The sequence below is a fragment of the Ascaphus truei genome, chromosome 9 (assembly GCF_040206685.1).
Source record: "Ascaphus truei isolate aAscTru1 chromosome 9, aAscTru1.hap1, whole genome shotgun sequence".
In the NCBI taxonomy this organism is placed as follows: Eukaryota; Metazoa; Chordata; class Amphibia; order Anura; family Ascaphidae; genus Ascaphus; species Ascaphus truei.
The window spans coordinates 53,913,634-54,057,812 of NC_134491.1; the positions used below are offsets into that span (position 1 = coordinate 53,913,634).

The window sequence follows — 144,179 nt, forward strand, 5'->3', positions numbered from 1 at the left end:
ATTATTGTCAGTTTCCGGTGACATAGGACAAGTTGGTCTCCTTGTGCCACAGACACTAAAAATGACAATGTCATCTGACCTGCAAATTAAATCCCATAACTGGCTCTCATTTTAAATAAGATGTCCGGAAGATGGTTACATTTTTGGTGCCAAGGCTTTGGAGACGGTAGATGTAGCTTCATCAGATGTGACTTTTAAACTAGGCGATAGGAAGCTAAATACGTAGCACATGAGGTTCATCAAGGTACAGGTTTTCCTCTGTGAACGAGGTGTTCAGATTAGCATACTGGATTTTATTTAGAACGCACATATATCTCTACACTAGGTATGAAAATACTGACGGTCAGCAAACCATAACACTGGGACATATATAAAACACCTTGAAGTTATGGAGTCACTCAAACTTATTATAGGCCATTGCAAATGTCCTGGTTGCAGAAGCCTAATATTTATGTATCCTTGATGGATATAGTTTTATATCATTAACCAAAGGTTGTCTAGATCTGAGGTTCCCAACTCCAGTTCTCATGGTGGTTCAGTTAACATGATTTGGCCACCTGTGCGAATGAGAGGATAGCCCCCAACCTGCACTGTTAGTGGTCCTTGAGGACTGAAGTTGCGTACCTCTGGTCTAGATGATATTAGTTATTATGAGTGGCCTCAGAAGGTGTTTCTTTCTTTTTGTTTTGTTTTTACACAGGTATCTTTAATATCTACCTGTTATGGAACAGAAAGTTGAGCATCCCCACATAAAAGCCTTTGCTTTGCTCTTTAGGGTGTAAACACTAGTATCTCTATTTGGTTTTGCATTGTGACGCCAATGGCAGATATGAAACCAGACACATAAAAGTGTGGTTGATGTAAGGAAGTGAGAGAGGCAGTTACTGTCATGTTATTCTCAGCCTGTACTTTTACACATTCAAGTCAGCATCACCAGGAAACTACAACGTCCTGTCAATTTCTTCCAGATCCTGTTGTGAGTCTTCAATATTATAATTTTCAGTGTCCTCTCCAAACACTACTTCTTTTTGTCTTTTTGTTTCCACTTTCGGTCCAGGCTTATTTCCTAAATGAATAACTGTGATAACAAGGGACCACCAGAATTAGTCATTATTGATGGGTTACTATGTATAAATACATTTAATATATTATGTTCCCCCTAATAATTAATTTGATCTGGGGGTATTTATTTTGCAGTCATTTATACTTTATTTCTGTATTTATAATCCTTTTTGTTACTGTTTCAAATGCAGTTTGAATCTGTCCATGAATAAATATTCCTAGGCTCTTATAAATTCCACATAGTGATAATGACTTCCTATACATTACCTACATCTTGTTAGACATTCATGTGAGATGTGTGTACAAAGCATTCATTTTTGTTATGGTTATTTGGGATTAGAAACATGGTTTCTCCTAAATCCCACACACAGTGTTCAGGTCCTTTATGAGACTTCGACCACTTCACTGTAGATAGGGCAAAATAATTAAAAGTGGTTGATTGTAAACAAACTAGAACACAGTCTTCCAAATAAAAAGCATCTGATGGTAACAAGCTTGAGATGCCTAAGGATTATGCTTTCATCCTATTAAATTACACATCGACCTGTGCCATGGTACTGTCTGCACTATAGACCTACAGTATGTGACTATCTTATTATGACACCATCATTTCTCAGCATCCTTTATGTTCAGTGGCCTTAATCTCTATCAAACCATGTATACATCTACATCTAAATCTATGCATGATGCATGATATACTATAACAAAACTATAAAGAATACCAAGCAAAGAATTATGAGTAAGAACTGGATGGAAATCATCACATTGAGTCAAGACACGATAAAGGGCAGAACACATCTTAAAGAGAACTGAGGACTTCTACCTGAAATTGTACGAGAGCACAGATAACATAGGGCATAATCCAGCAGAGGATGGGCAAGAAGAAACCACCATTGATACACCATTCATCCTTCCAAAAAATGTGGCAAAGGAAATAAAATCCACGAAGAATGGGAAGACACTCAGGGAAGATGGAATTAGGAGGAAGTAGAGAAACCCCCCTGAAAACTCTTTACATGTTGCTTGCAGAACAGGAACATTCCAGAAGAACTGAGCAATGCCATAGTTAATCTCTTCCGTAATAAACAAGACAAATATGACGTCAAGAGGTACTCACCTATCAGTCTACTTTCAATCAATCAATTGTCTGGCCCATTGCCATTTTAATTTCTTCACCCATGCGATGATGTCACAAACTTTTGTTTTGTTTCGAACCCATTCTTCCTGTGTCTTCGGGTAATCCCCAGCACATATCTCACCATGCGTCTTTGAGCTCTCTGAGGCTTCTGAAATATCTTCGCATTTTGGGTCCAAGTTTCACATTCGTACGTTGGCACAGGCAGAATATACCGACTGGTCTATAGTTCGTGAGGTCACTTTTTGTCTCCTTTCTTGGGGGTGAGGATGAGAATACTCCATTATTCTGGAATGTTCCTTTTCTTCACGCAGCATGTAAAGAGTTGTACAAGAACTTCCTCTACTTCTCCCCCAGTTTCTTTTAAGATTTCAGTTGTAATTCCATCTTCCACCGGAGTCTTCTAACTCTTCATGGATTTTATTGTCTTTGCCACTTCTTCTGGAAAGACGCCTGGTGCATCACTGGTGGTTTCTTCTCGCTCTTCCCCTGCTGGGTTATGTCATGTGTCATTTGTGTTCTCGTACAATTTAATGTAGAAGTCCTCAACTCTCTTTATGATAAATATAAATATATATATATATATATATATATATATATATATATATACACACACACGCATACATCACTTACATTCAGGGAATATTTACCACCTAAAAGTCATAAATCGCATACTACACAGGGGGGAGGGAGAGGTTTCAGTCACAGATAACATTCCAAGATGCACTGTCTTTAAGTTAAACCTTGCTTTATTCATTGTAACACCGCCAGAAGGAGAGATCAGTGTATCTCGAAAGTTCGCACAAATAAAAGCATTTCGTTAGCCACAGAACAGTATCGTCTATTCATTTTTGATTATAATATATATAAAAATAAATGTGTGTGTGTCTGTTTAAAATTCTTTTAATTTAAAATGCAATTAGAATATCAGACAAAGGATTAATGATCCTGAACTTCTATCTGCCACTGAAGAGTCTTAAAAAACTTCTATTAATTATGTTGAGTGGTGGATTAATTAGTTTCTTGATAATCCACGTATACACCATGCTCGTTTTCTGACACATTAAAATTTGTTTAACCGTGTGGGATTGGAGAACATTGTACTGTAGGATTAAGTACAATATTTACATTCCAATGAAGAGCAAACAAATAAACATATAATGTAGGTTTTCATATTACAGACGTTGTGATGGACAGTGAAGACGAAATGACCGGTTATCCATTCCTTACATGTACAATATTCTCATGGCTACATTTTTTCTTGTTTAAGTCTATATTAGAGAAGATTAAATATTAGTGGTATAACAGTAATAGGGGAGTTGTAACATTCATTTGTAGCTTACATTTTTGAGGATGTATTATCTCATATGGAATAGCGGGCTACTTGTTTCTCAATCCTTGTTTTCCGCATCCTTTGTACCTCTAAGGCTGTGGCCCCGCTGCCTGCGCTGCACGCGCGCGTCTGCGAGGCAGGCGGCGAGTGCAGCCGAGTCCCCGGGTCTGCAGAGAGCTGCAGGGGGAAAGACAGGGGGGGGGGCGTGACGGGGGAGTAATGGGGGCGCGGCTGTGACGTCACCCGGCAGGTTCGCCCTCATTGGCTGTACCGCCGGTGGGCGTGGCCTAGCGCTCCGTCGTGACTCCTGATCTCAATTTTCTTGAGAGCAGGAGTTTCTGTTGGCGCGACGCGGTGCCCCCCTCACAGCGGGCCCGGCCCCATTGTGGGGCGGATCTTGTCCCTGCAGCGTCCGCCACAGAGGGAGCTTCAGTAGCCAGCGGGGACCTGGCCTAACTGGCCAATGACTACCTGAGCATTTCTTAGTGATGGTTAAACTGAGCAGGAATGAATAATGTAAAGTACTGTGTGCAACATTGTATACAATTCTGGCACGATTTGATTGCCTATGTACAAGACAGGTAACGTATTGCAACATCTGGAGGTTATTATTGGGAACTATTGAAAGGAATGGATGCTTGTACATTACAGACCTCCAGTAAAGTATTACAGAAAAGTGTCGGCACACCAAGTAGAAATGAGGATTTAACCTCCAAGAGAGGGGAGGGACAATGAGTTTCAAATTGGTTGGAAATGAGGTTGCTTACATCAGGAAGATGGCAGCAAGTAAGAGAAACTCATTCTATGGCGCCGCTCGGAATCACTTCCAGGTCACGTTGCAATTCCTTTCCAATTTATTCTGAAGGGAGTTCCGTGAGAGCGCTACTGTATTAAGCCTGGGTTTGAGACCATTTATCTGTAACATGAATGATTGGCTCACAAAGAAAAAAAAATAACAATATATATATGTATATAACATTTTCCACTATCTGTAAAAACATCACAAGCAGCATTTACAGCAGTAAAGTATCTTTGGCAGCTAACAATGAGAAACACAGACAAAAATGTAAATGCACTAAAAAGGGGATTGTGTGTGTATGTCTGTATGTTTGTCTTTATTTATACAGCGCCATTAGTGTACATAGCGCTTTACAGTAGTAATACATGTGACAATCATATAAATAGCAGATCATGGGATTAAGTGCTTCAGACATAAAAGTAACATTTCGGATGAGGAGTCCCTGCTCCAAGGAGCTCACAATCTAATTGGTAGGTAGGAAGAATGTACAGAGACAGTAGGAGGGAATTCTGGTAAGTGCGTCTGCAGGGGGCCAAGTTTTATGTATCATGTGTCTAGTATGTGTGATCACTACAGTATATAAACTGCAGCAACTAGGAGAAAACTGATTAAAAAAATTAATATATATTTAAATATATATATAAAAGAACATATATAGTGTTATATATAACACTGATGTAAAAGCAAAAATGTATTACATTGGGTGCATACTGTTCGTATGGTACAGTAAGTATGGCGTTTTGCAGATTTTAAAATTATTATTACCAATACACTCCACGGATTCCACAACCAGTGGTTGGATTTGTAGAATCCAATCTGTGGATTCAGAGATCTGTTGGCGGATTCTCAGGAATCCGCCAACGGATTGCTGAATCCGGGGATTGGATTTTACAAATCAGTCCACGGATTTTGTATCCAATGGCGGATTTTGATGAATCCGCTGAGATTAAAAATGCAAAATGGATTTGGGAGGGGAGGGAAATGCGGGAAAATCTGGGAAACAGATTTGGGCGGTTTCGCTCATCTCTATTAGAAAGTGCTTTATTAGAAAGTGCTTTATTAGAAAGTGCTTTATTAGAAAGTGCTTTGAATAGTGTAGCAATCACCCATGCAATGAAGGAGTTGAGCTGGAACAGATTTGCCACAGTGATTTCATTTTGTTGACTTGATATATTAGTTGTCATGTGTTGGTGAAAAAACATAGCGCATGATGGATGTACCCCGTGGTCATTTAAAGTTCGATTAAGGCTGTGTTTGCAGTTATTTTTAGGCTTCAGTGAAAAAAAAGCCAAACAGGTTCAAAGACCCTTTGGTGTCCACGATATAATCACCTGTTCTATGTTAATAAAGAAAATTGCAATTCATTTAATTGAAATGGTGTTTTGAAAAGCATCAAAACTAAAGGCCCACATGTACAAACTTTGGGTTGCCACATTTACGTTTTATAATCACTGTAAGTGTGACATCATAATGATTGATGAATGATTTGCAAATGCTTTGAGCTGAATGGTATCGCTTGATCGCTATATTCTTTGTTTTTTATCATCCCTGCACTTGGCGGCTCGGGGAAAGACGCGCGCTGAACTAACAAGTAGTGGTGGGAGAAAAGTAACGACTTTAGGGGTGTGTGTCATGGTATTATGAGATGACCAGGCAGTGTCCTAATGTTATTATTTAAATTATTTAGTAAGGCGACATCTATTGGAAAAGGTTACACTCAAACACACTATCTCTGCAAGCTGTAACCCCAGCACCCACTATATATATATCTATATATATATATATATATATATATATATATATATATATATATATATATATATATATATGCAAATGTAAATACAACTGTATGCTCATCTGCATGTCTTAGGCAGGTCTGCAATCCCGCCTTTCACCATTATCACCTAGCACACAGCACTTCCACTGCAGCAAGGGATTCTGGGAAATGACATGCAAATGGCCACACAGTGTTACATTTTGCTTCAAAACCATTTTTAACATGGTTCCCTATAGGCTTAACCTTGCTGCTTTAAGCACAGCCTCATTGCTTCATTGCATAGCCAGTTAATCAACCCCACACTGATGAGACCCATTAAGGTCGAAACGGCTGTCTGTGGGTGGGTTTTCTGGATATGCACCTTAGCCCTGGCTGTGCTTAAAGCTGTGACCATGCAGCAAGCTTAAGCCTATAGGGAACCATTTTAAAAATGGTTTTGAAACAAAAGGTGTGTGTCCATTTGCATGTCATTCCCCAGAATCCCTTGCTGCAGTGGAAGTGCTGTGTGCTGGGTGATAATGGTGAAAGGCGGGGTTGCAGACCTGTCTAAGACATGCAAATGAGCATACAGGATCATTTCCATTTGCTATATATATATATAATATATATATATATATATATATATATTTTTTTTTTGTGTCAAAAGGAGTGCTACTGAGCGTTCCCAAATCTATACTACAAAAGGACAAAAATGCCCAATGATACATCCAATATGACAAAAAATACACAATTTAATATGTAAATATTTGTATTCTCATAAGTAGAGGTCATTTACTTAAACCCTTTGGTCATAGCGTTATAAGCCTGCATCAATGTCACAGAATGAGCACTATGCAGGTCCTAACACTACCTGTGGCTAACGCAAGAAAAAAAAATCTAATATTTTCAAAGATCACAAAAATGTTTTGCCAAACATGAAAACGCAACATGTAGGAACAATTCGTGAAAGAATTGTATGAATCACAATTTACATGTGTACATCTCTACTCATCAGAACAGTCAATCTTAAACTTTAGGCCCAGTTTCAGTTCTGTTAAGCGGCTTAACATCCCATTAGGCCTTACCGCATATCTCCCAAGGACAATAAAAGTGTTAAGTGGCGTTTTCTACCACAAACAGCATTGTGTTAACTATGCCTGTGATTTGTTACATAGGTTGATAGATACCTGGAAAATATTCTATTTTAATTCATTTGAATACACTTTGCATATTCAAATCAGCTTTTTTTCCCCAGGTATCTTTGGTGTGTTCATAGGTTACTATCGCTGTGTTGTATGTGTGTATGTATATCTTTATTTATATAGCGCCATCCATGTACATAGCTCTTTACAATACACGTGACATAATAATATAACATAATGGGAATAAGCGCTTCAGACAAAACGCTAGGAAAGTGAGTCCCTGCCTCAAAGAGCTTACAGTCTTAGGGGTAAGTGGGAATAACTTATAGAAACAGTAGGAGGGTGTTTTGGTAAGTGCGTCTGCAAGGGGCCAAGGTCGATGTATGAGATGTCTAGTATCAGCCAGCTGGGCTACCCATATGCTTCGTTAGAGGTGTGTTTTAAGAAAGGTCCTAAAGGTGGAGAGAGAGGGTGCCAGTCAGATATTGGGGCAGTGAGTGAGAGAGGTTTTAGGTGGGATAGGGCTTTAGATACAAAAGGGGTAGACAGTAGACAGGAAGGCTGTAGAAGAGTGTTTTCGGAGGTCAATGGGTACTTAACTCAAATAGATTCTCTCTCCCTCCCCCCTTTTCTCTCTGAATAATGTGACAATAAACCTGTGCTAATGAGATGTGTGTTGGCCATTGTTTTTGCTCTGTGAATACCGTTAGGCTCAGGGATAATAATGTCCTTTCCTGTTTTACGTAGCATGATGTTATAAGCTCTGATTTAACTGAGCGGTGTGTCCCTTAGGCTACGGCCCCTGGTGTCGGCGCTGCACGCGCACATGGCAGGCTGGCGGTGCGTGCAGCTGTGATCTCCGGACTGTGGATGAGCTGCAGGAGATTGCGACAGGAGGGGGGCTTTGATTGGGTGTGGCGGGGGCGCGGCCATGACATCCCCCGGCAGGTTGGTCCTCATTGGTTGAACCGCTGGGGGGCGTGGCCAGCGCTCCGTCGTCAGTTCTGAAGACCATTTTAATGTCTTCAGAAAAATCGGAGGGGCAGTTCTTGTTCCTGCAGCGCCCGCCATAGCGCCCGCTGCAGCATGTACCGGGGACCTAGCCTAAGGCTGCGGCCCCGCTGGCGCTGACCGTGCTCATGCTTGAGTGGTGACGTCACCAACTCTTCAAGCATGACGTGAGTGTCCTGCGAATTTTGCGAGCGTGTGCGGGGGGGGGGGGGGGGGTTGCATGGGGGGGCCTATTTAGCATGCTTTTTTTTTAACTTCCCAAACACCAAACTTGGGAGAGCGTGCGTGCCCGTGCATGAGCGCGCGTGCTCCGTGTGAGCGAGGACGTGAGAATTCACATTCCACAAAGTAAACTCGGCAAGCGCCGCCCGCTCAGCGCTAGCGGGACGCAGCCTAAGTCTTCTCCTTTAGTTGATTAATCTAGTGGACGTAGCTCCTGGTCTGTTATAAGGGGGTACTAAAGATTTGCAAAAGTAAGCAAAGTTGGTAAAATTTGCATCATGCAACTTTTTTTTTAATGCAATTAAAAAAAAACTTTGGTGAAATGGTGACATTTCAACATTTTTACCAAAACTTTTTTTTACAAAACTAACTAAGCTAATTCAACATATAGTAATGAGTTTAATCTCAAACAATCACTAGTAGAGTTTATTTTATATTTATCCATTTACTGTGAAGGTCAGAAAGTACAAAAACCCCTAAGAAAAAAGTGGAGAAATGATGCAAAACCAGATCTTGTCTTCATCTTTGGGTCATAATAAAATGGTATAATTCTATATTTGCATATTGTAGACAATGTTTATAGATTTACACATTATCGAACAAAACCTTAGCACTTCGCTATCTAATGTAAAGCAGCTGTTTAATTATTTGTGCTTTGCTCTTACTGAAACTCCAGGATCAGGTGCAAAGGTAGTTTAGGATAATTTCAAAGAAATTGTTCTTCAATACCTATTAATCTCTCTAGGGGTTCCAGTTAACGAGAGCTTTACATGTAACAGCAAACAGAAGGAAATGAGAAAATATTCCATTTTATATAACACATTTCATGCGCATGGATTTGCCTTACACACATAACACTTCAATAAAACACATTCATGTAACTGGGAGCAAAGTGAACAAAATAATTCTATCTTTTATTGCCCAGTGCTGTTTGATAAATGTAGAACAAGTAAGTATATATATACAGAGAGCTAATGTATTACTTTTCGGGATGTGCTTTGTTTAGGGTAACTTGTGTTTATTGCTAAACGCCTGGTGTCCTCCATGTGTCACTATGCAGGGAGAGATGCAAACAGCCAACAGAAACAAATAACTCAAGGTTTGATAATAAAAAAACCCACTGAGCTGCCTTAAGGATATGATACTGTTTATCCGGAGGGTGACCTACCACTTGCTCTTCGTGCGCGAATTGCTGAATCCGTGGATGGATTGTTAAAATCCACCAGTGGTTGTATCCAAGAGCGATTTTGATCCGCGTGGATTAAAACTGCAACAATCCGTCGGCTAATTTTACACGGCGGAACGTATTTTGAATGGCAAATTTGGGAAATTCCAGGAAACAGATTTGGAATGGTTTGCCCATGTCTACTAAACACATAGATTGGGGTCCTTAGAATAACAGATCCAAAGACATACTGTAAATGGGGGTTCGTGTATTGAGTAGCAAGAGAACAGTTGTTTGTGGAGTCAAATAACTCAATAGATAACTCAATACCTGTAGATAATAACTATAATGTTAACTAGAACATGGTTAGGCTTAACAGGTATTTTGGAAAGGCCACAATTATCTTAACTGCTAATCCTACTGCACTGATGACGGAACATGTTGATTTTTTAACACTGTGTGGAAGTTCGTCTGGAAAGAACCCCTAGATGTCTTCAAACATGAGGTTCATAGTATAATTTGTTCAGAAAAGGCAGAAAAAGCTCATTTTCATTCATAGAATTCCCCTATGGATGAAGTGTAACTTTTTTTTTAATATATACTGTATATATATACAGTACACATACACATACTGTGTATGTATATATATATAAATATATATATATATATATATATATATATATATACACACACATATATATACACACACACACACACACACACACACACACACACACACACACACACACACACACACACACACACCTTTGCTTTTTAACACACTTGGTTAAGCATTTCCATGTAGCTTGTAATTAAGACATCTGTTCACTAACAGAGAAATGGAAGATAGGTGCATTCATCTGCCTTGTGCCATCTGTTACTATTATGACAAAACATTTAGAACATTGCAGTCAGAAGCAGGAACAGTGCACTTTGGCGTTAAGTGTAGGATATTCTCCCGGGCATTGCAAAACTAAGATCTCAGCAGCAACAATTTATCATTCCGTCTCTACACTTCCGCTAAGACCTTTAGTCACTAGCACATTCAGAACTGCAAGATTACCCTGTCAACTTAAGCATGTATGTACTGTATGTATACAATCATTCATTTTGCTTTCTTGTTTTCCCAGGATACGCTTCAACATTGTATGTATATCAAGGATTAAAACACGAAGGTTTAGGTCAGAGGTGGTCAACTCCAGTCCTTAAGGGCCACCAACATCTCAGGTTTTCAGGATACCCCTGCTTCAGCACATGTGGCTCAGTCATTATGACCTGTGCTGAAGCAGAGATATCCCTAAAACCTGATCTGTTGATGGCCCTTGAGGACTGGAGTTTGCCAACCCTGATTTAGCTTATTGCCAACTTGCAACTCAAAGTTTTTTCATATTTCATTCATTGGTTATTAATGTTTGACACAGATCTGTTATCGAGATCAAGTATGATGAACAAAAAATAGAAAACAAGTGGTCTTAAGGACACAAAAATGAGTGTGTGTCCCATCACTCCTCCCTCTAACTGGTCCCAATGATGCTGGAAGACAGGTGGGGTAGAAACAGGAGCCTATTGTAGTAGCACGATACATTGACCCTGCGAGGAGCATGTTTTAGGAAGTCTCTCCGTGCCCACAGAAAAGTGAATTGGCTTGATGCACAGACGTATTCACTAAGCTTCGATAAGTGACTGAACACTTGTTAAGTGCACTTTACAAGCGATTTTGCATGTGTAGCTATTCACAAAACTGTGATAATACAGTATGTCAAAATCACTTGTAAACTGCTTTTTAACGAACGTTATCACTCTGACAAGCCGTGCTGCAGTTCAGAAAAGGCTAAAAACCAATTTTTTTTGCTAGTAACTGATCTTTACAAAGAGATGCGAATCGCAGGTTAGACACTTGTCTTTTTCCCCACGATGTGATAGGTGGCAAGATAGGAATTGTGATTTCAGATGAGGATGACGACTTCCTAACTGAATAGGAAACTCCGGTTGTATATATGTCCCCTCAAACCTCCCTCCAAATAAATTAGGGAAAGATGCCTGTGCTGAAAAATGAACATACCTAAAGTACCATAGGAGATATGGTAATGTCTACACAAAGTATATTTAAATAAGTCACATATATCCTCAAATATATCCTCAAATATATCCTCAAATATATCCTCAAATATATCCTCAAATACATCCTCAAATACATCCTCAAAACCAATCAGTCTAAATACCCATTGTGATGAAGGGGGTATCAGTGTCAGACACAACAGGATTAGAACCCACAATGTCTGCTATTTGGGACAGCAACTCTAGCATTGAACAAACCCAGATGCTGTGAGTTCCCTTGTCACATCCATCACGTGTCTTAATTTAATATGTAAAGCATGTGCCAATGTATAATTCTACATTCTTACCTAAGCTGGCAATCTTTTGGTGCACCTGTTACAATTCTGTAACAATCCTGACATCCTGTGTGCCTAACATAATGGCTGCCTTTCAGTTTAAATCAATCCTTCAGTCAGTGTAACTCAGCAGCTACAATGTATCCTTATATTACTAAGGTAACCTTATCTATTGTGACAGTTTACAGCTCAAACTGCTGTCAACATTGCCAACAAATTATCTCAAACAGGAAAGTGTAGCAAAGATCTTGCACTGCTGGGGAGGTGGGCTAAAGCCTGATATAGAAATCAAAGGATGCTTTAAAACTGATTACAATTGCATTAAGAGTTGAATTAAAAAACAAAAATCACTATTATCTAATATTGCAGAACTGATTTATGTAACAAAAAAAAAATAAGATTTCACATGTTTTGTTGCTTTAAAGGAAGCTAGGGGGAGGGGCTACATGTGTGAGTAGTACAGCTCAAAAGTATGCGGTGACGGGAGCATTTGTCAACATCTGGGTTAGTGCAATGCTGGAGCTGCTGCCCTGCATAGCAGAAATTGTGGGATTTAATCTGGTTCTAACCCACCACCACCACAATGCAAAAATCCTATTTCCGGTTCTGTAGGGAAATCGCTTGCTAAGCAAATACAAACTAGTGGGGTATGTCATTTTTTTACCGAATGTTAAAAAAAAAGCGATTTATGTTTTCTTAGTGAATACCGTTTTTACACAAGTTTCGTACTGTGAGGTAGGAACATGCGAAGACGTCCGATGTTGCAATGAGCGTGTAGAAGTTTAGAGATTAGGCCCAAAAGACTATGGTATAGGGTTTGTCAATATGGCTCATTAGGCATTCATCCTCACACTTTTACAAAACCAACGATCATACTTGATAAAAATCCAAAAGCAAACAGCTCACATTGACAGTACTGGTTCGTGGAGGGAGATTTTAATCCAGGATGATTTTTATCCTCTGATTTAATGCGACCCAAGATTTGCATTTCTAACTTTGAATAGGAAAAAGCATGTTTACACACTGTATGTGCTTGGGTGGGGTGTGGGAAATTAAAGTCCAGTACTGAAATATAACCCCCCCCCCCCACAGAACTCAACAAATTGGTAGGCCATAAAAAGGTTAATGTTAGCCCCATCCCTTCTGACCTAACATCCCAGACAGATCACTCTTCTAATCTCTGATTACGTCACATGAGTATACTGTACACACTGTCTTCATCCTCCACCATTGCTAGTGCTGTATTGTATAGGGGTAGTCACTTGCCCAGGTGTTTTGATTCCTGAATGTGTCCTGTTTTGGACACGGTTTTGATTCTAAACATTTTCTAAACGTGTTGATTTTGGATTTCGTTTTGCAAAAACTCTATTTTCTTTTCTTTGCTTTCGGTTCGGAAGTTTTATAAGTTAATGGCAAAAACTCAAAATAAGCAGAAAAATCAGACAATAACACAGAGCATGAAAAAAAAGGCTTTAGATAAGTATAATCATAAATTCAATTAGAAACCAACAAGTGTAGCTTGCAAACATTTTTAATAGTGCAGAGAAAGAAGTCTGGTGGTGCTATCTGTTTGCCAACCAGTATACAGGTATAGCCTGGCCTTCGGCAGCTATTGCTAATTCTGGGCCTTTCCTCTGTCAGTCCTGTTAGAACAGGCAGTGAAAAGGTTAATTCCTTCAGTTGGCCTGTTTGTGAGTTTCAGCTCTGAAGTATTGTAGCAATATTCAGAGGCGGGCTTAAGCAACATTTGAATGTGTTAATCCAAAGGGTGGATATGGGTTGGAACACCCCCTAATGTGTGTGTGAGCCAATCGGTATCCAGCTTTGAGTTGTAATGATTCAAAGCTAGAAACCCTCCCTGAGGATATTCAAATTGAGACATATTCCCAAATTCAGTTAGTGATCAGGAGTCTAGAGAGAGAGAGCTGAGAGAGATAGGAGCTAAGAAGAGGTCTCCCCCTCTTGCCCCACCTGGGTAAGGAGGGGGGGAATTCCAGCTGCCATGAGCAGAGAGGCAGAGATTACACCATGCCTGTGATATCGTGCTGTATGCTGTCTGCACACCTATGCTGAATAAAGGTCCACAGAAAAGAAGCTGCTGTGTGTGTCCCTGTTCCTGTGTATGGAGAATGGAGTGTCAGTGGGGGTCTCTCCTCTGGAGACCCCAGGGGATCCCTACTGGCTGGAGGCACTGCACCACCCAGAGAGAGCAAGGTAACCTGTCCCACACCACCTCCTGTCCCTGTCCTGGTTCTCCCCACAACACCGCGGAGCCCTCAGCCCTCCTGTTTACCAGCAGGTCACAGCACCCAGACCACTCAGAGTGACCAGAAGGAGTGTACCCCCCAATCTCATGTCGGGTGGGGTACCATAGAAGGGTTACAATTGGAGGCGCTGCTGAGAGATATGAGGACTGCTCCCCAGGACAGGACAGGTTTTTCAACGGGACAGGTTTTCAACGACAGAGGAGACCATGCAGCAGTTTCAAAGACTTTGTATGCAGCACAGAACAGCAGCTATAGACTCTGCCGTGAGGGAATCCCTCCTTGAAGCTCCCCCAGGGAGGGGGTTACCCTAATGAAGAAGACCTTGCTGTGGGACTATTCCTGGTGGCTATGCACCAGGGAGCGTACGTCTTTACATGCACTTCATGGGGACAGAGGCTGCTCTATGATTGCATAGGGACCTTTGTGCACCCGTCTACATTACCAAGAAGAAAATAGGGGCCGGTTCCTGAGGCTTCACCAGGGAGCTGGCTGCCTATTAATGGCACTGCAGCAGGGGCGACTGACCTGAGGCGTCCCCAGGGAAGTGTGGCCACCCTCCTGTACCCACAGCGGAGAGTGAGGGGGACAGGGAACTCTGGGGATTACGCCTATGACCCCTGTGCACCCCATCTAAGAAGAAAAGGGAGGCAGGTCCCTGAGGCTTCACCAGGGAGCTGGCGGTCCCTTAATGGCACTGCAGTTGGGGCGACTGACCTGAGGCGTCCCCAGGGAAGTGTGGCCACCCTTTTGCACCCCACGACGAAGAGAGAAGAGAGGGGGCAGGGACTACAAGAGAATGTCTGTAGGTCCCTGTGCACCCAGCAGTAAGAGTTACTGCCGTCCCTGTGCGAGGCGTTCCCTGATGCTACCCCAGGGTGCGTGATACTCAAAGATTACAGGGACAGAAATGTATTTGTGGCTCCTGAATGCAAACGGAGACCCCACTGTGCTGGACTATGTTCAATCTGGCGTTTCCTGCTCCTACAGGGATGTCATGTATTTTGTGCTCTCAAAATGGCGGCTCCAGCTCTTCTGGGGGCCGCATGGACTCTCTTTGTGCTCAAAATGGCGTTTCCCGCCTTACCAGGGAAGCCATGTGCTGTTCTGCAAGGATTTCTGCATTTTGCAAGCTTGTGCTGCTCTTCAGCTTGCAAGAAAGTGCGGGAACTGTTCAAACCCCACCCCCTTTGCTTGTTCTGGATTGGACTATCCTATCTACCAGGGGGAGGAGCTAAGTGTGTTCCACGGAGCAACAGGAAGTGAGGGGCCAGATGCACTTCCACTTCAAACACTGGTGGTTGTGTCTGCCAGGCTGCCTTGCTTGCTCCTCTATGAGAGACTGGGCCTGTGTGCTGAGAAGCCTGTCAGCAGCACAGAGGCTGATGACATCATTGAGGTCTCTACCATTACCTCCACCGTACCCGAGTATGCTGTGGAGCTGTCAGTTCCAGTAACTGTTGCTGGTGCCTTCCATCTGATCCACGCTGCCAGTGTGGGTGCTACACCACAGGTATCGGCCGATGCCTCCCACATACCCGATGCGGCTGGGATCTGCCCTGCTACTCGTGGCGGTGAGCTGCGTATCCTGTCTACAGATCCCCGCTGGGATCAAGCCCAGAAAGCTGCGGAGCTGTATCTGCGGCGTCAGCAGGAGAAGTGCCGGCCGGCACCACCCCTGATGACTGCATCGACTACCATTGCTACTCCACCACTGGGAGCTAACATGGCCGCTGAGTCGCCCGGCCGGGTGAGCTCCAGAGAGATCCAGGCCGCTCCGGTGAGTATTACCCTTCCGGTTGATCCTTTCCTCCTGACATGCAGGGAGCGGAAGAAGTCCGGGGAGGCCCTTCAGGCCCAGGCGCTGGCTGAAGCCCGCTGTTGTAAGAGCATAGGGAGGGGCAAATTGAACTTGACCCAGGACTGTGCCATTGCTCCTCCCGGGGAGAGTGCCCTGAACGTGCCCCTAGAGACTTTGGTGCTGGCCCCTTGTCACCGAAGGCCCCAGTCCCTGAGTCATCTGCCCCTTCTACCCCGCATTCCCCATCCAACACCAGTCCCAAGGTGCGACCCTTGACCCCCAGGCCCTCTTCACCTGGAAGCCCCGTGGCTCCCTATGGACAATATGATGCTATGTCTGTTATGCAATTGGAAGGGTCTGTGTATTGGGGGGGGATTGTGAAAAGATGGGCTATGAGTTCCCATATCTACCTAATGATACTGGGAGAATGATCAGGAAGCCTGCTCATTACTATTAATGTGTTCTATTACTGCTGTAGTAGAAATGGTTCTGTTTAGTTACTCACTGTATTGCCATGTATCTGTGTCCATGCAGTAGTGAGTATGTCAGTTCTGTCAAGCTGGAGTGCATAGGAGTTATTGCATTTCAGCTCATGTAATTTACAGGTGTTGCTCAGCAAGGTAAGGGTTATACCTGCTGCAGTCCAAGCCGGGACGGTTGGAGTTTTACCAGAGGGAGTATATAGCCTGGCCTTCGGCAGCTATTGCTAATTCTGGGCCTTTCCTCTGTCAGTCCTGTTAGAACAGGCAGTGAAAAGGTTAATTCCTTCAGTTGGCCTGTTTGTGAGTTTCAGCTCTGAAGTATTGTAGCAATATTCAGAGGCGGGCTTAAGCAACATTTGAATGTGTTAATCCAAAGGGTGGATATGGGTTGGAACACCCCCTAATGTGTGTGTGAGCCAATCGGTATCCAGCTTTGAGTTGTAATGATTCAAAGCTAGAAACCCTCCCTGAGGATATTCAAATTGAGACATATTCCCAAATTCAGTTAGTGATCAGGAGTCTAGAGAGAGAGAGCTGAGAGAGAGATAGGAGCTAAGAAGAGGTCTCCCCCTCTTGCCCCACCTGGGTAAGGAGGGGGGGAATTCCAGCTGCCATGAGCAGAGAGGCAGAGATTACACCATGCCTGTGATATCGTGCTGTATGCTGTCTGCACACCTATGCTGAATAAAGGTCCACAGAAAAGAAGCTGCTGTGTGTGTCCCTGTTCCTGTGTATGGAGAATGGAGTGTCAGTGGGGGTCTCTCCTCTGGAGACCCCAGGGGATCCCTACTGGCTGGAGGCACTGCACCACCCAGAGAGAGCAAGGTAACCTGTCCCACACCACCTCCTGTCCCTGTCCTGGTTCTCCCCACAACACCGCGGAGCCCTCAGCCCTCCTGTTTACCAGCAGGTCACAGCACCCAGACCACTCAGAGTGACCAGAAGGAGTGTACCCCCCAATCTCATGTCGGGTGGGGTACCATAGAAGGGTTACACAGGCATACCCGGCATTAACATACGCAATGGGACCGGAGCATGTATGTAAAGCGAAAATGTACTTAAAGTGAAGCACTACCTTTCCCCACGTATCGATGCATGTACTGTACTGCAATCGTTATATACGTGCATAACTGATGTAAATAAAGCATTTGTAACAGGCTCTACAGTCTCCCCGCTTGTGCACAGCTTCGGTACAGGTAGGGAGCCGGTATTGCTGTTCAGGACGTGCTGGCTGGCGCATGCGTGAGCTGCCGTTTGCCTATTGGGCGATATGTCCTTACTCGCGAGTGTACTTAAAGTGAGTGTCCTTAAAGTGGGGTATGCCTGTATCCAACAATGGTGCAATGTAACAGAGTTAAACCAGATGACACCAATTAGTTGGTATACTAGCAGAAAATAGAGAGAGGTTAGATACAGCCCTATCTATATGGCAACCAGTATATCCAACACAGGTGTAATGTAACAATATAAACTATTATACTAGCAGAGATAAAATAATTTGTCATTTCCCCCCATAATTTCTTACATATTTTAACCATAAGTGTCAAAAACTAGTTTTAATTTTTTTTTGGCAAACAGAAATGGACCGTGCAGCGCGTACGGTGTTAATAGTATGTACTAAAAATATAAAAATAATGTTTTTGTGCGCTTTAAATATAGGGGAAAGGGCATGAAAACTGCTTGCCAATCTGAACCCCTAACGAGTTTGTTTATACTTTCAGCACACAATTACGTTGCTTTGTATCAATGATAAATGTATTTGACGCAGTACAGATGTTTCATTACATCGGTGAACACAATGTATTAATATCACAATGTGACTATTATAAATAATATTGCACTAATAATTGATATTTTGACACTAGTTACAGTATACATAAAAATACACACAATTCTGTTTTCATTTAAATTGCACTAGTGAGAGGCGATCGTCGCAAGCTGCTGCTAGATGAAAGTCAGAGGGGTAACAACAGGATCATGAAAAAGTCCTGGTTTCAGATCATAGTCATAGGACCAAAGGGATGGCCCCAAATGGGTGCACAAATCGTGGGGGATTTATTGTTGAGGGATGCCGTTCGTGAGCCAATGCTCGATGTGCTCACCCAACCTCCGCTGGTTGCTAGGAACGGCCAGTTGGTTCTCCCAGAACAACTCCTCTGGTCTCGATGTTAGAGACTGTCTGTGCACAGCCCGCCGGGTTTCCGGGTGTGACGTCACTTCCGGACGTGACGCGATGACCCTTCCCGGCTGAATAGGGGCTATACGATCCTCCTCCGCAGTAATGGTAGCAGCAAGCAAGCCGATGACAATATGCCGCCCTCACAGGAGCACATAGCAGTGTTAGATGGATCAAATCACTATGTCAAATGAGAGCACAGACCCTTGGCTCCTCCTCCTACGCGTTTCACCAATAGTTGGCTTCGTCAGGGCTGTGCACAGACAGTCTCTAACATCGAGACCGGAGGAGTTGTTCTGGGAGATCAATAGATCCTATTGATTTTTATATTTCTTGACATTTTTCTGATAATTGTTGTTTATTGTTTGTTATCATATTTGGCTTATCAATATAAAGGTGTTTTTACCATTAGCCGTTTTTCTGCGCTTCTATATCGTTTTTTCTTTTCTTTGCATATTACTAAGGACTGGGGTCCCTTGTTTAGGAAGCTGCAAATTCTTTGGTTTTTGGTTTTTAACACGCTTTATCTGATTTTACACTCTTAATTTGATGTTGCCAGACCCTACATGCTCCGGATTGGTTCATGTCACATTATATTTATTTTAATTTTATTTCATTGTATTTCATCCTTTGCAAGGTTCATTAATTATCTCTACAATAGCTAGTTTAGTATCTTAAGAGGTAATCTTTTGGCGCACCCGTTTTTTCTTTGCTTTTGTTCATTTAAATTGTATCCATCAGGTATTCAACATGGGGAATATGTCAAAATTTATTTTAAACAACAATTTGTGCATCACATGTCTGAAGCCTTTATAAATACGATGCACATTTTATGACAGTTTATAATACTTTTTAGCACAAAATTGTTAACATAATAAAATTGAAATATGATCTTAGCACACAGGACCCCAGTAGTGTACCAGTGACACTGAGACAACATTGCCATAAGTATCAAATACTATCCAATATTTCTGTATATTAGGTTTTTTTTTTTTAATCTGACGTCATAACTACAATGAAACACTAGCACAAATTAGGCCCATTTCTGAATCTGTTAATCCTAATTTACAGATCACATGCAGATCTCACTCACATTACATTACTGTGTGCAGGCAGATCCCACTCACATTACATTACTGTGTGCATGCAGATCTCACTCACATTACATTACTGTGTGCAGGCAGATCCCACTCACATTACATTACTGTGTGCAGGCAGATCTCACTCACATTACATTACTGTGTGCAGGCAGATCCACTCACATTATACTACTGTGTTCAGGCAGATCCCACTCACATTACATTACTGTGTGCAGGCAGATCTCACTCACATTACATTACTGTGTGCAGGCAGATCTCACTCACATTACATTACTGTGTGCAGGCAGATCCACTCACATTACATTACTGTGTGCAGGCAGATCTCACTCACATTACATTACTGTGTGCAGGCCGGTCTCATTCACATTACATTACTGTGTGCAGGCAGATCCACTCACATTATACTACTGTGTGCAGGCAGATCCCACTCACATTACATTACTGTGTGCAGGCCGGTCTCACTCACATTACATTACTGTGTGCAGGCCGGTCTCACTCACATTACATTACTGTGTGCAGGCAGATCCACTCACATTATACTACTGTGTGCAGGCAGATCTCACTCACATTACATTACTGTGTACAGGCCAGTCTCACTCACATTACATTACTGTGTGCATGCAGATCCCACTCACATTACATTACTGTGTGCAGGCAGATCCACTCACATTATACTACTGTGTGCAGGCAGATCCCACTCACATTACATTACTGTGTGCAGGCCGGTCTCACTCACATTACATTACTGTGTGCAGGCCGGTCTCACTCACATTACATTACTGTGTGCAGGCAGATCCACTCACATTATACTACTGTGTGCAGGCAGATCCCACTCACATTACATTACTGTATGCAGGCAGATCTCACTCACATTACATTACTGTGTGCAGGCAGATCCCACTCACATTACATTACTGTGTGCATGCAGATCTCACTCACATTACATTACTGTGTGCAGGCAGATCCCACTCACATTACATTACTGTGTGCAGGCAGATCCCACTCACATTACATTACTGTGTGCAGGCAGATCTCACTCACATTACATTACTGTGTGCAGGCAGATCCCACTCACATTAATGTGTGCAGGCCGGTCTCACTCACATTACATTACTGTGTGCAGGCCGGTCTCACTCACATTATACTACTGTGTGCAGGCCGGTCTCACTCACATTACATTACTGTGTGCAGGCAGATCCCACTCACATTACATTACTGTGTGCATGCAGATCTCACTCACATTACATTACTGTGTGCAGGCAGATCCCACTCACATTACATTACTGTGTGCAGGCAGATCTCACTCACATTACATTACTGTGTGCTTGCAGATCCACTCACATTACATTACTGTGTGCATGCAGATCCCACTCACATTACATTACTGTGTGCAGGCAGATCCCACTCACATTACATTACTGTGTGCATGCAGATCTCACTTACATTACATTACTGTGTGCAGGCCAGTCTCTGTGTGCAGGCCAGTCTCTATGTGCATGCCGGTCTCTGTGTGCATGCCGGTCTCTGTGTGCATGCCGGTCTCTGTGTGCATGCTGGTCTCACTCACATTACATTACTGTGTGCATGCAGATCTCACTCACATTATACTACTGTGTGCATGCCGGTCTCTGTGTGCATGCTGGTCTCACTCACATTACATTACTAGGTGCAGGCAGTTCTCACTCACATTACATTACTGTGTGCATGCAGATCTCACTCACATTATACTACTGTGTGCATGCCGGTCTCTGTGCGCATGCTGGTCTCACTCACATTACATTACTAGGTGCAGGCACTTCTCACTCACATTACATTACTGTGTGCATGCAGATCTCACTCACATTACATTACTGTGTGCAGGCAGATCCCACTTACGTTAGATTACTGTGTTCAGGCAGATCCCACTCACATTATACTACTGTGTGCATGCCGGTCTCACTCACATTACGTTACTAGGTGCAGGCAGTTCTCACTCACATTACATTACTGTGTGCATGCAGATCTCACTCACATTATACTACTGTGTGCATGCCGGTCTCTGTGTGCATGCTGGTCTCACTCACATTACATTACTAGGTGCAGGCAGTTCTCACTCACATTACATTACTGTGTGCATGCAGATCTCACTCACATTACATTACTGTGTGCAGGCAGATCCCACTTACATTAGATTACTGTGTGCAGGCAGATCCCACTCACATTATACTACTGTGTGCATGCCGGTCTCACTCACATTACGTTACTAGGTGCAGGAAGTTCTCACTCACATTACATTACTGTGGCAGGCTGATACGACTCACATTTAATTACTGTGTGCAGACAGATCCCACTCACATTACATTACTGTGTGCAGGCAGATCCCACTCACATTACATTACTGTGTGCAGGCAGATCCCACTCACATTACATTACTGTGTGCATGCATATCTCACTCACATAACATTACAGTGTGCAGGCCGGTCTCACTCACAATATTATATATTTAATATTATTTATTATTATTTAATACTACAGAACTCATTTGTTATTTTTTTAAAACATACAATTTCACATGTTTTGCAGCTTTAGTTGGTTATGGTTTAGGATTTGTAAAAAAAATTATAGAAGAAAAATGAATATAAATTTGGGTGAACTTTTTTGTACTTAACATTTTTTAACCAGTTTACAAAAATAATAGACAATAAGAAAAAGGAATCAGAGGAAGATCCGTTCTTGGGTTTTGGTTCCAGGTTTGCTCAGATTGGAAATGTCACAGTTCAGCGTTTGAACCCGTCCTTAAGCACCAGTAAAAACCTGGGAAAGAAAACGTTATGTTCACTTTCCTCTCTTCTAGGAGCAATCAGATACATTCATTGTAAGGCATAATGCAGCAAATGTCTGGTTTTGTGGCCAAGAGCATTTTGGATCTGTGCAGAATGCAATAACTGTACAAGTTATGTATTTAATAAATACAAAATACAGTCCTGAAAGCTAGTGTGACACATGAATAAATAAAACTAGGCAGATGTTACTAGAACACTGAGTATTAAAGTCACAAGAAGACAACATTTGAAAACATAACAGCCTGTGGAATTACATAATTAAACTAATAGAACGTATAGAATATACTGTACATTGGATTACACAGCACATTGGTAATACAGTAGATCTGAAACCAATGTCATTATCATATGTGAGTGCAGTCTAAAGATAACGTCTTTGAAGTGGGTTAACTGTATTCCAAACTCCGCATCTACCACTGGATACCTTGTGTGTATCAGACAATACATTTGTGGCATGGATATTTTGAGCCATTAGCATGTTATGCACAGTACTGTGTACAATGTCAGTGCTTCAGTATGTAAGGAAATGTACTATATTATTTTATTCTCACACTACTACTATACCTTATGTAACGGATATTCCCCCCTCCCCCCCCACCAATCGCAGATATAGCGTGGGGTGAAAGGGAACATACAATGTTACCAGGTGTGGTGCGTTACCTGTTGGCTCGCAGGAGGGCTGAGCTTCCGCCACGGGGAACCTGGGGCAATTATACTAGGGGTAATAACTTACATCGGTGCAGCGCCTCCACCTGCGATGGCTCCCACCAGAGGGGGAGTGGTGCCTCGCAGGACAATCACAATAATCACATACACGGTGAGGTATAATAACTAATACCATTTACTAACATGCCATGCAACATCTCACATCAATACCATAACAACAGGTGTCCCTCTTTAAGGGAGACACTAATCACGGCGGCTCTCAAGACGCTACCGCTATCTTGCGCTACGGCGGACGCCAACACTTTATGCGCCACGGCGGACGCCAACACTTTATGCACCACGGCGGACGCCAACACTTTATGCGCCACGGTGGACGCCAACACTTTATGCGCCACGGCGGACGCCAACACTTTATGCGTCATGGCAGACGCCAACACTTTATGCGCCACGGCGGACGCCAACACTTTATGCGTCATGGCAGACGCCAACACTTTATGCACCACGGCGGACGCCAACACTTTATGCCGCCCTTCCCACGGAAGGATCCGTGTCCCGTACTCCCACTGTCTCACACTACCAAGTCATATACATGTACACTGCGCAGTCACTGTGTCTGATGATAGGCCTTGTCGGTGCACTTTATAACGGTACCTGCCCGGGCTCCAGCCATGGGTGCTGCTATACCACTGGGGTTGGATCCGCCGGGATATCCTCCTACGCGTGGGGTAAATTCCGGCGTGGATAATATCACCGCAGCTCCGCGCCGTCTGTACCTTGGCGAGGATCTGTCTGCTGCCAGCAGGCCGCAGTCACTGCTTGCTTGGCTTCCGTGAAGATAGTCCAGCTCCCTTTAATGCGTGGGCTTGAGCCCAAGCCTCGTGCCGGGAAACGCAGCGTCCACTGTGTCCCTAACTAGCAAACAGCTAATGGGGCAGGGTCCTTAACCTAGGGCCTGTCCCTATAGCACCACAAGCTATCAGAGGGACTCAGGACCTATCTGGGGCCTAGGGGGGGTTGCTGGCCTAGTGCAGGGAGTCACTGACTCCTGCACCCTACCTCCTTCCCCTAGCTGCTCCGGTCACCAACTCCTCTCTCCCAAACCCCGCGAATTGTATCTATTTGTTGCAAGCAGAGAGCTCCTGCAGCCCTATTGGCTCCTTGGCGTCATGGGGCCGCTCCATAGGCTCATGGGACTTGAAGTCCCCTTACAGAGCCCTCCTCTGATTGGTGGCATTTCGCGCGCTTGTACCGCGCATGCGCGATCTACATTAGGGCCTCCCGTCGCATCGGCAGTCTGCGCATGCGCGAAGAACTGTCATGGCGGCGCCCTGTACGGGGAACCGCCGGCGCTCCTCGCAACCCGACCGCGGCCCTAGCAACCGGCCGCACGCGTCTCCGGAAACCGGCCGCAGCATGGAAAGAACGCGTCACGCACGCACATGCCCTCACGCCTCCCCACGATCGGCCGCATGGTGAGTACCCAAAGGGGGGGGCCCACAAACAGAAGGGGGACCTGGTTACACTTAGATCAGTGATTTATTTGAAACCGTTTTATTAAAATGTTCAATATATTTAAACTGTGACTGGCAGTGTAAATCATAATGTAAATATATATATATATTTATATCGTTTGCCTATTTGTGTTCAACACGGAAAGCTTTATAAAACAAAATTGGGCAAGCACTAAAAATCAATGTGCAAGATCAGGTGAACTTTATATACTGTCATCTTTGCTCCATTCTGGTGACAAGAGGCAACATTGGTGAAATTCTATGAAATTGGGAAAATTCTGAACTTTTGCTAAAATTTCAAAACCATGCAGAATTGAAGAACACAATGCCAAAATGTAACGAAGCAAATTTGAAAATATTCACACATCTCAAAGTACCATGGTAGAGAAAAATGTTCAGAAAGACAGTCGATGAACACTAAAAAATAAACATAACTAAACAATATTTTAAACAATGTTCCTGTTGTAATTACATGTAAAATCCCTATATAATATTATATTAGATCAGGGGTAACCAGCTCCAGCTCTCAAGAGCTACTGCCAGGCCAGGTTTTTGGGATATCCCTGCTTCAGCACAGGTGGCTCAATCAGTGGCTCAGTCATTGAGCCCTCTGTGCTCAAGCAGGGATATCCTGAAAACCTGGCCTGGTGGTAGCTCTTGGGGACTTTGAGCTGGCTACCCCTGCATTAGATATTGTGACGTTAGGAGAGGTATGGAGAGGAGACTTAAGAGACTACATTACTTTTCTAAGCAAGACAAATACACTTTATCAACTCTTCCATTGGATTGAATTAAGAAACCTCATCCTTTAAGCTACAGTGATACTTTTAGGGTCAACATCAAAGTTGTTGACAAATGCTTTTCACCTTTTGAAACTTCATAGAACCATGTGACTTCCAAAGAAAAGCTGATGCAAACAGCATTCAGTATACTGTATATAAAGAGCTTTCATGCTGCTCGTTAGAGTCGAAACACCTGTAAGTACAAAGAGAGGGTCAACATGTCTAATGCATTGCACTGTTATTCTTGCTAAGTCCTGTTTTACTAGTGGATTCTGCAAATAAGAATGTATGATGCTGAATACAAGTAAATGTAAAAAAAAACAAAAACACACCTGGAACTTGAACTAAAGATTGCAAAAAATCTCCTGTCTGTCTGCTATGTAGTTTAGGCTGCGGCCACACTGCCGCTGAGCGCGCTCATGTGTGAGAGTGGTGACGTCACCAACTTTCATGAGCGCTCGGCTTTCCAGCATTTTATTTTTCAATCCCAAATGTGGGTGGGGGGGGGGGGGGGGTGTGGCGGGGGGCGTGGCTGAGCAGTGGCTGGCGCTGATTGGAGGCTGAAGGTCGCCTATTTTTTGACGATATCTATTGCATCTGCCGTCACAGTCTCCATGGGTAATGAATTCCACATGTTAACTTACTGTAAAGAACCCTTTCCTTTGTTGCTGGTGAAATCTCCTTTCCTCCAACCTTAAGGGATGACCTTGTGTCCTTTGTACTGCCCGTGGGATGAGTAGTTCTTTTGAAAGCTCCTTTGTCCCTGAATAAATTTGTATATTGTTATCACATCCCTCTTAGATGCCTGTTCTAATGTAAACAAATCTAATTTAGCTAGCCTCCCATAATTCAGATTATCCACCCCCTTTATTAATTTGGTGGCTCTTCTCTGCACTTTTTCTAGTTCCATAATGTCTTTTCTATGGAGTAGTGCCCAAAACTGTACTCCATATTCAAGATGTTATTTATAAAATATGTTACCAGGAAGTAATACATTGACAGTTACCTCTCGTTTTCAAGTATGTCCTTGACAAAAGCTATAACAATACATGGTTACATTAAATAAACAGGGTTATACAGTCAATTCACAAACATTTCATGGACAGATAGAGTTGGAAAATTGTGTACAGGGGATAAAAGGGCTGGTGAGTTTCAGATTTAAATAGAGAAGCTTTAACATCACCAAACATCAGCGAACGGCAGCAAACGGCTCAAACCCTTTAGCTGACCTTCGGCTGCGCCAAAGGCTGTCTGCCTTTGGGGTGACACAGACGTACACTGAAGGGGTTCAGATTAAATGCAGCTGTGGATTCAAAGTCCTTTGTCTTCCTGGCTCATTAACATTCCAGAGGGTGGAGTTGATGTTCCACATAGTACAAGCAAAAGGTGTTCCACATAGTACAAGCTAATGCTTTTTAGAGGGGCATAATTATGTTTACTTCCCTTCCATCCATTGCCCGTTTAATGCAAGATAAGATCTTATTTGCCTTTGCAGCTACTGCCTGATATTGGGCACTATTGCTCAGCCTGCTGTCTACCAGCACGCCTAAATCCTTCTCCATCAAGTATTTTCCTAATGTATCCACATTTAATTTGTAGTGATATAAAAGCAACCAAATGGGGTGTTCTTTGTGTAGATTTGGATATCCTGCCCTGGAACAACAATTTAGAGCAATATCTAGTAAACATAGGTCAAGTTGGTTTGCTTCTAATAGAGTTGCTTCAATAAACATGTGAATGGTAAACCAACCCTTCCCAAAACCAGGGCAACTAGATACCAATGTAAAAGAAGACACTGTGGCAGTGGAACATTACCACCATAGGCGCCGTATATTCTGTGTTATTTATTAGTGGGCTTTTTACAGTGAAGATTTTGGGATGTTAAACCCATTCTTAAACCATGCAACAACTACTACTCACACCCTCTGTCTGCTCCTTCCTGCTGCTAGGGATCTCCCCTAAGCCTGAACCCAGACATATACACCTGATATCACCCATGCATCCCTGCCATCTCTTCCCCTGTAAATGGTTCTGATCTAATACTCACTAACCTTAAAACTCACCCCACAAGTTAAACATCCCAATATCCTGCACTCATGGTTACTGTCCCACACTCAGTCACTCCTACCTCCCATTGTGGCCAAGCACTGCCATCTACAGCACTTATTCCATCACCTGCTGTCTCTGTAAGTCTCCCATCAAACCTCTCAGATTGTAAACTCTCCGGGGCAGGGATTTCCTTTCCTATTGTCTGATTTTGCTGCACTTATTGTATTATTATAATTCCCTGTACTGTATTCTTTGTGAAGCGCTGAGTACACTTTTGGCGCTATATAAATAAAGACATACAATACAATGCAAATCGAGATGTGCAACATTGTTGCTAAAGTTCACAAACCAGGCAAAACGTGCCTATTTTTTTTGCACAAAATGTGTTAATATCAGCAAGCTTTGCAAAAAAAAACAATTGAGTAAGCCTTTAATGTCAATTTAGAGAATCAAAGAACGAAAGTCCAGTGTCAGTGCTCAGAAAAAAACAACAACAACTGTGGGTCCACAATTATAATGTGTATGTAACCCATGCAGGATAGTAGGATAATTTCAGACACTTATATCGTAATCATGCAGTATTATTCAATGCTGTAAGTTACTCCCATCATGGAAAGAACACAAGCCCCATGATGTTACCTTGAGGGGCTGTCTCCTGGACACAGCCGTGAAACAAAGACGGATCCCCACGTGGCTAAGGGCTCATGTCACCTGGAGTGGAACAGTCCTAAATGAATATAAGCTTGAGTGTCAACAGGGATCAAGGTATGGGTACTCATGACCTCCACGAACGATGCGTCTCCGGACTCGGCGTGCACGCAGCTGAAGGAAATGGACGACCGAAAATATTCCCAAAGTGGGAAGAGTGCAGCGGTGCACTGCCAAAAAAATGATGGAGGCTGGATCGCTTGAAGAAAATGTCTTTATTCTATCATAGCGACAGATAAAAATCAGGGAAAGGCAGAGAACACTAACGCATTTCGCGCTGCCCAGCGCTTTGTCAAAGAGCAAAGTCAATGTGCAAGGTCACGTGAACTTTATATACTGCCGTTTTTGTCAAATTCCAGTGAAAAGTGACAACATTTGTGAAATTCTATGAAATTGGAGATATTTGAGCACTGTGAAGTTTGGTAAAAATTTCACGAAAATGCAAAATGTAAGATTAAAAAAAAAAGGTAACAAAGCAAATGTGAAAACCTTTGCACACCTCATAGTACAATGGTTGAGAAAACGTCAGTATATATGGCTTGGTGACACTGGGGTTTTAGACACAATGGTTAAAATATCCAAAACCTCACAACATGTTCAACTTTTAAAATATGCAAATAAGGTCACTAGCATGGATTTTTTGCCACCATAATATGGAATTTTCATCACATCTTTAAATGCGATACTTGTCTTTGACACGGAAGAAGCATGATAAACTGTATTTATTATTATACCTCTCCACATCATTAGACATCATCATTTTTCATGCCTATCATTTTTTTACAGCACTTAATTAAGAGATTATTGATTGTTGCCTTGCAGAACTGATTAAGAAACGGACAGGATCCAAACGAATGCTTCACTCAAATCCCTATGCATGGTTTTCTCATGTCAACCTCACACTTTATTCCTTTTTAAAGGGACTTTAGTTCTTATAGTTATCAAAAGCAGAATTGTGTAAAACATTCAGCATCATTGCAGATAAGGCGGATCATTTACCATTTAAATTGATTATTAGTGCTCAATGTATGCATATATTCCAGATCGGATATACTGTATACTTATACTGTATAGGGATTATCCACATTGCAATACCATTGGAAAGTGACTTTAAAAAAGCATTGTGGTAGGACAGCTTTGAGCAGCAAACATTGCACTAAATTTAGGTTCCAATGTACTGTATCAAGCCCTCAAATATTATTTTGCTACAAAATGAGAGAATTCTTTTTATGTTTATTAGCCACTAGAGAGATACAATATGAGATATTATGGAGGCCATGTGACGATATGTTTGTGGCAGTTATGGGCCAAAAGCGAATACCAGTTTAGTGAAGGAAAGAACAGGGATATAACTTTTAATGTTTTTCTTTCATAAACCTGGTGCACTTTTTATTTTGTTACCCCAGATATACAGGCCAGAAATGTACAACTGAACATCAATGTTTGCCCACCTTGTCTTTGTGTTTCGTCACATTTCACATTGTATTCATTAGATGCACCTTACTTAATAAGTGAAGCTGCGATCCCTGCACTGGACAATATTTTCATCCCATTCAGTTGAATTGAGGGAATTACTTCTTATTACTGAGAAGCCGATTCATAGCATGCTGAACACAGTTCCTACTGGCTGATCCTTTGCCCCCCCCCCCCTTCTCTCTATGTTCACCATCTGCCATGTTGTCTCCTTGGTTAAATTCGGTCAGGAAACGTCTGTGTCGAACATACTAACCTAATAATTGTATCACTCTTTAATGTTTTCCAGGTAGAGAAGTTCAATCAATCCAATGGGAAATGAAGAGATTTCGGAGATTTCATAAGAAAATGCAGAAGATTTTTCCGAGTAAAGTATCAATAATATGCGGAGGGTGGGGGAGAGGGGGAGGAAAAGAGGGGAGGAAAGAGGGGGGGGTGAAAGAGGAGGGGGGAGAAGGAGGGGGAGGGGGGAGAAGGGGAGGGGGGAGAAGGGGAGGGGGAGGAGAAGGAGGGGGAAGGAGGGGGGAGAGGGAGCGGGGGAAGGAGGAGGGGAAGGAGGGGGAGAGGGGGAAGGAGGGAGAGGGGGGGGGGAAGGAGGGAGAGGGGGGGGGGAAGGAGGCAGGGGGGGAAAGAGGGCTTACATACCTCCACAAACACACCTGTATACAACACGTAGAGAGAAAACTGTGAACAATATTCAATACACCTGATACCTCAGAAATATACTAATTTCAAATTACATATTCCAATTATTATATTAGCCAGATATCTTGACGGAAATAGACTTGAGTCTCTCCTATATTTGGGGGTGTGGATGGGAGTAACATCACCTTTAGGTAAGACATGCTTAACGCCAGCAATTTTATCTGAGGACTGGAGTTGAACACCCCTGATCTAGTATATATTCTTTGATATTTCTATTAGTATCAGAGTTAGGCTTCAAGGCTTGGGGCAAATCCTTAAGCACACAATACAGATCTGGAAGATGACGTGTGGCAAAGTGTGATACTCTTCCAGCTCTACTATTTGTGCTAAATACATTTTCTAACTGGAGCAAAGGGAGTTATTCATTAAAGAGCGTTAGTCCCAATCAGGTGCTAACACACCTTTTAAATCAATTCCATGAGAGCCTCTGTGTATTAGTGTCTAAATGGCACTAATGCAATTTAGTAAAAAAAAGCCAGTTAGTCACTCAGCAGTTGTTTAACTAGTTAGGTCTGTGGTTATAGCTAACCTCGGCACTTATCTGAAGCAAAGAAAAAGGCTGAACAAACCTAAAATACATCACTGCTTTGCCAGTCAATATTTCCCATTACACATCAGCGCAGTCAATTTCTCATCCTCATACTGTATATAAAGTAAAAAGGTAAGATTGGAGTCTTACCACATGAAGAGACTTCAGAGAATTGAGATCGTGGGAAAATACAAACAGCCTTATTTAATCAATACAATAAAAGACATAATGGATTTGAGGGATACAAAGGATTTTGTTGTTCAATAATTACTCGCTTTATCAAAGGATTTCCATCCACCTAATGCACGGCAAATGCAAAACTGGCCAGAAAGAGCTCAGATGCACCGTTCCCTTCTTCCCTCAGAAATGTGCCCTTGTACATAGTTATTTTAGTGGTAAAAACGTTTTTCGCAATATCAGTGAATCACGGTAGACACCAGATTTTCAAACACAATATTTGCATTAATTGCAGACACAATGCCCTTCCTCGGGTCTTAGCATAGCATTGGCATAGCACATTTTATTTCATTGGTAGAGTACGTAGCCTTGTGGAAGGGAATAATTATGCGGACCCACAGCATTTACCGAAAGCACAAGAGATACAGCCTAAATCACCATCATCACGTAGGGTACCAATGTTCCTCATTGTACCATATCATACTCAAAGAAGGAGATTTTAAATGCTTTTTTTTATAGTACTTGTTTGCAAGCATTTTGAGGAGATAGTTCAGTACAGGGGTGGCCAACTCCAGTCTTCAAGGGCCACCACCAAGGTCAGGTTTTCATGATATCCCTGCTTCAGCACAGGTGGCTCAGTCAATGGCTGAGCCACTGACTGTAGAGGTGGAAGACTGATCACTGCAAAAAGATAGGGCTGGAGGCTCGCATCCAATACAAAAGAAGTTTATTTAATAATGCCTAACAGCAAAAAGGCAAAAAAGTCCTCTGACGCGTTTCACACCGAACGGGTGCTTTATCAACTCTTTGATAAAGCACCCGTTCGGTGTGAAACGTGTCAGAGGACTTTTTTTGCCTTTTTGCTGTTATGCATTATTAAATAAACTTCTTTTGTATTGGATGCGAGCCTCCAGTCCTATCTTTTTGCAGTGATCAGTCTTCCACCTCTACTATTTACTTACCTTGGACTGAAGCACGCCACGCCGAGACCGCAGAGACGCCGCCACTGTGAGTGATTACTTACTTGCACTTTCTACCTTCTCCAACAGCCAGTGTGTCTTCACATCGCTCTAGCCGCCTATGCCGCTGGGATCACGCCTGTGCATACCATGGGGTGAGTGCTGCTGTATTCATCACTTACCCTTTACTGCGCAGTGTCAGTTTGCCTATAGTGGCTCTTCAGGGACTTTATTGTGAGCAGGACTGTGTTGCTTATACATACATTACTCACTGTGCAATTGTTGGAGGTATACTCTTTATGGCATACATTGTCTCGGTTCTACTAATGATATTTTGTCCGTGTTGGAATACCCAGTAGCACCAGTCTAGGAGTCATCCCTCATTTCTCCTGGCTTTATTTTGAGCCACTGATTGAGCCACCTGTGCTGAAGCAGAGCTATCCTGAAAACTTGACCTGTTGGTGGTCATTAAGTACTGGAGTTGGCCACCCCTGGTTTAGCAGCAATGCTATGCCAACATAATGATTATATTTTTTTATTAATGACATTAAGCACACTTGCCAACATTTCTTAGCATTTGAACAATCCCAGTTTTATATACTTAAAAAACAATAACCCTTATGTCTATCTGACTGCAAGATGTAGACCCACACTTAGTAAGAATGCTACCCCATTAAGCACCTTACGAACCATTTAAGTGTATAAATATATTTGACTAGCTGATATACCCGGCGTTGCCCGGGATTGCAGGGGCGGGAAGGGGGGGTGCGTGAAGGGCGGGGTGGGAAGGGGGGGTGCGTGAAGGGTGGGGGGTGGGTGCGTGAAGGGTGGGGGGGGGGGGTGGGTGCGTGAAGGGTGGGGGGGATGGGTGCGTGAAGGGCGGGGAGGGGGGGTGCGTGAATGGCGGGGTGGGTGCGTGAAGGGCGGGGGGAGGGGGTGGGGGGCGAAGGGCAGGGGGGTGAAGGGCAGGGGGTGGGGGGTGAAGGGCAGGGGTAGGGGGGGTGAAGGGTAGGGGTAGAGGGGGTGAAGGGCAGGGGTAGGGGTGGTGAAGGGCAGGGGTGGGGGGGGTGAAGGGCAGTGGTAGGGGGGTGAAGGGCAGTGGTAGGGGGGGTGAAGGGCAGGGGTAGGGGGGGTGAAGGGCAGGGTTAGGGGGGGTGAAGGGCAGGGTTAGAGGGGTGAAGGGCAGGGGTGGGGGGGGGTGAAGGGCAGGCGTAGGGGGGTGAAGGGCAGGGGTGTGGGGGTGAAGGGCAGGGGTAGGGGGGTGAAGGGCAGGGGTAGGGGGGTGTGTGTGAAAGGCAGGGGTAGAGGGGGGTGAAAGTGAGGGGGGGTGAAAGTGAGGCACAAATTGTTGGCAGGAGTAAAATGTCCCTCTCCACACACACACACACACGACGGGAGTGAGAGGTGGTGGAGAGTGGGACTGGCGCAGATCCGAGGAGGCTGCTTGGCCCCCCAGCGGCTATGTCCTGGGCCACGCGGCCACCGGAGGCAAGGGAGCGCCGGGGAGGGAAGGGAGCGCCGGGGAGGGAAGGGAGCGTTGGCGGCTGGGGCAGGAGGGCCGTGCCGCGCTTCCCCTCCGTCCGGGAGCCGGTTGAGAGCGAGGGGGGAGGAGCCTGAAGTTGGCGGCAGGGTCAGGAGGGCCGCGCCGCGTCCCCTCCGTCCGGGAGCCGGTTGGGAGCGAGGGGGGAGGAGCCTGAAGTTGGCGGCTGTGGCAGGAGGGCTGCGCCGCGCTTCCCCTCCGCCCGGGAGCCGGTGCAGGGCGGTGCACGTGAGTGTAATGGGGGGGGACGTGTGTGTGTGTGTGTTGAGGCCGAGGGATAAGAGAGTGGCAGTTGGGTGACGTCAGAGCCACCAATCTGATTGGCCAGAGGCTGAGGACCAACCTGATTCACCACAGCTAGTACCAACCTTTCGATTTTATATATTATAAAAACAAGATAAATATGCTGCGTTTCTGTTACACTGATTTTGCAGTGGCTCTAAGGGGCAATCCAAGCAAGCAATTCTTTCCGTGAATTGTTCTTTTTTTAACATAGGATTGAAGCAGGGGGTCTCCAGAGATAATCCCCATTCATTTCAGCCTCGGGGAGCCCCTGCTTCTGCAGGTACTTACCTCTGTAAGGGGGTGCCGGTAGCCGCTCTGCTTGGTTAGCAGGGATCACATAATGGCAGAGTTTCAAAGCTACCGGGCCAATAGGAAGCCGTGTCATCATCCGGTGCGACTTCCTATTGGCCCACCTGACACGGGAGCTTTAAACTTGTAAGAGATACTCACTCCCCCCCTTCCTTTGGGGGGTAAGTATCTCCGGAAGCAGGGGGTCCTCGGAGCTGAAATGAACGGGTTTCAACTCTGGAGACCCCCTGCTTCAATCCTATGTTTAAAAAATAAAATAAAAAAAGTTGCAGAAACAATCGCCCACTTGGATAGCTCTTTTAATGCCCTTGTTTGCTGTAGTAACCCAGAATTCATCATGCACAGAGTTGCTGGCCTCCTCCTAATTATACCAAGTTGAGAATAGCATTAACATGAAGACTAAAACGGAGCCCAAAGGCCCACAAACCTATGTTTAATCAGGAGTCATAACATGTCGTTACCTATAACAGGAACGGACGTTATGTTTCCTTTGTTACCATGATTTCCTCCAAGGTCATTCTATGGAAAAACAAGGTCAAAGCTGATTCTTATTTGCATTGGCTTTACACCATGTTTTTGTAGCATAACATGTCGTTACAGAATCTTTCAATAACGAGACATGATGTCAGTCTCCGCGTTACTCCTATCTTGACCTTGAAATAGAGCTGTTGCTGAATTGCAGAGGGAAATAATGCAATGTTATTTTAATTATGCCTAACTGTGGCATTATAGCCTGGCAGGCATTGCAAAAGCCTGATGCCAGTGTCTGGATAGGATTAGCGCCAAGTTTAGGTATAATTAACATTATGTCAGTTAAGACCCCATGTTAAACTGAGCAGACTTTTGTGGGTATGCAATGTTAAGAAAACGCCTAATTTGCATGTCCTTATTACTACTACTAATAATAATAATTTGTCCTTGTATAGCGCTGCTAGTTTTACGTACCGCTTCACAGAGACATTTTTGCAGACACAGTCCTTGCCCTGTGGAGCTTACAATCTATGTTTTTTTGGTGACTGAGGAACAGGAGATAGTGTGACTTGCCCAAGGTCACAAAGAGCTCACACCGGGAATTGAACCTAAGTTCCCCAAACTAGGGTGTTAGTCAGTGTCTTTACTCACTGAGCCACTCCTCCCTAATTTCCCCAATGTCCCCAATGTCCCTAATGTTCTTTTTAGTTAACACTATGCTCTTTACGGGAGAAAATGTGGCTTAACGTTATGTTATTGTACTTTGAAGATGCCCCACTAGTGTTACCGTGACTACAGTAAATTAGGGTAACAGCCCATTAAGTGGAAGATCCTCAGAATGCCGCTAATTTTTTAACATTCCGTTAATCTCAATTTAACATATGGATATCCGTAACGCATAACCCCAAAGGTGCTCAGCGCTGCGATGTCCTGGCATGTTCCTTAAAAATAACAAATTGATACATTTTAAAGGACCTTAGGCTTACTCATCTGCAAATCATATGGTAATGAGCAGTTTACCTGACAACAGAGATCCTCAGACCTCCATTACTGCTAGCGCATGATAATAGCGCTACGATACTTAGCGCCTTACTCACATCCACACCTTGATTATCGTGGAGATATCTATTGGACTAGCCTAAAAGTAATGTACTGAGTATAGGACTTAACCCTTTCATTACAAAAAGTTACACGTGTCATACAAATATATGAATGTCTGAAACACATCATAAACTATATTATGGTTTTTAGTGATTAAAGGGATATGTTTGTGTGAACTAATATGGTATATACTGTTATGACTGTATATAGTATGGGTGTGCACAAGTGTATATCCATACATACCTCAACAATATTAATTCATATTTCGTTTTTATTAATGTCCAGTAAAGAAATGTAGCATGTCCTTCCTGCCTTGATTTTAATTGTAGATGAATAAAAATGATATATTAATTAATATTGCTAAAACAAGGTACTGCATGAGTGACGAAAAGCACTTTGACTTAGTGCCCTGAAGGGCGCCAAAACTGCACCGTTAAGTTAATTTCAGCAGCAAAAATGCAGAATGTGTTACATGCACATCATTGAATTATGTTTCCAGGACTTGATGTTGGGTTTATTTAGTGTTGTCAGCTTTTTGTTTATAATCACGATTAACCCTTTCGATGCCAGAAAGACTATCAATGCACTGCGTAGCAATGTGTTGCCGCCCCTTTGGCAGCGAGGAGGATAAAATCTCTCACATTTTCCAGGTTTTATATCATCACACTAATTTTCTCAAAGAGGTTATATTACAAACTATCTGTTACTATTTTACCCTTTTACATTTATGTTTTATGAAATATTTGATGTCAGACCATGGTTCAAAACTAAGAATGAGGTTTTGGAACAAAAGGCCAGGGCTTTTGGGACCCATATCTAAGTCTCGTCTAGCATCAAATATGTTCTAAAGCCTGAGTGGCCAACGCCAGTCCTCAAGGGCCACCAACAGGTCAGGTTTTATGGATATCCCTGCTTCAGCGCAGATGGCTCAATCAATGGCTCAGTCGTTGACTGAGCCACTGATTGAGCCACCTGTGCTGAAGCAGGAATATCCAAAAAAACCTGACCTGTTGGTGGCCCTTGATGACTAGCGTTGGCCACCCCTGCACTAAAAGATTGATCAAATGATAAAGCTGTACCATGTACAAAATAAGGCTCTTTTTGGAATAAGCTGCAGTGCTTTTGGCTCTGTTGGTCTTCTGCTTTCTTCCTGCTTTACACTGATGCGCCACAAAGAATTACAGTGAAAAAACTTTGCTCAGAAATCTCCTTGAGAACACACATCATATGGACTTTGATGTCACATCACCAGATTTCATCTGAGATTACTTTCTGGGCATGGTAAATCACGGTGAGTGATTGCATCTCCTCGGCCTACTATAAAGCAAGCTGAGAACTGTATGTTTCCGACTTGGGAACTTGCTTCAGAAATGCAGGAAAAGCAGAAGGTGGAGTAAAGCCCATCAGACTGCGCTATTCCATTATTATTACGAATTAAAAGATTCATTTGTAAAGCTCTATATAAAAAAACATTTTTAGTGCCAACAGCCATAAATATTTGCAGTATTTGATGACTATGAAAAGTACAGTGCCCGAAGCCTGCAGTGTCCCCTGCTCTTAATAACAACAAGCGGATTCCCCGTGTGATCTAAATGAGCATCATACTATGCACTGTGTCAATGCTTCTTGTTTGAGATACACAAAGGTTCACTAAACTCTGATGAGGGGGTATTGGAGCTCAATCCTGTTTTAACTGCCATTGACTAGAATGGGACCAGGCTCCGATTCCCCTTATTAGAGATTTGCTAATCTCTCCAAAAGTGTAGGATTCATCTGAACAAGTGAAGTATTGTACATGCTGAGTGCAAAAGGCCACTACTCCGTTTATTTACTGATGTCCTAGAATATCTTCATCCTAAGGGGCCGTAAAGGTCTCTTCTGGTGCTGGAAGGTGTCTTATGGCACAGCATCGCTTAGTGAACATGGGCCTATGTTGCCTTGATAGTCAAATGATCTCTCAAAGTGATATTCCTTAATAGTAATTTAACCTGTGAGCGCCAAATGACCTAGAAATAAAAGCTGTCTTTCCCACGCAGGAGTAGAGTTCAGCTTCATTCTTTTAAAGCTTAACTTTTGCTATTTTAGAAGCCAGAGCTTGCCACGTTTTTGTAGGCAATAACAGTGCAAAAATCAAAACTTACCATTTAAAAACAAACTGTAGACACAGCATGATCCGGTGTGTCTTTATTGCCGAAAAATCTTAAGAAACTTACCTTGGTGCGCTCTGTCTTCTTCTTGCTGTCGCTTCCGGATGGAGACTGTGCTGCTGGTGTGGGGTCTGTTCCTGCTCCACCTCTGACCTTACACCTGCTGTACAGACCAAAGCCTCCGAATGTCTCTCTGCTACATCAACCTGGATTGCCCTCCGCTGACAAACTTAACATGTAAAAAATGGAGCTCCTCATACTTCCTCCCAAGCCTGGCCCTACTGCCCCCTACTACATTGCTGTTGGCAGCACTATCATACACCCAGTATCACAAGCACGCTGACAAGGGGTTACATTTGACTCCTCCCTCACATTCAAAATGTAGCTAAAATCTGTATTTTTTTTCTCCGCAATATTGCAAAGATACGCCCTTTCCTCTGTTGCTCTACTGCTAAAACTCTGACGCAGGCCCTCATTCTGTCCCGTCTTTACTATGGTAACCTCCTGCTGTCCGGCCTTCCTGCCTCACACCTGTCTCTCGTACAATCTATCCTAAATGCTGCTGCCAGAATCCCTTTACTTTCTCCTAAATCTGTCTCAGAATCTCTCCTGCTGAAATCCCTCTCCTGGCTTCCAATTAAATTACTTACAAAATGATCCTCTCTTTTAAGGATACTCTTCTGCCCCTCCTTACATCTCAGCCCTAATTACTCGCTATACACCATTCCAACTCTTGCGATCTGCTCAAGGATGTCTTCTGTCTATCCCCTTTTGTGCCTATAGCCCTCTCCCGCCTTAAACCTTTCTCACTGGCTGCCCCACATTTCTGGAATGCCCTTCCCCTCAATATCCTCTCTCTCCATCTTTAAGACCTATCTTAAAACCCACCTCCTTAATGAAGCATATGAGTAGCTCCGTGGCTCATACTATACATCTCATACACTGGCCTTAGCCCCTGCAGACGCACTTACCAGAACACCTTCCCAGTGTCTCTGGACGTTCTTCCTAATTACCACTTAGGGCCTCATGCAGAGAGCAGCGCTATTTAAAATTGGAGAGGGGAATAAAAAGTAGGTTTAATGGAGAGTTTTATTCTCCATATGCAGGAATGGGCGAAATCCGCTATTTTTAGCATTACTGCATGTGGAGAATTGTAAATGAGGAGATTCGCGCAGCTGAAAGGGAAAAAAAAAATCGCGCATTTTTTTTTCCCCTATAGCCGGCGAGCTCCTGCTTCTTGCCAACTTTAGTTGGCGGAGAAAATTGAAGAAAATCGCGCCAAAAACAGCCGCTAGATGGCGAGCGCGCCTTTCTAAATTCGGATATTTTTCAGACTGGCGAGATGTAGTTTCTCGCCAGCCGCGCGGCGAGATTTTCAAATAGAAAAAAAAAATGGCGCGTTTTTCCTACCTCTCCATTTTCAGCTGTTTTTTCTGCGATTTTCTCTGGAAAATGGCGAGATTTTAAATAGCGCTGCTCTCTGCATGAGGCCCTTAGATTTTAAGCTCTTTGGAGCAGGGTCTCCTTTTCCTAATGTTACTTTTATGTCTGAAGCGCTTATTCCCATTATGTGTTATTTGCATTATTTGTTATTTAGATTATTATGTCGCGTGTATTACTGCTGTGAAACGCTGTGTACATTAATGGCGCTATATAAATAAAGACATACATACAACCTATGTAACAAATCACAGTCATACTGGGGGGCATGAGATTTTTTTTACTGCTGTGAAGCGCTATGAACATTAATGGCGCTATATAAATAAAGATATACATACAGTACATACACTTTCAATTCCATTTGTGTCAATAGCGGCTGCAAAAGGTTCTCCCTACTGCTAAGGAGTTCACCATTAATTATTTTGCACAGTGGACTCTATTTTCTCTTCTGCTATTCACCCCTATTTATCATTGGCAAATTATCCCAATAGCGACCAATATAAAGTTAAAAAGCAGAAGAGGAAGCTTATTATTTATTAAAAAAAAGCTGTCAACAAGCTCTTAAACAAAACAATTTGAAGCACCACTTACTTATGTCGAAAGTAAACAGTGTTTGTTTAGGTGGCAGGAAGACTAAATTTAGTTCAGAATCAGAGCCAATTAAGGGTTTAGAAGAGGCTGCACGACTGTGATTAGTTAGAAATTGATTTGTTGTTTTGAAGACTGTAAAATGAACATTTAAGTAGGAAAATCCACTTGAATAATGTGCTATGTAAAATAAAATATGCAGATGGTTTCCAGATGTATGTCAGAAGAATTAACATTTTTGACAGCCTAAGTAGTTATTTGTGTTAAAGCATTTATGTACCATTTCACCCGTGAAGGCTTTTCTTGTTTCTTGGCCTAATATATACTGTAGCATGTTTGTAATATAAAAAGAAATCATGGTATCACTTTTGCAAAAACTCATCAGTGGTAGGACTTTAATCCATGATTGCAAAGTACAAACCCAGGTCTGTATGTTTGTATTAAACTATTAATTCTTTCTGTTACCTTTATATAAAAACACCAGTAAAAAATAAATTGTGGCTAAAAAGCAAAATGAACAGAAAAGTGTAAACCTGTTCTTTCCAGGCAGTGTATGCCGGACAGCATAGAGTAGAAACACAGCTCACACTCTAATTTTGTCCCCAGAAACACAAAGCAATGACTGATTTGCTCAATGTTCCAGCTTCTTAGCACAGGAGCAGACTCGGGGTTTTCCACTGGATGTCTTGACCTCACCATTGTTACTACTGTACAGTACTTTCTCTGTTGGTTGTGTGTGTGTGCTCCTTTTTTTGCTTCCCTCTCACCCACTTCACTTTTCCCTGTCCAAGCCAGAGCCTAACTTTTCTCTGTGCATTTCCTTTGTCTGCCCTTCTCACACTTCTATCTCAAGTCTCTGCTGATACACAGGCGACTATTTATCAGGGGCGATGGTGGGAGAGGAATTGAAAGATTCTAGCTCTTCGGGGCTCGAAGACCTTATCCGCTCTGACTTTCAGCAGCTAGATCAACAAAGCACTGGCCAAAAGAACCTTATATCTTAAAACTGTGAAAGCGGTGCAATAGTGGGACAAAGCTCTGCACCAGATTTTTTAAAGGAATAATTACATTGGAAGCGTGAAAGATTGTTTAAACAGTCCAACTGTCCATTAAAGCTGCCGCCCCCCCCCTCTCCCTGTAATATGTGCACCAATACAATCCACACAATAAGTAATTAACTTAGTTGCTGATCGATCCATTCTCCTGTGATCGATCGGCGAAGGTTCGGCCTGGGGGTTCACTAAATGGCTGTCAGTGCAGCAGAAGAGGACCAAAGATGCAAAGTTCTGTGCGGAAGATCATGTGACCAGGCAGTCGCTAGACACAATTATTGCACTGCGAGAGAGAGGGCAGGGCTCAAAAAGGGGCGTGCCAGAGCCTGTTTCAGAAGAGGAAGGGGATGTGACTTTGTAAATGGTCGATATAGAAACAAAAAATGCTTGTTGCATTATAATACATAAAAAAATTCATTCAGAGTTGTTAAAAAAATGCTACAAGTATTTTCTCATAGTACAGAACTGATTTATTTAAAAAAAAACACATGTAGGATATTGCTTGGTCTGCAGCTTTAATACGAGTAGGTTACCTGCATATTTTGAACTTGATGTCTTTTCAATCTCATCTACTATGTAACCATATAACTATGTAACATTATGCAGGAGGTTACTTGTAACGCTACGAGAAGAAAACGTAATCATACATTTGTTTTTGGGCAATACCCCAAACACACAGAAGTCTTCAGATCAAAGGGATCATTTGTAAAAATGTTGATGTTTCCAATTTTGCACGATGCAAGAAACTGCATAAAATCTCCCAAAGAAAATACTACATTGGAAGTAAGAGGGGAAACCATAGCAAAACATTGACAAACGGCCCTACAAGTCTTTCATGTGTCTCTGTTGTATCTAGAACATTGTACAGTAAATAAAAATACCACTGGTGGTGCATTTGCGTGTCTCAGACAGGTCTGCAACCCTGTCTTTCCCCATTATCGCTTAGCAAACCGTGCTTCCCCTGCAGCCAGGGATTCTGGGTAATGACAGGCAAATGAGCAGTGTGTGTCACTCGTTACTTCTTATCCATTTTAACATGGATCCCTAGAACATTGGAACAAAGCAATGAGATACCAAAATAACCTGCACATCTGAAATTCATTTGAAAACAGTGAAAATATGTGTGTACGTTATGAGATTAGTCAATGTCGCAGTTGATAAACGTAGATCAGCTTCCAATAAGATATGACATCGGATGACCCGTCTATCTAAACGTTGCTTACACTGCTACTATTAGGAAACGATAACTGCCCTAGTGCAATCCCTTTAATTCTGAATAACAGAATACTATGTTTTTTAATTATCCCACTGTATTGCTGGAATATGTTGTTGGTTACACACTAAAAATGACTTGTATTATTTTCCTTGAGTATACAAGTGACAGTTTATGTGCGCATGGAATAACCCTATCGGTGCACCTCAGCAGGGAAGAAAGCCTTATTATTGTGCTTGAATGCAGGAAAGCTGTGTTCTCCACAAATCCGCAGAGATTAATGCTAGGAACATATAATGGAAGAGACTCCTTGGATGATGTTCAGGCTTCTAAATAACATTCCAGATCTTACACCTAAGTGAGCATTTACCCCTTGCCAAATCCATAACGTGGGGATTTTCAAAAGCATTAATGTATATTGATATTTTAAGAACTTTGCAAACTTTTCAGAAATTGTACAAAATAGTATCCACCCAGGCAGTCCACTGGCAGAAGTACAGAAAAGGGCTAAGATGCAGTTATATCTAAAAAATAATTTTTATTAAGCCATGTAAAAAGGAGGCTTTCAGTCCTCCAATGCGTTTCGTGCCTGCTCTGGTTCTTTATCAATCTTATATCCAACAGAGCATAAATAAAGTCTGAAGAAGGATGAAACTACAATAGACTGTTTTGCTTTATAAAGAAAAGCAAATATAAACACCGCTTGTGAGCACAATCACACGTGTCAGACAGGTCTGCAGCCCTGCGTTTCACCATTATCTCTTAGCATACATTGGTTCTACTGCAGCTATGGATTCTGGGAAATGAGATGCAAATGAGCACACAGTGTCACCTTGTATCTCATGTCCACTTTAACATGGACACCTATGAGCTTATACCTGCTGCATTATGTAAAAATGGACAAAGTAAAAGGTGACTCTGTGCTAATTTGCATGCCATTTCCCAGAATCCCTAGCTGCGAATCACTGTATGATAAAGAAAATAAATCTTCTGTAATAAAAAGAAAGGGGACATATTAGCATATGAGTATATTTGCTTTAAGAGCTGATCTCATGATCATAATCAACTTTTTCTACGAGCCCCACTATCTGCTTTGGTTTTGAATTTGCAGAAAGGGTAACTGAATACTCCACAGTGAGCGGCTGTAGCAGAAATGCTGGATCAGAGTAGATACAATGAGGACAGGTACTGTAGCCAATATACTGTACACAGTCAGCAGATCTTGCATAGACTTTGTTTCCATTCCCAATACTTTACAGGGTCTTTCAGAAACTAAGTAGTTAAACTATTTGACTTGTATGATCACCAAGTAGTACCAGTTCTGTGGGGCATATTAGTTTGGGGTTTTCATTACACGGTTCCTCTTTCTCAGCAGATTATAGAAGTTGTTGTCCATCCCTATTCATAGTGTCCGAGGGACCCATAACCAGTGGTCGACAAATCATTAAAAAATCTACTCACCGAACAAAAAAATCTACTCGCCACCTAGTACCAAACGTGTGCTGCTTGGGCCAATAGGAGCTCGCCACGATGTTAAATCCACTCGCCCGGGGCGTGCAAATGTATAGGTTTGTCGAACACCGCGGGCCATAACCATTCATTTACTCCTCCCCCTCCCCCCACTTTATTAATCTCATTTCATTGTAGGCATTGTCTATAGCAGGCGTGACTGAGTCCAGTCCTCAAGGGCACCAACAGGTCAGGTTTTAAGAATATCCCTGCTTCAGTACAGGTGGCTCAGTCTTCGTCTGAGCCACCTGTGCTGAAGCAGGGATATCCTTTTATATTAATGCCTGACCTGTCGGTGGCACTTGATATTGATATTAAAACCTCACCTGTTGGTGGCCCTTGATATTGATATTAAAACCTGACCTGCTGGTGTCTCTTGAGGAGTAGAGTTGGTTAGTAGGAAAGCGTGTTCTCCCTAACCACAGAGCAGGGGTGGCCAACTCCAAACCTCAAGGGACACCTACCTACAGGTTGGGTTTTCAGGCTATACCTGCTTCAGCACAGGTGGCCCAATCAGTGGCTCAGCCACTGGTAAAACTTTTGATTCAATAAAAACACGTAACATTTTGCCTCATGCTGGTAAGCTTGCATTTTGGGCGGATAAACAACAACAGCTTGCTAAAAACGGGAACATTTGGTTCAGCTTCAATTTTATTAGCATATAGAAATAGATTTGTGGAGAAGGTATTCACAGACTTGTGACAGCTGCCTGTGTTGATTACATCTAGAATCTGAATAGCATTAAGAGCTTGCTTCTTAACCTCTTCCCTGCCGGAAAATCTTTCCCCTTCGACAGCAAGGGGTTAAACGGTGGGAACTGTACAATGTTTCACGGGATATCTTTATCCATTTCATCTTTGAGAGGAACCTCTGAAACTGTTAATGTAATACAGGTCTCCCAGCTTTTCAACAATGGTTTAATCTTGTCTGAATTTGAGAATCAGGAAGTCTGTAATATCTTCTGAATAATTGACCTCACAGACAGTCTTTCTGTTGCAGAATTCTAAATTAATTAAGACCCAGGGGAATTTTACTTAAAGTCATATTAAATCTTCAAGGGTTTCAAGTCCCTATAAAGACATGCGGTCTGCATATGGTTGAATGTTGATTTCGGAAATACAATATTTATAATTGTGTACTATAGACCATGGATTCGTCATATTAGGTGAAATGATTAGGCGGTAGATGTAAGTTTATGCTATATATAGGGGTGCCAGGTGGCTCCTCCAAAAATACTGGACACAATGGTGACGCACTCGACACACACACACACTCTCACCTCTCTCTGCTGCATGCTGTTTCCTCCTCTTCTTGGCCCCACCCCCAGGCTCCTGACACCTCCTCCTGATTGGCTGCATTACCCAGCACCAGCCAATCAGGATGGAGGAAGCTACCCATCCCGCTAGCAAAAGCCCTGCGCTCTCCCTGCTCGGGAAAGCCGGTCAGGTCACTATGTCCAGAGAGGTAATACCGGACACATACATGTCCAGAATTACTGTCATTTTTTACTGGACAGTGTCCAAATACAGGACAGTCCGGTTCAATACTGGACACCTGGCAACCCTAGTATATACATGTTTGCTTATACATATTTATCTATCTATTTATGTATCTCAATGTCCTGTATAGGAAACACACAGGGCGAACCCTGCTCCTATGCACTCTGCTCTTAAACCCTTTTTTGCCAAAGAGGATGCATTCTGTTGCAATAGGAGTTTCTGGCACAACCTAGCAGAGAAGGGTTAAAGGGAACTTGTGGGTTTAATGTGGCTCTGGATATGACTCTAGAAAAACCATACAATTTGTTGTCTGCACATTTAATTTATATTTGTTTTCATTAGCTTGTCACTATTTGTGATACTCTTCCTGCATCACATCTTGTGCATACTTTTGGCATATGAAAACCTAGGTAATCATATCATCAGTACTGGACTCAGAAAAAAAGATGTTTATTCACCTATAACACTTGGTTAATCGACATTTTGGTCCCCAAAGGGACCTTCACCTGGGATCCGAAACGTCAGGTAAACTTGTGTTATGGGTGAATAAACACCTTTAAGCATTTTATCTGAGTCCAGTGCTGATAATATGTATGTATAAATAAAGATATTCATACATGATATGATTACCTAGGTTTTCATTTTTTTCTATAGTAACTACATCTATATGGCACTTACTATACGAGAGTGCTATATGAGAGGCAAGAAACTTGTGTTTTCCAGCGGCGGCCGCCGCGTCATGAGAGCGGTTCAGCCAATCATGGCTAACCAGCTCTGTGATGTCATGGCCACGCCCCTGTTCATGCCCCCCAATCGCCTCCTACGCTATGGGCCCAGATCGTTTGTGCTACTGCAGCAAGAGCTCGCACTCTCGCAAGCAAGCGGAGTGCATGAGCTCGGCTTTTTTTTCTGCGTGGCCTTCTGCTGAGGAATGACATTCCACTTCTGCAAGGTGTCCTTAATGATATTGTTAGAAAAGGCCCCAGGTGTTCAAAACACACTGACAATAAAACCTTTTTGTTTTCTTTTGATGTTTGACAGCTAAATCATGTCTTAACATTGCAGATCTGCACAGTCCCACTGGCTTATGTCAAAATCTATTACTGACGTTTCCCGGTTCAAACAAATTAGTTTTTTCTTTAACTTTTAACATCAAAGGAAATAAACATCTTTCATGTTAAATGCGTGATTTATACTTGATTAGAAGTTTTGAGGACCAGTATATTCTTTGAGATCACACTAAGGACATCGATACTCACGTATTGCATTTTTAGCAAGATGCAAGCTGTCATGCCAGTAATATAATTGGTTGTCAATTTATGACCCTGGGAGATCGGGGGGGGGGGGGGGGGGAGGGGGTTGTACCTGGCTCATTTTTATTATGCTTTGTGCCGAATGTCAAGATATACTGTAATTTTGTATAAAAGCAAAAGCAGATGAATAGAGATGGGACAAAAAGAATCCTTCTATTATCATCAGGTTATGTTCCGCCCTTAGGCAAGCACTATTAAGGATGCTCCCCCCTCCCCCCCCAATCAAATAAAAAAAAATTAAAATCACCCCCTCCCTCAGAAAAAAAATCCCGAGTGCTCCCCCCCCCCCAGGTAGGGGGCAGGGCGTCTCCGGAGCGGAACCCCTTTAATTTCAGCTCCGGGTACCCCCTGCTTCCTGAGATAGTTACCGCCTTAGTGGATACCGGTTTCTCCTGCTCAGGTTTAAACGTCCCATCACGTGATATCATATGCGTCTTCCTATTGGCCCACCTGAACAGGGGCTTTAAACCGGAGCAGCAGATACAGGGTTCAGCTCGGGAGACCCCCTGCTTCAATCCTACATGCATGAAAAAAAAGGAAGGAAAGCAGCAATGCTGTTACTCTCTCCATCTTGCCGCCCCCTAAAACCTGCCACCCCACAGGTGCCTTACCTGCTTACCGCCTCGGGACGGACCTAATTATCACCGAACGGCAGGATTTACGGGAGTTTCTCTCCTTTATTACTTCTCTTTTGCATCAGAATTTTTAAAAGTATAAATAACTTATTGACCCGAGAATTTAACGCAAGGACTTGCAGATCAGTTCCCCAAAACATGAAAGGGAAATAGATTCACAAAGTATATGGGGATCAACTATTCCTACTATTTACTTCCTAAGGCTACGCTTATAGTATTTGCTACGGCGACTGTGATGTCGCGCAGCGCCGTAGCAAGTACATGCTGTCTGTCCCAAAGTGGGCGCGGCCGCGACGGCGCTGCAGAGCGACGGAGCGGTTGCGATCGCTGGTAGTCAAAGGATTTTGACTTTTCTGGCGATCACCGCGTGACCTCAGCGGCATGTGAGCGGTTCAGCCAATGAGGGTGAACCGCCCACGGCCATGCCCCCCGGTCGCCCTCTGGTCTCCTGCACCAGAGTGCAGGAATCGCTGTTGTGGCGGCGACGGCTGACATCACGCAGTCGCGTCACCGTCACTGTAGCCCATAGTAGAAGCGTAGCCTTAAGGTTTCATTTTTTCTTGTTTTTGCCTTTTACTTTGCTTCTTCCTGAGTTAACATCAGCAACCATTTTAAACTCCCAGAGGCAAATGTTTCCTCCATGGCTTATTTTTTTCATTACTAGTATTATTAATGGTCAGTACCAGCAGAGAAGGAGGGGTACATTATAAATGCTGGCGTCATATATACTTAACACTTTACAAACAATAAGATTACTCATTTCGATTCAAATTTGGAATTGTATTTAGAAAAATGAAGACTGAGCGAATGCATCTTTATACAGGAAGCTTTAATTAATGTTGATGTTTGGTAAAGAAAGAACCCCAGCGCACATCCAATATGACAAATCATTTATTTAAATTCTATATGTTTGTTCCCCTCATACGTATGGGTCATTTAGTTCAATCTTCTGTCCAAAACATGTCAAGCCTGCAACCTGGTTAAGGTTAGACCCATTCAGCAGGTTTCTACATTACTAATTGTATTCTGTGTCCTTTGTATTTCTCCCATTGCAGAGATAAAACAGGAAACAAAACATTGATATAGTGCAGGAGCGCGCAAACTTTTTTTTTGCAGCGCCCCCCCCCCCCCCTGCCTGCACATCTCCATTCTGAGCCTCCCCTCCTTACCTCGCGCGGCGGCGTCACATAACACCATGTCACGTGACCCGCAGCGTGATTTCACGCGTGTGACCAGGCCCGCCAACAGGGGGGGTCTGCCGGGGTTGGCGTCCCGGGCCCTGTGAGTCAGGGCAGAATGACACCGGCAGAGTCCATGTAAGTTTTAGAGTTGCAGGGGACCCACGCGATCCCCCGGCATTTAATTTAATTGCCTCGGGGAAGAGTGCAGTGCCTCTACAACCGCCCTTGCCCCCCCATACAAATCCGGTGCCCCCCACTTTGCGCACCGCTGAATTATAGTCCATAGCATGGGATGCTTGAAAATTAATCAGACACCTAAAAGGCAAACCCGCCAAGAAAGAAAGTCATCTAATGCTAGTGACACACATGACACATGTTAAAGGGGTCTCATTTGGGTAATTGACAGCTTGTTACCCAAATATGACACCTATAAGTATTTGTAATTTATTTTTAGTTAGACTTGGGGATGGTTTGATTTTTTTTTCCTGGCTACTCCCTTTTATGTAATGTCTCTGTGTGATCAGTAATGGTTTGTGCAGCCAAAGTCCCACCTCCAATTAACATTATTGGTTTCTCTGATGACAGTCACAGCAGGGACCAAAACACATAGGCCTCGCTGATGTAACAAATACATCTTTTATTTTGATCTATTTTTGGACTGCCTGCTACCTTCTTCCACTTTGATCTACTTCCTTGGGTTTCCATACAGGAAGATTCCCTGACACAAATTGGTACACCCATTATCTGTATGACAGTACCGTGAGTAGTATTGAGTGTCTGCTCAACCAAAACTATTTTGCATAAAGTTAAAGAAAACACTTCATTGACAAACACTCCCCCATTCAGAGGCCCCTAAAAAATTCAACTTGGTGACTACTGTATGTGGGATTGCACATTTTATAAGCACCAGACCCACAGTAAATTAGTGATGCAAAATCGTTTCAAATTGAGAGCAAAAAATGATGTTCAGGCACAATGACAGCTAAAATGTTATATGCATTGTAATACCTATTTACAGAATATACATAACACTGATAAAAGAATAATGAAAGCATTCCTTACATTTTGAAAAGAGAATGAATTTCCTAAAATACAAATGTGTGTGTGTATAAATATGTATACACACACACACACACACACACACACACACTCGTCTAAAATAGGAAATCTTAAATTATGAAATGAATATTAGAAATGACAGGGGTCATGTGTTTGCGTAATTTGCTATATATTAACGATATTGAATAAATATAAATAGCATCGTCAATATCTGTAATATCTCCTCATACAGCATTGTATAGTGGTAATAAGCTATTTTGCTTGTATCATGTATCACATTGTGATTATTTTGCAGCAACAGCAATTTAGCAGAAGATAATCAGACAGTTCTCTTGTTTCCCAAGAGAGATATGATGGAGATTGGCAAACACAGACACATAATAATCATGTCCCTAATATCCTTTTGTACCAGAACAATATTAGCCTATTTAGAGGTTATTTACATTAATCAGCAGCTTGATAGGTTCATAAATATATTCTTGTGGGAGGTGGTAATTATATAAACCCAGCACCTACAATTATTTCATGTTAGAAAAGTAGTACTTTTTACTTGATATTGTAGTTTTTAGTACGGAAAAACAAGAATATAATACTGAACCATAGCAAGTGCAGATGCAGCAGCCATAAGGGCTCTGAGGATCCACCCCCCGCCCCCCCCAACCCGCTGAGCATTCAAATGATTGTTTTATCAAATGTTACAACGCCATCCTCTCACTCCCCCCTGCTCACTCGCTGTCTTCCCCATTCTCTCTCCCCCATCCTCATTCTCTCACTCCCCCTCCTCACTCTCTCTCTTCCCCATTCTCTCTCTTCAACATCCTCATTCTCTCACTCCCCCTCCTCACTCTCTCTTCCCCATTCTCTCTCCCCCATCCTCACCCTCTCACTCCCCCTCCTCACTCTCTCTCTTCCCCATTCTCTCTCCCCCATCCTCATCCTCTCACTCCCCCTCCTCACTCTCTCTCTCCCACATTCTCTCTCCCCCATCCTCATTCTCTCACTCCCCCTCCTCACTCTCTCTCTTCCCCATTCTCTCTCCCCCATCCTCATTCTCTCACTCCCCTCTCAATTAAAAATGCCTACATGGCTACATGCGGTCCTGATGTGGAGCAGGGAAGGACCTGTGCTGGAGCAGTGGCAGACAACACTTCCAGGTCGGACCACTGGGGCATGCGCCTCACCGGCCGTCCTCCTCCTCTCCCGCCACCGTCCTCCTCCGCCGTCCTGCTCGAACCACCCTCCATTCTCCTCCATCCGTCGATTTCTTCCTCCGACCGGCTGCCCCTCCCCCCCAAAAAAAATGTTGCACCCTATGCGACCGTCTATGTCGCCCAGTGGTTGCACCGGCCCTGCATACGTCTAGACTGGTAAAACCACTACATTTGTATTTGTATGCTAACCTTATTTTTAATTTTTTTAAACTGTACATCTTTTTACCTCTGTGATAAACCAAGTATGGATATTAGTTTATATATGTATTTGTCCCCCATCTGTTAACATTTCTTACTAGTACTATAAAACGCAAATGCTTTATATTACCTGTGCCTGTTTAATTATTCATTTTTGCTCCCTTATAAACCTTTACGATATCACTAATAAAACATGAATGGAAAATTCTCTGGAACTCTTGACGGGCGTGTGGGTTATCGTTTCCTTTGTCAAAGATTTCTCGGGTTCCACCGTGAAGCATCACATGGCATCAAACTCACCTACTCCCCTTGTTATACAGCGCAAGGTGTTACTTCATTTAGGAAACAGATATGTGCACACACTGCATTTCTAACAAAGGTAATATCCTCAACCTGTTTCTTCTTTGGTGGTTCTTGATGGGATCCCTGCCCCAATATGAAGAAGCAAAAGCAATCGATGCCTATAAAATTATTATTGCAGTAGTATCAGTTTGATAGAGTTGAGGTGATGAATTTATTAGGCCTCAATAATGCCAGTTTTGCTGTTTAATTGATACTAGGAATTAATTTGCAGCACGCATTTCTAACAGAGAAGGGTTAAAGTTGTCGTTGACACTTATCAATAGGCCGAAGAAAGCAAAGCACCAAGGTACGGGGGTATCAGAGCTCAATCCTGCGCTAACCTAGGGTGGCTACTTTCACTGGGGTTTTGGCTCTATACATTTTTTGTGTTTTGGATCATAAAAACATTATATAGAAAAAAAGAGCAGGAATTTTTTTTCTTGCTAAACTTTGGAACTTTAAACTTTTTTGCAAAAGCGTGTTGTGTTTTTTTTTTCACTTGAAAACTAAAAATTCGCCATGGTCTTACGACGTCTGGGGACCCATCGATTCCGGAGTGGCAAGGGTTTTAATTGGTTTTAGTTTTTTTCGGACATCTACCTAAAACATGGCAGCTAGGGTAGGTCACCAATAGAACGCTTTCTATTAACCGCTGGAGACAAAGCTGACTCTGTGGCTATTGTGTCCACTGGGCAAGTATTCTTACCTGGCACACAGAGGTGAACGGGAGGGTCCCCGGACATTGCGGGACCACAGATCAGCTTGGTTCATGTTAATAAACAGAGATGAGCATTGCAGGGGGACCCCCTGCTTCAAGAGATACAGACTTCTGTAGGGGGTGCCGGTAGTCACTCGGCTAGCAGGGTTCACGTAATGGCGGCGTTTTAAAGCTCCCGCACCCTGCGGGCCAATATGAAGCTGTGATATAATCAGTTTGGCTTCCTATTGGCCCACGTGATGCTGGAGCTTTAAACTTTTACGAGATACCGGCACCCCCTTTGGAGGTAAGTATCTCGAGATGCAGGGGATTCCTGGAGCTGAAATTCGTGGGTTTCAGCGCCAGAAACCCATCTAAATCTGCCCGTCCTTAGCGTTAACTGCCACTGACCTAAATAGCAGGTAACACAGGATTGAGCTCCGATACCCTTTATTGGAGATGAGTAAATCTCCCCATGTGTAACCAACAACCCATGATAAGTGACATGGGCCTGAGCCAATATGCTGTGACGTTACGGCCCAGTTCTGGATTTCAGCTCCATTAGGCATGTTTTATAGTTCTTGCTGCTGCGCGTGCACGTGCCGTGCCTGTATAGTTTGAAGGCTGCAAACGGTGACACTTGCGGTTAAGGGGCGTGACTCTGACGTCACAGCATTAGGCCGCACTGTGATTGGTTTGCGGCGTGGTAGCAGCGCGAAAATACAATTTTATTGTAATTTCCCTGGTCTGCCGCGCCACTGCTCACGGCCGTGCGCGCATGTGTCCCTAGTATTGAAACGTCTGGCTAACACAGCCAATTATAATTGACGCACGCGCACAAAGTAGCGCACACGCGCGCACTATGTTACACGCCTTAGAATAAATTGGAATTAAACTTCTCCAGCACGGGCAAGAGACTCTCCAGCCATGGTGCCTTGCAAGCAAACAGTCTAGCTATCAAAATATTACTATGCTGATAATGTTACATAACACACTTCCTTTTAAAGTGTTCCACACTTCTGTTTAAGGATGGGCATGTTTGCGGGTTTGGAAGTTAGAAAAAGTTCACTCAAATTTTCGAAAACTTTTTTTTGTCTTGTATTTTCCCATCATTTTCTACAAATTCAAAAGCAAAACCTGTTGAGTTCCAGTAAACCCAAAACGCACATGTGTGCAGAACCGAAACTAAAATCAGAGTCAAAGTGTCCACCTTACAGTACTTCTGATGGCGGAAGTCCTGGAAACACATTACTCACATTCTGGTGTACATCCGAATACAGACGCCTGCTTTGTACAGTAAGTCCAGGTCTCACAGAGCTCCATGTTGAAATGCATTGAAGTGCCTGTAGGTCAGTTCTAAAAGCTTTTTGTGATGGAGATGTTAATGCGTACTGCTGTGCAAAATTGAATATTGTGTTTTTAATTGCACATTAGATTAGAAATCGGTATTCATAATTTAGTTTTGTGCATCCACCCTGCATGAGTTATCAGCAATAAAAATATGCTTTTTTAATTACATGCTCGCCTCTTGGGAGAAAATAATATAGTTTTAATCTTTCTAACAATGTGATCATTTATTTGCTATTTTCCTATAATATACCAAGGGAAAGCACAGTCACTGTATTTACTGACTGTAGAACTTTACTCTTCTGTTTACTGCTAAATGTACCAATATAACCTGTGTTACTGGCCCTGTTGAGGCCAAGCCAATGGGATTTTATTGAGTAAATGGTGTACAATACAGTATGTACCTATACTACTTCTAATGAGCTAATACAATGTTACAACAAAGGCACATATTGTATGACTTTATCATCTTTATTTACATTCTATTTAAAGGAAGAATCCACCTAGCCGCCATTTTTTACAGGATTGGAAATAGGGGTGTCCTCCAGAACGGAACCGCACTATTTTCAGCTATGGGGACCCCCTGGTTATCGAGATATTTACTGGCGTTACTGGTACTGTATTACTTATTTGAATTTAAATGGCCAACCAATAGGAAGACGCAGCCGATGATGTGGCAGCTTTCTATTGGCCAAAGATGTGGCAGCCATTTTGTTTCCACTGATGAAGATTTAAACCTAGTAAGTATCTCAAGAGACACGGGGTCCCCACAGCTGAAAATAGGGGCGTTTGGCTCAGGGCGACCACCCGTGTTATCGCCCTGCAAAAAAATGGGGGGTAAAAAAAAATGAGTAGGGACTGGGAGTATTTGCCATTCACTGTTTTACAAATATTTTTCTATTACATTCTATTTGTGTAAAACATTTAGCATTACCGAGGTGCGATCATATGGGGTGACGACGCAGCCAGTTATGTGTTTGCAGCTTCCATTGTATTTTATACCAAACTGTTCTGCTTTATAGTTATTTATTTTCTTCATGAAAACATGTTTACGTCACAGTTTGGGGAAACAAAGTGGGATTTAAGTTGGAAAACATTGTATTTCTTCTTTTTCTACTTTCTCCCTGAAAATATTCTTTTCAACCTAATGTGTCAATTAAATGTAATAGAATCCTCACTGTTTTTCAATCATAACTCCCTCAGAAGAGCTTTCATGTGTTCACCGGCAAAGGTAACTCACAGACCGACGATGACAAGTCCCCGTGAATTCTGAACTCCTTTGGAATTTAATGAAGCAGTTTAGCAAAATACTGATTGTCTCAGTAATGAAATGGGGTGTTTGTTTATGTTAATCATACTTTACACAAATGGTATTGTAAATTTAGGGTGAATAATGCTGCTGTTTATCTTGGGGAAGAATTACACTTTGTGTAGACTAAATGAATTAAAGCAGTAAAATCGTTATATATGGATGCTATTAAATATTCATGTGCACATTTCAGAAATATGCAGCCATGTGGCATTTATTTAACTTCTGCAGTCTGCTGTAGAAGCCTTTTTGAAAGCAATTGAGTAAGTTAGGAAGGTAAACATGTTCTGTGGCTATACCCACTATTTTAAACCCCCTTTTTTTTTTCAAAATGGGATGGGAAGCAAGTGTCCCTCTGAGCTGAACCATGTTATTTTCACCTCTGGGGAGCCCTCGGGTCCTGAGATAATATCGGTCAAGTTAGCGGGATTACTTCCTGGTGTCACACTGGGATTGAAATGGCTATCCAATGTGAAGCTGCAACGGGTGACGCTGCTGCTCCTATTGGCTCACAGAACCGGCGATATTTGGACAGCGATTTAGTTTACTCGGAGGGGCAGTTACACTGGTAACTTTACCGGTATGTGTCTCCAGAACTTGGCGGTCGCTGGAACGGAAAAAAACACGGTTCCAGGGAACCCCTCGGTCCCGCGCTGTAAAAAGGGCAGCCAGGATTGGCTGCTTTATGGTGCTGTTACTGCCCGGCAGACTTTGGGAATGTTTCTTTAACTTTGTTTCGGCTGAAATTTTATTTAAACTGCTGTATATATCGCTGTGCTATGTATGTGAGACTAAAGTATTATTGTGGAAACATTTCTCTTTATCTGAAATGTATGACTTACAGTATAAAACATACTGTATTTTATACCTCACAATTAATACTAGCAGTGCCCTCAAACCTGTTTTAGATAGCACAAGTCTCCTCTTGTTACATAGTACATGCTTTTTGTAGCTTTACTAACTTCAGTACATAGTGTAAAAAAAAAAAAAAAATCCCCAGTTCTGAAGATATTTCAATACAGCCTGGGAGCAAAGTGGAGATTGGATTTTAATTAGGCCAGTCCTCTGCTGAATTTCTAATAAAGGATTTTTAATCTAGGCACATACTGATAAAAAAAAAAAAAAACGTCTTTATCCTGAAGGCGACTTCCCTGCCAATTTTGTTTGCGGAGAGCGAAAATAATTGAAAGAACAGTTCAAAACGGAAAATCACACGAGTGAGAGAATGCTCTTCAAACTTTGTGCTTTAGTCTGTCCTGGGTTTTTCATGTATTTGATACAGTTCATGGACTTTTAGCAAGTACCCCATATTATTATTCTTTTTCTACTAGGAGGATTTATTCTGATGTAAAATGGTTTTGTATTCTGGGACGTCATTACAATGTGGCTTCCCCTTAGCAGACCTCTTCAAGGGATAATGTATTCATATCATTGCTAGATGTCTACATAGCGTTGCAGCATGGACGGAGTCCACAATGTATTTTATGGACTTTATTTTATGCTAATGACTTCACAATAATTCATACATGCATGCATGGAGGGCTATACAACATCTAAAGTGCAGTTATTCAAGCATGGCACAGACTTGATCCCAACTGCGATACTTACCGTTTGCTGGTGTGAACTCCTTGATTTCGTTAATGTCCTGTCCATTAAAGATAAAAATCGCAAATCATTTTTGAACTAGAAATATGAGTGTTTGAACTGAGTTTCTACTAACTGATAGAAGCCTTTGTTAAATGGCTTAAACACTCTCTATGTCCGTCCTCATTAACACAGTTCTGCCTTGTCTATCTTCTGCTAAAGAATGGAATAGTTCTGCTGAAATCTGATAAATGCAACTCTGTATTTGTCATGATTTTACGATACCTTACATGATTAAAACTACAGGTTTGCAGAGTTTTAGTAGATTTTTTAGTTATGACACATTGGGTTCCAGCTTCACGAAACATGCATTTTTTGAAATTCATCTGAATGGAGCAGAACGGTCCTCCGGCACTGGGTAGCAGCCTCACAGCATATTGAATAGGAGACTATGGAGCAGAAGAGACTGACAGCGTAGGAAGTATCTCATGCAACAGCATCCATGGTTCCCACAATTGGTGGCCATTAGTTATGGAGCCATATCAAAATGTTAGTGTTTCACTTACTTTGGCATCAGTGAAGTTTATCAGTGCGGTTAGAATTTCCTCATGCAGAAGCACCCCGAAGGCACATCTGTACTTCAAAAGCACAATATGTTGAAATAAACAAACATTGTCTTAATCTTTCATGGTAGTTGTATAGATGTAATATTGTTTGCATGATGGAATTTTTCCTTTAATAAAATACAAGCCATGTGTACATTGTAACAGATAACCTACTTGTGCCGCCCTTTCCATGTGCGCACAGCCATAGCTTTCCAATTGTCCATTTGATGAGATGGCTACAAGCACTGTTTCTTCATTTTATGTGAAAAAAGGGGAATAATATAAATGTTTGTAGTGTGTCCTTTTTTATTGCTCAAACACAATTTACAGTATACTGCACCGACACACTTTATTCGAGCAAATACCCAGTATGTACCTGGCAGATACCTGGAATGCGCCGCTCCTCACCTCTGACAAGCCCCGTTGCGTTTGCCTTCCCAGCCTGGGTTCATGCCTGGCTGACGGGCGGCTAATCTGTTAAATGACAATGATAAGGATTTAATAGTCTGCAATGCTTCGCGTGTCTACCAGATGGCATAAATTCATGAATTGTAATGCAGTATATATATATATACTGTGCAGTATTGCAGCCAGCGGGAATAAAATGCTTAAATCCCTGCATGGAAAATTCCTCAATGCACTCGGGCAGAAAACAGTCACAAACCTCAATACACCCGGGTTTACCCGAATTCGTGGGACTAGCCAAGCTCGAATAAAGTGTGTCGCCAGTGTACAAGATCGGGAAAATAATAATAATAACATGTTCTTGTATAGCGCTTTACAGAGACATTTTGCAGGCACAGGTCCCTGCCCTGTGGAGCTTACAATCTTTGTTTTTGGTGCCTGAGGCACAGGGAGAGAAAGTGACTTGCCCAAGGTCACAAGGAGTCGACACAGGGAATTGAACCAGGTTCCCCTGCTGCAAACTCATCGCCAGTCAGTGCCTTTACTCACTGAGCCGCTCCTTCTCCCTCACAGGTTTCTTCTGAAAAACAAGCAACCTTAAGCTCCTTAGGCGACAGGGTACATGACCGCCTGAGCTAGGATACCCCCGCCCCCTCACATTTGTCCCTGCTGCCTGTCACTGCATCAGGGGGTGACAAGGGGGAGGGGCTGGAGGGAGTTTATTTAAATCCTGGGCATGGGCGAGAAAACCAGTCCGGCCGCTGCCAGGAACGTTCCTGCCCACCCGTCCCTTTGTTATGCGTGATACCATTACCGTTGTATGTTTATACAGCTGATGTTTAGGTTTCTCTCTTCCTTTTTTTTTGAAAGAGGAAGAAATTAAGGAAAGATTTTGATGTCTGGTATGTCTGAGGTGGACATTTCAATGCGTGTGGTTGACTTTGTCTTGGTGACTGTTGGGGGGTGGTAAGTACGCTTTAACCTTACCAGAAGGGGGCTCCATCGTGCAGAAAAGCCCTGTGTTAGCTGGGGGTGGCATCTGGGCTGGGCTCATTTGTGGGTGGGCCCATTCTCGTTAACCAGCTGGGCTGGTGAGGTGCGTGGTGTGGTTGGTCTTCCGAGTCATAGTTTGGGTACCATCGGCCATTACCCGGGGGTTGAGCATGCTGTCGGAATTGGCACTTATCGGGGTACAGGATCTGTTTTAATAAAAACTGCGGCCTTTGTACCTCCGGACCTGCATTGTGTGTTTAATTATATGTAACTTTACGGAGAAGTGTACGCCCGGAGGGAGAGCTTCCTCGCAGGCTCCGAGGTCATGGATTTGAACAAATTACAGAAAACACTACCTGTTGTCCCAATGAGACCATTTGTATCTAATCAGTGTATTTCACACGTAGCATTACCACCTTCTGATTTCTCTTCTGCCCCCGCAACTTCTTGCATATACAAAAGCACAAAACGCAGCCAGTGGACTACACAAGCACTCTGATCCCAGGATAGATTTTTGTTTTCAGACGTTGTTCGCTACTTGTTGTTGAATCACTTACATGCTATAGCAAAATCTGGTACTAATTGACTACTTGCTTTGCCAAGTGTGAATTCCTTGGACGCTGCCTAATACCTGTGGATCTATGCAGTGTCTTTTTTTTCCTACCAATCTTCTATTTTGGTATTCAATAGTAATTCAATACTCCTGAAGAGAACAGCATAAATTGGGGCGAAGGGGGAGCAGAATTGAAACAGTAGCTCAACAGGCAAAGTAATCCCTTGGGTAATTAGCTAGCTGTACCTCCCACTGCTTGTTACAAGGGATTACGCCCCATACAGTGCAAACATCAGTCTCAATAGAAATAGCAAGTGAATACTCAGCACACCTGTGTTGGGCTTATTGTATAGTATGTAAGTTCTGTATGAATAATTCAAGAAAGCCACGTACTTTCCAGGTAGGCTTCTAAAAGAGAATTTGAAAAAAAAAATATTAAATATCTTATTTACTGGAAATTTATACTGGACAAAAAATAAAGAAGGGTATGGTTATACATAGATTGTAAGCTCTCTGGGTCAAGAATTCATCATCCTATCATGTGCCAGTATACCTTATGCACATATTCTATTATAATCCCCTGTATTCTAATGTTTATATTGTAAAGCACTGTGTACACAATTGTGTCATTGGATGAGTGAAGCAAAGACATCAACTAGACTTTGTGGCTACTTTGGGTGTGTTTTTTTTTAGTTAATTTCTCTAACTTTTCTGGTAATTAAAGACCATTGTAAAAAAAAATCACTGACCTTAAAGCAATCTCTGCAGGGGGAAAATATATATTTCAGAAACGATGCAAAATAATGTTTACAGTAGGTGCAATGGTTCAGGATCCTGACCATATGTTAACGTATACGGATTTCTCTGTGTGATCACTATGTCTTCAGCTGTCAACAATGGGAAAGTACATATAATGTGGCTCCTAAAGAAAAAGAAAAAACCCTAAAAACCGAGTTTTCTTTCTTGTTACCAGTGGTTACTTAAAAAAAAACATATTGGAAGGGATTTTGTCCGCAAGGATCATTTGAAATCCTGATGTATTTAACGTTGTGTAGTGAGTAATATTATACCCTACTGTGTACACCAGCATTAGCTCTCCATATTCCTATTGTACAGCTGGTAAGGGAAGGAATGTGTGAGTCTTGATTTTGTTGCTGCGCTGCATAGTGAGAAGCAAATGCTAAATTAAATATGAAAATGTCTCTGATCATATTTCCTTGAGTCCTCAAGCAATATGCAGTAGGTAGGTACATGAATAATTAAAAGCCAGTTTAAACAATAGGTGCTTGAAAAATGTTCCCAACTTTTTTGTGGGAGGTATTGATGCTGAAATCCTTTACTCTGTTGGAGTTATACCATTCTGCTTCACTTATGATAATTACTTTGACATTCCACCCATGAAACAATTAAGTTCTTCAAAGCTTATTAGAGGGAAGAAAAAAAAAAACCATTGGTGCATTTTAATAAAAAAACGGTAGTTTGAATAATAGAGAATTACTTTATGCTAATATCTACCATGCTACTGCAAATGTTTCAAAACAATGTATCATAGTGATAAAATATATGTTAGTTTATTCATGGAATGGAAATGTAATTTGGCTTATAAAACTATTTTAGTCTTAGTCTTTACATCCCATCATTCGGATCAGATCACAAATACACAATGGTAATCTGAGACATGTTTGTGACATGGTTATGATCTCATTAATAAAGCAGTAATAAGGAACATGTCAAAGTTGATAACTTTCAATGATAACAAGTAATCAAAGCACAAGTACAAAAGTGATATCTAATTTTAATTCATTATACTTTTAGACCTTATACAATATGACATATTTCTTTTGAACTCAGATACAGTCATGTTTATCAAGAAGACACAAAGTATTGGCAGCCCATTGCCCCAACCTGCCAACAGAGCCACCCGTTATTCTGAGGGCAAGAGAGACACCTGCTTTAATTACAGGCTTTATTGAAATGAATGCAAAGCAGCAAAGACTACCACAGACTGAAAAAGTAATGCTCAACACAAACCGTTGGGGTGAAAAAATAAATAATCCGTATTTGAAGGTAAAGGTTGCTTCATGAGGTACCTCTTCTTAACTCTTGTATTTTATAAACTAACCTTGGTTTACTCTTTGGAGTCAGGTGACTTTTTACTTCTAATTTCAGAATGAAGGGCCATATTTACAAAGAAGTCTTCTGTCATAGAACACCTTACAGCCCGTTAAAGTTGAATGGGCTGTAAGGTGGCTTATGGTAGAAGTGCAGGTCTCCTCTGGGACATCGATACAAAGTAGTTCTCTACTCACAAGTACATAATGCAATTTTCCATTTAATGTGACAGCCAAGAACAGTGGAAAGACAATGTTTCAGGTCCCATGTGAACCTTTCATCACCTGATCACCTGATGAAAAGTCCATATGGGACCTGAAACGTTGTCTTTCCACTCTTGGCTGTCACATTAAATGGAGAACTTAATTATGAACTTGTGAGTAGAGTTCTACTTTGTATCTCTGTCCCAATGGAGACCTGTACTTTGAAGTATTTGTCTATGTTGTGTTGGCTGCACAAGAAGGATTCTCCTCGCCTGAAACTGTTTCCCCGCACTTTGTATTATGGTAGAAGACTGATTAGTAAATATGGGCCTACGTGACCCGAGCTACTGCAATTATTGCCTCACCATTGCCCAATGGAATTATCAGGTGGCAACACCTGCAGAGTAAGGTTTCCTCTGATGTCCTTTATCATTGAACTTGAGTGGTGTTTTATCCATTGTTATGGACAATTGGCAAGAGACGCTCTTCATAGATGAATGATATGCTGGAAACATGTTTGTCACGTATGGCACAGGTCCCTGTTTATTATAGAAAACGCTATGCACTTAACTAACAAACATCTGTTGTAGCAAAATGTGTCCGAAAATATAAATACTCTCTACAGAGCGAGCAACAGTTCATTCAGAGCCCCAAAGAATTACTTATTAAAGAATTATTTAATATATATAAAAATACAGAGCTTCAGATTGCAGAAAAAGATAATTACAAGAACATACAACTACAGTAAATATAAAACAGTTCATAAAATAACAGGATACAACATAAAAGAGAAATCCCTATACAATACTTTACCATATGCCATAGGTTCTCCCCAGAGGTCACTGGCGTAGAAATATATGAGAATTCACGTGTTTGGTCCAAAACACACCTCTGTTGAATTCTGACTTCATAACTCCAGGGCAAACCCTATATACCATTATTTTCCCATTGATACAACATAAGCCCACCCCTGTCGTAAATCAGCTGCTATGTTGACGGTTTTACGACAGAGGGAAAAAGTTAAAAAAGTTTTGCATCAATATATTAAACGCCCTCATAACAGCCTTTCTCTGATACTTAGACAGATGTGAGTCATATCAATAGATTCAGACGATTTTGATAGATGTAACGAGAATAATTATGACTGTTTTGCTCCTAAATTTGAGCGACAAATGGATATCTGTGCTTGGCATCTGTTACCATGTAATGTGTGGTACGGTTTGATTTGTTTTTTTGCCACAATTACAAATATGTACATATTATTGTGCAGAGTAGATGACGTCACATGATATTCTCATTTTTAATAAAGTCACTCTTTGGTTGAATACTTTCTTAGCCAAGGCCCCTGAACCTTGCAGAACCCTCCAAAGAATGCCTGAAAGTAGCTCTTAAAGGATCCTGTTTATAAAATTGTCAAGAGAGCCATATTTTAATCCCATCTCTTGCAAAACAACGGATCTTATCTTGCGAATCAGCTCCATATAACACATCTTGTACTTTTGGTGGGCCAAAAGTGATTACCCACCAATTACGTCCTCTTTGAAGCTCTTAACAGACCAAGGAAAAGTCTTGACCTGTCATAAACCCAATATATTGTATTTTTAAAAGCAAATATTGACCCCTGAAGCACAAGATTGATTAAAAGAATTAATATCTCATGATATTATCATGACAACGTTTGTCTAAACAAAGCATACTTTATTGTAAATTGTGATCCAGCTCAATGGACCAAGATGGTTTTTCATAAAACCAGCAGTGGGTATTGAGCGTTTAGCTTACAAAACCTCATAGGGTGTCTTCTTCTTCATGCCAGGAGTTGCTTTTAACCTAAGTCCCACACAGGAATGGATAAACCTCCACATATTTCTCACTTCCCACTTCTTCATGGAGTCCCTAAACGTTTCCCAGCACTGGATCTAAGAGACTACTTTTGCTTCATTTTATCAAACCAGTAATGTTTTCTGCATTACTACCCTTCTTCCAGATGTTCACAAAATAGAGACCATTCCAAAGAGGTTCTACAAAGGAATTAAATCTACAGGTGCATTGCGTGATGATCCATATGATAAGGGAGAAAACTGGAATGTGAAGGCAATTTCTACTAATATAATACACTTTTGGGGTTGAGCAACTACCCCAATAGTAGTGAATTGTGTTGTTATATAGTTATAATTATAGCCGCATTGTACATGGAAAGTGCAGAATGAAGGGAGACGCATGACTAATGTTTGATATAATATATAATTTGGCTAAATTTATTGTGGAGTTTGTGCAATCTAATAAATTGGAGACTGTTAAGAATATTGTATTTTAATGACAGCTCATTAATTATGCAGTCGCAATACTATGGACGTTTAAAAGAACCTTTAGGCTAAACCCAAATATATTATCTGTTCAAATGTCTACACTTGAACATAAGTCTAATACAGAGAAGATAAAAATAGCGAAACATACATTTTTTGTGGGTAGAATTATATTCTGTTTGAAACATCAGTACAAAGATAGCAATGAATTTTTTTTCTTTCCACGGCAAGTTCCCAAGTCACGAATAATCAGAGTTTGAAAAGAACAAATAATAGTAATTGCCTGCAGTTATTGAATGACATTTAGGACATTTTAATCAGTGCTTTCACTGAGATACAATAAACTTCAAATAGTCTCCCTGGAAGTTGCCAACAATACACCTCTCCCTCGGAACGCCACCTACCACTATTACTAATATGGATTCAACCCTAGGGTTGCAACATTTTCAAAGCGAGAATAAAGGTTGTTCTATGTGTGTGTGTGTATACACACACACACACACACACACACACACACACACACACACACACACACACACACACACACACACACACACACACACACACACACACACACACACACACACACACACACACGCTCATCGGGACCCACGCGCACCTCCTCTCCCCGGGTCTCCCGGTTTCCCGCGCTTTTTCCTCCCCCCCCCCCTCCTTTTTAAGGCCAAGCTGGTGGGGGCAAGTCCTCTTTGCCACCCGCCAGCTAATTGCTTTGGAGCTCTCCCCGCACTCTCCTGGACCCGAGGCCACGTAAGTACAGCTTCTCCCCCGGGGTGGGCCTTCCTTCTCCCGAGTGGGAGCATAGCGTGGGGCAGAGGCCCCCCCTCCTACCCCTTTGGGGCCACGGCTGACGCCAGACGGGATTAGTGGTCTCAGGGCAGAGGGGTTTGTGTGCGTGGGGGGGGGTCCGGTGGAAGCACGCGACCCGCACAGGCAGTGCCGTGTAGGTGTGGGACTGGTTGCCATCGTGTGCGGCCCGCACGGGAGGCACACAAGTGACCTACGGGACACGGTCAGGTCCCCCTCCCGGTACCCATGGGGTTTCCCGCAGCCAAGGGGCATGCGGCGCTTGCGCTCCTTTCACGGTGGAGTTAAAGGTGCATAGCGGCGGTCCAGCCATGCGGCTGGAGAGGAGGCTGCTCCCGCGCTGTCCCTTCCCACACCTTTCGATTACGGGGGTTCGTTGGGAATGTTTGCACTTAGGTGTGAGGAGGGGTGCACTGGGTAGATATTGGTAAATCTATATAGGGATTTATGTAGGGGATAGAGGTGTGGATTCATGTGTTAGCAGTAAAGTAGATGTGGGTATTTATATATGTGGATGTGTGTTTGTAGGTAGGTATATGTATGTGTAGATATATATATATATATATATATATATATATATATATATATATATATATATATGTGTGTGTGCAAATGTGGGTATTTATGGGTATGTATATAGATATGTATATGTGGCTATACAGGAGAATGTGTATATATATGTGGGTGTGTGTATATATCTACTATATATTTCTGAAAGCACTGTATGCCTGTCTGCGTGTCCTCTGTCCCTAGCGGCAATCGCATTGGAGATTTGGCCCGTCACTCCGCCTCAGGCCAATGACATGGCTCCCCGGCGCTCTCCCTCACCCGCCACCCGCTCACCCCCCCCCACACACAGAGCACGCACTGTGCGGCTCTCCCCTCACACAGGCTGCTCCCCGTCCCCCGAGGGTGCTCCTCCGGCTGTCTCTGCCGCTCCCCGCGAAAGGCACACCACCTCCTCACCGGAGCGTCTCAGCCTCTCCGCTGAAGAGCCCGAGGTTGAGGAGGAGGGCGGCCGGTACCCGGACGAACAGGAGCGTGGCTGTTTGCAAGGTGAGTAAAGCAGGGCAATGGGTTATTTAACGTGTCCCTGACTCCCCCTGCCCTTTGCTCCCCCTGCCCTTTGCCCCTCCTGCCCTCTGCCCCCCGCCCCTCCCTGCCCCCCTGCCCTTTGTCCCACACCCCTCCCTGCCTCCTTCCCTTTGCCCCCCGCCCCTCCCTGCCCTTTTCCCCCCCACCCCTCCCTGCCCTTTGCCCCCCGCCCCTCCCTGCCCTTTGCCCAACCGCCCCTCCCTGCCCTTTGCCCCCCTGCCCCTCCCTGCCCTTTGCCCCCCTGCCCTTTGCCCTCCCCGCCCTTCCACGCCCCTTGCCCCCCCGCCCTTCCACGCCCCTCCCCCCCTTCCACTCCATGCCCCTCCCCCCCTTCCCTTCCACTCCATGCCCCCTGCCCTTCCACGCCCGGGCAACGCCGGGTCTCTCAGCTAGTTAGTAATAGTGGTAGGTGGCGTTCCAAGGGAGAGGTTTATTGTTGGCAACTTCCAGGGAGATTATTTGATGTTTATTGTATCTCAGTGAAAGCACTGATTAATAATAATAATAATATATATATATATGTGTGTGTGTGTGTGTGTGTGTATATATATATATATATATATATATATATATATATATATATATATATATATATATATATATATATATATATATATATATATATATAGTTGCTTTTAACCTAAGTCCCAGAATAAAGGTTGTTCTGTGTGTGTGTGTGTGTGTGTGTGTGTGTGTGTGTGTGTGTGTGTGTGTGTGTGTGTGTGTGTGTGTGTGTGTGTGTGCACACACACGAGAGAGAGATACCTGGTCAATTGAAAAGTTGTTAGCTCGTATTTTGAATTAAATAGATTGACACAGAAATAAATTAAATTTATCTACCAAAAAACAAGATAAAAAATATAGACAGGAAAAGCGTAGCTCCGTAAAACACCTCCCTGTATCCCAACAAATACATTTGTTTTTCTATAACAACAAAGAGGGCATTTGCCCAAAATAAAGTGTCCTTGGTAGCACATATGTTTAGCTATGTTCACCTTTTTGCTGTGCCATTATGTACTTCTGAGCTTAATCACCAAGTGTGCTTTAAAAAGACACAAACCTGTTATTTATTTTAGAGTTATGGATGCCTTTCCCTTGCATGTACTAAAACGTATCCCAGCAAGTGGATATCCTTTGCATTGGAACTGTTAAAAACTGTACCTTGGCACGGCTCCCTTAATACCATAAACCTCTTTATTCAGTGGGCTAAAAGGAACAATTGAAATACAGTATGTATCTATAAACATGTAACTTTTACTTTAAGATATGTCTGGTGTGCCAAAATCCATTAGGTAGTGCAGACAACTGGTCTGAGGTTTATGGAGCCTATTCTTTAAGCCTTCATTATAAAAAAAACGCCCTGCCGTTTATGCAGCCTGGTGTTTGAGTGTTGCTATCACGGTACTCTGAAAGCCTCGATTACCTGTGATAGCAAAATTCACAAAAATGGGCGAGTAGCCGGCGACGTGATGATCACCTCTCAAAAGAGCAAACGGGGCGATTTTTTCCAGCTGCTGAGAGAGCTGCACAGAGAGAGCCGGCTCTCCCTGCGCAAATCTCACCAGAAATGCATGTTTTTTTAATATCATTTTGAATACTAGTGTAGTAGTCCCAGGGTGGGGGCTTAGGCCTGGATAATAGGTCTTATGCCTATTATTAAATCAAACATTAGGCAGCCAGCATAAATAAAGTAAATAAACCTTTCTACTTACCCCTGCCATCATGAAGGGCAGCCTCGTCACCATACTCCAGGCTCATCCGATGCCAGCAACAATAAAAGAAAAAAATACAATCTAATGGCCCCTAACCCTTTAATCACCTTAGCGGTTAATAACCGCTATAGTAATTAAGGGGTTAACCCACCCTCACCTGCTACCTACCCAGGAGGCCTAACCACCCACCCCGGGGCCACTATACCCACCCTGTACCCATTGAATGGCACAGTGGTATATCATACCCATATAATATGGGCATGATAAGCCACTATATCACTCAATGGTCAACCTAATAAAAATAATTAAGTCCAAAAATACACAATAATCAAAGAAATACACAAGCACCTAAACACCCCAATAATAAAAGAACTAAAAAGCCTCAACTACACATCAATTACATTAATCTATCACTAAAACAGCAAAATAATTGTAATTATATTATTCCAAAACATAAGATTACAAATAAATAAACATCTATCCAACCAATCAATTAAATAAATAAAACCAGTAGCCAACAAATCAATTAATTAATTTCAACCAGTAGCCAACACAACAAATAATACATTTAAAACTCTAACCAATCCCAAAATGTACTAAAAACAAGCCATCCAAATTCAAAACAATTTAATCCAAACAATAAACAGAAATCGAAAAAATAACAATTGCTAGAAAACAAGCATTTGCCAAAAAATGCATTGACCTGTCACTGTATTTATCTGTACCCTAAAGGGGCACAGATTGATACATTATCAGTCAATGGGCAAGCAAATACATAAAAATACACAAATACAATAAATGGACCTGAAAAAAAAAACAATTTCATACATTCAATATTTTACTTACTTTTAGAAGTCTTCACCCTCCGAATCCCGTTTATCTGCAAGCTCTCATACCGTCATCACCCGTTTATCTGCAAGCTCTCATCTAGTCTTCACCCGCAATCCAACACCATCCACCTTGAAGACCAGCATCAGGGAAAAAAATCTTCTTTCTTTTATCTTCTATTACCGTCTTCTATCCTCATTTGTAATTATTTTTATATTTTCTTTAATCTTCTATCTTCTTCTTTCAATCCAAAACTCCATGGTAAATCCACAACTGGATGTAGTTTCGTCAGCTTCTTGAGGTAAAATGAGATGTATAGGCCTTATATATGGCCTGTGACATCACATTTTAGGGTAAGATGGTACAGTTCCAATCCGATTGGACGCTGTATCATGTGCACGCCTCTTTTTTTAAACGATGTGCCATCTCCAATAGAGGTACGTCACATTGTTAAAACCACATGGTTATATCATGTGGTATTACAGCCAATGGGATTGAAGGCTCTCCCATTGGTTGCTGTACCATGTGATAGGTCATTAGTTCAAAAGGATTTGACGTCATCCCTTAAAGTGATGTCACATCATGGCCCCTTTTCTAGTTCTAATGTGGCACACGGACAAGCTGCTATATGAAGAAGTGGAAACACCCATCATCAGTACACAACATTGGTGGGAGATGCCAGCATCCATCTTGCCGGAGTTCCGTGGACATCGTTTGTTTCTTTACTATGTGTGATTTCAAGCTACTCCAGGTGGTGATCCGCAGTTCCTCTTCAGTTAAGTAAACTGACTTATTCTTATCTAGAGTGCTACTATGAGAATGAAAATAGGGATATCTCTTTCATCCCTAGAAATCTTCTCCCGGGGGCTCAGAACTTTGTTGTCCTTGTTGTCTTTATGGGGTGCTTTTTTACATGGTTCTTGATCACCACCCTATAGAGATTCTTTATTCAATCATGGATTTTATAATATAGAGTATATTGTACTCACATGAAGCCTGCAAATCCCTCCCCCCCCCCTCCCAACAGGAGTCCTGCTTGAGTCCCCTCCTCATCCCAGTTGCACAACAGGATTATGAATGCATTTGCAAAGTGTTATTGACAGTACATGTGTTGCTCGCTATTTAATTTCTCATTCCCACAAGCAAAGATGGGTCGGAAGCTGTGTGAGTAATTTCTTCCATGTAGTAACAAAGGAGGGAGAGGGAGGAGGGGTATGATACCTTTTATTGGACCAACAAGTAGTTGAAATATTACGAGCTTCCGAACCTCTCAGGGTCCTTCATCGGTTATGATATAAATACAGAAACACAATATTATATATAATGTATGTAAGAGGGATATCTTGTTACAACTCTGAAAACAGCCTTTACCGAACAAGGACATCCCTCCAGAGAAATAGACAAAATAATGGAACATGCTACACAAATACCCAGATAGCAACTCTTACAGCAGTGGTGCACACACTGGGGGGCGTGCCCACCAGGAGGGGGGGGGGCATGAGATTGTCTTTGGGGGGCGCCGGCATTACAGAGGCCCCGCGTGCTTCCCGAAGGCACTTAAATTAAGTGCCGGGGAGGCGGCGAATGCCCCTGTAAACTGCACTTACCTTGGCTCCAGCGGCTTCTGGAGATGCGTCGCCATGGGAACGTGGCATCAAATGACGCTGTGAGCTCATGTGACGCTACGTTGCTAAGACAATGTGACGTCATGATGCCGACGCCGGAGTTGAGGTAAGAGGGTGGGCGGGGGGGCAGGGAGAGAAAAGGGAACAGCCGGCAGTCGGGCGCAGGGAAAAAAGATTGCGCTCCCCTGTCTTACAGTACAAGGAAAAGAAAACTCGGAATCGAACGCCAGTAGTTGTGACCTACAACCCAGCACTAGAAACCCTCAAAAATATTATTAAAGAACGTCAACCAAGACTCAACGAAGACGACAACATCCTGAAACAGAGTTTTCCTACACCACCTCTCCATTCATACAAACAGCCTCCTAATCTCTCCAGTCTAATCATCAGAAAGCAACACCCCACCTCCCTCCCTTTCCACCCGTAGAACAAGACAAAACAACACAACGCACATATCCTTGCAACAGTCCACGATATATATATACATGTTTCTTTACATATATATATAAGCAATACGATACCGTTTGGAAACGAAATCAGCAGGCAGCACTTCAGAATTGAACAAACAAGTGTATTGAAAAAATAAACACAAAACCAACGTTTCGGCTGCACCACCTTGACAAAGGTCCCATTCGTGGACCGAAACGTTTATTTTGTGTTTATTTTTTCAATACACTTGTTTGTTCAATTCTGGAGTGCTGCCTGCTGATTTCGTTTCCAAACGGTATCGTGTTGCTTATTCTTCATTATAGGATCTGCACCCACACCAGTGACTATTATTACGGAGTGCTTTTTGTTCTTCTTTTTCTATGTTATATATATATATATATATATATATATATATATATATATATATATATATATATATAGCAACTGTAAATATTACTGTATGTCCATTTGCATGTCTTAGACAGGTCTGCAACCCTGTCTTTCACCATTATCGCCCAGCACACAGCGCTTCCACTGCAGCAAGGGATTCTGGGAAATGACATGCAAATGAGCACACAGTGCCACCTTTTATCTCAAGCTCACATTACATGAACAACCCTTAGCCAATGCATGCTGCTTTAAACACAGCTTTTAAGCTTATATATATATATATAGCACCAGAAGTGAATGGCAAGTAACGTAATTAAAAAACACACAAACATATAGCATAGACTTACAATTAAACAATTAAAAGTAGGCTCCACGATGTTCCAGTGAGAGCTGGAAAGGTCCGTTGATATAATTCTGCTAGGACCCGGTGCACAAGGTCCCCGGACTCACAGCTCACAGAGCTTAGATCCTTGGAAGCTACACCGCTCAACAGCTGATCCGCTGACTGGCGTCTCCACGTGATGACGTATAGCAGAAAGTGATGAGACCTCAACGCGTTTCGCATGTACAACGTGCTTCGTCAGGGGAACGTCACAAGTGGCTGGGCTCTTATATTTATATTCCTATCCTTTAAATCATTAGCCAATTAGACAATCAGTGAAATCCTGTCTCCATTAAACACAGATGTAAATAATATACACAGAAATGAAACAATGTGATAATAATATACATCTTAAACAAAGGAGAACATAAATCCCCATCAGGACCAAATTAGTGAATACAGTATGTATTTTATACATGTGAGAACTTAAAGGGTAACAACTCAACTTATACGTGTCCTAAATAAGACTATAATTAATAGGTGTGAATGTGAATACAATGTGATGCTGATATGTAATTAAGCATATCAACTAGAATAAATTAAGTATAATAACAAATCAGTGTATGGTCTTGATTAGCAAGACATAAACTAATAAAAAGACACTGATGCGAAACATGATCTCATTAAATAATCCAAACATGACATGAACTAATGTGAAAAACAATGTAAGGAATATAAAAAGAAGGGAAAAACGAAAGAAAAAAACATTGATGCTAAATAATAATATATATATCTATATCTATATATGTAGAGGTATCAGTACCGTGTTAGCCGAGCTTCAATAATCAAAAAATAAATAGATGATACCGTTCTGTGGCTAACGAAATGCTTTTATTTGTGCGAGCTTTCGAGATACACTGATCTCTTCTTCCGGCGATGTTTCCGGAAGAAGAGATCAGTGTATCTCGAAAGCTCGCACAAATAAAAGCATTTCGTTAGCCACAGAACGGTATCATCTATTTATTTTTTGATTTTATATATATATATATATATATATATATATATATATATATATAAAAAATATATTATACTGTATATATATATACACTCCAATTGTAAGACAATGCATATATGTGTGTGTGTGTGTGTGTGTGTGTGTGTGTGTGTGTGTGTGTGTGTGTGTGTATGTATGTGAAAAACAGAAAGTGAATACCTGCGCTTCTCCCTTTGGGATAGCAATAATGGTGATTTGTGTCTTATTTTTCCACAATATATTTTCTTCGATCCAAACCTGAGTGCTGTCTGCTGATTCCTGTGCGAACTGTATCGTATGATTATTTACTTGTTATGGGACATGCACCTTCTGCATTGTCTTACAATTGGAGTGCCGGCTGTTCACATGTATGTATGTATGTATGTATGTATATATATGTGAATGCTAATGTGTGTACATATGCACATTTGCATTATTTCCTGACAACATTCTTTATATACTGTTGATCACCAGACATTAAACTGTGGTTTTTTATATGGATAGATATTTGTTCACATACACTGTCTTGTCCCACACACTCCCCCTCACATCTCCTTAATGCCTAGGCCGCCTTTGCATTTCAAAAGAGAATAGCCTTCTACAGTATGTCTCTACTGTTAATTTTCAGGCTACCTGCTTCTACCTCCTCTTATTTCGCACTACTTGTCGAGAGATGGGCGGATCCACCCAAATCCGTTTCCCGGATTTTCTCGCATTTTCCCCCCCAAAATCCATTTTCGTCTATTTTAATTCCACGCAGATTCATCAGAATCCGCCATTGGATACAATCTGTTGACGGATTTGTAGAATCCAAGAATCCGCCAGCGGATTGCTGAATACCGGGATTGGATTCTGCAAATCTGTCGACGGGTCACGGAATCCGGTGAGTGTATTGGTAATAATAGTAAAAAAATCTGCAAAAATGCCCTTTTTGAGATTGATCCACGGAAATCCATGGACCACAGGAACCGGACAATCTGCTGCGGATCCAGATCTTCCCCCCCAAAATTGCTCATCTCTATTTCTGTCGCATTGCAACCAGATATCCTTCTTACATCCACTGTATATTACATTGTGTTTCTGTATTTCTGCCGTACCCGGTGAAGGACCCCGAGAGGTTAAAAAAGCTTTTAACATTTCAACTACTTGTTGGTCCAATTAAAGGTATCATACCCCCTACAAATAGAAGAGAATGCAGCGCACCACGATCCAAAGAGAAGAACAGGTCTGGCCAAAAAACAATCTTTATTGAAGAGTCATAAAAACAAGGGATGACTCTTCAATAGAGATTGTTTTTTGGCCAGACCTGTTCTTCTCTTTGGATCGTGGTGCGCTGCATTCTCTTCTATTTGCTGACTTCATCTCTCTTCAGCAGCACGCGGTGGAGGGGAGACTCTGGTTGCTGAGTGAATACTGTGAGTACTCAGGGCCAACCCAATGAGGTAGGGGAGGCTGTTTCTGCACAACCTACCCCAGCCTTCAGGGTATCTAGTGCCCCATTGCTTTATGCCCGGTATATACACTAATTAATGCATTGATATCCAGAGTGTGCTCCCCTCCTTCCTATATATAGTACACTTTGAGCACCTTACTCCACCAAACCTCATACCCCCTACAGCCTCTCATTCCCACAAGTGATTGTAATGCAAAAAGTCTGCATAATGGCTATAACTGTGATTACATTGAAACCTCCATGTTGTGTTGATATTTTTATTGTTTGGGTTCATCGTCTTCCTTCATGTCAATTTATACTCCAGTTGTTGTATCTAGTTTTCCTATCCCATGGGGCTCAAAGAGTTATCTCTTCCAACACTCATTCTTCCAACATCCTTTCCCATTTCCTGCTTGATTATAACTGCAGCTGACTCATTTTGGTTACAAAGCTCTCTGCACACACAGTAAATGGATAGCTGAGATTATAAAATAAAACTCAGACCTCATTCAGAAAGGCAGCTGACACCTATAGCCCAGAATAAATCAGATTAACCTCATGCATTTCTGGTACAGTACCTTGTGTAACTCTCTCATTAATACCTAATGCATAATGATTTGGGCTTTGTGCAAGTTGAAATAATGACATTGTCTGTTGAAATGTATTCATATTTTCACGAATGAAATTATTATCAAATGAAGTCTTCATTGAATGTGACACAGTGTCTACTGTATCAGCTATGTTATCTGTCAAATCAGGTAATTCTTAAACAAAATAAGAGTTGACAGGTACTGGATTTAATACGCTAGTTATTGAATTGGCCCGTCACCCAGTAAATCATATCGTTATTAAATCAAAAGTCTCTTGTTGTTATAAAAAATCCTTTCCCAGATAAATTAAATGGAAAAGCATTGGACAGACAGCATGCAATAGCTACAATGTTGTAATAAATGGGAATCATTTACTGTGTTTGATAAATAAGTTACTATCGATGTTGCACTGAGTTATAAAACTTTGTTATCAACCACCAAATGTGATAGATTGGGTTTCCAGGGAAGCAGTAAAGCTCATACTGTGCCATGTCACTTCGCTAAATGCATTGTGCAGAAGAATTCAACTAATCGAGTGCTCCTGAGGAGTTGTAATCTGACCAAAGGAATGGGAACAGTGGGGGATAGAAAATACTGTTTTCCTACCTACACTCTAAAACCATTTCCATCCTCACCTCCCCCAACAAGAGATACATAACATTGATTTATTTTTTTTGGCATGTGAATCATAGTTACAGCAGAAATGATTAATTCTATGGGTTGAATAATACAGCAGAAGAGGACTATGCAAATGAAGAAGAACACTAATGGGAGGTGGTTTCACGGCAAGGTACTAAGCCCAGGAAGGAGTAATGATAATATATGTCAGGGGTGGGAAACTCCAGTCCTCGTGGGCCACCAACAGGTCAGGTTTTAAGGTTATCCCTGCTTCAGCACAGGTGGCTCATTCAGTGGCTCAGTCAAAGACCTTACCTGGCATGATGGTTGCCCTTGAGGACTGGAGTTGCCCAACCTTAGTATAGGTTATATCTTTCATCTGTTATTTATAGTATATCTTGTAGCCCCACAGTTTCCCTGCTCTTATCTATCCTTCAAATGTAACGGATTATGATGTGAATCTTTTGCATTGTCACGCGTCTCTACCAGAACTGTCAGAGAGTGTATATGTGATGCCCATGTAATAACAAACCTTTATGTATCACTGTGTTGATCAGGCAATAGAAACATTGAGGACACACCCAAAATCGCAGTTATTGAAGGTCATATGGACCACATGGCGCTTGAGAAGGGGTTTAACACCCAAAATAAAGCTAACAAGCCAACACATACAGAAAAATAAATCAATTGAAATGTGTATTAAATCACCATGACAATCCCATTTTCAGTCCCCTATTGGAGGCCCTCTTGGGAAGTGAAATGTGGATTGTCATGGAGACTTAACACATTTTTGAATGGCATCCCAAAGCAATTAACAACCTCTCAAAAGAGAGAAAAATGGAAAAACGTTGTTATGTCTAAACAATCACAGTTGGGTAAAATGAAACATAGAAAGGCAAAGGAGGTTGCTTCAGGACAAAAGAGCCAAACACATACAAAGAAATAATAATAATAATAATAATATCTTATTATAGGGTTCACAGTATACACAGCTCTATAAGCTGCAGAAAGTCTTTTGGTGTTTATCGTTTCCAAAATCAGAAAAATCATATGGAAGTAGAGAAGAAATGTAGGGTTAAGGTGGTAAAGTAACAACTATATATGGGTGAAAGCGTGTCACGCATCAGGATGAATGCACTGCACAACTAACCAAAGTCACTGCCTGCAGAGTCTGCACATATAGCCCCATAGTTACTAAGCAGTCTTCTGCCAAAAGACACATTAAGCTGCTGGGTGACATTTTACAGCCCATTGAATTGAAAAGGGTGTCATTCAGCACTGGATGTTGCTTTAGCTATGGCAGCAGGCTGCTTAGTAAAAATAGCCCTTAATCTGTCAATTAAGATGTTAACATTTTCCTTACACACCACTTTATTCAGACATTTGTGTTGTTCCAGACAATTGTGGTTTTTTTAGGGTTTGTTGGAAATGTTGTACCCATTTACCAGCTTCACGTTGCATAGCCAGCAACTACTGATGAGACCCAAAAAGTCGACACAGCTGTCTGTGGGTAGGTTTACTGGGCAGACACTTTTATAACCGAGGCTGTGCTGAAAAGTTGCGTAATACGGCAGACATAAGCGTACTGTATAGGGGTCTTTGTTAAAATGGATAAGCAGTAGAGAATGACACACTGTACTCATTTGCATGGCATTACCCAGAATCCCTGGCTTCCATGGAAGCACTGTTTGCTAACAGATAATGGAGAAGGACAGGGTTGCCCCACACATGGTTTAATTATTTTTTAATAAATGTAAAGATGGAACTTGGCTGTAAAACGGGGACAATACTGGTGCAGGAAACAGCACCAAATGTATCAAAGAAACAAAATCAAATTGATTTCAGTGTAATGGATATGGATTATATATGAAAGTCTTCCTAGCTCTGAAGAGGGGACAACATAAGGCACCAGATTTATCAAAGAAAAAAAAATCACTTTCCTTTTTTTGTTGGATAAATATGCTGCTGTTTTCTATACCCCCTTTTGCACTGATTTTGCAATAGGAATGCCTTTGATAAATAAACAGCATTGTCTTTAGTTAGTTCCTTATGTGCTGTCTAAAGACTAAAAAAAAACCCTCTCTATGTTGAGATACTGTAGTTATGATTTGATTCCTCTCATCGCTATTCTGTTGTGAAGTGGCATCCGTGGTTCATAGAGACAGCTCTCTGAAATTCAAAGCAGGAAACCATGGGGTCACTTCACAGAGAGACTTTCCCACAGGAAAGGAGTGTCTTGCGGTGACCTTGTGCCGATGATCATATTGCCTGACACTGCAATTTGGAACACAACCAACACAGCTAATGGCTTTATAGTTCCTGCACAATACAGATATGATTCCACATTTGTATAATCCCAGAATGTAAAGCACAGACTCTCATAGTGCTTGAGGTAAATATAAATAAGCCATGCCAATAAGCCCGGGCTGCATCCGGGCTTGTTACCAACATGCGATAAACATGCTGACAAACATGCAATTGCTATATCAAGATAGCTCTATGGCAGGAGTGGCCAACTCCGGTCCTCAATGGCCACCAACAGGTCAGGTTTTAAGGATATCCCTGCTTCAGCACACGTGACTCAATCAGTGGCTGAGTTCTTGACTGAGCTTCTGATTGAGCCACCTGTGCTGAAGCAGGGATATCCTTAAAACCTGACCTGTTGGTGGCCATTGAGGACCGGAGTTGCCGACTCCTGCTCTATGGCATTACATCTAAAGCTTGGTTGATTTCTAGGATTATGAGTAAAAAAAAAAGAAGAAGAAATCTGATTATAGAAATGGAATTCTATATATTTTTTGTAGATTATATGGTACAAGGCTAAACCATTATGGTTTGAAGCTTTAAGAGATGTAAAAATGATAAGGTAGAATTAAATTCAATGTATTAAAAAATGGAAACAATAAACTAATGGGATATATTTATATATATATATATATATATATATATATATATATATATATATACTGTATATTTAAATGTAATACTGCTAATGAACAAATTGGTGATTAATTGAACTTTAAAAATAACTAATTTTTAACTCAGTAATTGCAGAACATGCTCTCATTAGGTACGTAATCCTTCACTTCATGACAATTTGAGAGCAAGCAAAGGAGGAAGATCGCAGACTGTGACGGCCCTTGCAAAAAAAAACGTTTTACAATACTAACATACGGTAATACAGGAAAACACCCCAATAACACCCACAATAACACCCACTATAACAGCAAATTACATCTAAATGTATGTTTCGGGGTTTTTTTCTAAGATTTTCTCAAATAAGAGAAGGTGATCACAAATCCACCACTTCATGTACTAGCGTGCATGTTTAATATATCTCTGGGTATATCCTCCACAAAGAAAACCCTCAAAACACTTGAATCTTGAATGTATTTGAAGTAAGGTGGGCGAAAGAGGTACAGCATACTGGTGGAGGCCTTTTCACTGATATTGGATAGGATCTTAATAGCATCGCCATCGAAAATCTTAGGAACTAATATCTGTGATGGGTTAGACGAGGGGTTCTCAACTCCAGTCCTCATGCCCCCCCCCCTCCCCAACAGGTCAGGTTTTCAGGATATCCCAGCTTCAGCACAGGTGGCTCAATCAGAAGCTCTGATTGAGCCACATGTGCCGAAGCAGGGACTAATTGAGCCACCTGTGCTGAAGCTGGGCTATCCTGAAAACTGACATGTTGGGGGGGGGGGGGGGGCTTGAGGAGTTGAGCACCCCTGGGTTAGGCCGAGGCAATGCTAGGCGAGTGCGCGAGCAGCAGAGCACGTGACGTCACACGTGCCTGCCGCAGAGGCGATTTGTGGCCCGTGGGATCTGGAGGACGAGACTCGACCAAGAGCAGCTCTAATTCTAATTTGGGGGAGTGCCCGTGACATCACGTGAGCGGTTCGCCCTCTCATTGGCTGAACCGCGCACGCGACCGTGCCGTCGCAAGGCAAAAAACAAATAATTTTGTCTCTTCTTGCATCGCTCTTCCCGACGCTCACGTGCACTACGGACGTTCGCATAGACTTAATGTGTTTGATCGCGCCGCTCGCGCAACTGCATGGACGCGGCCTCAGGCAAGGCAGAGTTCTGTGAATCAGTAATGCCTGGCTTTCTTTTCTCATGGTTTACAAGTCTAAATTACCCTCACTCCCAATCCCATGCATAAAAAAAATAAATACAAAGTTCCCTTCATTTTAGCATTCCCACAGAGTTATTTACAAACAAAACTTAAACATCAGCACAGAACAGCACTGGAAAAGGTTTGAAGTGTTTGAAGATGACAGAGCAATTTTGCTGGAAGGGTTGCAGGCACTGAACATCAAAGAAGGGTGAGCTCACTAGTTCTACAGAGGTTGTCATGTCATTGGCCATTTTGGCATAATATCTTATCATATAGTTTACCACCATTACCTCTAAATACAAGGGCAAGTCTGTATTATATATAGTTTTTTTCCCCCTGTGGCCAATATCACAGGCTGTATTTTTTTTTATTACGGTTGTTAATTGGTGCGTTTTCACATATGTAATTAATGAGATGTCTCATTTATATCCAAATGGTAGTTTGAAGGAATTGTGCCCATCTTCACACATTTTTTATTAACCGTGCAATGACCTCTTCTGTTTACGAAGTCAGCTTACACTTCTGTGGCTTTGCAGCACCAGCATTCTGGAAGCAGCCCGTAGGAGTATCTCTTCATGAAGGCAGCTGTCTGCTATCAGTGTCCCCCACCGAGTGGGATCATGCACTGTCAGTGTCACTTTGCCTCTTTTGTGAGTGGCAGAATGCAGAAATGCCAATTAGCTCTCAGCAAGGGATGTCTGCCCCCTCTCATCAATTGTTATTGAGTTTTATTTCTGACTGTTACATCTTTAAAGCAGAAGAAAATGGGAGGAGCACAGAAGCAACATAGCGTGACTTTTGATCCATTTCACCAATTCTTCCTTTGTCATAACAATACTGTATGTAACCCATAATTTAGAAGTACATTGTTACAGCTCTGCGTTATAAGATGCTCATTTTTAAAAAAATCTTTAGTGAACTGCATTTAACACCTGAAATTATTAATAATACTTTTGGTTCTGATGAATTATCATAAGGACTGTGGTTCATACTCAGCTCTGCCATGAGACACCTTCCAAGTGAACGGACGGTAATCTATCTTCCCATTATAGAAGATCTCTCATGGAAAAGCACTGCTTAGTGAATACGGTCCTTAGTCACATAGGCTGCAGATGTAGTGCTTTTACAACTTAATTGAATGTTGATTTTGTGACTTTTTGGAGAACACTAACATCTCAGCATCTTTGGACAATGTTTCTAGTGGGAGTATACCAAATAATTTGTGAAGTAGTTCCATAAGATATAGCAAAACATTATTATGTTTAACTAAGAGTATATTATAGAATTAAAATTGAGTAGTATGTCAATTAACTAGACTTTGAGAAGAGCCAATAACGTCTTTGTAACATTGTTTCCAAGATGAAAAAAAATATGTATTTCACTATGACAAAAGGCCAAGCACAATCACAAATTCTGTATTTACAAACAGCTGGACTTCTCCTGTCTCCTGCTTTCTGGGGAGAATACAAAGTAACTGGCATTACAAAGAGCACCAGCTAAGAAGTTCAAACGAACTAAATGTGTGTTATTTGCATGGTAGTGTGCCGTAGATCAGTGGGAAGAAGAGCCAGGAAATATCAATGGAGAGAAAACAGCAATTTAAAAAAAAATTGCATTGCAAGCAGGTCGTTTGGAGACCGATTCAATGGCCATGAAAGGATTCTGCAATTATAGAAATAATAATTAATGTTTATAGGTTTTAACATTTATCTAGAAGACATAAAATATTCATGATTGCTTTACTGAATATACAATAAGAGATCGAATGCTGCTACAGAACTGCAGCACGCCTAAAATGCAGCTTTTGTTTTTTAAAGGCAGTCAGTGCAGGAAGTGCCAGCAACAAATTGGACAGCAAATCTAAGGCGATTAGAACAAGACAAAAATACTGAAAGTGTTTTTGGAAAGGTACCTACTAATTTCATGTAATTTCCCTTCAGATACAACTTCTGAATATAACTTACCAGAACACCCTCTTTCTGTCTCTGTAAGTTCTCTCCACTTACCACTTAGATTGTAAGCTCTTCGGGACAGGGACTCCATTTCTTATTATTTTATGTCTAAAGCCCTCATTCCCATTATGTGTTATAATACAGCAGTGCACAAACTGGGGGCGCGCCCCCCAGGGGGGTGGGAGAATTTCTATGTGGGGCGCAGCGGTTACAGAGGCCCCGCGCTCTTCCCCATGGCATTTCAATTAAATGCCGGGGGACGCGTGAGGCCTCTGTAACTCACTTACCTGTTGCCATGGCAACTCGCATCAAATGACGCGATGGAGTCACGTGACGCAACAAGACCTGCAACGTCATTTGACGCTGAGCCATTGGGAGAGGGAGGGCACGAACGCTGCGGCTCCCGGGAAGGGGGCCGCAGCTCAAGAAGTTTGCGCGCCCCTGTATAATATTATGTCACGTGTATTACTGCTGTAAAGCACTATGTACCTGGATGGCACTATATAAATAAAGATATACATACATACATTGCTCAGCATTTTGTCAGGACATGGTTATAAAGGACTTATTATTATTATTATATTAATTATTAATTTTAACTAAAAGAAGCAGTTCCATCCAAATGGACATATTTATTTTCACCTTACGCTGAACATGGTCACTTTGTGCTGACCTGTGGTTCCTCGACATCTTAGGGTACCTCTCCCACCCCCCGTTCCCCAGATATTTTTCTGTGCCAGTTTTAACACCCAAAAAGTACAAGCATGGCCATGTCAGAAATAGAAATCTGGCGTTCTGGTGCTGGTGAAGGGAAACCACTAGGGATGGGGGATGCGGGAGGGGTCACCAGATGTCACCAACAGCATATCTATGAGCACGTGACTTGCATATGTGATAAGGGTTAATACATACAACTACCAAGCTGACCCACTTTTAACCCTCAAATGAGTAATATCTCCCCTCAATCCGTCACAAATATACCTTAAAATGCTGTCACCACCAAAAATTTATGTTAAGTTCTACTTGCACGGTTTTTGGTCCCTGTTTAACAAGAAAAATATGTAATTAGCATACAAAAATCTATAGTAGCAAAACGTGTCCGAAAATGCAATAACTCTCTTCACAGCATGAAAATTTCAAGTATAGTCCAAAAGACAATACTTATTACAGTTTAGATTTAATATACAAAAGTAGTACAGGCATACCCCGCATTAACGTACTCAATGGGACCAGAGCGCGTATGTAAAGCGAAAATGTACTTAAAGTGAAGCACTACCTTTTTCCACTTATCGATGCATGTACTGTACTGCAATCGTCATATACGTGCATAACTGATGGAAATAACACATTTGTAACAGGCTCTATAGTTTCCCCGCTTGCGCACAGCTTCGGTACAGGTAGGGAGCCGGTCTTTCTGTTCAGAACGTGCTGAAAGGCGCATGCGTGAGCTGCCGTTTGCCTATTAGGCGATATGTCCTTACTCGCGGATGTACTTAAAGTGAGTGTACTTAAACCGGGGTATGCCTGTACAGTGCTTAGGTTACAGGAAAATAATTTTACAGGAAAATACAGTGCAATATATATTCATAAAATTAAAGCATAAAATAAAAAAGGGGAAAAATAGTAAACCAACTTACGTTGCCACATAACATTTATCAGATTCCTTCAAGGGGCTTTGAGTTGTAAATATGAGGTTTCATGCGTCATAGCATTGACACTGCCTTGGTTGAAAATCTAATTTCATATCTTAATTGCATAGTTTTTATCCTAAAACCCTTCTGCATTGAGAACAGCATAGAACACCTTCTGCGCGTGTCCTTAACCCCCCTCTCATTAATCTCAAGTGACTCCTTTATGTCTTGAGGGGAAAAACTGTTTTCCTTTTGAATCAAAGGTGCCTGGATAGTGAAAACACCTCTTAACTTCATCCCCGTAATTCCAAGAATATTCTAGTTCATATCAATCTGTTCGGCTGATTAAAATGTACATTTACAGACCTATTTTGTTACAGTTAAAGCTACGTTTGAGAGACAATCGGATATCTGACCTTTGCACCTTGACAATCTTTGATTGTTTAGCATCATTTAACTCGTCTGATCACAAATGTTACAAAGATATATTTGGCAAATAACGGTGGGTAGCCGTGTCGATGTATTTGTAATTCTTGTGAATCGTTAGCAGATCCCCGATATCTTTACATTTCATAAATGTACACAGAAATGGACTGTCTTCCTGGCTATAACCTCTGGCATTGTTTAGACCCTCAAGCAATTCCTTTAAAGTGATATTCAAATGTTTTTTACGTATCTCTACAGTCAGAAAGTGTTGTGACTTCAGGTTTCAGTCACCAACATTCCAAAACAGGTTTTAGCCCCGGATAACCTCACTTCTAGACAAACACAGAAAACCATGCCAGGTTGCTTACCCCTTAAAAAAACAATACATGTATTTTAAAGCTGTACTGTTACATTAGCTCAAGTTAACGGTTTGTGTGCCAGTTTAGTAAAAAACTCAATATATTTTCTGGCCTTATCATGGACAGGGACCATCAAGGATCTCTGGGTTCAGGTAAAACTAATCAAAAAGTCTTTAAAAATTTTTTTAAACGAGCAGAGTGAAAAGCTGCTTTAAAACTCTGTAACAAAATCATAGCGTTTCCTCAATCGAGTTGAATTTTCAGGTAGTATATAATATTGCATATTGACTTAAATGCTTTGTAAATTGTACCCAATATGAATAGTAGTAAAAATAGAGAAAAATGCATCATGCTAACAGCAACTTTACTTCCCCAAGGGAATTTAAAACTGAGAGGCAAGCAATATTCATTTTTAACTTAAAGCACAATTTACAAAATATTTATGGGGTTCTTGACAAGCGTGTTCATATTTATGTTTCAATATTTCTTTCACGTAGAACACAATAAAGCATGGATCATGCTTTCAAAACAGCTCTGTTGTTTTAAAGTTTGCAATGTATTTTTGAAGCAGCATATAAAACTGTCACATTAACTCGACGGTTAAGAAGAGCCAATAATTTCTTTGTAACATCTATTCTGAGATCAAAAATATGTATTTCAATATAACAAAAGTCCAAGCACTTCTTAAAGACCTTTTATAATATTTCCTGCTATTCCCATACCGTGATGGATCTTTGATCTTAATTAATGAAACAAATTCTATGTTTACTACCAGCCAGACTGCCCCTGTCATCCACTTTCTGGGGGAGAAGACAGAGCAACTGGCATTACAAAGAGCATCAGCTAGGAAGTTCAAACTAACGAAATGTGTGTTATTTGCATGGTAGTGTGCCGTATATAGGTGGGAAGAAGATGAGCCAGGAAATATCAGTGGAGAGAAAACTGCTATTCTTAAAAATTAAAAATTACATTGCAACCAGGTATTTTGGGGACCGATTCAATGCCCATTGGATCCAGCTACTTATCTTTTATTAAAAACATAATTGCATATTCCAATACTGTAGAGGCTACACTTTTGCTATTCTTCCTTCCATCCAACACTGGATTTGACTATTTTATTGGTTATGGATTTTGGTAAATAAAGCGCTTATACCAGGGGTGGGCAATACCAGTCCTCAAGGGCCACCAACACGTCTTGTTTTAAAGATCTACCTGCTTCAGCACAGGTGGCTCAATTGTTAGCTCAGTCGAAGACTGCATGCCCTGTGCTGAAGCAGGGATATCCTGAAAACCTGACCTGTTGGTGACCCTTGACGACTGGATGTACTCACCCTTTGCTTACGCATTGCCTGGATGCTTATGGGAAATATACAGTTTTGTTACATTGTAATGAAAATGTATAAACAAAAGCTAAGGATAAGGTAGTGACTTTATCTTTTGCTGCACTGAAACATATTTAAAAGGAATGATTACCTCTTCCCTCTGGCCTTTCCTGTTTAACAAAAAACTGTATATCCTTTCAATTCGTTTAACTGTAAAGCATTACCATGCCCCCTTAAGTGAGCCGTGTTTTTACACACAAAAAAATGATGATGATGATAATGATGGTGATGATGATGATGATTATATTTGTTGAATGAGACACGATAATAGCCAGTCTACTTATAATAATTATGTATTATGTTTATTGTTCTGCTCATGGTATTTGCAATGTGCATCTCTTCATCTCATTGTGCTCTTTATGTCAATATTTAACAGCAGCTGTTTGATTTCTTAGAAAGTGCAAAAATATATAAATGTCTCTTAGCTACTTTTATATTGGAAGTAAAATCAGAGCAGAACGATCCTGCCTAAATAGCCATTCCAAATAAATACAAATACTGTTACTTTTCCCTGCCATTTTTCTTCTAGTTACAGTGTCTGCCAACATCAAGTAAAAAAATTAATGCAGCAATTCAAGTTTTGATAATACCACCGACCATTACAAGCAAACCAATAAACTGTAGCAAAAACACGACTGGAGATAATGATAATATTTTTATTGGCCTCATCTTTTGCACATCAAGTTCATGTTGTTTTTACTGTTGGTTAATTTATATAAACATTTCCTATTTTTTTTTTTTTTGCCATTCTGCATTTCATTTACTTGCGTACAGAGTAATATTATTTTTTTGGAGGGTGGGAGGGGGGAGGAGGGGAACAGCTTGGTCACACTGCTGTGCACATGTGTAGCTGTAGTCCCAATAGACACCCTTGCAGATGCTTAGAGTAGTGGGGAGTTTGTCATGCCATCGGAAGTGCCACAATTCAGACAAAAGTTCTGGAAAGCAAATATTGTTCTGGCCTCCAGCCGAGTAAAAATGTGCAACCCTGTGGGTTTGTTTAGAAACCAGAGACCTGGGACCCTATTGTGGAACTGTTGTGTTTTCAGCTAGGTCTCAGAGCTTAGGAGCAAGACTCGTAAAGAGTCTCAGAAATGTGTTTGTTATTGGAAGCATTTGGGGTTATGCATCATAAACCAACTAATCACCAGAGGGACCAGCAACATATTGCTAGGTAATGTATTGGAAGCCGTCAAGAGCACCAAAGAGATTGCTAATGTTTCAAGCATTAATGTCTTTAATTGGGCGTCTTTTGATTATGTTGCCAAATCTAATATGTTTGACTGGATTTTATAATTGTATCTAACGTTAGTTAAGGAGCCCAATACTTATCAGGGTTCATAGAAAAGGCCTATATTTACTAAGTAGTCTTCTACCATAAAACACCTTCCAGCGTTGGAAGACACCTTCCAGTCCAGTGACTTAAATGAGCTGGAAGGTGTCTTATGGCCAGGCCTGCCAACAGCTTTTATGGGTGCCCATGATTGCCCTCTGGTTGATACCAACTTCTGCTAATGGTTAGACAGGTTCCTGAGAGCTGATGGGCCTTCTCCCCCCTGTCGGTGGCCCTGCTTATGGCAGAAGACATATTGGTAGTTTGGCTTAACTCAAGTGAAACAAAGTTCTTCAAAATCCCCGGCCTGCTCAGTTACTTCTCATTTTCTTTAAACCCTGACGGATACAGGGATATAGAACGTTGGATATTAACATTTGAAATGTTCTAAAGTTAGTCCTATGTATCACATTTACATAAAATGTGCTTATTATGTGATTATTGCTTTGAAGAAGTAGAAAGTGAGCTAAGCACAATAAAATCCATATATCTACCACGCTGAAGTAATGTATCCCCGATCCCTTAAGATTAGAAATGGAGTCACATTGGGGCCTTATGGAAAGATTCTAACAATTAACTTTAGTGAGCATGCAAACCTAAATTAGGGATTTTATAGTTATAGAAACTTCATTCAACCTTCTACTCTAGAAAAAAATGTAATGGCTCCTACTTGCTTGGTAACAGCGGAATGTAAATGAACACAGAGAGGATAAACTGGCCCATTTCAGTCTAAATTGTGACTTATTTATTTTTAAATTAGTCCAATCCAAGTCAAACGGTCGTGTTTGTGCTTTCAGGGAGGTTTCTCACCATCAACTCTACTCCATGTGAGGTACGTGATGATACATCTGGAGTGGAAACCTGAACCGTGCCTTCTTTACAGCTCTGGATTAGATTCAGTTTGTTTATTGCACTCCGCTGGATAGCATGTATTCCCAAGGTTTTGGTCAGTCTGCACGTAGAACACATACAGGCCTATGATGCCGATCTCAGGCCACTTTCAAAATCATTGTACAGTATGTTTAAGTACAGATCGCTAAAATCACCCAACTCAGAAATTGAACGGAGGATGCCTAAACTGAAAACAAACTACCCCGCCATGCGGCTGCTAGGGTCCAACCGTACAGCTGGCACCCCTTGTCCACATTTTTCATTTTGGGCAGAGCAGGGCCGACCGTAAAACCGGCACCTAAAGCCTACCAATCTCTTCTTGGGATAACCCGGCCCGGCCAAATCCCTCAGTTGTCTGTATCCTTGACCCGGTGGGTCCGGCAGTCCTGCCGCTGTAACATCAATGCTGCGACGACTGATCTTATACTCAAACATCTTATGCATGTTAATAAGCACACATTCCTTAGCTGAAGGGTGGCAGGGTGGGACACTTGCAAATCCAGTGTTCTGCCTAGGTACCATGCACGTCTGCTTTTAAAGCCATCTTCCTGGCCCTGCCCCTCCTTTAATCCTCACCTGGCTACATGCCAGAGGGCCATGTAGCTTGCCGTAGCCAAACTGTCCCCTCGGGCAGCTCGCGACTCCTCTACCCATGGTGGGGGAAGCGGTTTGTCTGGCTTTGTGCCGGCCTGGTGTGAATTCTGAGATCTTGCTCGGTTTAAAAAACATAAGCCAATAAACTTTAAAAAGATCTCAATTTAAGTTAAGTGCTATAAATATGCTTTAATATTTTTTTTGATGGAATAACTACTGCACTTTTTTAAATTAATTATAGAAATGGCTATTACATTCCATTTTGGAGTACGATGCTTTAATACAGTTTATAGCAGAACTATCCATGCTGCACTTACTGTATGTTGCAGAGCAATGCATTGAATTTGATGCAAGTAATAAAGGTTCCAGCTATCTTTTAAAGGCTTATCCTATCACGAAAAATCCACTGTATGTTATCTTCTTTTTTTAGTAAACCAATTGGCACAGCTAGTCACACATTGGCACAGCTAGTCACACATTGGCACAGCTAGTCACATATTACCAACACTGCAGTCTAGTTAAAAGCAGAGTCCGCTGATTACTATAGACCTTTTAGAGGTCATCCTATTACTTTTCAAGGCAGCTCAGCTACAATTTCCCAGTACCACTGTGCAGCTGTATTACCTGACTGGTATTAAATAGCATGGTAATCCTATCTCCCTAAATACATTTTATAGGAAGATTACGGTCATTAAATAAATTACATTTATTGCTATGTTTCAGGCTGAAAATGGTTATTCTAAAAGTGAAGGGGAGAAAAACAGCAGTTGTATAAAAGACTGTCATAAAAGTGGGAGTGTAACCTTTCTTTATGTTTTAAAGTTGTATTATTTATTTGAATATAGATAGTGGGAAACACATTATGGAAAAGTGTGGCATGGCTATGATCTCTGCTTCAAGCATGAAACTACTGCTATTTATAAATAAAGCAGCCAATAATTAAGTGTTTGCTAATGCAAATGACCATATAGTAGTATGAGCAGTACAAATAGCAAAGTCACACTGTGATGAGTCTGCTGGTAATTCAACAAAAGTAGCATGAACAAAATAAATTTAGTTGTCTTAATAGACCTACAGTATGATTAGTGCATATACACTCTAAATAAGATTAGCACAAATATGTGCGACTTCTATTACATTGTATACGACATACAAACATCTGGGAAGTCCACATGTACTAGGTGCACTTTATAGCAGGGGTACGCATACTGGGGGGGCACGGGAAATTTTTGTGGGGGGGAGAGGGGCAGTGCAGCGCTTACACAGAGGCCCTGCGCGCTTCCCCAAAGCATTTAAATTAAATGCCTGGGGAGCCCGCGTGAGGCTTCTGTTAGTCCCTTACCTGGTCTCCGGTGGCTTCTGGCGATGTGTCATTTGATGCCGCGGGGACATATGACGTTGCGTTGCCGTCACATGGCATTGTGACATCATAAAACGCTAGCGAACAGGTAAGGAAGCAGGGGAGGAGAGCAGGCACATGGGAGCAGACGGAAAAGTTTGCACATCCCTGCTTTATTGGAACAAATCCTCCCTAAGGCCGCGTCCGTACTTAGCGTGACGGCACACACATGACATTGCGCGGGCCGAGAACAAAAGGCCGTACCTCTATGAGGCAGACCAGAGCGCGCGACTGCGTGCACGATTTTCTCACACGACAAAATGTATTGTATTTTGTCTCGCAACGACCGGGTCACGAGCGCAGTTCAGCCAATGAGGGCGAACCACTTATGTGACATCACGGGCACGCCTTCCTGTCGCGTCTCCTCCTCCAGATCCCACAAGCCACAGATCTCCTCTGCAGCAGGCACGCGCGACGCCATGCGCTCCAGCGCGCGTGCACGCTTACTATATCCGAGGCCTAAGCTTGCTGGTCAGGAAGCGTATCGCACAGCAGATGCTAATGCCAATTATAGACTATAGGGACATAGTGTACGGTACAGCACTCCAAACTCACCCTAGCAAACTAGACACCCTCTGCAACTCAATATGCCGCTTTGTTCTACAATGTAACTGCAACCCACATCACTGCCAAATGCTCAAAGAAATAGATTGGTCATCCCTTGAGTCCAGGCGCAAAGTACATTTTTCCTGTCTTAACTTCAAATTCTTTCTGGGCAAGCTACCTATCTATCTGATCAAGCTCCTCACCCCTACCACATGCAGCACTTATCATCTGAGATCTGACTCCAAAAGACTGTTCACGGTCCCAAGGTTCAGCAAAGTATCCGCCCGCTCCTCCTTCTCTTACCGTGCACCTCACACCTGGAATAATATTCCTAAATTTAGCATAGGTTGAACTTGATAGGCGCATGTCTTTTTTCAACCTCATCTACTATGTAACTATGTAACTATGTAACTATGTACCTGAGACTCTCAAAGCCGCCTCCAGTTTAAGTAATTTCAAGACTAAAGCTCTCTCCCATTTTAATCTGGTCTGTAACTGTTACATACACCCATAAGCATATATTATCTCTAACTGTGCATGAAATGTATTTATATATAATGTATAACCCTGTCCATTTAATGTAACCCCGTATTGTTATTATAACTGTGCCCAGGACATACTTGAAAACAAGAGGCAACTCTCACTGTATTATTTCCTGGCAAAACATTTTTATAAATAAATGTCACCATGGCAACTTTTAGCCTCTGAACCATATTTGTATGTCGTTCTTCATTTAGCTCCCACCACGTATGCAGCACTTTACAGACATAGGAGGATATACATTAAACTATCGGCGCTAGTGCCGATCAGGAGTTTCTGAGCAACAGTGCCCCGCTTGGCACTAAGGGCAGGTTCCTGCATAACTCCCACAGTGTGTCAGAACCTACAGGGAAATAAGGTACAAACTGCGCAGAAGAGCCCCAAGTAGAGGACAGGAGTGTGAAAAAGAAACCCTAGCCACAAAGAGATTTAGGCCTAAATTTTTTGTTTTATCTACACAGAGAAACAGAGAGGTGCAATGCTAATTTATTTATTTATAAAAATGTTTTACCAGGAAGTAATACATTGAGAGTTACCTCTCGTTTTCAAGTATGTCCTGGGCACAGAGTTATGTCAAATAATACAAATACAATGACATAAGTGAACAGGGTACACATTATATACAAGACATTGCATGCACAATGCAATGCTATAATGCTACGTATATTGCATGTACTGTATACAACTATAAATAATTTTACATACAATGCAACATCTAATAAATGCCTAATTGTCAAAGTACAACTTGTCATAATAAAAAATAAAAACTTTATTGAACTGTGATTGAAGGTATAGTTTGATGAACATTTTGACCCCCCTGATACTGCCCCTGCTTTATTGAAGCATGCAAACTGCCTGGGATCTCCATTCAGGATGTTTTTTTGGTCAGGGTTAGGATTAAAATATTGTGATGCACGTTTCTGGTGAAATTCACCCAGATGGAATTGCCATCAATGCGTGTCATTTAAAAAAGAAAAAAAAATGAATACTGATTAAACTAATTATGAATCACCTTTTATGTAGCAATTGCAAATTATTTACATATCTCACCCAATGTGCCAATAAAAAGCCTTTACTTCTGGTGACCAGACACTGCTGTTCGTAAAACAATAGTCTCTGCACTGTGTGTGCAAACAAAGGATGTGGGGTTACAGTAATCGCTCTGCATTGTATTCACTAGGAAGACTTTTATCTCCTTACAATCTGCTTCCACGAGGGGTGTGTAGCCCAAAAGTTTCCTTCTCCCACTGTCTCCAAATACACAAAGCTTTGCTGTCCATGTAAAATATAAGTGCCTTTGTTTTAGCTTCAAGGACCAAACAGTGGCCTTCTGTCAGCCCTTTCTCACAATGAAAGAAATGCTTTGATGATGTAAAAAAAAAAGTGGGTAAACTGCTCGGCCCTGTATAAAACACAATCTGTAAACGATTTAACTTTATGTTTCCACACAACTGAAAGAAGAGACCTGTGAGGTTTCAAAAGCTTTTGACCCTATCATTTCATCTTTGTAAAACGCACATGTTGGTCCATTTAAATGTATCACACCGTACAATAAACCCACACAACTGCACAAATACATTGTAACAAGTAATATAGCATCAAGTACACAGCATTTCATAGGGTGCATTCAGTTCATGTAGGAGGAGGCGTAGCCTGATTGTAACCGCTGTCTTTGAAGTGAAACCCGCCACCCGCTTCAAACCCCAAGTAATGTCTGCTTGATGTGACTTTGCAAAAAAAAACACTTTATCCCAGCGCTTTTGTATAAAATATTACATTGTAATTTCACATCAGGTCTTCACATTAGCAGTAAATTCTACCATGTAAAGATTGCAATGTATGCTTCCTGACTGTTACCAAAGCCGACTTTAGAGTAGGAGAACCCTTTAGGCTTTGAGCATATCGCTGCGTCTTCTCTTGCCTCAGACACCAAAATGATGTATTGCGCTCTTTCGAGTAGGGACTTAGGCCCATATTTACTAATTAGCAATTAGAGCTATTCAATAAGACAACTTCCTGCTCCAAAATACATCTTACGTCCTATTCACTGGAATGGGCTGTAAGACGTCTTGGAGCTGGAGGGTATCTTTGGGGAACAGCAACACATAGAAAATATGTGACTGCAACATTGTGTGTAATATGCTACATAAACAGCAGACCAATACATAGTATAATTAGAATTGATGACCAATTTGATAAGTACAAGTAATAATCCCTAATGGTAACCAATTTTTGAGTGGCATGTCTGTAAGGATGATGAGGCAACCAACTTCTACTAGTCAAATTACTTTAATCTGATTTAGATCAACCTGGGCGCAAAGCAACAAGATAGACAATAGTAACACATATTTGAGGATTACATTAAGCACCCTTCACACTCCCCCCAGAGGTTTTGCACATGAAGGATTTGCCTCCACTCTGCTTCTGCTGTCAGATGTATACTGTTCTACATACATGTCCTTGTGAGTTGTTCATTAAGGGATTGTTCATTTTGCATTTCATTATTTGTAGACACTGCGCATATTTAATCTCTGAATTAAAAATAGAAATGCAAAACTCTTATTAATTTAATTTTACGTTTTAATGGCTGGTAACAATATGATCAGGTCTTTATTGCAGAAAATACAGCACAATAATAACCTTATTGTAAAGTAACTGCAGGGTAAAAGAACAATGTTCTAAGATAGTGCTACAAATGACCAGGGTTGATGGCAATATAAACAATCTTGATTGAAGAGCATTAATCAACGGTAGGTTTTAAACACAAGTGAGTGCTGGGTTATGCAGGTGGGCGTACATAAAAGACATGTATATATGGTCCTGGTAAGTGGTGTAAGCAGAGATATATAAACTCTACCACTTCACTCCCAATGAGGACACAGTCTCAGACCGCCTAAAGTCACCTGTATAGTACCTCCCAGTAATTGCAATAATGCAAAAAAACTCATGTGAACCATGCCCGTTTTTCTCCTGAATGTGCGTGCTTCTGCTGGGTAAAGTAGATATTCTGGTGGCCACAGGATGCGGTAGTACAGAGCACAGCGGAACGACAGGACTCCACAGGACGTCATGGTGCAGACAGGTATGGGTGCAAGATCTCCTCCTCTTACGCGTTTCACGCCTGTGTGGCGCTTCGTCAGAGAGTGAGTGTAGGTGTGCTGTGTTCCCCCTCTTATACCGGATGTTTGGATTTATACCCTCGGGTCATTATCACCCGGGGGTATAAATACCGATTGGGAACTTAAACATTTTTTGATATAATGATTATGTTTTACCAATGAATATAGCTTATGATGAATAGTAATGCTTAAACATTATCTATCTGCATAAACTTTGTTTCTCCCACACCCCTATATATCTTATTTTGATATGAAATTGTATTTGGGTGTGATATATTTTATTCATGTACTGTATCCATAGTATTCCAGGATCCTATATTATGTATAGACATTTCTTTAATAATGTGAATTTGTTTGGCCCAATATATACTCATCATATGAAGTTTTATAACATATACACTTCGATAAGGATATGTATATACCTTTAGAGGTCCTCTGCATACTGCTGATACTATACACTTGTTTTTATTGTCATACCTTGCACAAATTATTTTAAACACATCTTTGCAAGGTATATGTGCTGTGTTTCCCCCCTTTGCTTTATTTTTCCTCTTTCTTTACCAGAGGAGATGACGTGGAAATCACCATGACTACATGGTTGGTTTGTAAACAACTCACCACTTCGCATACATTGCGACACGTCACTTCCGGTATTTTGGTTGAACCCGCGTCACTTCCGGTTTCCGGTTATGGCGGCTGAACGCTAGTGAAGGCAATCAGTCCGGTATAAGAGGGGGAACATAGCACACCTACACTCACTGTCTGACGAAGCGCCACACAGGTGTGAAACGCGTAAGAGGAGGAGATCTTGCACCCATACCTGTCTGCACCATGACGTGTTAATAAAGAATACTTTTTACTCTTCATCACTGCTGTCCTGTGGAGTCCTGTCGTTCCGCTGTGTTCTGCACTACCGCATCCTGTGGCCACCAGATTATTGTAAAGTAACATTATGTTTCATAGATGCCACAAAATGTGGGAAAAGGAGCAATTATTTATGCTTCAAAGATATTAATGATCGCTATCTAGTATCACTTAGATTGTAAGCTCTTTGGAGCAGGGATTCCTTTTCCTAATATTACTTTTATGTCTGAAGCGTTTATTCCCATTATGTGTTATAATATGTCACATGTATTACAGCTGTAATGCGCTATGTACCTGGATGGTGCTATATAAATATATACCTATATATATGTATTGCTTAGGTTTGTGTCAGGACATGTTTATAAAGGACTTAAAAGAAGCAGTTCCCATCCAAAAGGACTTTTTTTTTTAACCTTACGCTGAACGTGGTCACTTTGAGCTGACCTGTAGTACCCCGACATCTTAGATATAGGGACTCATGCAGAGAGCAGCGCTATGCAGAATTGGAGAGGGGGAAAAAATTTACCTTTTTTGGAGAGTTTTTATGTCCATATGCAGAAAGGGCAGAAAACTGCCTTTCTGCATATGGAGAGTTTCAACCAGCGCTATTAGCGCTGTTGAAACTACTGGGGAAAAAATCGCGTTTTTTTTTTTTTCCCTCTCCACCGGCCGCGGAGTGCCAGCTGCTTGGTGGAGAGGGAAAATGTTGAAAATCGCGCCATTTTTTTGCCGCGAACAGCCACTAGATGGCGATCGCGGCTCTCTGCATACGGCAGAGAAAAAAACTGGAGAGAATTTAAACTCTCCAGGCGCGCGGCGAATTTGAAGGGGAAAAAAAAAAAAATGGCGCTTTTTTTTAAACTTGCCGGTTTCTGCCTTTCTGAAGGCAGAATCCGCCAATTAATGCCGCTTTCACTTTTTGCGCTGCTCTCTGCATGAGGCCCATAGATACATGGCATTCCCTTCATTTGAACGTATGAGCTAAACCATTTGAATATAATTTGTGATGGATCAAAAGTAGAAAGAGGGTGAATTTAGGGAAATGAGGAACACAGAAGTGGAAGTGTTTAAACCTCGATTAACCGTGATTGAGAACTGAAAGTCATTTTGGTGTATCATTATCTCATGAATCACTTCCACTATTCATTTATATGACGTTGGTTCCAACTACGGGATGTAATTTGTGATGCAATAATTACATGGAACGAGGCTGACTTAGAGGTTAGTATGTTAGGGGATTAATTCTTTCCTGGCTCTTGGTAACATGATAGCTTTTTAACAACAGTTCAGTGACATACTGCTGTGAAGGCAGAAAGTGAGACGGAAAATTGCAAGCATCCGTTTTTCATGCTATATATTTTTATAGAGGAGGTGTAGCAGTGGAATGGACGTGTGCATAAAGGAAATACGTTTCTGTTTACTACTGGGTTTAATTTACAACATCAATTATTTACTTGACTAGGGTTATATTTTCTAGTTATTAAAAACGAACACATTTAATGAATGCATGGCAAAATAAACTGAAATTGAAACATGTTCAGGTGTTACAAAGACATTTCAAGATATCTGATTAAACTGTTATGTAAAAGAATTGTTATTTAACCGAATGTAGCATTTTTTAATTTAATTTAATTAGATGAGGAGCTCAGTCATTATTTGAGGGGAGCTGAGAAGTTACTAAATCCAAATCATCACTCAACAATATGAAGAATTAGTTCAGGGGGGGGCTCAACTCCAGTGCTCAAGCCCTCCTTTTAAGGATATCCCAGCTTCAGCACAGGTGGCTCAATCAGCGGCTCAGTCAAAGACAAATTGAGTCATAGGGCCTCATGCAGAGAGCAGCGCTAACATGGAAAGCGGCATTAATTGGCGGATTCTGCCTTCAGAAAGGCAGAAACCGGCAAGTTTTAAAAAAAGCGCCATTTTTTTTTTTCCTTCAAATTCGCCGCGCGCCTGGAGAGTTTAAAATCTCTCCAGTTTTTTTCTCTGCCGTATGCAGAGAGCCGCGATCGCCATCTAGTGGCTGTTCGCGCCAAAAAAATGGCGCGATTTTCAACATTTTCCCTCTCCACCAAGCAGCTGGCGCTCCGCGGCCGGTGGAGGGGAAAAAAAAAAAAACGCGATTTTTTCCCCAATAGTTTCAACAGCGCTAATAGCGCTGGTTGAAACTCTCCATATGCAGAAAGGCAGTTTTCTGCCCTTTCTGCATATGGAGATAAAAACTCTCCAAAAAAGGTAAAATGTTCCCCCTCTCCAATTCTGCATAGCGCTGCTCTTTGCATGAGGCCCAAAGACTGAGCCGTTGATTGAGCCACTTGTGCTGAAGCAGGGACTGAAGCACAGACTGTTTGAGCAGGGATATCCTGAAAACCTGACCTGTTGGGCAGACTTGAGGACTGGAGTTGAGCACCTCTGGGTTCGATCGATGGGGACTTACACCAGACACAAACCTCAGGTGGTGGTAAGGCCGCAGCACAATTTTATTAAACCATCATAACAATACATAACTCAAACAATTACATAATGAAGTTAACCTCTCGCCTCCCAGCCAGGAACCTATATTACCATCACAACCAAACCAACAATTTAACCATTCCTGAGACCATGCTCAGAATGAACCCTTTTACAATCTTGTGCTGCAACAAATAAAGCGCTTTTTTAATTATTATTTTGTATATATATATAACATAAATATTAGCAGCAGGTAGGGAAGGGAAGATCGGGAAGCTTGATCCAGTCTTCCTCACAGGTGAGTGATAATACCTTGCCTGTCCTTTATACCTATCCCCCACTGCCTGCCACTTCTCAGCCAATGATGTGAGTCTTCCCCTCAGCCTAGCAACAACCCTTCAACCAATCCCTAAACACCTGCCTTATCTCCACCTGGTAACAATCTACATCTTTCCCGCCTAAATTCACCAGCTCCCCACTAACCAATCACGTTTCGGCCCCTCTGACTGAGGTGAATCAGGGGTCATCCCCGGTGCCATATCGCCCTTTGGCTGATTGCCTCTGGGGCTTTTAGTAACAGCATCAATAAACAACAAAGCTGTTACATTAAAAAAAAAAAAAACCTCTTGTCCTCTGTCCCTACATGAACATGTTTTCTCACCATAATGGGGACATTTGATTTGTACTTTAGAGCAATAAGTACAAATCATATATATTTTACAATTCAATTAGTGCACAACTCTTCATTAAAGATTTACTTACTGAGTCAAACGTGTATTGAATTGTCTGTGAAGAAAACAAACAGAAGACTGTGTTTTTTTTTAATTATTTGATTGCATACCTGACAGCTCTCACTGATTTTCTGTGAGTCTTGTTGATTTGAGGGTCAGTCTCGCTGATTTTCTGTGAGTCTTGCTGATTTGGGGGTCAGTCTTGCTGATTTTCTGTGAGTCCCGCAGATTTGGGGTCAGTCTCACTGATTTTCTGTGAGTCTCGCTGATTTGGGGGTCATTCTCCCTGCTTTGGGGTCGGTCTCACTGATTTTTAGAATGGATGCTCTCACAGGCTTCAATTGAGTCTCACTGATAAATACATTTCCCTGAAAATGCCACTTTTTTTTGCATCAAACATTCCCAATCATCCAAAAATTATTTTCTGGTTTTCATCATAAAAAGAGAACACAAGGGGCGGGGGGTGGGTGGGGGGACCATCTAAAAAAATAAAGGGGGATGGGGAGAGGGTAAATTGCATATCCAGTAGTCACAGTTTAAACATGGTATACAACAACATACAAGCATATTTTAAACATCATTCTAAAACATAGGGTGTTCTTGGTGCTTCAGTTTAGTGTTGGGGGGGGGGGGGGTGGATGCCAAATCCCACTGATTTTAACTCTTTGAGGTTAACATCTCAGTTAATTGATGGCTGTCTGTTCTGTGAGTTGCTGATGTCTAGATATATTAACCTTTGTCATGACATGTTACAGTTGTTCTTTGACACATTTTTGGATTCATTTGAAAGTGATAGGCGACTTAATATTCCATTCAATGCGTCTGCGGAAAGGCTTTTCTTTCCAGTTGGAGTTAGAAAAGGCTAATTCCTAAAATGTGTTTGATCTTTTGTAATTGGCATTTTTTTAAGGTAAGATTTGTATTTTTTGTTCACTTGGCTGAAAATTGTACTCTTGATACATTTGATCTGACAGCTAGACCAGAGCTGTCACTGTTTATACTAAGGTGTAAATGAAAAGCTTATGCTGACAAAGGGCTCCTTACCAATGGACCTGATTTCCCTAGGCAGCTTTAGTTTTCCTTCTGACAATATTTCGATGTTCCCCCAGAGCCCAACCCCCTGAGTTCCTGATGATATTCTCCTTAATGTCGCTGCATGTGTCTGCTCGGCACGCTATAGTCAGGAAATATGTCCTTTTCTTACAATGCCATTTTGCAATACAAATGGAAATACACTGAAATATCACAAACCATAACAATTTCACTTACATTTAGTTTATCTTTCACAGAAATGCCTTCACTTGACATGTAAAATGGATAGATGAAGCACAAACGTGAGTATCATGGTTAGTATGATAAAATATTATAGTCTACAAGCAAGGGAAAAGTGAGTTCTCAGCACAGAGAAAAAATGATTGGGTTTGTGCTTAGGTAGATATTATCATGCGCTAGCAGTAACGGAGGTCTGAGGATCTCCGTTGTCAGGTAAACTGCTCATTTCCATATGATGTGCATGCGAGTAAGCCTAAGGTCCGTTAAAATGTAAGGATCCATTATTTATTTATTATTATTATTTTAACTGTTTCTTTTCACAAAGTTTTATGGGGTACAGAAAAGAAAGGGTGGGGACAATATTATAGACCTTCATGTGTTGTACATTTGTATACGGCCTATATGAGCACTTGTTGCTGGATAAGAAAAAGTAGACGAGTGAGAGGGGGCCCTCCATGTCTAAGGTGACCCGGACCCCATATTTTACTACATCAACACGGTTATACAGTATCAAGCTCGCCAAAACCTTGTAGAGGTCGTACCTCGCTTCAGCCTAGGTCCACACTCCACGTCCAACCAAGGCTTCCATGTTATTAAAACTGGAGTTGTTTTATCCCTTGGGAAGGCTTTTAACTTTTCCATGGTAAGGGCATGCCATATCCTGCATTTGATTACACTGATATCATTCATTGACTATTTATTCCATAGGGTATGCTGCATCTGGTTGCTAGGAGGGTTTGGGATGTCAATCTGATCAGAATACATTATTTTTAAGGAAAATGCCAGGATATCGTGGCGCTGAGCACCTTTGGGGTTATGCATTCCGAATATCGATACGTTAAATTGAGATTAATGGAACGTTACAAATTAGCGACCTTCTGAGGATCTGCCCCTAAATTCCTTCAAGACTTCGACTGTTTCCTACTTTAAACATGTTTGTAACTGTAACTTATAATGTGGTCAACTTTACTCTGTGCCCAGGACATACTTGAAAACGAGAGGTAACTCTCAATGTATTTTTTTCCTGGCAAAATATTATATGAATAAATATAAATAAATAACTGAAGTGTTATGATTTTGCATAGAGATTAGGGTTGCCAGGTGTCCAGTATTGAACCGGGCTGTCCTGTTTTTGGGCACTCTATCCAGTAACAAATGAGAGTTAATACTGGGCATAAATGTGGCCGGTATTACCTCTCTGGACATAGTGACCTAGCCGGCTTGGGGGGGGGATGGCGTGGGATTTCCCTGAGTAGGGAGAGAGCAGGCCTGTTGCTAGGGGTCTAGACAGCCAATCAGGAGGAGGTGTCAGGAGCCTGGTGGTGGGGCCAAGGAGAGGAGGAAACAGCATGGAGCTGTGTGTGTCTCGAGCGCGTCGCACCTTTCACCACTGTGTCCAGTATTTTTGGAGAAGCCACCTGGCAACCCTACTAGAGTTTGTAAATGTTATTGCAAAGCAGCCAAAGATTCACACATCCATACTCATGGATTTGTGCACAAATGTTCCTGTGTAAGTCAACAACAGGAGATTTGAATATATTTCGTTATGTATTCATACGGTTGACTACAAAACAGAATAAGGGACATTATGTTTGTATTTCATTGTGCAGCATGACCCGTGTCCTTGTGGACAAGCACATCACATACTGTACCAGGCACAGGACTTCTGATTCCATGTATGTTCATCTTTATACATTGTATCATTTGATTTTACCATCGCCTCATAAATGTCTTTATTTTCAGCTTCTCTGTGTTATGGCTGCTTCCTAAAAAGACATCTCTCAGACAAATTGCATTGGTTTGTTCTTGCTCCATTTTTCTTCTGCAGACTGTAAATATCCCTGACTGCTTATGTCACTTGTAAATTCAATTGGGGCAACATCAAAGCAATGATTAGTTCATTCAGGTGCATTTAAACGGCTTATTTTAGTTATCTACATAAATAAGACACACTACACGTGTCAAAACAAGATGTTCTATTATACGCGGCTTCATGGTTACATTTACTGATAACATTTCTTCATAAAGCACAACACAGGAAAACACGTTTTTGTATATATTAACCTAAAATCTCTGAATCTGCACCATCAGCGTCTTTCTTTGGCACACAGAAATGGACTGGTGTACAGATGTTATTGGTATGTTCGGAAAAAAATAATGTTTGTGTGCCCAAAAAACATACAGTATAATTCTGATAAATAATATTACACTAATAACTGCTATTTACTATTTTTACTGTTACTAGTTATAAATAAAAATACACATAATTCTGTTTTAATGTAAATGTTTAAAATATATATATATATATATATATATATATTCATGTAGAGGTATCAGTACCGTGTTAGCCGAGCTTCAATAATCAAAAAATAAATAGACGATACCGTTCTGTGGCTAACGAAATGCTTTTATTTGTGCGAGCTTTCGAGATACACTGATCTCTTCTTCCGGCGATGTTACAATGAATGAAGCAAGCAAAAGGTATACTTAAAAACAGTGTCTATTGGAATGTTATCTGTGCTAGTCCTTCCCCCGGTGTGGATGTGTTTTATGGAATATCACTGCTTAGTAAATATGGCTCAATATGTTCCAATATCACAGAGTTTCCATAGGATTCAATGGCAATGTCGGCACAGTAAAACACCTTCTGGCAACTGGGTGTCTTATAAATAGCACTGCTTAGTACATATATACCTTTGTGTTATTCATGCAGCAAATACATAAGGGCCTATATACTAAGATTATGTGGCCTTTGTAGTAAGATTATAGGACCTATATATTAAGATTTTGGGGGCTTTGTACTAAGATTTTTTTATATATATGCATGTGGCAGCCCCCTCCCCTTAAGGGCTTGCGAGTACTGGGATTGAGGGGGTGTGTGGCATTCCTTATAAATTGTATTAATTTCAACTTTAAAGAACCAGTTCATGCCATTTTTTTTTAAACATAGGTTTGAAAAAGGGGGTCTCCCTTAATTAATTAATTAATTTCATTTCGGGGGACCCCTTGCTTCCCGAGATACCATCACCAACTTTGGAGGTCTGTAACTCGGCGAAGCTTAAGGCCTCGGCCATGTTAAGTGCTTGCTGGCGGAAGCGCGCTGAGGCACGCTCCCGCTCAGCACTGAGCCCCTACAGCCGCAATTAGAGCGGCTTTAGTAGGGGCTCGCCTGCGCCTCCGCGCGCTTGCGGAAGCGCAGGTCTTAGGGGAATTTAAAATTCCCCCGCTTGCCAGCGAGACAGGCCGGTCACGTGAGCGGTTCGCCCAATGAGGGCGAACCAGCTCCGTGACGTCACTGGCCGGGGTGTGATACGCCCCCGGCCCGCCCCCTGAAGGCCCGCTGACGGCGCGTGCGGTAAGCAACCGCAAGGCCAGGTAAAGCACCCGCTTTCCCTGAGCCTCAGCGCTCCTCAGCGAGCAAGCAGGGAGCATGGACTCAGCCTAAGGCCGCGATTATACTCATAGCGCACGTGAGCCCACCGGAAACAAACAAATGAATGTGCGACCAACAGCGCGATTCTCGGCGCGACGGCTGGGTTGCGTACACGGTTCAGCCAATGAGGGTGAACTGCTCAACGACACGCCTCCACCACGCCTCCCTGTCGCCTGCACATCTCCTGAAACACAGTTCACATTCGTGCAAGCGACAGGCGTGTGCCACGTGCATGCACCCGGTGAGTATAATCTCTGCCTTAAACTCCCACGCCATGTGGACCCATAGGAAACCAAACCTGATGACTTCACAGCTTCCAATGGAGACTTCTTCCTGAAACAGGAGGCTCTTGATTTTAAGGGTGGTCCTGTTCTTAGGGGACCCCACGTTCAAGGCAAAGAAAGAACATTATTTGGGGCATACCTGTAGCTGGTGTTCTGCTGGGTGTCTTACTGTGAAGAGGTGACATTGCTGAACATTTTTATCCATCCTGTAGGGGTTTTTTTTTTAGGGATTGTCACCCGCAGAACTCTGCATTTTTTTCAGTCTCTGTTTATATTCCAAATTCATAGCAGCAGGAGATATCAAAAAGTGACCTATCAGGAATGAAGAAGTGAAAACATTCCAAATGGGGATTCCAAACCATATTCTGAGTGAGATGCATGATTGCGAGAAATTGAAAATAATCCAGCACCTTTCACTCTCTCTTCAATTAAAGACAAGATATGGAAGCTAATGGTAATGGAGAAGTTGACCGCATATTTATGACAATGTGGGCAGATTCAAGAAGATCTGGTCCCCCTGGCACGTTTTGCACCAGGAACTCAGGCGACACTGCCCCACTAACGCTATTGTGACTGGGCGTATAAATGTAACCCCTAGGTAGCCCCAACAGCATCACACCAACACATTTCGGACCGTGTGCCCTTTATCAAGGTGTATCGTATTGTGCCAAAAGTCATACTGCAAAATGCTATGTATATCTATGTAACCTGTTACCTGCAACCTAACCCTATCCCACTGTTTTCTGTACCCCTTACCCATTCTTTGTGAATGTATGGGAAAAAAAACAATAAAACCTGAGTTATAAACACCCCCCAACACTCATATTGTCTTCTATTTGCCATGCTATGTGTTGCATTTGAATGTACACATATGTTAATATTGTGATGGCTGCAGCAGGATTGAGATGCATCACGCTACATGTATATGATTTAAGTGTTGGGCCATCTTCGGAGACATCATGATGCTAAGACACTGTTACATGGTCACACTGTGATGTCATTCCGTTGCACGGGTCTTGGAACGCTGGTGAAATCTTCCGAACGGAAGGGGCAGGCGGTCTCCCCTTCTGGAGGACGTGTCAAAACCTTCCTATCCACTGCTGAGATTTCAACTGCAGCCTTGGTTAAAGTAAAACTGCAGCGGTTCCCTGATGACATCCTCCGGTTTGGGATTTGAGGTCTACATATTTCTCATCCGCCGATTGGTAGCAAGCACTGATGTGCTTAAAATGCGAATATGTATTTGCAATCTTTTGAGTGAGCATTTGTCATATTTACTTATTTTAAGATTTATTTTTATTAAAGAAAATGTACTACACTATAGACTGCATGTTTCTTATTTTAATTTTATTTTTTATATATACAGTATATGTAAATGTTTATTCACTATGGGCCATGCTGGGGGTTAGCTGAAAGTCAAACTACCTGATAAATCACAAAAGAACAGGCTGACTCTGCTAACACAATGTGGCCTTGGCTCGGAGCTTGATGCATAGACCCATATAAGTAGTGATAACATTTGGCAGGTTATGGAAGAGCTGCTGAAATGCACAGATCAATTGCATTTAAACAGCACATTTGCAAACAGACATCCGCATATATACCTGTTCAGCTTTTATCACTGCACACTTTTGGGGGTTTGTCTCATTGACTGATAAGTCGTAGGCAGAAGCAACTGCCCGCTAGGACTTTGGGGCCTTTTTCTATATCAGCCTAAGGGCCTCATGCAGAGAGCAGCGCAAAAAGTGAAAGCGGCATTAATTGGCGGATTCTGCCTTGAGAAAGGCAGAAACCGGCAAGTTTCAAAAAAAGCGCCATTTTTTTTTTTCCCTTCAAATTCGCCGCGCGCCTGGAGAGTTTAAAATCTCTCCAGTTTTTTTTCTCTGCCGTATGCAGAGAGCCGCGATCGCCATCTAGTGGCTGTTCGCGCCAAAAAAATGGCGCGATTTTCAACATTTTTCCTCTCCACCAAGCAGCTGGCGCTCCGCGGCCGGTGGAGAGGAAAAAAAAAAACGCGATTTTTTCCCCAGTAGTTTCAACAGCGCTAATAGCGCTGGTTGAAACTCTCCATATGCAGAAAGGCAGTTTTCTGCCCTTTCTGCATATGGAGATAAAAACTCTCCAAAAAAGGTAAAATTTTTCCCCCTCTCCAATTCTGCATAGCGCTGCTCTCTGCATGAGGCCCTAAGAGTCTGATCTGAACGTTTTGAATCAATTGGGAATTTTGGCCGGAAAGGGCCTGATCAGTCACTTTGGCAGATATACAATAACCCTCGTTGTCTATTAGAAAACCTATACCTTATGTCAGATTCATTTTGTTGGTAAGCTTTTTTGTTTTTGCTGGTTGACTTTGATAAATAAGCCACACGTCTCCTTAGACTGGCTGCATTATATTCACATAGCTACTTAAAATATTCACCATTTTTTAAAGATGTGTGAAACTGTTCCAGCTTCAAAAGCAATTTGTTTGTACATCTCTTTTGTCAACTGTCCTTTAGTTCAGGGGTGTGCAAACTTTTCCCCATGCGTACCCCTGCCTGCTCTCCTCTGCGTCAAATGACACACGGGGTCATGTGACGTCACGTGACCGCCCGCTGTGTCATTTAATGCCGGGTTACCATGACGACGCATCGCTGGAAGGTAAGGTAAGTGTGTTATAGAGGCCTCACGCGGTCCCCGGCATTCAATTTAAATGCCTGGGGAGAAAGCGCAGGACCTGTATAACTGCCGTGCCCTCCCCCCCGAAAATCTAGCGCCCCCCCCAGCTCTAGTTATCCTCATGCTTAAGCCGTGCCAGCCTATTAATGTGAGTTCAAGAAATATGCCTCCACTGCTCAGTGCGTCCGGTTATCCAAGTTCTCTAGGTCCTTTGAAGCTGACATTTTAAAACCAAACTGATGGCTGTATCAGCCTCTGGGCATTTCTCAGGGAGATCTATTTGAAGCTTTGAGCCAATGCTTTAATGTTTCACCCACTCACTGTACTAGTAATTTTGTCCGTTCACAACAATCCATCAAATGCAAGAGAAAGGTATTATTTCACAGTGAATGGATCTCTCAAGATGCAGTTAAACTTGCTTGCTCCAAAAATGACCTGCTTTTCTTGTCCCAGGGTTTTAATTTTCACTCTGAAGGCCGCATATTTCATGTATCAGTCTTCCAGTAGTGTTCTATTTCTGTGGGCAGGGGGGGGTGCGGGGGGAGGGAAGTAAACTATTGCAGAGATAAATAAAAATGGCCACGTGAATTTTGTAAAAACTCTTTATTACAGAGCTCTGATTACTGCAACTCTGAGATAACGTAGCATGTGTAAAGCGGAGAATAAACTCCAAAAACCGCTGCTTCAAGATAACATGCAAGGGCACTGTAACGATGAAATATAATTGTATCAGTCCTGCCACGGATCAAATCCACTTAACCATAAATGTATTAAGAGGGCTCACTGTGTGCAATATGGTCTCAACCTCAGGAAGGGGGCTAGAATGTGGTAAGGAGCAAGGGTCAATGAAAGACACCCCAGTATTGAATACTACTCCGCCACTACCCTCACCAATCCTGGCGTCCTATGCACACCCCATGAGCCCGAGGGCGTAGTACTCACAAATTTGACACGTCGATGCCGCCGTTCCAACGCTGTAATCCGGAGACTTGATCCATGCGCAGTGTCGGCGTGCTCCAGCCTCGGGAAGTCAGATAGAAAAAAGGCAGGTATGGCGGTTCACAGCCGTCCGTGTGGGTAAACACAAAGCGCAATCACTGAATTAAAAAAGGTAACTTTTAATCTGACAATTTGCTGAATAGACAAGACTCACTGCAGTTGCTTCCCCTCATACAGAGGTAACAGGAAGGGTTCACAGTTTTAGTGTTAGGACCTGCATTTTTGGTTTACCTTGACGTTTGGTATGCAGGCTTACGACGCTTTGGCCAAAGGGTTTAACTAAAAAAACAAGTAATTACTATTATTATTCAAGTATTTAAACTTTATACTCATTACCATATATGTTTTGTCAATTTGATGTAGCATTGGGCACCCCTGTCTTCTGTTGTATAACTTTTAATACTAGACATATACAAAATGCCACAAAGAAACTCTGACGCGTTTCGTCCTGTAACTAGGACTTTGTCAAAGAGTAAAGTTTTACTCTTTGACAAAGTCCTAGTTATAGTACGAAACGCGTCATAGTTTCTTTGTGGCATTTTGTATACAGTATGTCTAGTGCACATTAAAAGTTACCTTTTTTAATTCAGTGATTGCGCTTTGTGTTTACCCACACAGACGGCTGTGAACCGCCATACCTGCCTTTTTTCAACTCTGAGATAACAGTAGCACTCTTTCTACAGACATTTATGGTCTCCAAGAAGTAGGTATTGTGTATTTTACAATCCACAGTGTTTGTCTATGTGCTGTTCATACTGTAGGTACTGTGGATCTTGAGACCTAAAATGTAAAAGCTAATAAACATATTTGAAATGATAAGCAGTAGAGCATGTGCTATATGGCTGAGCGCTTTCACTTCACTGCAACTCAACTACTTTTGCAATTGGCACTTAAGTATCAAAACCCATTTTCAGCACTTAGACTTTTAATGTGTATAGAAACATGAGATGCCCTTACTGATGCAGAGCGCTATTTTATATTCATTGATTTGTAAAGAGACATATTATTGCTGCACGGAATGAAACACAGAATTACTATTTACATTTTAATTACTCCATGGAAAATATGATCCATTTTGTTCCAAGGTAAAAGATTCTTGACTTCGTCCCTGTAGTGATGACCTGCTGTAATCATATATTTACTGAAGGGCTGTAATAGCTTCTTATGGAAAGACCAATGTTTTGTTATCAAAAGCTACTGCCATTTGCCATACACAATCCATAAAGGGAGTCCCAAGCTAACAGAAGTGCTCCGGGCAGACGTTTTATAACAGTGCCAGCCACCAAAATACCGTAAACATGCCTGAAATAACCTTTTAAGTATCATTTAGAGTAAAGCATCTGTTTCAGTAATGCACATATAAATCATTATACTATACATATATTGATTTTTTCCCTCACCCCTTCATGCATCCCACATGGTTTTGTATAGCTACTGGTCATAAAATGTCATTTTAGTCTAGTGATTTATTCATAGGGACTAATTTAGAAACAGATGATATCTTTGGCATAATATTTTGTTTATACAGTAAACAGCACGGTATCTCTTAATGCAAGTACATTGTGATTTCAATGGGCCAGATAACTTTTTCCTGTGCCTTTGGGAAAGATCTTTAGGGAGTAGGAAATACATGTATGAGCACCATTCATTTAAACACAAACATGTCACCACCTATTTGGGTAAAAGACATAATCAAAATCAACATTTATCTTACAGTTAATGGAGTAATAAATGACAGTCTTTCAGCTGCACAGCAATTGTTGTAGTGGTCCAGATATATCAATAAATCCATACGAAAGTCCTCAAATGTTTGTGTTTGTTAAATTTGATGCTGTTATTCACACTTGTTATGCAGCTTCTGATATTTTCAGCAGCTTGCACCTCTGTTTTCTGCAGTGGTAAATTGTCTGCAAGGTTTGTTCCGGCGGTGGAAGGTGTCTTAAGCCTTAAGGAATGGCACTGCCTAGCAAATATGGGCCAATGTGCATAGAGATGGTCGAAGTTGAAAGAATGGAGTAAGAAAACCAGTTATCTCCCAGTGGACATTAACCAGAGAGATTGCATGAGTTCTGGTGAAGGACCAAGACATCGTTGTGAATGAGTAAATACATGGTCTCTTTTTCTTGGTTAAGCAAACCTTCACACTTAAAATAAGATTTTTTTATTATCATTGTTTATCCAATTCATCTCAAATGATTGATCATATTGATTGCATCCATGAAAATTATTCAAGGAAAACATGGAACCCAAATATATATCTTCACATCCCTTTTGTTGTGGACTCAGTATTTGGCAATATGATACATATTGCACCTCCACCACTCATGGATTTCATGCATAGTGGAAGTTACTGTATATTAAGATAAAATACATAGTGGGAAGCTCACACTCATATGTAAACACACTCAACAAGAGACCATATGAAGTTAAACAAAGAGAAATGTGTATTAACTCATGGAGCTCAAAAAGGAAAAAATACATGCAAAAAACAAGAGCAGAGATACTTATCTATGAGCTCCACAGTACATAAAGAAAGAGCAGAAAAAACAAGCTGGTAATGGAGCGTGGTACACAGAATCGGGCAAAAGACATGGCAAAAACAAAAAACAAAGTCACAACAAATATGGGAGGGAAAAAAGGCAAAAGGAGGGTGGGGCGGAATTACAAAAAAAGTGACAAGGTGTCAACGTTTCGGGGGAAACTCCATCGTCAGGTCCGTTCCTACAGGTTCTAAGCAACCGCAGTATGTCCCTCAGAAAGACGCCTCAAGGTGTAACCAGCTACTAAGACCAGCAAGAAGAAAATAGACAGGAATACTCAGGCACCGTAGCACAAAACAAGCAGCCAGATGTCGGTAAAGTCCATCACACAGGAGCATAGAAGTGAAGATGCCTGTAATACTATATAGGTATCCTCCGAAAGAATTAGAGCAGGGGTGGCCAACTCCAGTCTTCAAAGGCCACCTACAGGTCAGGTATTGGGGATATCCCAGCTTCAGCACAGGTGGGCTGAGCCACCAGTGCTGAAGCAGTGATATCCTAAAAACCTGACCTGTTGGTAGCTCTTGAGGACTGAAGTTGGCCACCCCTGAATTAAATATATTCCTGGTTTATTTAAATACTTTATGGTGTTGTTTTTCATATTGTATATTGAGATTTGCATGATAATAAAAGACTGGAGGACTCGTACCAGAAATGCAGATTCCTTGGAGAAAGAAGTAGAAAAATCTTACAACTACATATAGGGGTGCATCCGTTCACACATCCAAAATCAGCTATGACAGTGACATGGTTAAGGAGGGGTGCTCAACTGCAGTCCTCAAGACCCCACCACAGGTCAGGTTTTCAGGCTATCCCGGCTTCAGCACAGATGGTTCAATCAGTAGCTCTGTCTTCTTGGATATCCTTAAAACCTGACCTGTTGGGGGGGGTCTTAAGGGCTGCAGTAGTTGAGCACCCCTGGGCTAAGAGGTAGCACTTGGTGTTGGTGAATGTTGTCCAATTTTAAAATCAGGCGACCCTAAATATTTTTTTGTGTGGCAGAATTTTGTTAAGCAAGTGTGTATGGCAACTGAGTGACACTAATAACATGTCCCCTGCTGTCTGTACGAATGCAATTATTCCATTGAGACTTTTGGTGACATCATAAAGCAGGAGGCCAAGGGTCAAGTGAATTTTGAAATGTCACCTTTGCTGAGATGCAATTACTGTTCTGTAATGGGCAAACGGGTTAGCGGTAATATAGGACCTCTCTCTGTTTCTTCTTATTACCTGGGTCTATTTTTCCCTATTACTTCCTAATATTACTTCATGTTTCTGTGCCATTAACAGCACACGCATCCTTCTTTGCTCTGCTGTAACGGAGGGACCGTAATTATAAATAGAATGAAAAGGTTAGACCTGGCCTATGTCATCTTCTGGCCAGTTGAATTTCATTACACAGACAAAATAGCTTGGCCCACATTTCTCTGAAATACACTACGAGTTCTACAAGAAGGGTAATAAAGTGCAAGCTTCATGAATACATTTGACAGTATACAAGAATTATGCTTTGTGTATACCTTCATCTGAATATAGAATATCATTGTTGTTTCATTGAAAAGTATCACAAGCGGTAATGCTACAAAGTACTAAAAATAAACTATTGCCCGCCAGATATATTGAAACCAATCATAATTGTAACATTAACAATATTTTCTAGGGATACCCAACTAATATCTTGTGTCCCCCTCCCTCCTCTCATTGCTACTTTTGTGTGATTCCAGCTGATTTTGGATAACATCTAACTGTGCTCAGAAAAACTTTGTAGAAAAAAGTCATTTTTGTAAAAGGTGATGATGATGCAGAAGTTATCATTTGTAAAATTCCTCTGCAATGTATTAATGACATCTGTATCTGAGGGTAGGAAAATCTTGACTGAAATTCGGAAGAATGCAGTTTTACTTTGTTTAGAATTGTATGTTTTGTTAGCAAAATAATGTTTGAGTTAGCAAAAAAACAAACTGCAGTGGGATGTATAGTCTGTCACACAGATAACATTGACATTATTTAGCACTTGGCTGAGTGGATACTTGTTTCAAACGAGACACTTTTTCCCAAACTGTGTTTCCTGTGATAATTGTAAGACATATGCCACCTAGTGTAGAAGTGCTTAAAGCAGCAAAACATACGAAATCTTATGTTTTTTTTTATTTTAAATAAATCAGTTCTGTAGTATTAGATACTTACTGCATTTAAAAAAAAGTAAATTCTTAATAATGCTATTTTTAATGAGTTTTAAAGCATCCTTTGATTTCTATATCAGGCTTTATCACACCTCCCCAGCAGTGCAAGATCTTTGTAACACTTTCCTGTTTGTGATCATTTGTTGCTAATATTCCCAGCCATTTGAGCTGTAAACTGTAACAACAGATAATGTTACTTTAGCAATATAAGGATTAAGGTGTTCCATGCTATACGATGGTCCGTTATCCATCGAACGGCTTATCCGACGCCAGGTAATGCATTACGTTGGATGCATTGTCCGACATCGGAACGGATTATCCGCCGTTCACCACCGCGGATTAACATGGACCCGAATACCGATGGTCTGCTGTCCAAAGGCGGTTTGCGGGACGGATTCCGGCGGATAACCAAGGCTGCCTGTACATTGTAGCTGCTGAGTTACACTATGTTAGGCACACAATAAAGCCATTATGTTAGGCACAAAATAAAGATTTTTTTACAGATTGAGCACCAAACAATTGCCCTTTTAGGTGAGAATGTACAATTATACATTGTCACGTGCTTTCCATATAAAAATTAGAAGAAAAATGGGGGGAATGTAATAATGCTGCTTTAATATAACCTTGATTCAATATACCACACAAAGTTTTCAAATCATTGTAAAAATGTTAAGGCAAGAGAGAAAGAGCTGTGAATAATAGTTTCCTCACAGTTTTAAGGAGAAATATCATATGTTTTATGAGTCGAATGTAACATTTGCCCAATTGGATTGTACTACTGCCTGATTTAAAAGAAATCTACACTTACTAAGCATTTGAGCAACACTTTGCTGAAGAAGTAGAAATAAGAAAGGGAGAGACTTTGAAATAAATCCCCTTTTCTGTGAAATTAAAATGTATTTTGTGCTGATCGGGTGTAAAAATAAAGTGTTTCCCATTGGTACCATCACACTTCAGTTACTGTACCTACCCTTGGAAAAAATGTAGACAATAATAATAACTTTATTTATATAGCACTTCTCTCCCAATGGAACTCAAAGCGCTTCACACTTACAAAAAGGAAAAAAGAAGAAAATATTGAAGGTTATAAAAGAGACCAAACACACAGAAAGATACAATACAGGATAAGACGTTACTGTAGCTATTAAATGCTGGACTGGTTGTGCTTCATTAATTAAATGCCTGGGTAAACAGGTAGGTCTTGAGCCTGTTTTTACAGATTCCCAGAGAGGGGGCCTCTTGAGCTGTACGGGGCAGACTGTTCCAAAGAGTGGGAGCAGCGTGGGAAAACACTCGGACCCCAAAGAAAGCCAAGGAGATTCTGGGAACTGTTAGGAGTCCTTCACCTGCAGATGGAAGTGAGTGAATGGGAGTGTAGGGAACTAGAAGCTCTCAGGTAGCTGGGACCCTTCATGTAGTGCTCTGAATGCCAACAAACCTATCTTGAAATAAATTTGCCATTTTACAGGCAGCTAGTACAGAGAACGGAGAACAGGTGTCATGTGGCAGGAACGGGTGTGGTTAGTTAACAACCTGGCTGCAGCATTCTGCACCAGCTGCAGGCGGCGCAGCTCTTTTTCCGGATGACCCAGCTAGACTGCATTGCAGTAATCCATGAGTGAGGGCACAAAGGCATGGAGAAGCGTAGCAAGATCCTCTGGGGGGATGAAGTGCTTAATCCTGGCTATGTTCTTAAGGCGGAAGAATTAATATGTGTTCACTGTTGACACCTGATGTTTAAGGGTCAAGTCACAGTCAAGGACAACACCAAAATTACGTGCACTGAGAGAGTTTAGCAACTGGGAACCCCCAAGCATAAAGCCATTTGGTTGACTAAGCTGCAGTCTTGTTGTCTTCCAACAGTGAGCATCCACCATGAGCACTTCTGTGTTATCAGGATTTAACCTTAACCAATTGCCACTCGTCCACTCTAAGAGCTCAGTTAAACATCTATTGATGACTGATAATGGGTCCTTCGTACTTGGTGCAAAGGACATGTAGAGTTGAGTGCCATCTGCATAGCAGTGATAACCTAGGCCATGCCGTCTGATTATGTCACTTAGTGGCGGCAGAATGTACACTGCGAACAACATAGGAGATAGAAAAAAAGTATAGTGTATAGACAGCACAAAATAAGAAAAATATAAAATTCGCAATGAAAAAAATCCTAATGGTGATGGTGCAACACGAAAAAACGGGACCCCAGATCCCTAAGAGATAATCATACAAAAAACAAACAAGGTTCCCAGCACTTACACAACAAGATAGGAAACACTGAGGATTAAGTCAACATTTTACTGATAATAAATATCACTAGCAAATGACAATATGTAAAAAAATGCATTAAGTGCAAAAAAATACACTGCATGCAATATCAGAACCAACTGAAGGGGGAGCTATACACTTAACACAGGTGAGAGTGACTAGACAAAAGGGGAACTACCAATCAAGGGAAAAAAGTAGGGAAGAACACAATGAGGCAAATGGGAGGAGTGAAAGGAAAGAAATGGGGGGGGGGTCAATAAATGAACAATGAAAAAAATGAATAAAGGGGGGCAATGTTTTGGGGGGTTAACCCCTTCTTCTGTCCCATTGCAACAGACAAACTGTCAGTGGTACTTCCCTTGAACTGTCCAATAAACAAATTCTCCCAACAAAAGATAGAGCAATGGCACATAAAAAGTGAACCTAGAAAGGTAAAGTTAAGAACAACTAACACCCAAATTAACCCAGTTAGTATAAAGGTACAATAATGACAGGTAAGGTCAATACATCCCAATATTCATAGCTGCCCAACGGATAACAGTACATAACAGGGGTGAATGGGACAGCCTCAACCAAGTCCCCAGGGCTGCAACAGACTGAAGGACAAGTAGACCAAACAGTAGAAGTTCCAACAGGAGAGACAGCAGGGTGCTCCGTGGTCACGTCTGTGGAGGGACCCTAATTGAGGGTGTCCCATTCACTGCCGTTGGAGTATCACAGATATAATTTTTCTTTGATACTGTACATGATTTTGTATTCCTGTTTAGTCACTCTCACCTGTATTTGGCGTATAGCTCCCCCTTCAGTTGGTTCTGATATTGCATGCAGTGTATTTTTTTTCACTTAATGCGTTTTTTACATATTGTCACTTGCTAGTGATATTTATAATCAGTAACATTTTGACTGAATCCTAACAGTGTTCCTTATCTTGTTGTGTGAGTGCTGGGAACCTTGTTTGTTGTTTGTAACACAGGAGAAAGGATAGAACCCTGTGGCACTCCACATGACAGGGGGATAGGTGCAGAGGAGTATACTTCTGAAGATACTCTGTCAGTGAGACCTGCCGGGGAAAAAAAGATCTGAACCAGCTGAGAAATGGAAATCCTTCAGGCACTCCATTAAGATCTCATAGACCACGGTTTCAAATGCTGCAGAGGGGTCAAACCCTACTAAGATCGAATAGTCACCTCTGTCTCTCGGCACTAGGAAATCATTTAGCACACGACAGAGCTGTTTCAGTACTATGATGATGATTGATGTTAACCCTCTAACTGCCAGAGAGGCCTGCAACGCGGCACGTTTTGTATTTTGTATGACAAGAACTTGGAAGAAAGCCACATTGAATGCTTTGACAGAAGGAAATTATAACTTTATGAGCATCAGTAGTGATATACTGGATTTTTATTTTCATTTGTATGTGTGGATGGATGTGTTTGCCGTACTGTAAAGTTGTCCGAGATAACCACACTCTGCCACTTGTTACTGTTATTTACAATATATCCTTGTACTAGCCTCTCATCAACTTGTATCTATGGGACTGTTGACAATAATCTTCCAAATTCCAGTTTTGAAAGAATATTTACGTCTGGCGCCATCTCCCAGTGAGGAATACATTTCACAAATAAGTGACAGAAGGATAAACAGCTTCAGAAATGAGCAATCAATCCAGCTAAAAGGGGCATGAACCACTATGGGTCCTTGCTTCTGTAAATTCCTCTGTGCTCCACATTAAACAAGGACTTGCTTCCAGCCAATGCTTAACAAAATAATTGATTTAGAATCCAGCCCCCATGCCAAAGATGATTCCAATTACTCAGAACTGATGGATTTGCTTAATTATTCAAAGCTGACCATTCTCCTAGGATTCTCTCCATTGAGAGAACAACAGATGTGAAGATGGATCCATTTGGTGCATTGCGACCACACAATACCCACTGTTTACCATAGCTTCAATTCCAGCTGCTCTAAAAAATAAATACAGAAGAAAGTGGGCCTTTTATGAATCAATGTAATAATTAAGCAGCATGACAGTGTTGCTTCATTGAATAATTAAGACAACATGCTATAGATCCCAAATGCTTATATCATTGAAATCCTGAATTGCATACATAAACTCCAAAGAACAGCAAGCCCTGAAAAGAATGTTTCAATCATTTAAAGTGGATCAAGTCTTGGAGACATGAACTGCAGAATTGCAGGTTTTATTTAAAGCTTTAATTTCCCATGAACAAACTCATTCATTTATAGGCCTGAGGATTTATTGAGTCAATTTCATACTCAGAAAATCGTCTCAAGCTCCAAGAAAGGTTAATGGTTCACGTAGCTTGCATAATATTTCTTAGAATGTGTTGAAACGCTGGACAAGTCTGAGCCATTTGCCATAGTACTGTAGCTTAATTTTCGCTTTTGGAAATGAAAACAGCAAAATAAAGACTGTACTACATTTGTTCTATAAAAACATACTGACTTCTGCATGTAACATAAGTTTGAAGTTTTAAAGTTTAACTATTGCCATGTAAGTACAGAAAGTGAACTTCAAGCATCTACCATGAAACATGATTCTTTGTGATCAATGCATCATTTGTTTCTGTATTTGACTTAAAAAGCAGATTCATTGAAGGAGAGGCCATGGCCGTTTCTTTTAATAGAACATTTTCTGTAAAGTTTTACTGCATTTGTAGTTTTGAAGGAAGATGAAAGAAGCACAATCAAAACAGACCCCTTCTCTTTAAAAACAAATAAATACATGGATGTTTAGGATAAAAAAAAATGATACTCATGAATGTGTTGACAATTCACAAATGGAATTCCAAAGTGAATTGGCAAAGGTTTGTGCTCGGTACTAGCACAGGGCCCATACTTCCACTAGTATGTTTCACTATCTGCATATTGGATGATGAACAGAGGGTAGTACAATGTTAGTCTGTAGAATAGACACCACAAAGTTAGGTAGAAGAGATAACTTTTATAGCTAACTCGTGGTTACAAAGAGTGCGAGCTTTCAGGACAACAAAGGTCCCATCTTCAGGGAAGAAGGGTGGGGGGCCGTGTTGTTCTTTTCTTCCATTTAGTAACAAAGGAAGGAGAGGGAGGAGGGGGTATGATACCTTTTATTGGACCAACAAGTAGTTGATATGTTACAAGCTTTCCAACCTCTCAGGGTCCTTCATCTGGTATGGCAGAAATACAGAAGCAAAATATTATATACAGTGTTTGTAAGAGGGATATCTGTTTGCAATAATCGTCAGACAAACTTTTAGGTCCACGTGTGGTCCTGAAAGCTTGCACTCTTTTTAACCATGCATTAACCATGACAGGTATCATCTGGCTGCATATATCCTTTTTTTATTCAGTAATACTTGGGGCCAAGCGCCATAGATATAACTTTTCTTTCCAGGTATCATTGCTACCTTACTTCTGTTTGCATATTGGATTGTGTTTTGGTTCCAAGGTGTTTATAAACAAAGTGGTAATGTATCAGGTCACAGCTAGGAGTAGTCAGTAGAGCAATGGTGCTCAACTCCAGTCCTCAAGCCCCCCACAACAGGTCAGAATGCTAGGATATCCCTGCTTCAGCACATGTGGCTCAATCAGTGGTTACGTTTTTGACTGAGACACTGATTGAGCCACCTGTGCTGAAGCTGGGATATCCTCAAAACCTGAACTGTTGCGGAGAGCCTTGAGGATTGGAGTTAGGCACCCCTGCAGTAGAGGGCTACAAGACAGCAGCTGTCCTCATTATTAGTCTCCACATTCTTCCTTTGCAGTACTAGACTGTGGCAGAAGGTGAGAAAAGCCCATGCCTTTACAGGCTCGTGCCTCCATATGGCCCATGCCTTACCAGATGCTTCTTCAGGGTCTATCTGTACTGTGCTGTCCCGCCCCTCTGCTATTGCTTGCACCTCAATCACTGCTCTGCTGACAGGTCCTATTGAGAAACTGTTCTCCAGCATAACTTGGTTAATGCCCTGTAGACTCCAGCAGACACTTCTAAGGGAATGAATGGGGCAGTCAAAAGTTACAGACTATCCTCCTGCTGCGTGCTCCTAAACACTTCTGCTGTCTTTTGTTTTGCAGTAATTAAGTTTCAGGCCAAAGTTTAAATTGGCCCCAACAGGGAAAGCACAAACCTTTCAAATAATGCATTTCTCTCAACGTTTGACACCAAGATGCAGTGCACTCAGTCACACACATTTTTCTTTCTTCTCTCTGTTTCTTGTTACATGTACAGTGCCTACTTTAGTCTTTTTTGAAAGTAACCATTTTCCTGTGGTACTGTAGATGTTTTTTTTCTAACCATCACAGCGGGAAGGTTAAGTTATTATAGGAGTTCTTATTTCTAAAGCTCTTACCATTTGAAATCTCACTATTTTGATCCTGCCTATGTATTTCCATTATATTCCTACAAAATCTGCCTGCAATTATGGGAGTGAAGAAAAGCAGCATTGCTGTTAGGGCAGTCTCTGAAGTGGGAGATATAGATCAAGTCAGTGACTAAGTGAAATTAATTTTGTTTCCTTGTATTTCTGCCACCGATGATTAGATTGTAAGTTCTATGGTTATGATTAAGAGTATACTGTATACAAGTACATTCTTAACTACATGTTTTAACAGGCAACATTTCCCCTGGATGCTTAGGGTGGATAAGATGAGCCAAGTTTACAAGCTTGTACAGAGCAATGCGGTCCCAAGATCAACAGTTTTATTAACACTTTTCCTGAAGGCAATTATGTAATTGTATGTTCCATATAAAGCAGAAGTTGTTGACAATTTCCAAACACTGATAAATTAAAGTTAATTTATTTACAACATTTAAATGTTCATTTAACTAACTGAGAAGTGCAGCTTACGAGGTTTAAGTTAGGTAATTAAAATGTACTGTACATACATATATACTGTACTTTGAACAGACCTGTTAGAATGTGGCAGTATTGCATGCACTATGTGTTTCTGGCAATCTTTTTATCTTCCATGGCCCGTCGACATATCCATTCACAGTTAAAAATGAAGACTATATTCTATATTCTTTTCTATTTGCCACAAAGTAAAATAATTCGCCAGATCTTTTGTGTTGCAAAAAGTAGACTTTGAGTTAAAACTTGAAGATGATTACTGAAGAGTTGATTTTTTTTTTTTTACCAGAGATCATCACCATTACTTCAGGGAAATATTATAGATGAAATATCAATGCCAATTATAAATAACACTACCCTAAAGGAATATATCTGAAAATTGTCAAGGACATTGAAACCTCAGTACCTTAAAATAATTGTTATTGCATTATATCACAGAACAAGCAATTCTCACATATTGCACCAAATGCACTACTGTTGATATATACAATGTTTAAACTCTTCATCTATTGATAAAACACATGATTGCAGTGTAATACAGTAGTACTTAAAGGGGCAGTTCCCCTTACTCATTTCCTCCCCCCCCCCTCCCATTTTTTAAAATAAAAAATAGTAAGCAAGGGGTCTCTAGAGCAGAGCTGTGTTCATTTCAGCCCCAGGGGACCCCTGGTTCCCGATTTTCGTATCGGTAAAGGTGCCACCGGTACTGTCCCCTCCAGGGGTAACAAATGGAGGTTTCAATCTCCTGCATACCGCAAGCCATTATGAAGCCTTAATATTGGCTTGTGTGATTCAGGGGATTTAAGCCTACACGCGGTATCAGCGGCACCTCCAACGGTAATTATCTCAGGAAACAGGGGGCTCCCGGAGCTAAAATTAACGCGTGTGATCTCCGCAGAGCCCCTGCTTCCTATACATGTACAAAACAAGGGGTGCAGAGGGCACTCCTTTAAGGCTAATGAACATGATCCTATTTTAAGTATACAGACTCAATTTGATTCTATATTCCTGATCCAAATGGGCGGTGAAAAGGGAAAAAACAAATCTTGCACAAATGTGTTTTATGACATAAAGCTGAGGAGTACGTTATCCTGCATTCAAATATTATTACTTTGTGCATTCTGTTTGGTGGATAGAACAATATAGTATTGCAATAGCAGAGGGGAGGCCAACTCCAATCCTCAAGGGCCACCAACAGGCTAGGTTTTAAGGATATCCCAGCTTCAGCACAGGTGGCTCAATCAGAGGCTCAGTCAGAATGAGTGCTGAAGCATGGATAGCTTTAATACCTGGCCTGTTGGTGGCCCTTGAGGACTGGAGTTGGCCACCCCTGGTCTGGTGGTCATTTCTTGCTTCTTACTCACCTCGGGGATGGTCTCAGTCCCCAGCTCTCCCACGCTGTTCGGACCTCCCTCAAAGGCAAAATCGCTTCAAATAGCGTGCAGATTGTCTCGCCAATAGCCTCAATAGATGCGAAATTGCACAATTACAAGCCACACAGCATATTTCAGCTCTGCTGTGCATGCACTTACTTAACTAATGACTAATTAACTATTCTATAGAAATGTCTGTCCTCCTACAGTACTGGCTAACTCCAGATGTTCATTGCTGAAAACATTTTAACCCCTATATAATTATTATTACACCACATAAATACATTCATATGAACTACCTGGGCCAGCTACAGCTGGTCTTACAGGGGCAAAAACATGTCATGCACATGCTATATACTGTAGGTACAGTTGGAGGGTATGATGAAGTTACAGGGTTTAAAAGAAAATGGCTGCCAAATCTCAGGCCAGAAGAATCCCGGTTTGCTGCGTCCTCTTGGACAGCAACGCAAATGCTCTTTATTTATCAGGAAGTGATTCTGGTAACCGGGAGCTCGTTGGAGCTGAAAATAGCCCGGTTCAGCTCTGGTGAAACCCCCAGTTCCAGTCTTGTGAAGAAAAAAGGGGATTAGTGAGGGGGGATTACATTAACTGTGACTGGTGTAAAGGTTTTTGAAGTGAAACTTCTTTGCTGGCACCTACAGAGTTTTGATAGGAAAAATCGCTTGTGTTGTAACAAAATTCCATAACGGAACTGACGTCACTGCTGGCAGAAGAGGCCATCAGCGGGTGAGTGAGAAGAAAGACACTGACTGACACACAAACATACACACTGACTGACACAGACACACACACACGCACACTGACTGGCACACTGACACACACACTGACTTGACACACAAACACACACACACTGACTGACACATACAAACACACACACACTCTGACTGACACACACACACACTGACTGACACACTAACACACACAAGGAATTCACAGTTACTATAAATACAGAAGTGCAAAAAGCTAAAACACACATTCTAAGTCAAACTTCTTTGTGTTTTGGCACTGAAATTGTGTTTTGATTTTTAATTAAAAACATCACCATCACAAATACAATTTCTGTGCCAAAACAGTGACAAAAGACAAAGAAGTTTCACTTAATATGCGCATGCTCTGCGCACACACTTTTTTAAAAACCGTTTTAATATTCCTTGCTCTTATTACCAGCTGAAAACATATCCTACTATCATCATTCTCTTTTATATTAAATGCTAAAAATCTACTTACGTTTCCGGAGAATGGAAAGAGACAAATTAATATTAAGAACATTTTGATTGAACTCAATTCAGTAATTTCACCGGGGATTTAGACAGTGTCCTATATTTCAGGATCTAAAATCGTTTTAAGTTAAGATATATTAATCAAGAATATGGAAAATGATTATTCAATGGGTTAAATAGGCCTTTATTGAAACCTGCAGGCCATCAGTAATGTACAATTCACTCTGTGCTCCCTGTTTTCCAACCTTACAAATCCAATTTACCAATGTGATACATTGTAATGCGATGGTTCCATAGCATCAAGGATGTGTCTTCCCATGTGGTGCGGAGCTAGGGTTGCCAGGTGGCTTCTCCAAAAATACTGGGCACAATGGTGAAAGGTACGATGCGCTCGAGACACACACAAAAACACACCACCTAGCAAACAACCCTGCTCTCTCCCTGCTCAGGGAAATCCCACGGCCCCCTAAGTCCATACATGTCCAGTATTACCTCAATTTTTTTTTACTGGCTAGAGTGTCCAAGTACAGGACAGTCTGGTTCAATGTTGGACACCTGGCAACCCTATGCGGAGCGGTGGATCTTTCTTGAGCATTGTTGTCATCTCCTTCAGTGCCAGAGGGTGCTGTAACCTCCGATCTGAAGAGCAATCACATGTTCCCTTCCGGATCGCCGGACAGGAAGTGAAGGGGAATGTCCGCCCCCTTCAGTGAAGTCCGCAATCTGCGCTTCTGCAGACGGCCCTTAGAAAATTAGCAAATGGCCATGACATACAGCATACATCACACGGGGTGGCATGTTTTATGAGGTACAGTACGCAATTAGGGCACTGAAAGGGTTAAGGTGGGTATTAGGTGGATAGTTGTGGTCTATTTGCAATATACTGGCTGCTGGCATAAAGCCTGTAGCTGAGATAAGCTCTTTTTAAGTAGCCTGTGTTTTTCTTTGAACAGACCTGTTAGTGCACAAACACAAGTATTAAGTGGAAACATTAAAACATAATGTATGCACAATCTTCCATTATTCTAGGGACATAGCTTGTGAATACAAGGCCCAGTAACAGCTTTTCCAATGCTCTTAATGAATAAATGCCTTTCAAAATGAATTTAAGTCTGTAAAAAGAAGACTTGTGTTCATGATCCTAAATCATACGGAGCCATTGCATTCAGTCCATATTGATTTTAATGCCAGGAAATCTCATTGCTACTTATTCTGATGGGCTTTACATTATATTCTGCTAAGAACAGAGTAGAGGTTAATGGCACCAAAATGGTTATTTCATCAGTAAGAATTTACCAGCCACAATGTATATATTTTGTTGAGTTAGTTACTTAAATCTCGGATAACACAATCCTGCAAAGATTGTCAATTGTTTTATGTTAAAATACTACAATACTACAACACTATAATCTACATTTTATAACATGCAGTTTTATAACCACTTACTTTTTGGAATTGCTATGAAATTAGCCATCAAGTTGGGAAAAATGCTTTCATATTGAAGCGGCCAAGTAGTAATATGTGACATGAATGATGTCTGTTATTGTTAAGCAATAGAATGTCTATCAAGCTCAGTGTTGTACATCAAGATAAGAAAATATGTAATTACATGGATTTATGAAGCCACTGTGCAGATGAAAGCAGTTGCCTATCTAAAGAATCTTACTTTATTTTTGCACCAACTTTGTACATCCCTCACAGTGCAGAGTAAATGAGTACTTCAGTATTAGGTGATACCTTTTCTATTTGGACTAACAATTGATATTAGTAGACAAGATTTCACGAGTTCTCCTCTCTTCCTTAGGTCACAGAGAGAACTCTCGAAAGCTTGTCTTATAATATCAATTATCAAACTAAAAAAAGTATCACCGAATATTGAAGTAGTCATTTACTCTGCACTATCGCAACTGGTCTAACCCGGCTGTTTCTACTCCATCCCTCATGCAAACATGTCACAAAAGAACTTGAATTGTGAGATGGTTGCATTATTAGCACTGATCAATCAAAAACATTTACTTGCTTTAAAGGTGCTCACCACAACTCATTATGATGTAAAGCTCAATTTTGTTTTCTTCTCTCATAGATGAGACTGTGCTTCTGAAACCTTCATACAAAGACTTTTGGAAATGTGTATGAACTTGATCAATCACAATCATGGTCAAATATAACATCTAATCTTCTAACAAACATTGGGCTTTACAAATCAGAGATTTTCAAGCCATATAATGAAGCATATCAAAGAAATGAGGGTGCATGTAAATATGTAAAATTGGTATATATCATCAAACAATTAAAATTACGTAGGCAGAAAAATACTGGTAGTCAACTTTCACCGCGTAAAATAAACTTTTCATTGTAATCTTAAAACAATTCCTAATTTTTAACATGTTTCCCATAAGATTTGTTTAAGGGAAATGCACACATATTGGTCTATCTCAGTGTTTTTCAACCAGGGTTCCTAGGAACCTTTGGGTTCCCCGGGGCATCCCTCGAGGGTTCCCTGCAAATCTGATCGTTTGAAAATTGTATCAAATACAGAAGAATTTACAATGCATCAAATCTCAGGCGCGTTATTAGAGAGGGTTGAGGTTCCTTAAAATGTATCTGATCTCAGACGCACTATTAGAGAGGGTTGGGGTTCCTTACAATGCATCTGATGTCAGTCACGCTATTAGAGAGGGTTGGGGTTCCTTACAATGCATCTGATCTCAGTCATGCTATTAGATAGGGTTGGGGTTCCTTACAATGCATCTGATTTCAGACGCGTTATTAGAGAGGGTTGAGGTTCCTTACAAAGTATCTGATCTTAGACTCGCTGTTAGAAAGGGTTGGGGGTTCCTCAAAATTTCACATAGGGTTCCTTAACCAAAAACAGGTTGGAAACCACTGATCTATCTACTTCTAATTTCTATATGATAATAATATGTTTTCAAGACTGAGAAGTCTATCCATTGTGTGTGCTGCCAACGGCAGACCGAGCAGGACTGAAACAATGGGAAGAGACTTGTGCATGGGTGTACGTACGGGTTAGGCCTGAAAGATGTCCCACTTTAGGGTACAGATGGTAGACTACGGAGGGGAGCGGGTGGAGGAAGACTGAAGCTGCAGAGGAAAGACGAGGAGCAGGTGGGTGTTTGCGGTGATTTGGTGACGAGCCTGTGGCCGTCCCCACAATCACAAGCTTGTAGTCTTAAAATGGTCTGCATATGAGAATGAAAGAATTACCTTCACAGTTATTGCATGTAATTACTGCTGTTCTGTTGTCCATTTATTTTGTGTCCCTGTTTAAATGCCCCACTTATTTATTCATTAGTTTTAGTCTGACATATATTGAATAGCATCATCTGTCAGCAAGGCAACAAAATTAAACCTCAATTGGCAAAGCACCGCATCCAAAAATAAATGATATTTTTTTCATACCAAATTAACCAAACCGTTTAGTTCTAATAATATTAGCCTATTAACAAGGCTAACCTATTTTAGCTACTAAATGAGGAGTGGGATATTAATGCGGCGAGAGAATTAAATAACCACACTGATTTTCAAATGGGCAGCGACATATTTTTTCCCAGAAACATTTCTTTATTTCTATAAAATTATTTCTGACACCTTCAGATTGGGTTTTTATTTCTCTGATGAATCTGGAGATTTTGATACTCAGTAGCAGGAACTATTTATTAAACTGCGGGAACGGCGTTTTCACGTGAAATGCAATCTCGCATCTTATTGAATAGCATGTGAATAGCTTACCTCTTCATTTGCAAACTGCACAGATTTTCACAGCTGTAACGCAATCACGGCCTACAACACCGGTTCTCCAGGCAACGCGCAGTCACGAGACGCAGCTTCGGCACATGGTGACACGTTGACGTCATGGTGACGTCATGACAATGCTGCATCACATGACGTTGCGATGGGTAGGACTGGTAAAAACGGCACCCCCCAATCATAATTTCTGATTGCACCCTTGATACAGTGGTCATCAATCTAGTGTTGAAGTGTTATATTATTGCCAACCTCGTATGATATACGGTACATATGATTATACGTCAGACACACATACTTGTGGTGGGCAGTTCTTACAATAACCTATATGTGAGATGCTTATTTTCAAGGTCTCAATGTTCAAGTATACTACAGGCCACGTCTTATACATTGTAGACATTTAATTAAAAATAAGTATAAAGTAATTCTTTTTCAATTTTATCTCCATAATAATGTAAAGTAATAATTGCCTATTATACCACATTAATACATTGGTATATCATTATTTATAGCAAATAAAATGTTAAATCATATATCAATCCTCTTATTAAAGGAATCTAAGATTTATAAGAAATGTATGTTTATTCACACAACTCATAACAATTTTGTTAAATGTCCCAAAAATAGTTATTACTGTACAGGCAGTCCTCGGTTATCCAACGGAATCCGTTCTGGAAGTAGCGTTGGATAGTGAAACCGTTGTAAAGTGAGTCCCATGTTAATCAGTGGCGGTGAGCGTTGGATAACACATTCAGGTGTAGAAAAACTGCCCATAGGGTTGCATTGTAAAGCGTTGGATATGCCATTCGTTGTAAAATGAAACGTTGGATAACGAGGACTACCTGTATTTGGGCATATTATTTTTTACCTTTCTCAAAGACCATCGCACAGACATCCATCTGCTGTGTTTCAGAGCTCCCTGGTTATTTTGCATGAGGTTGAGCAGCAAAAGGAGGACAAAAGACCTTACAACTCATTGAAGTACTTCTAGAGGAGTATGCAGCTCAAGCTCCTGCACCAGCTCAGGCTCTTGCACTAGCTTAGGCTCCTGCATCAGCTCAGGCTCCTGCGCCAACTCAAGCTCCTTCACCAGCTCCTGCAGCACCAGCTCCTGCACCAGCAGTTTCTGCAGGCCAACGTTCCTGAGAGGGATATGATGAGGCTATTTTGAGTTATTACATAGCACCAATTGAATTCAGAGTTCGTTATCGTACCATTAATAATAATTTTAGGCAGCTGATAGCTCCAAATAGCTGGCATCATAGAGTTGTTAAGCAGATAATGCGGCAAAACCACGCCATCATATCCACTTGTCTGGCCCTACTGACTAATGCTGTAAAAGGCTTAACATGGGCAGTACAGCAAGTCACAGAGGGCATACGAGGCTATTTGATTGTATCCACACCAGCAACCTTCACCGAATCTTGGCCAACACCTTGTGTTTCTGTTCCGACATTCGCCACTCTTCCTCCTCCACCACCACAGTCCTGAGACGGGAGAGTGTTGACTTTCACTGATAAACCTCACCCACCCACACATTTCTCGCTGGTCCTGGTTAGGGATTTGGACTATCCACCTAATTCTGGGAATTTCTATAGTCAGCCAAACTGATTCAACTGGATCGGAAAGTGTTTTTATAGCATAGCACAGCTTAGTACATATGGGCCCCTGTCTGTTATATGATGCTTAAACTTTTCCTGTAGTCAAGGGTTTGCAATAATCTTTATTGTTATGTTAAAAAAAAAATTCTAATGACCATTTTTAGGAATATTCTTTGAGCACTCTACCTACAAATTATTTAGTCCATTAACAGATAATACAATCTTGATAAATTATGCATATTTGATCATAGTTCACATTCATTGTATTTGTGCTATTCTTCTGCTACAAAAGAATAAACTGATCTTCACAAGAACATATATTCCAACATTGCCTGTCAAATTATATATATTTATCGGGTGCTCATACAGTATGTGTGGAGTGTGCATTAATACATTTTGACCCCTGATGAGAATTAAATTGATGTAAAACAAGGTCTCAGTGCTACTTAATGTGTAATTAGCATTTTCCGAAGTTAAGGTGGTACATTATTAAAATAACTGTTTTTTTGTATGCCTAATCTTTTTTAATCTGATTTAACTTGGCATTAACCCACAGAAATAATTGTTGCTTTGAGCGCAATAAGGATGTTAGCAGGTGTTTTGCTGTACGAAACACTCACTTTTATACAGATGTAACTTTTTGGATGTGGTAAGCTTACACTGATGGGAACCGCCATCTGCTATAAAGATTAAAGCTGTTGCGTAGTTACAATTAACTTGCACATTTAAAGATCAATGACAGACATCATCACGCACCTGTCTTTGCTATCAAAATAACACAGGATATAAGCAAGTAGTAAATTAGTCATAAAAGAGCACTAAAATGTAAATATTCCTTAAGCTTTTTAATGTAAACATGTAGCCTTGCAACGTCATGGGGTTACTTAGTAATTAAATATAGGAATATTGAAAAAATATATTCTCTACGGCGCTGCGTAGGAACCTTCTCTCGTACTTTGGATGATCACCTCCGGAGGCCGTTAAACCCACTCTTAAAGTCCTGGACAGGAAAAGACGAGCACCTCGGAGGAGAAGTAATTGAGTCAGACACCAGTGAGCGTTGTCAAAAACGTCTCCTGTTTATTAATAGTTTACAGTCAGGTTATATAGGCAAGCGAGCGTAGAAAAACATGTATACGTGAGAAACTTACTTCCCATATACATATATGTTGCAGTTTTATAACACTAAGAGGAGACAGTCATATTGTTACGTAATGAGAATACATACATCTGAGAATGAGAATGTGTTTGTTGCTGATCGTTTTAAATTCTACATATGACAGATAAAGTATAAGGTGTTCCTTAACTTAGTACGGTCCAGATTTACTAACTGGCTCCGAGCCTTAGGCCGGCCTAAGGGCATGGCGGTTGCCTTGGGCCCTGTGCCTTCGGGGGCCCCTGCACTCCCTGCTCCTGCCAGCGCCGGCTTCGAGCTCTTTTCCCCCCTCCCCCCGACCGGAGGAGGGAGCGTGCGGCACCCAGACCGGCTGTACTGCCTTTCACCCCGAGTGTGTATGTGTGTTTCTTTGAGAGAGGGTCTTACCTTCTCTAGAGCGACCATCCTCCTGCAGCGTTGCGTTGTCATAGCGACCTGTCACGACACTGCGATGTCACCTGACAACGTGTTTCCATGACAACATGATGTCACATATCACTGTGATGGCATGACGCCGCAACGCTGCAGGAGGAGGGTCGCTCTTCAAGGAAAGTACCCGCACCACAGTCACTGGAGTGCCCCCACTTTGTTGGGCCCCGCACATACTAACTACCATTTAGTAACTCTGGTCCTAAGTGCTGTATGGCATGAAACACATCCCTAAGGCCGTGATTATAGTGCGCGTGATGGTGCGTGTACGCCGCAAACAAAATACGGCAGCTGTATTGGGCCGGCCATAGTGCGCACAACGGCATACGTGAGGAAGAGCGACCGCGCCATCAAATTTTGAAGAGACAAACAATTTTTTTTGTTCGTATGACGGTCAATGAGGTGGAACCAGCCTGGTGACATCACGGCCACACCTCGCCATCAGAGGGCAGGGATCCCTAGGGCGACAGGCGCGCGACTCCATGTACTCCATAGCTGAAAGACTAAGCCTGAATTTAGAACCTAAAAATGGGCAACCTTCTCCTTTTGGGATGCTTAGTTACACTTCAGTCTTTATTTGTCATCTTATGGCCCATCTTACATTACCCTTATGCTATTCACATACGGCATCTTATGTACTATTAATATGAATAAGCTGCAAGATGCAACACGGTTTAGCACCACTTAGTAAATATAGCCACAGACCGCTTTCCCGGTGCCCAGGACTAGTTTCCACCGGCCCCCACTCCCCGTTTGGCGGTGGCCTTGTAAGACCTCCTCGGCCTCTCTCACACCCCCATCTCACTGTATCGTCTCTTACAGCCCCACCTCGCCCCCTCATCCTCTCCCACCCTCTCCCTCCCACCCCCACCCTCTCCCCCTCCTCTCTCTCTCTCCCCCCTTCTCTCTCTCCCCCCCGTTACACCCCCACCTCACTCTCTCCCCCTTACACCCCCACCTCTCTCCCTCTCTTATGCCTCCCATCTCTATCCCCATTACACCCCCACCTCTCCCTCTTACACAAAACCTCCTCTCCCCATACTCACTAACCCCCTCAATACTCACAATATCCCCCCCCAATACTCACAATAACCTTCTCAATACATGCAATAACCGTCCCTTCCGCCTTACCCTAAACCTCCTACCCTAAACCCCTTAAATGAACCCCCTACCTAGGGTGACCAGACGTCCCGGTTTAGCCGGAACAGTTCCGTTTTTTTTGTTCTTTGCCCCGGGTCCTGACTTTTATTTTAAATTTTCCAGTTTTTGGGCATTCAAGCAAGCGCCAGGCACTCATGTGCGGTCGGTGCTTGCCATTCACGCATGCCCAGTGGGTGCTTGTCGTTCGTGCATGCATGGTGGGTGCTCACCGTTTGCTCAACCTACCCTAACCGCTAAAACCCTTAAATTAACCACATACCTTAAGATTTTCAAAAAACATTCTCTCGGAGCACCCTTAATCACGGTTTTTAGTTGCTGAGGCACCCCTACAACAGGACAGGGTAACAGAAAACACAGGACAGAGTCACAGGAGACAGACAGAGAGTCAGATTGGGGGTCAGAGACTGAGAGGGAGCAGAGAATCAGAGAGACTCAGAAAACACACACACACACACTGACAGGACAGGACAAATACACACAGGACACAGCCTCACCTCTCTCCAGTCCATGCTGCTTCCTCCTCTGCTTGGCCCCACCCCCAGTCTCCTAACACCTCCTCCTGATTGGATGCATTATTCCGAAGCAGCCAATCAGGATAGAGGAAAATGCCCAGCCCCAGGAACTGCCATGCTCTAAAGAGAACGGGGAAATCCCGCGGCATCCTTTTGACCCACTCGGGGGCCGTAGAACCCCGGTTGGGAATCGCTGCCCTAACCACCGGAACCCCTTAAGCTAATACCCTACCCCAAGTGCTAAAACCGCTTAAATTAGCCCCCTACCCTATCATTAATAATACTTACCTTAGAAGCTGCAGGCGGCGGGGAATTCCAGTGGCAGATCGGCTGTGGCGGCGGGGTGAGTCGCGGAAAGCACCGGCAGCCATGTGGTTGCGATGAAACGGCTGCGACCAAATGTCCCATTTCACCCCCCGCCCCATCCCCCCACAGCCACCTGGCCTGGGACATCTGTCCTGGCCAATCGGCGGGCCTGAATATAGCCCCTAAGTCCAAACAAATGGTCTGTCTGTCTGTTAACACATGCATTAATTACACAAGTTGCGAAATGACCGTCAACTACTTCCAACCGTATACTTTTTGAAGTGGATATGATACAGTATGTCTATATCAGTGCTTTTCAACCAGGGTTTCTAGGAACCCTTAGGTTCCCTGGGCCTCCCTGAAGGGTTCCCTGCAATTTTCAGGTCATTTTAAAATTGTACCAAATGCATCTGATGTCAGACGCGCTATTAGAGATGGTTGGGGTTCCTCAGAATTTCACATGGCTTCCTTAACCAAAAAAAGTTTGGGGACCACTGATCTATATTATGCTTCATTTTTGCTGTCGTGGAGGCATGTAAGATATTGCACTAAGGGCACAGCAGGCCCTCCTAGCAGCAAATAAGTAAACATATAGATGGTAATGTAATAATTCATAAGATACTGGTAGATTCTTAAGCCTGTTTTTGCAGTGATTTGCTTCAATTCCCATCTTTCCAATATCGTACAGTAGGAGGCTTCCATGCTGGGTGTACGTGGAAACATTGTTACAGGCTACTTAAATTTGTTTCTTTCTAGTGGTGTTTAATGAGCCAATAAAGCTTTGTGTTTGTACCAAAGAAATAGCCAGCTTCCCTGCGGCTGCCTGTCAAAGGAGAATTGTCTGACTATTACAGGGACACAGTACTATAAACCCATTAAATCTGATAAACTATGTAGGTTATAAGGGATCGTGTAGTGAGACTCATCTATCTACATTGTGGCTACATTATAAAAATCTATAAATTAGACATTATTCATAGCTGGTGTATGTTGCACTTTTTGCTAATTGTGACATCTCCATGATTACCACATTTTATTGTTACTGTAACATTACATTATTACTACTGTAACTGTCAGGCGCAGAAAACAGCTTGCTCCATACAAGCGGTTGTATTACAAGAGGAATAACATCTAAGGGGCCTATTCTCTAAACTTCGTTAAATGCCTTAAAGCTGCAGTTCAAACAATATCCTACATGTGCGATTTTTAAAAATAAATCAGTTCTGTACTATGAGAAAATACTTAGACATTTTAATGTATTATAATGTAAACAGCATTTTTTTGTTTCTATAGCAACCATTTACAAAGTCACATCCCTTTCCTCTTCTGAAACAGGCTCTGGCAAATCCCTTTTTGAGCCCTGCCCGTTCTCTAGCAGAGCCCCAATTGTATCTAGTGACTGCCTGGTAACATGATCTTCCCCACAGAACTTTGCATCTTTGGTCCTTTTCTGCTGCACTGACAGCCATTTAGTGAACCCGAGCCGAATCTTCGCCAATCGATCACAGGAGAACGGATCGAACGGCTCTTTGACTGAGCCACTGATTGAGCCAAATGTGCTGAAGCTGGGAGCCACCGATTGAGCATTCCTCAAGCTGAAGCTGGGATATCCTGAAAACCTTCCCTGTTGGGGGCATCTTGGGGACTGGATTTGAGAACCCCTTGGCTAATCTAAGACCCTGTAGCTAGATCAGTGCTTAAGGTACAGGTGTAGCAGATGTTACCTCTCCTATTACTGGTATGTGTTGCCTTAATGCCTGTCAAGTTATTTAACAGCTGCAGGTAAGAAGAGAACGCACGCGTGACTTACGCCCTTTTGTGGTGCTAACAGGTGTAACAACGTCTGCACCTGAGACTTATTGATGTTCAATTCATCTGTAGGTAACTTTGTGGGAGTTTGTGGAAATCGTGTCTGGTTTAAACATGACAATTAGGAATGTGTGTATTTATGCAGACACGGGCAATGTAAGCCACACAAAATAAAACTGCCCGTTAGCAATCTGCAAACCCCCAAGTCCCCAAGAAATGTAACGATGGTTATTTTCACAGCAAGTATGAATGCATGGTGCCCGCATTACAACATGTAGCGCCACAGTGACTTTTCCCGAAGCACATTCAAACGGTAAAATGGAAATATAACGCTGGTAAAGCTGAACTAATGGACAATTAAGCATGCTTCCCACTTCAATTTCAATACAGTTTGTTATTTAATCAAGTATTGTATGTTTAATGTGTTATAAAGTAAGTGATCTCAATGACAGCTTTGGCTTGACCATTACGGAAAACACTTACTTTTTAATTCAATAAACTGCTTTAACCATTTCCATGCGGCCACAGTTAATGAATGAGGGAGGGGAAATGTGGTATAGGGGTATTTACCATTTGTTTCAGAAGCATGTTAGTAATGCCATACTATTATATTACATTTGGAAATAATAGTTGAAAGTAGGAGTTTTTATTTAATTCAAACCGAGGTTAAATACGATTAACAGAGATGTGCACGCTGCTCGCTTATCCGTTCGTAATTTATTTGCGAATTTTACATAAATGTATTGAGACACAAAATAAATGATGGTGAGTAAAACTGTGACAAACCCCTCCACCGTACATTGTACAGCAAATACAAATAGCGCATTCACATCCCAGACAGGTCCGCAACCGTGCCTTTCTCCATTATCTCTTAGCATACAAAGCTCCCACTGCAGCCAGGGATTCTGGGTAATGACATGCAAATGAGCGCACAGTTTGTCACTTTTTGCTTCATGTCCATAAATGTATCAAATTTGTGAAAACTCCGTAAGGGCTTTTTAAATTAAAAATGGACGCAAAATGCAGCCTTTTCTCAATTTTTCTTACACTTAGCAGAAACAGCAAAATATTGGCAGTCGCATGACGAATGTGACCTGCACATTGGTCGTGTGACTTTGTGTTATTTTGCAAATTTTGTTTTGTAAAAAATAATTGTTGTTGCAGAAAAACAATTTCGCCCGAGTGTAAACTTTAGCAAGTATTTCACACATCTCTAACTATTAATCATGAAAAAATACAAGATATTAACGTCGACAAAACAAAAGAAGTGTTCTACCGTACAATCCAAAAAATAACATTAGTAGAATCAAGTGCTCTGAGTCAGAACAAGATATTAAATCAGGAAGTTCAGCACTTGTGATTAATAAATATCAAATTAGTATTTACTGTATTGCCTGTTTTCTGGTTATACTATTAATAGTATGAGTCATCTTCATTAGCAATCACTGAAATCAATTAACATGAGAAATTAATTGGATACATTATTGTAATTGGTATTGGGTGTCATTATATAAATTGAACAGTTTATGGTTCTATGCAAACCTGTTACGCAATGAAGCTTCTAAATATAAAAGAGTTTGCTGCACATCTGCACATCTGCACATCTGCACATAATCTATTTGAAACTAGTTTCACTGGAATTATTTTGGATTAATTCATTGTCCAGCTAGGACTAAATAAAAGGTCACAGCGTAAAAAAAATTAATCTTAATTTACGGGATTAGGAGGAGAAGGAGTGGCTCAGTGAGTAAAGACACTGACTGGCACTGAGTTTGAAGCAGGGGAACCTGGGCAAGTTACTTTATCTCCCTGTGCCTCAGGTACCAAAAAACATAGATTGTAAGCTCCACAGGGCAGGGACTGTGTCTGCAAAATGTCTCTGTAAAGTGCTACGTAAAACTAGCAGCGCTATACAAGAACATGCTATTATTATTATTAATTAATAACGTGTAGATTTGCTGTGTAATGTGGAGGGGGTTGTCACTGTGTGAAAGGGGAAAACTCTGAAGCCACATTGCTTTCCCTAAGGTAGGGATGGCCAACTCCAGTCCTCAAGGGCCAGCAATAAGTCAGTTCGTAGATGAGCCACCTGTGCTGAGGCAGGGATATCCTTAAAACCTGACCTGTTGGTGGCCCTTGAGGGCTGGAGTTGGTCACCCCTGCCCTAAGGCTATACAACATAATAAGAAACGCACCATATTTTAATTACATTTATGCAGCAATACTTGTGGGTTGCCCGCACCTTTGGCAGAAATGGGAATACAGGTAACATATAAAGCCAGGTAAGGTGTGATTGTTGTTCAGCTTGAAGAACATTATATAACATGGTGCTGAAAATCTTTTGGAAAAGGGCATATTCCTTTCCTGTGTTTTGCTCAAAAAAACATTTGGAGCGATTGCACATTAATCTTCTCTCTTAGGCCCAGATCCCCATATATAAGTTAACTCCGGGCTTATAACGAGCCATTATCAAAATCAACAAGGGCCGTAATTTTCCCACGAAGCTAATCATGTGCAAAACAATAGTTGTTGTATCTCATTACCAAAGGCTTGACACCATGCTAAGTTAGCACTGCCCTGTGTTATCTTCAAATAACATGGCTGGCGTTCAGTATGTGTTACCTAAAGGAGGCGTTGCTACAATCCAGACCCTGGAATACGTGTCGGGGAAAGAGTCCTTTTTTTTTTGTAAAGTACCAAGTTTTTTTTTTTTTTTTTTCTCTCTCTCTCTCTCTCTCTCTCTCTCTCTCTCTCTCTCTCTCTCTCTCTCTCTCTCTTCTCCTTCTCTCTTCTCCTTCTCTCTTCTCCTTCTCTCTTCTCCTTCTCTCTTCTCCTTCTCTCTTCTCCTTCTCTCTTCTCCTTCTCTCTTCTCCTTCTCTCTTCTCTCTTCTCTCTTCTTCTCTCTTCTCCTTCTCTCTTCTCCTTCTCTCTTCTCTCTTCTCCTTCTCTCTTCTCTCTTCTTCTCTCTTCTTCTCTCTCCAAACCATATATTTCAGGGTTTGGATGAGATTAATGCCACCTTTAGGTATGACTTAACTAACTTCAGGTTGTTAACTTTAACCTGCGTTAACTTTATCGGTCCTATCTGGATCGGGGTCTTAGACTATCATGACATTTTGCAGCATGTGCATTTTCTAGGGAAGGTCTCATTTAAGATGAACATCTCATTTTTGCAAAAGCAACATAAGCATAGTAAGTCGTCTGGTTTTACACTTGCCAGGCTCATTGGTTAGGACAGATAGTTCTGTTATCTTCTGTATCATGAATCCAGTCACTAGTGGAGTTGCCTAAGGCTTTTGCTTATTAATGTGTCAGAACAGCAACAGTTCATATATTTAAATGCTTGAAGGCGCAGAAAGTGAGGAGAGTGAAGAGAACGGATGCATTGCCGTGGAGAAACAGCAGAAAGAGCGGAGTTAGCAAATTTGTCAGAATGATCTGACAGCATGCTTTTCTGCGTCTTTTGATACCTAAACAATACCATACAACCAACAAACACTATATATAAATATTGTTAGGCTGAGGACCCGCTGCGGACGGCCGTGTGCGCATGGGCCACCAGCCCCTTACCTCCTTCCTGTCTGTCCCCGCTGCCTCCTTCCGACGAGGCTCACTACGCGCTGTGACGCGTCAGTCGCCAGGGGATGCAAGAGGATTGCGATCCCGAGCGGTGACGCATCACGTGGTGCGCTGGTGAGCCTATCAGTGCCGGGGGCTGGAGTGTCAGAGCTTCCCCCACCTCCAAAAGGTAGGGGGGAAGTGTGTGTGTGTGTATGTATGTCTGTATATGTGTGTGTGTGTTGTGTGTGTTGCGTGTGGGGGACGGACGGACCGGGGGGGGGAGGGATGGACGGACCGACTGGGGGTTGGAGGGGGGGGGTAGCAGCAAGGAGAGCGAGCAGCATAGGGCATGTGTGGGGGCTCGCTGCACCCCCTTGCAGCCCGGGAGACCCCCGCTGCAGCCCTCCGCTCAAACCACGCCCCCTCCCCCGCTCCCTACGGACCACAGGTAGCGGTCAATTGCCTCTCAATGCGCCGCCTGCATGCAGTGCGGGCACGCTGACGGAGGCAGCGGGGCCTCGGCCTTATGGTTTGCAGTTATTGTGATAATTAGCCAATGCTAACCATTATCAATCATTAAGTGAATAAACCACTATGTCTCAGGCTCAGTGACTCAAACAAAGGCCCACACTCTGAAAAAACTCCCAACGTGTACTTGCTCCAAATTCCGGTGCTCAATAGAGTGACATCACAAGTCTCTTTGTGGACAGAGGAAAAGTTCCACTCTGTATTGTATACTACTAGCTCTCAATGAGAGTCACATTACTCACGGCTTGATGGACTGGCAAGTGGGTGCACAATCGCGCTTATTGAGTCCTGTGGGGCCGTCGGTCAGCAGCTCCGCGTGTCCTTCCAGGATGCATTCATCGACTGGCATAACAACTTTAACACAATGATGTCGAACTGCAGGGTACTTCTTACCACCACGCTGTACTGTATCTCTGCTTGTGGGCTCCGTGAGCTCCACGACTCAGCGTCTCCGCATGTAGCCAATCAGACAGGGCTCCCAGCTTCTCCTCGTTAACAGCCTGAAGTCACCTCTTTGCCGAGTTTGTAGTGAATAACAAAAAGCCTATAGGCAATCCTCTATCCCAGGTCTATAGAATGCCGCATACAAACATCCCACACAGGAACTCCCAGGAGGAAAAAAAACCGGTGCGCAGCGTCTCACAAAAAGAAGACGTGGAATATGATGATCAAAAGGGTTTATTCATATAAAAACATGGACAAAAAAGTACTGATACAGACACTCTTATGCGTTTCACACGCAGGGGTTAAATAAAGCATATGCTTATTGTGAGTGGTGCAATTAAAAGCTGGCTAAAGCCAGTATCATCGTTACCTTACTATAGGAGGTAAACTGTGGGCGCACAAATATAGTTTACCTCTATAGTAAGGTAACGATGATACTGGCTTTGGCCATCTTTTAATTGCACCACTCACAAAAGCACATGCCTTAGTTAATCCCTTCAGGGCTTTCTCACATTTTCAACAGTCCAAGTGACAATAATTACATATTCAGTGTAGGTACCTGCAATTCAGTTATGCCTTGACGCTGGCTGCAGGCTAATGCTTTGGCCAAAGGGTTTAACTAAATAACCCTTAGTCATGAGATCACTATTTTATTTTATCCTATTTGGTAGGAGCGCAGGAATCGTTCTTTATGTTTTTCTATATGCAAGGCCTATCATTTTACCAGCAGCAAACTTCCATAGGGAGGAGCACGGTGATATATTCAGTCTTTCATAAAATGCATAAAACTAGATAAATATTGCCCCAGATGATAGATGCAGATTCGCGTTTCACTCGCATGCTATAGTGTCAGTAGGTTTGCCAGGTGGCTTCTCCAAAAATACTGGACTCAATGGAGAAAGGTGCGTCAGGTCACTATGTCCAGGGAGGAAAATACCGGACACATATATGTCCAGTATTACAGTACCTCTCATTTTTTACTGGACAGAGTATCCAAATACAGGACAGTCCGGTTCAATACTGGACACCTGACAACCCTATGTGTTAGGGCTACCTACATTATTTGAACCCCATTGTGGGGTATGAACGAATTTTCATAATTGATTTATTTTGGACTTTTTCTAATGCGCTACTCACCAAGAAAACTCAGAGAAAATGATGAGAAATAAGCAGAAATGATCCTTTACAAATGAGGAACATAATTACCTTACTCAGTAAATTAATTGCAAATCTGTTTTACCGTTAGTGAACTACTTACTGTTGCTTGGGCAACATCTCATGTAAGTTTTAGTAGGTCTTTAAACAGCACTTAGTATAGCACTGTATAATTAAACAGGCTTCATGCGCATAGAGGAAAATCTTGGTTGCATAAATAACACACCAGATGTTTCACTTTATGGCAAAAATCCATACTTTTGTTGTTAAAATTATCTGCTCAATAAGTGATAATTTTGTAAATGTATTCTTGGGTATCCAACTCCAGAGCACAATAGTAACAGCAAAGAGAATTCAGAAGCAAAAATGTAGTAGTAAGTTCATTACACAGTGAACAAATTCTAGCAAGTGTTTTTGGCAGCAGAGGCGAGATAATCCAGTAGACTGAAGCATTTCTCTGAAGATGAAACAACTTGCATTACATCAGTACAATTTAAGCTCTCACGGGCCATACATTATGGATATAAAGAAATTAAGGAAGTGCTTCATACAAAGTGAATCTAAATCACTAGCAAAATCTGGTATATATCTTTATGTAAGATGGGTCTTGTCTATCCAGTGAATCAGTGAGGCTGCGTCCTCTGTGCCGCTGACCGCGCTCATGATGGAGAGTGGTGATGTCACCAACACTCCAAGCATGAGCTAATAATGTTACCCCAAGCATGAGCGTTGTGTAAGCGCGAGCGGGGGGGGCCGTGGCAGAGCAGTGACTGGCACTGATTGGCTGAGGAGGTCATGTGACCCTTCAGCGCGCCTGAAACACAATTGTATCTGTCTCGGCAAGCACCTAGCGCCCGTGAGCATACGGGCACGGGCGTGCGCACACCTGGTGAGCGTGGCCGGACAGATAAAAATGCATTGTGCTGACCACGCTAAGTGCCAAGCGCGGTCAGCGGCACAGAGGACGCAGCCTAAGTGAGCTTTTTAGCAAGAGTAATAGCAATATTCAGGGCACTCACACACTGTCCAGGTAATTCACAAATTGAAAAAATAAGAATAAAAGGGGTACCAGTATGTGCAAACGTAAAAAAGGCTTTATTTTAAACACAGGCAACTGGGGTTCATGACAGAGTTGTCCTCCCACGCGTTTCACGACAAAATTTCGCTTTCTCAAGGAGTGTGGACCAAACAGGAAATGACCACAGGAAATGTGCTAAATAATTAAGAAAAGCACATCAGACGCAGCTGAATGTGGCATATCAGTGGTAACACATTAATTTGATTAAAATAAATGAAAACATCACAAATTGCCATTTTCTACTAGGAGCACGGTCGCAATATTGCTAAAAATCTCCAGGACAGTGTATACTCCCGGACGGATCTCCCGCCGACCAAGGTACTATTTCCATCTATTAACGGAGCGCATTCCTGAGTGCAGGACAGACTCACATTGCACTAAGTGAGCTTTTTAATTTAGGATCAAAAACTTATTTTGTGATACAGGTGAAAATATAATTTTAATGAATTATCTACCCTTACAATTTAAATATGTCTATGTCTAATTTGCACTTATGCCATTAGTCCATCTGTGAGAGTCTTACAGCAAAAGGAGTTAAAAACTAAAATATGTTATGGACAAAATACATTAGAGGGGCATATGTATTAAGGCAAACATGACGCAATTCTGGGCCCCAAAAAATCTGCACTATATGTACAAACAGAAAAGAAAAAAAAGAATTCTTTTACTTTTATGGGATTCTTTTCTATAATGCATCTGGTGCAATTGTTTTGCCCCATAGCTGCACCAATTTTGCATTCATACATTTACCCTAAGGTGCTAAAAACGGCAGATATTTACCCTTCCTTTTCCTGTCACTGAAACTAAAGCCTGGATTGTAGTGGGCGCGCACGCGCGATGGAGCGCATGGCATCACACGTTCCGGTCGTCTGAGCGATCTGTGGACTTGGGGAGGCGTGGCAGAGGCATGGCTATGACGTCGCAAGGCTGGTTCGCCCTCATTGGCTGAACCTCTCATGTGACGCGCCCGTGACGCGGCGCTGTGCAAAAAAAAACCAAATGTATTTGTCGGCTCAAAATTGTGCCGTGCGGTCGCTCTTCATCGCTTGTGCGGACGCGCGCACTATGGGCCGCCTCGTAGCGATGCTGTCAGTTGTTCACCCGCGCCGTCATGCTCACTATAATTTCAGCCTATGTGCACAGCTGCAGGGAGTCATTTGGTAGAAGCCTGTCTCTTATTTTAGAAGTGTTACCAAATACAAGATGTGTTTTGCATGCTGCAGACAGCATCTTCTCACGGCCGTGTTCAGTTGCGGTGAATGCACGGGGCACACACTATATTCCCTTTGGTACTTGCTGTGAAGGGAAGCAATCAAACTCATCAGCACCCTTTATAATCCTTTATATAATGAATGTTCACCAAGGCAGCTTTGCTATCACCAGATTATATAAAGCTGTAAATTTAACACCGAGTGTGAAATGCACAACTGGGCAAAATTGAATAGGCACATTTTTATTGTTCACAATTAGGGGTATTTTTCACGGAATTTGTTGTCGTGCCTGTACATTATTTTGCGTGGCTCCTCATTACTAGTCACAGTGATTGTGCATCCATTAGATGTATCAACATTGTTTTGCCAATGATACAATTGTTATTACTGTGCAGTGCGCACCTTTGCTTAAACGTATGCACCTGTTGTTAAATATCATGGCAAGGTGGTGTCTTTGGCTGCTGTATTTAGAAAAACAAACCTTTGGGAGAAGAGTCATTGGAACAGTGAAGATTCAGTGATGCACTGAATATGGTTACACACTCAGGAGTTGGATTGCACATATTATTACACTGTTTGATTACTTAGATTGCAATGTGTACTTCACAAGGACAATGTGTTTCATGATGGTTACCTGAATATTGAATGTCCTTATATAAAAATAATAATCTGTGTGATAATAAAGGCAAACTCCTTGTGACAAGTTACTTTATTTCCTTTTCCCCAAGCAGAACCATTAGACGAGGGGTGGCTAACTGCAGTTCTCAAGGGCCACCAGCAGGTCATGTTTCAGGATATCCCTGCTTCAGCACAGGTGGCTCAATCAATGATCCAGTCAGAATGACTGAGCCACCGATTGAGCCATCTGTTCTGAAGCAGGGATATCCCAAATACCTGGCCTGTTGGTGGCTCTTGAGGGCTGGAGTTGGCCACCCCTGCATTAGACTGTAAAGTCTATGGCAGGGGTGCACAAACTGCGGCCGTGAGATTTTGGGGGGGAGGGTGCAGTGGTTAAAGAGGCCCCTTGCTCTTCCCCAATGGCCCGTCGCCATGGTAACACGGTGTCAAATGACGTCGTGGGATCACGTGACATGACACCACATTACCCAGCTGCGTCATTTGACGCCGGCACAAAAGATAAGGGGGGGTGCGAGCACTGGGGGAGAGCAGGCAGGGTGGTGCAGCACCAAAAGTTTGCAGACCCCTGGTCTTTGGGACAGGGACTCTCTGTACCTTTAAATAATTCTTCATACAGCTCTACATAAGAAAAATAAATATCACCATATCATTTCAGCTATTCTTGTGAAAATTATAAACATTGTGTGAAAAATTGGGTTGAACTTTTTTCTTCCTGCTACTATGGTTACATATATGTACATCATTATTCGTCTGAATTAAATTGTGGAGCACGTGTATCAAAGGCACAACATATACAGGGATAACATATGTAGAGCTCTGACATCAGATCATTTAGAGTTGCTTGCCTTTTGCAAGAAGAAAGTAATAAGAACAGTACTATCCAGCACAGCCCCCTCCTTAAATGAATATTGAAATGTGCGCTGTTGGGTGAATAGTTTGGTAGTCCGAGCGAGATTCTATTTCTGTAACTAATGATCCAATTCTTTTTGAAAGAAATATATCGTCTTTTAAAAATAGGTATCTCATTGTCACTTTTTAATAAATGGCATCCAAATAGCTTTTTATGCTTGTTAAAACGGACTGGGCACTCCAACAATCAAGCATAATCCCTCACGTTTTAATGGCTCTTTCACTAGAATACCTAGGTCATCCTATTCTGAGTAGATTTTAGCAAGAGGATTGCAAAAATCTAGTAATGGGTGGGGGCGCTGGATGGGTGAGAAGCATTTTCTGTGCAACAGAATTTCTATAGAACGTTGAGCTTCTTACACTTATACTATATTGCACATTTCATATTGCAAAACGCATGCTTAATACTATTAAAAATAATTGAATTCAGCTATTTTAATAGTGTCTTACCCCATCATGTTTGTGGTGCTAATTATGTAACCTCTCTGGTCTATTGTACAGGGAACGCCATACTAACTAATATTCTTTTTCAAAATATGATACAAATATTATGTGGTGTTATTTTATTAGTGTAACCCTGTTTCCCCCACCCAATCTCACATAGGGCCTCTCTCTGGGAAACTCACTCTGGTTACATGGTATAGTGTGGTGCAAACCTGCTGGGAACAAGAGGCCCTGAGTCTCCCGCATTATGGTAAAGGGGAATAACAGGACAGGCTTCTGGGGTCTTGCCCGAATAGTACTCACAGGTGCAGCGCCTCCATCTCGTGCAGCCCCCAGGTGTATGGGGAGAAGTCTCTGCAGAAGAATCTCTTCCCCCTGTTCCCAATAGACTTCACTCTCAGGCAGCAGGTATAATAAATAATAAAACACAGGATTCTTTTTGGTCTTTCTGTATTCAGCAGCAGCAGTTGATAGCAGTTGGGAGGGTGTCCACCCTCAGGATGCCCCTGGATCCACTCCCAGCCAAAGGGCACCAAGAGTGGTCCTTGCTCTTCCCTTATTCCCTGGTGGGATAAGAGGTAACAGTTTCCCACCGCTCCCCTAAGGGAGGGCCTCAAACTGCCAGAGCCCGGACAGCTTAGTTTGAGTAAACCTTGCCTCTATAATGGTAGAGGCAGACTGGCTAAAAACAGGAAGTACAGTGCATTAAGTACAGATCCAGTAAGCACCACCCCTGTGCCTCTAATTGGACACAAAGCCTGATGACACTACCTTCTCTGACTTATTGCACTGCAAGGAGTGGGGAAAACCCATGATTACTCCTGGCAAACCTACCCTTACTAGGCTTTACTGCCAGGAGGAGAGTAGATCTATGGCCAAAAAAACAATCAGGGCTACACTAGTACCACTGATTTTCAAGCAATACTCTCCATAATATTGATCTTAGAAAGTATATGATGCTTTGGTTAGGCATCTAAATCTTCACTGTGTGCAATATCTTTTTGGAAAGTTGACAACAAAATCAGTCAATACATCATTATTGTAATGTACATTCTGAACAGATGCCCAAATACTTGCAGCTTCTGACAGATGGGACCAGGCTATCTTCTATTATTTACTGGGCTCAACACCAGTAAAGAATTGCCCATAACTGAAAATGTTGATAAAAACATGAAAATATTGTGTTTTCTTCAGACATTTAGCAAGAACAATTACAAGGGGCAACAGAAGCGGAGGATGCGTGCAATAATACATTATAATGAATATATCCAGTTCAGTCACTAAAGGTGGGCACTTTCACTGTTATTTTGGTTCTAAAAAAAATGGTGTTTTGATTTTAGTTACAAAATGGTTTTGGATTTTTTTTTTAAATGATGGAAAAATAAGCAAGAACATGCTAACATAACATCATAAAGCATAATTAAAAAAAAAAAAAGTTAAAAATCATGAAAAAACATTGGGGTAACTAAAATGATAGAACTACAAAACTTTGTAGCAAAATACCCAACTGGTAATCCAACTGGAACTGGTTGACAGGTATACTAGTAGAGAGTAGAGACAGCTCAGGTTTATTTATTTATAAAATATTTTACCAGGAAGTAATACATTGAGAGTTACCTCTCGTTTTCAAGTATGTCCTGGGCACAGAGTAAAACAAATAATACATGGTTACAAATACAGTTACATAAATGAACAAGGTATACATTTATATACAAGACATTGCATGCACAGTTAAAGAAAATATATATTATGAGCGTATGAAACAGTTACAGACCAGATTAAAGTGTGAGACAGCCTTAGATTTGAAAGAACTTAAGCTGGTGGTGGATATGAGAGTCTCTGGTAGGTTGTTCCAGTTTTGGGGTGCACGGAAGGAGAAGGAGGAACGTCCGGATACTTTGTTGAGTCTTGGGACCATGAATAGTCTTTTGGAGTCTGATCTCAGGTGATAGGTACTGCATGTGGTAGGGGTGAGGAGCTTGTTCAGGTAGCTGGGTAGCTTGCCCAGAAAGTATTTGAGGGTGAGACAGGAAAGGTGAACTTTGCGCCTAGACTCTAGTGATGACCAATCTAGTTCTTTGAGCATTTCGCAGTGATGTGTGTTGTAGTTGCATTGGAGAACAAAACGACAAATTGAATTGTAGAGGGTGTCAAGTTTGCTAAGGTGGGTTTGAGGAGCCGAGCCATATACTATGTCTCCATAGTCAATAATTGGCATTAGCATCTGCTGTGCAATACGCTTTCTGACCAGGAGACTTAGGGAGGATTTGTTCCTGTAAAGTACCCCTAGTTTGGCATAGGTCTTGGTTGTCAGGGTATCAATGTGCATCCCGAATGTTAAGTGGGAGTCAAACCATAAGCCCAGGTATTTAAAACTAGTGACAGGTGTTAGGGTGGTTTTAGCGTTGGTTCTAATCAGGAGCTCAGTCACTGGAAGCTTTACAAATTTAGTCTTGGTCCCAAATACCATTGTTACAGTCTTGTCAGTGTTTAAAAACAGTTTGTTTTGGGAAATCCAGTTTTCGAGTCTCAAAAAGTCAGACTGAAGTATGTGTTGAAGGTCAGAGAGGCTATGGCTGTGTGCATACAGGATTGTGTCATCTGCATACATGTGTATTGAGGCTTCCTTACAAGCTGTGGGAAGATCATTAATGAACACTGAGAAGAGTAGGGGCCCCAGAACAGAGCCTTGCGGGACACCACAGGTGATATCCAGGGGGTTGGAGTTAGAGCCTGAGATGGACACATGTTGGGATCTTCCTGATAGGTAGGACTGAAACCAGTTTAAAGCATGTTTCCCTATTCCAGAGCTCTGGAGTTTGTTAAGCAGGATAGCATGATCAACTGTGTCAAAAGCCTTTGCAAAATCTAGGAATACTGCACCAGTGAGTTGTCCCCGTTCCATTCCACACTGGATTTCATTGCAAACTTTTAGCAGGGTAGTTACGGTGGAGTGTTTGGGACGAAACCCAGACTGGAATTGGCTAGGGAAATTTGTCTTGGTGTAGAACTCGCTTAATTGGGAGTGGACACATTTTTCCATAACTTTGGATAGAATTGGGAGAAGTGAGATTGGCCTGTAGTTTGAGACAGTGTTTTTGTCCCCACTTTTGAAGATTGGGACAACTCTGGCAGTTTTCCAGGTCTTAGGGATATGGCCTGCAGACAGGATAGAGTTGACTATGGACGCAATTGGTTTGGCAATGGCTGGGGCACCAAGTCGTAGGAACCTAGATTGTAGTAAGTCGGGTCCACATTGGCTGCTTAGTTTTAGTTTGAGGAGCGCTTGTGTAATCTCCTCTTCAGATACTGGGCTAAATTGAAAATTGTGGGCAGTGTTGGGAGGGGGTGGGACTATAGGGGTACTCCCAGGATGAGATTCAGGTTTGGGGTTTGTGCTGCGTTTCGCTAATAAGTTAGTGGCACACCCCACAAAGTAATCATTGAATGCATTTGCAATGTCAGTGGGGTTTGTCAGAGTAATATCCCCCTTAGTGATATTACTTGGTTGTTGATGGTTAGGAGGCTGGAATATATTGTTGATAACCTTCCAGAAATTAGCTGGGTTTGATGTATTCTGGAGGAGATTGTCAGAGTAATATTGTGCTTTTGCATGCCTTGTTTGCCTTGTGCACACGTTCCGCAGGCATCTGTAGTGATTGAGATCCTTGGTAGTGCCAGTTACTTTGTAGCTTTTCCACAAG

At 41.8% G+C, this 144,179-nt stretch overlaps 1 protein-coding gene and 2 long non-coding RNA genes across 4 annotated transcripts; 2 read left to right on the top strand and 1 right to left on the bottom strand.

Moving 5' to 3' along the window:
• The first annotated feature begins 13,624 nt into the window (after nt 1-13,624).
• Nucleotides 13,625-60,906, top strand: LOC142503041 (uncharacterized). Its single transcript, XM_075614902.1, has 4 exons — nt 13,625-16,062; nt 30,142-30,219; nt 32,313-32,377; nt 60,660-60,906. Exons 1-2 carry the CDS (start codon nt 15,193-15,195, stop codon nt 30,172-30,174), a joined length of 903 nt encoding a protein of 300 aa, XP_075471017.1. The 5' UTR covers nt 13,625-15,192; the 3' UTR covers nt 30,175-30,219; nt 32,313-32,377; nt 60,660-60,906.
• Nucleotides 22,230-38,401, bottom strand: LOC142503042 (uncharacterized). Its single transcript, XR_012803925.1, has 4 exons — nt 38,142-38,401; nt 26,267-26,385; nt 25,707-25,815; nt 22,230-22,634 (listed from the first exon to the last, which is right to left on the bottom strand). It is a non-coding gene; the product is annotated as an uncharacterized LOC142503042 (long non-coding RNA).
• A 3,201-nt stretch (nt 60,907-64,107) lies between the features above and the next one.
• Nucleotides 64,108-98,933, top strand: LOC142502290 (uncharacterized). Of its 2 annotated transcripts, none has more exons than XR_012803719.1 (4): nt 64,108-64,194; nt 80,266-80,356; nt 97,956-98,000; nt 98,647-98,933. It is a non-coding gene; the product is annotated as an uncharacterized LOC142502290 (long non-coding RNA). The 2 variants fall into 2 exon arrangements; XR_012803720.1 differs by having other exon boundaries at nt 98,714-98,933.
• The last annotated feature ends 45,246 nt before the right edge of the window (nt 98,934-144,179 follow it).

Coding starts and splice junctions, on each gene's coding strand:
- LOC142503041 (XM_075614902.1), top strand. CDS start 15,193: ATGTATTTGTGGCTCCTGAATGCAAACGGAGACCCCACTGTGCTGGAC. Junction 16,063..30,141: donor GAGAGATCCAGGCCGCTCCG/GTGAGTATTACC, acceptor AATGTTTTCCAG/GTAGAGAAGTTCAATCAATC.